The sequence below is a fragment of the Tenrec ecaudatus genome, chromosome 13 (assembly GCF_050624435.1).
Source record: "Tenrec ecaudatus isolate mTenEca1 chromosome 13, mTenEca1.hap1, whole genome shotgun sequence".
In the NCBI taxonomy this organism is placed as follows: Eukaryota; Metazoa; Chordata; class Mammalia; order Afrosoricida; family Tenrecidae; genus Tenrec; species Tenrec ecaudatus.
The window spans coordinates 103,667,535-103,811,713 of NC_134542.1; the positions used below are offsets into that span (position 1 = coordinate 103,667,535).

General features: G+C 47.6%; 1 protein-coding gene and 3 pseudogenes across 6 annotated transcripts; 2 read left to right on the plus strand and 2 right to left on the minus strand.

The window, feature by feature from the left end:
- Nucleotides 1-4,698: 4,698 nt before the first annotated feature.
- On the minus strand, nt 4,699-5,766 carry LOC142424173 (cofilin-1 pseudogene; annotated as a pseudogene).
- Nucleotides 5,767-23,330: 17,564 nt separating this feature from the next.
- BIN1 (bridging integrator 1) lies at nt 23,331-116,515 on the minus strand. Of its 6 annotated transcripts, XM_075529913.1 has the most exons (19): nt 116,192-116,515; nt 48,888-48,968; nt 45,431-45,485; nt 45,108-45,202; nt 44,649-44,744; nt 43,538-43,645; nt 42,715-42,807; nt 38,872-38,957; nt 38,569-38,644; nt 37,152-37,234; nt 33,459-33,606; nt 32,002-32,130; nt 29,166-29,273; nt 28,712-28,735; nt 27,495-27,602; nt 26,604-26,693; nt 26,300-26,410; nt 25,920-26,021; nt 23,331-24,016 (listed from the first exon to the last, which is right to left on the minus strand). In XM_075529913.1, the coding sequence occupies exons 1-19, from the start codon at nt 116,273-116,275 to the stop codon at nt 23,909-23,911; spliced, it is 1,785 nt and encodes a 594-aa protein (XP_075386028.1). In that variant the 5' UTR covers nt 116,276-116,515; the 3' UTR covers nt 23,331-23,908. The 6 variants fall into 6 exon arrangements, with proteins under 6 accessions (XP_075386028.1, XP_075386030.1, XP_075386029.1 ...); XM_075529915.1 differs by lacking the exon at nt 42,715-42,807 and having other exon boundaries at nt 116,192-116,506; XM_075529914.1 differs by lacking the exons at nt 27,495-27,602; nt 28,712-28,735; nt 29,166-29,273 and having other exon boundaries at nt 116,192-116,508.
- LOC142424744 (RWD domain-containing protein 4 pseudogene) lies at nt 52,822-54,214 on the plus strand (annotated as a pseudogene).
- On the plus strand, nt 78,686-79,857 carry LOC142424745 (endoplasmic reticulum-Golgi intermediate compartment protein 2-like; annotated as a pseudogene).
- Nucleotides 116,516-144,179: the final 27,664 nt, after the last annotated feature.

Sequence of the window (144,179 nt, forward strand, 5' to 3'; positions counted from 1 at the left end):
GCCTAAAGCCAGTCTATATGTGTATAATTTCCTTTCTCAATAGTTTTTTTCAAATCATTTTATTGGGGGCTTCTACAACTCTTATCACAATCCATACATCCATCCATTGTGCCAAGCACATTTGTACATTTGTTGCCATCATCATTCTCAAAACATTTGCTTTCAACTTAAGCCCTTGGTATCAGTTCCTCATTTCCCCCTCCCCCTTGCTCCCCCCACCTTCATGAACCCTTGATAACTTATTAACTATTATTTTGTCATATTTTATACTGTCTGACATCTACCTTCACCCACTTTTCTCTCAACAGTTTTTAAAATTCTGTACCATTGGCTAGGTTAATGATACTATCAATAGAATTACCTTATGCCCCAGGGGGATTATTTATAATGTTTTCTATCATAAAAATGGTAATGACATCTCTAAAGTGAATCAGAAACATATATAAACTATAGATATATAAATGTATTTGGGGCTCACACTTCATTGTAGCCCCAATCTAAGAGCAATTAGTTTTCATGACATGTCCCTGCTTGATGCTTGTCCTCATGAAAGACTAACTGCAGTTATGGATGTTGTATAAAAATGTGATGAAGAAACCAGATGGTACCTGGATATCAGAAATAATAGTGCCTGGGGACTTAAAGGATTATCTTCACACAACAACCTTCTAAGTGAGGCATCAACTAAGTCTACATGGAGGAAGCACACCAGCCTGTATAATCCAAGGACTGAAAATAAAAAAATCTAAATTCAAAGGAGGAAGTGGTATTATAGCTTAAATTGTGAACACCTGGCTTGCAGAAGGCTACGGATGACAAACAAGGAGTGCTGATGGAGTAGTGGTTATGTGTTGGGCTGTGATCTGAAAGGTGGCAGTGAGTTTGGCTTCAGGATGGATGACAGTGGAAGCCCCAAATCCATTGGCAGAGTCTCCACAGGGATGAACTGCTGGGTGTGCTTGACACAATTGATGCCTGTATGGATTGTGATAAGAGTTGTGTGAGCCCCTAATAAAATGATTTTTAAAAAGAATGAAAGTTGCAGATGGGCATTGGGTCTCCACTCCATGCCCTCTCCCATTCACCTTGGGTATGGTTTTATTCTGGGTCTTAGATGCCTGGTACCTGATCCTATCGACACTTCATGATCACATAGGCTGGTGTGCTTCTTCCATGTGGGCTTTGTTGCTTCTGAGCTAGATGGATGCTTTTTTCTTTTCAAGCCTTTAAGGCCCCAGACACTATATCTTTTGATAGCTGGGCACCGTCAGCTTTCTTCACCACATTTGCTTATGCACACATTTTGTCTTCAGTGATTGTGTCGGGAAGGTAAATATCATAGAATGCTGGATTGTTAGAACAAAGCGTTCTTGTGTTGAGGGAGAGCTTGAGTTGAGGCTCAATGTCCATATGCAACTTTATTGATTTGTTTTAATCCTTTTATTAGGGGCTCATACAACTCTTATCACAATCCATACATATATCAATTGTGTCAAGCACATTTGTACATATGTTGCCATCATAATTCCCCAAACACCTGCTTTTTACTTGAGCCCTTGGTATCAGCTCCTTATTTTTTCCCTCCCTCTCTGCTCCCCCTCCCCCCTAAGCCCTTGATAATTTATAAATTATTATTATTTTGTCATATCTTATATCATCTGACATCTCCCTCACCCACTTCTCCGCTGTCCATCCCCCAGGGAGCAGGTTATATGTAGACCTTGTAATCTGTTCCCCCTTTCTCCCTCACCTTCCCTCCACCTTCTCGATATCGCCACTCTCACCACTGGTCCTGAGGGGTTCATCTGTCCTGGATTCCCTGTATTTCCAGTTTCTATCTGTGCCAGTGTACATCCTCCAGTCCAGCCAGATATTTAAGGTAGAATTGGGATCATGATAGTGGGGGGGAGGAAGCATTCAAGAAGAAGAGGAAAATTGTATATTTCATCGATGCTACACTGTACCCTGACTGGCTCATCTCCTCCCTGCAGCCCTTCTGCAAGGGGATGTCCAATTTCCCATAGATGGGCCCTGAATCCCCCCTCCACACTCACCCTCATTTACAATGCTGTGATTGTGTGTGTGTGTTTGACGCCTTGTGATCTCATGCTGGTATGCTTCTTCCATGTGAGCTTTGTTGTTTCTCAGTTAGATGGCCCCTTGTTTATCTTTCAGCCTATAGGACCCCAGTTTCTATATATTTTGATAGCCGGGAACCATCAGCTTTCTTCACCACATTTGCCTATGCACCTGCTTTGTCTTCAGCGTTTGTGTCGGGGTAGGCTGGTGTGCTTCTTCCATGTGGGCTTTGTTGTTTCTTAGCTAGAAGGCCACCTGTTTATCTTAACATATAGATATGAGTACATAGTTCTATTTCTCTCTCTCTCTCTCTCTCTCTCTCTATATATATATATATATATATATATATATATGCCTGTATTTAGGCCTCTATAAATGTCCTTTGCCTCCTGGTCTTTCCTCTATTTCCTTTTTATTTCCTTCTTGTCCCACCATCATGCTCGGCCTTCATTCAGGTTTAGTAATTCCTCGCTGCTACATTGCCCTTGATTGAGCCTCTCTAGGTATTCTATGATCTTCCTTCCATTGATTTTAGTTCACTTGTTATTCCCTTGTCCCTGGGCTGGTCGCACCCCCGCCCCCCTTCTTAGGGGGATTAAAACATTTTTTTCTGTCATAAAATGATACTGATGTCTCTAAAGTTAATCAGAAACACATATAAACCATAGATTAGGGGTACTCAAACTAAGGCCCGCAGGTCCCATGCTGCCTGCCAAGGACATTTATCGGGCCCGCCGGGTATTTTTGCCTCATTTGTTTTTTAATCTGGGTTTCTGTTTAATTCTAACTCCAATATAAGAACAACTAGTTCTTAAGACATGGCTGGCTTGATGCTCATCTTCATGAAGAGATCACTGAATATATGAGTGCTATAGCAAAGTGTAGCGAAGAAATTAGATGATACCTAGCTATCAGAAAGAATCGGGTCTTAGGGGCTTGTCTCAAAATAAGCAGCCTTTTGAGTGAGGTACCAAATTTACATGGAAGAAGCACACAAGCCTGTGTGACACAACAATTGTAAATAATAAAATCCAAATCCGATGGAGGGAATGATATCAGAGCTTAAATTGTGAGCACATGGTTTTCAGAAAGGCTATGGATGACAGTGGAAGCCCAAATCCATTTTCAGGATCCACACATAGACTAAGCCTCTGGTGAATAAGCCCATAGTCAAGGGATGATAACAGCCCTGTTATCAGACAGAGAGCTTTGTAAAGAATTATGACAGATGAAGTTAGGTTAAAATGTAATATCTTATCATTTGATCTTCCTTTTGACCCATTTTAAATTTATTTCAGTTTTTAAAAAAGTGAAGGGGAAATCTGCGTGGGTCAAGACTCCAATGCATTCCTTCAGACCACAGACCAGGGATGTGAACTGTGTGGCTGCCGTGCATTGGGAAGCGTATGACTGCAGGAGCATTGAGGTTAAAATTCAGCATCTCATCATTTGATCTCCCTTTTGATTTATTTTACATTTATTCTAATTTTTAATATTTTCTGCTTACCCAAAACCCATCTGTAGGCAACTGGACATCCCCTTACAGAAGGGTCTCTGGGAGGAGGTGAGCCAGTCAGGATGCGGTGTAGCAATGATGGAACATACAACTTTCCTCTAGTTCTTGAATGCTTCCTCCACCCCCACTATCATGATCCCAATTCTACCTTACAAAACCAACTAGACCAGAGGATGTACACAGGCACAGATAGGAACTGGCAATGCAGGTAATCCAGGACAGGTGAACTCCTCAGGACCAATAATGTGAGTAATGATGCCAGGAGGGTAAGGGAAAGGTGGGAAATAAAGGGGGAACCAATCACAATGATCTACATACAATCCACTCCCAGGGAGAAGGACAACAGAAAAGTGGGTGAAGGGAGACATCAGTCAGAATAAGACAAAAAAAGGTAATAGTTTATAAATTATCAAGTGTTCGTGACGGAGGGAGTGTGGGAGAGGAAGGGGGGAAATGAGGAGCTGATACCAAGGGCTCAAGTAGAAAGAAAATGTTTTGATAATGATGATGGCAACATATGTAAAAATGTGCTTGACACAATGGATGGATGGATGGATTGTGATAAGAGTTGTACGAGCCCCCAATAAAATGATTAAAAATAAAATAAAATAATTTATCTTGTTATGCTAACATATTTTCTGCTTTCTTTTTTATTAAGGTTTTTGTCTGTTTTACTTTGTTATTGTTGTTGGGTTATATATGTGTGTACATATAGCTATCTATACATATATTATCTATCTATCTATCTATCTATCTATCTATCTATCTATCTATCTATCTATCTATCTATCTATCTATCTATCCATGCCCAGCAAAGGTATTGCTGGGTTGTATGGGACTTCTATTGGTAGTGTCTTATGAATAACCATATTGCTCTCCACAATGGTTGTACATACTTACAAGCTAACTACAGTATCCTCCTATCTCTCTGTACCCTTTCCAGCATTTGTCATTCTTTCTTTTTTTGGAATTGGGCTATCATTTTGGATGTAAGGTTGATATCACATCATTGTTTTGATTTGTATCTCCTGAATTTCTGGTGATTATGAGCATTTCCTCATGTGTTTGTTAGCCATTCAAATCTTTTTTTTTTTAATTGTCTTCTCTCTTTTTTTAATTGAAGGTTTCTCGTAGGCCCAAACAAGTGGCTGTCAGTGACTGGAGGGGAGGGGAGTGGGGAGAGCAGCCGGAGCGGGGCGGGTCATCTTAATTTTCCACTCACACACAGTACTAAAGGAACAAGCACAGACTCACTACTGCAGTTAGAAGTTGGCAGCCTGGAAAAGGGGAGATGGGGAGTGGACGTTAATAAAAAAATACAACCCCCTTCCCCAACTGGGGGGACGGGGAGGGAACTTGGTCTGTTTCAACAAAGGAATCAAAGATCAGAAGCCATTTGGGAAGGCCAGAGCCGTCGGGTCGGAGGGAGGTGGGCTGGTCCAGGGGTTGGGGGGGCTGTTTGGCAACTGGGGCGAAGGGATTGCCCTCCCCCTGCTGGGGTCCCCCCAGCCTCTCCGGTCTGGCAGGAAGTGGGCAGCCTGCAGCCCCCGCAGGCAGGTCTGGGGCTGCCGGGTGCTCCTGGCAGGGGTGGAGGGGGCTCACAAGGGCTTGCCCTCCAGGGAGATGACGGCGCTGCCCCCCAGCTTCTCGGCCAGGGTGCAGCGGTCCTTAACCTCCTCGTAGCAGTTTGCTTGTAATTCATGTTTGATTCCCGTCAGCTTCTTCTTGATGGCATCCTTGGAGCTGGCGTAGATCATTTTGCTCTTAAGGGGTGCACACTCAGGAGCCCAGAAGATGAACACCAGGTCCTCCTTCTTGCTCTCCTTGGTCTCGTATCGTAGGTGGCGTCGTACAGAGCGTAGCGGCAGTCCTTGTCAGGCAGCATCTTGACAAAGGTGGCGTAGGGGTCATCCACCGTCTGGCCCACGTCCCCAACCAGGATCTCCTTGCCCTCCTCCAGGATGATGTTCTTCTTGTCCTCGCTCAGGCAGAAGAGCACGGCCTTCTTGACCTCCTCCGGTGTCGAGGACTTGCACACCTTCATGTCATTGAACACCTTGATCACTCCGTCGGAGACAGCCACACCAGAGGCCATGTTTCCGGAAGCGAGAAGAGTATGGCAGAGAGAGGAAGAGAAGATGGGAGCCGCTGCAGCTGCTGCCGGGACCCGACTAAACCTAGCCATTCAAATCTTATCCTGAAAAAGCATTTTTATTATTTCCATTTGAATATGGTTCTGTGCTAGTTAAAGAGTTGTATCTTAGTAAGCGTTATCTGCTTATCTTGGTATGCTCAGTTTATTTTGAATCAGCACTTCAGAATTTTGCTGAATTCCAAGAAAGAATGACATCTCTTCTAGTTTTATTGTTGCTTTTTCTAAAAAAATCTTTTATTATTTTAAGATTATTTTATTCTCAAGCCATGAGTTTGTGCTTCTTCAGTTTCTTCTGGGAAATCTTTTTCTTCTGTGCAACCTCCTCTTCTGGTTTGGGAACGATCTGTTCCTTCTCAGTCAGGGTCATCTCAATGTGGCAGGGGGGCGCATGTATGGGTTGATCCGACCATGAGCTCTGTAAGTCCAGCAGCACATCTTGGGGGCTTTGTTCACCTGGATGTGCTCAATGACCAGAGAATCCACATCTAAACCCTTCAGTTCAGCATTACTTTCTGCATTTTTAGGCAGGTGAAGCAAAAATTCAGCACTCTTTTCGGGCCACCGACCCTGGGTCCAACCCCACTGTTTGGCCTGGGCACACCTGCCAACACCACCATTGTACCGTCGGAAAGGCACACACTGCTTCTGTAGAGTGACGTCTTTCAAGTATTTGGTGGCTTTCCAGATGTGCATGCCTTTGATGGCCTGGGCAGTTTCACGGGTGTTCTTGAAGTGGACCTGGAGGTTCGACCCTCTTGATTTGCAGGATTTTGTAGGGTTTTCTGGATCAAGTGAGTAGGGAACCATTTGGGCAGGTCATCTCAGGTCGCTACAGTTTAGAGATGTATTGTTGCTTTTATGGCCAAAAATGAGAAATCAACATCCTCACCAGATGGAAAATAAGATTTATGAGATTGCATTCCACTGTTGATGTACGAAAGCTGGAGCCAAAAGGATGTGACAATTTTGGCAGAAAACTGTTATGTTCATATCAGCAGAAAGTGAGAGTGTTTTAACTTAACACCTTGTGCTTTCTGCCTTTCTTCACATTTCTCCAAAACCTCACTACAAATACTTATCCTTGCTATAAGGAATGGAGTTCCTAACACGAAACTCCTGCAGTGATTGAAGGTGTCTAGTTTCCATCCTGTATTTTTCTTCCCTGGGTCTCTTCGGACAACAGAAAATATTTTGGTTTGTAATATCCCAGTTTTGTGTAGTTTAGTTATCTGGAACCCGTTGTCTCATGTGGATATGATCTTTGTCCTTGGTTTCACAGGCAGCCTCCTACCACGTTGGAAAGGAAAGGTGGCCTTCCATGGGTGAATGTGCACTTTCCTATAGCATCAAACTTGATCTATCCTCAATCACCTTAAACAACCTTTCCCATTTATTCTCATTATACCGTCTCTTCCCCTCGTGCACATTGGTGTGAAGATTTGGAATGTTCATTTTGTCAACACGATGGTTACTCACATATTATGTACCTGATTTTTAAGTTATGAAATACTCAATGACGCTTAACAAAATGAGGAATGATAAAGGAATATGGAAGCATTCCTTACATGTAATACAGGGAAAGGGTCTTCAGCCAGGTCCCTCAGCCTTTTCAACACAATCAGACGGAATGCAGAAGAACTTATAGACCCCTCAGGGACCATCATGGGTTTTGGACAATGATGATGAAAATTTGTCAAATTCTTTTAGAAAATGTGAAAGTTTCAAGGTCAGCTGAGAGGTTGGGTGCCTTAAAACCTGGGTATAAAAATTGTGCTGCGTGAGTTGTGCTGTTTGGGGGTGGCATTGAGTCAGTTCTGAGTCATAATGATCCCATAGAAAACAAAACAAGATGCTGCCCAATCCTTCACCATTCTCAAAACCCTTGCTGTGTTTGATTTATTGTTGCAACCATGTATCAATCCATTTTGTTGGTGGGTTTTCTTTCTTTCCTCCTTCCTTCCTTTCTTTTTGATGATCATCTGCTTTACAAGCATGATGCTCTTTCCCAGGGATTGGAGCCTCCTGGTTACATGTCCAGAGCATGTGAGAGCAGGTCTTGCAATCCTTGCTTCTAAGGAGCATTCAGAGTGTATTTTCCCCCCAACACAGATTTGTTTGTTCTTCTGGAAGCTTATGCTATATTCAATATTCTTTAGAAACACCATCATTCACATACATTAATTCTTCTCTGGTCTTCCTTATGCACTGTCCAGCTTTTATATGCATAGAAGATAGGACTGGGCCAGGGCACAAGTTGCAATTATACAAAATCTTAATGTGGTCAGTAAATGAACACTGTTAAGAATCAACTATTCTATAAATATTTATTAGGGATCTATTTATCAGACACTGTATTGATGCCACAGTACATAGATATCTTTCTTCAAGGGGTTAATTGCCTTATGAGTGAATTATTCTATTGGTTTTTCTAGTATGCAGATAAGAATGATGTTTAAATGTATGCAAATATATAATAAAAAGTAAAGGCAAAAAATGACAGTCATTACTAGGAATGATTTAAGTTTAAGAACTGATGCATTCCACTATGCATGCATTAATCACTCTTCCTTAAATTGTTTTTCTCTATACACTCTTCCATTTTACCTAGGATTAAAAACAAAACAGTGTTCTACTGAACTTTCCCTTTTTGGGGGAAATCATTTTATTGGGGCTTATACAACTCTTATCACTATCCATCCATCCATCCATCCATCCATCCATCCATCCATCCATCCATCCATCCATTGTGTCAAGCACATTTGTACATTCATTGCCATCATCATTCTCAAAACATTTGCTTTATACTTGAGCCCTTGGCATCAACTCCTCAATTTTTCCCCTCCTTCCAGTCCCCCTCCCTCATGAACCTTTGATAATGTACAAATTATTATTATTTTGTCATGTCTTACACTGTCCGATATCTCCCTTCACTAACTCTTTTGTTGTCCATCCCCCAGGGAGGGAGTTCTATGGAGATCCTTGTGATCAGTTCCCCCTTTCAACCCCACCTTCCCCTTCCCCTCCTGGTATTGGCTACTCTCATTATTGGCTGTGAGGGGTTTCTCTGCCCTGGATTCTGTGTGTTTCCAGTTCTAATCGTACCCGCGTACATCCTCTGGTCTATCTGGATTTGTAACATAGAATTGGGATCATGATAGTGGAGGGAGGATGTGGAGGAAGCATTAAAGAACTAGAGGAAAGTTGTATATTTCATCAGTGCTGCACTGCACCCTAACTGGCTCATCTCCTCCTCGCAACTCTTCTGTAAGGGGATGTCCAGTTGCCTACATGTGGGCTTTGGGTCTCCACTCTACACTCCCCTTCACTCATAATGATATGATTTTTGATGCCTGATACCTGATCCCTTTGACACCTCATGATCACACAGGCTGGTGTGCTTCTTCCATGTGGGCTTTGTTGTTTTTCAGCTAGATGGCCGCTTGTTTATCTTCAAGTCTTTAAGTTACATTGCCCTTGATCAAGCCCTATCAGGCCTCCTATGCTGTCCTCACCATCAATTTTAGATCACTTGTTGTTCCCTTGTCCCTTGGTTTGTTAACACCCACTTCCTTTCCCCTTCCTCCCCCTCTCCCATGTCCCCCCAGAACCGTCGATCCCATTGTTTACTCCTCCAGATTGTTTATCCTATCTTATCTAGATAGTCCTGCTGAGGGGGAAAAAAGCACAAAAACCAAGACAGAGCCAAACAAAGTAACAAAAGAAAAGAAAAGAAAACAACAACCAAAAAACCAATGACCAAAAAAGGAAAAGCCTGTATATATTTCAAGGCCTGTTGATCTTTAGGAGTATTTTCTGGTCGAGTCTGATGGGGTGCCACACCCTGACTCCAAAGTCCATTTTTGGTATTCTCTCAGGACTTCCTTGCTCTGCTCCCCTTGCTGTTCTGTTGCACGCCCTTAGTGTTTTGCCTTGGTGTGGTGGGGTCAGATCAGGTGCCTTTCCCACATTGTGTCTCCAGGGTTGTCTCCCGTAGGGTTATGGGTCAGTGAGGGATGTCATGTCTCATAGAGGGGCCAGCTATATGGTATTCTCTGCAGATTGGCTGCTCTGAGTGGGAATATCATCCTCAAGGCTTGGTGGGCCAGAACGTGGTGCTCCACCCTCTCCTCCTCCCCCTCCATTTGTTCCTGTGTGCTCTGATCAGACATGTCCCTCTCCCTGAACTGTAGCTTCAGTGCTGTCCTCTGAATTGAATTCTTCTGGGGGCAGGGGGAGCTGTCCATGAATTTAGGATTGGGTCTGGCCCCTCAGAACTCTCTATTGGGTCCCTGCTGCATGCCAGTATGTTTCATTAACGTCAAAGAGCACCAGCTTGAAGTCTGGTCTTACTGGGGGCTCTTACAACTCTTTTCACATCCATGTGTCAAGCACATTTGTACATTTGTTGCCATCATAATTTTCAAAAAATTTTCTTTTTTCCTGTGCCCTTGGTATCAGCTCCTCATTCCCCTGTCCCTCCCTCCCCCTGGTAATTTATACTTTATTTTTCATGTCTTACACTAACCAATGTTTTCCTTTATCCACTTTTCTGTTGTCCATCTCTGAGAGGGGTTATATGTAGATCATTGTGATCGATTCCCCTTTTCTCCCCCCGCCTTACATTTACCCTCCTGGTGTTGCTACTCACATTATTGGACCCCAGGGGTTTATCTGTCCTGGATTCCCTGAACTAACAAGATTTTTTTTTTGACAGAGTCTGAAAGGGGATGTGGCAAAACAAAGTTATTAACCATGTGAGGGTTAGAGTCCGATTCTACACTTTTACAGCTTAGTGATCTTGAGAATTTAGACAAGTTATTTAAATTTCTCTTAGGCTCATTTCCCCCCCAATTGTCACACAGCAGCGATAATGGCAGAATTATGATCTCCTAGGAATATTGCGAGGCCTACAAGGACTAGGCGTTTAAAATGTGTGTCTAGATCCTGTAAGCAGCCAGTAGATGCTCGCTCTTTTTATTTATCAAACTGAATGCAGAGGAAGTTATATGGATTCTGGCCTCTCAGTAATGATCTCCTAGCACTGATGATGACAGAAGTTTGGAGTAAGAACAAACTAGAATTATAACTCAGGTTTCTGGACTTGCTCTGTTAAAACATTTGTTTAATCATTTTTTTCTATCTCTCATCTGAACACTTTCTTGTGAGCATGACAAGAAGTGGGAGGAGAAGGGGCCTCTGATAATAAGGTTTTCTTGTGTCAACATGGTTGCAGCTTGACTGGAGGGTGACCAAGATAAATGACTCTCTGAGGCCACCTGCTTCCTCTTTCTCCCTGGAGGCAGGCCACACTCTCTCTGCTTCACCTTCCTGTTGGTGAGCCATGTGGCTGAGACCTGCCAGAGCCCTGGAAATGCATCCACTGCTGTTAGATCCACAAGACTTTGCCCCAACCGGTATGTGGCCTTCTTGCATTCTGCATCATCGTATGTGGCTGCAGGAGTCTGAAGAATGATTTATGGACTATTATCGGACTTATGGAGTAGCATTGGACTTAGAGACTTGATCTGGACTAGGCTGGGGTGTTTGCTTGATATATAATTACTTCTTTATATGAAGCTCTCTCTCACACACATATGAATGTCTCTGGATTTGTCTCTCTAGTCAACCCAGCCTAACACAGGGCTTGAAGCTTCCAGTGCTTCCTGGTAGCACTAGCAATATAAGTAGCCTAAACCATGACGTCTCCAATGCCCCAGGTACTTGATATTGTGATTTTGAGCTTGCAGGTGTTAGATAGACAGCACTAGGTGAAGGAGAATTAGGTGACAATGAAATGAATCCTAAAACAAAAAGAAGGTGGAGAACACCTGACAAACACAGCCTCAGCTGTCCCAATGACACAGCATTGTCATTGGGTCCCAGCCATCCCTGCCCCCCAAAAGAAGGACTGGCCACCCCCATGACCTGGCAAAGAAGACTCCAGCATCCCCCATGACCTGGCAAGAGAAAGCTAGCTACTCTTACACAATCCAGCAGACCTTCCAATACTAGCAGTCAAACCAGGATTTTGCAGAACCAGCATGGTCCATACAAGAAAAGAAAAATGCACAAGACAAGAAATTCTTAATAAAGGCTTGCCTTCAAACAAGCAGTCATCTAAGTGCTATGTCAACTAAGCCAACGTGGAAGAAGTACAACGCAGCCTAGTCCAAGGCAATCCCATGGGCCAGTTACTAGCTGGAGTCCTCTCCAGACTCAGCAAGCAAGGAGACCATAGACCAGTGTATGCAGAGTTGCGTGGATAAAAGTTGGCAAGAACATGACAGCTCCCTGGGTCAGGAAGGCACATAGACCTTGAAGCCAGATGCAGAATTCAACCAAGCAGAAAGGAGAAGAAAGGTAAGAAAAGACTCAATTCAGTGTCTCTCCTATAAAAAGGCCTTGCCCATCCAGGAGGCATCATCGAGCTGTAACCTCATTAATATGCTGGACTCTACCCATATTTCCTTACAGATGTCAGGTTGGCACAAGAACCTATCACAGGAAGCTCTTCTGATAGCAAATGGGCGCTACCATGAGTTTGCATTCAGTTATGAGTCATACAGGTGGGTCTGCGGGTAATACCTGGTCTCTTGCATAGGCTAGGAGTTGATAGGCAATAGGCTGGTCTGTGGTGGGATTATATCTACCCACCTTCAAGGAAACACAATCAATACAACTATTATTCGAATTTATGCATAAACCACAAAAGCTAGTGAGGAAGAAATGGAAGAATTCTATCTATGCCTTCAGTCTTCTGAAGACTTCATTGATCAAATATGCAATCAAGGTACATTGATTATCATTGACAATTAGAATGCAAAAGTTGAAATCAAAGGGGAAGAAACAGTAGTTGGAAAATATGGTTTTGGTGATACAAATGCAAGACCAACAACTTATTTATAGCAAATACCCTTTTTCAACAACACAATAGATGACTGTACACATACATTAACGTCTCCAGATGGAATACACAGAAATCAAATTGACTATATTTGTGGGAAGAGACGTTGGGAAAGCTCAATATCAGCAGCTAAAACCAAGCCAGGGGCTGACTGTGGGACAGAACAATTGCTGATATTCAGATTGAAGAAGAAAAATTTTAAAAGTCCTGGAGAGCCAAATATGACCCTGAGTCTACTCCACCTGAATTTCAAGAACAGATTTGCTGCATTAACCACTAATGATGGAAGACGTGGTGAGGTGAGGGGGCTTCAAGACCATATTCATGAAGAAGGCAACAGTTCATTTAAAAGATCAGAAAAAGAGAAAAGATCCAAATGGATGTCAGAAAAGATTTTTTAAAAAGCCTTCAGAAACATGCTCTTATTTGTAGAAACATGCTCTTAATCGTAGCAAAAGCAAATGGAAGAAAGGGTGAAGTCAAGGAACTAAATATAAATTTTCAAAGGGCAGCTTGAGAACACAAAGCCAAATATGATAACAAAATATGCAACGACCTAGAGTTATAAAACCAAAAGAGAAGAACAGGCTCAGCATATCTGAAACTGAAAGAACACAAGAAAAAATTCAAGCCTCAAGTTGCAATATTGAAAGATTCTGTGGGCAAAATATTGAATAATGCAGGAAGCATCCAGAAAAGATAGAAAGACTACGCAGAATCACAGCACCAAAAAAGAACTAGTTAACATTACATTATTTCGGGGAATGGCAAATGAGCAAGATTCAGTATATAAGACAGGGTTCTCTAGAGAGATAAAACCAGATTGTTGATAATTTTACATATGTATTTATAAAGATAGATATATAACACAAGAAATGAACAGTTAAATTATAAAGCAGTACAAATGGCTCAGTGCAACTCACTCCCATGAGAGAGTTGTGAGACACTAGCCGTCCTTCAAGTCTTGAGAGCCACCAGGTAGTCCTGTGTATAAAGAGAGCTAGGCTATCCCAGAACAGGCAGCAAAGAGCAAGGCAGGTCACCAACCATCAGCCAGGTCACCAACTGTCAGTCCCCAGCTCCAGAGATATAAATTCCAATCGTGTGGTCTTAAAGGGACCTCAACGTACAGCGACACAGTCCACAGGCTAGGTGTCCCACAGGTAGTGTACCCTTTGAATTGAGGCACAGAATGAGCAAGGCAGCCGCACACTGGTTCGATAAAGAGCGAGAGACAAGAAAGGTGAGGCTCACCGAACCATTTATCTCTCCACCCTTCAATTAATCCCACTTGTGTTTATCGCCCAGACTGGCACAATAAACTATCTCAACCAGTGGTGCTAAAGGAAGAAATTCAAGATGCATTGAATGCATTAACCAAAAAGAAGTCTCCAGGAATTGATGGAATACCCATCAATGTTTTAGCAAGCTGAAGAAGCATTGGAAGCACTCACTCATCTATGTCAGGAAAATTGGAAGACAGCTACTGGATCAACTGATGGCAAGAGATCCATATTTTTACCCATTCCAAAGAAAGGTGACCCAACAGAATGCTCAAACTATAAAATAATATCATTGATCTTACACACAAGTAAAATTTTGCTTAAGACCTTCCAACAATTGTAGCAGTACACAGAGGGAACTGCCAGAAGTTCTGGTTGGATTCAGAAGAGGATGTAGAACAAGGGATACCATTGCTGCTGTCAGATTGATCTTGACTCAAAGCAAAGACTATCAGAAATATGTTTACTTGTGTTTCATTGACTATGCAAGAGCATTGGACTGTGTGGACCATAGTAAATCGTGGATAGCCTTGAGGATAAAGGGGATTCCAGAACATTTCATTGTGCGAATGCACAGCTCTTCCATGGATAAAGAGGCAGTTGTGCCAATAGAACAAGGGAATACTTCATGATTTTAAATCAGGCAATTTGTGCATCAGGGTTTTGAATCCTCTCACCATACTTGTTCAATCTGAATGCTGAGCAAAGCATAACAAAAACTGGATTATACGAAGAAGAATGTGACGTCAGGATTGGAGGAAGACTTATTAACACTCTGTGATATACAGATGACACAACCTTGCTTGCTCCCAAGTGAGGAGGCGTTGAAGTGCTTGCTGATGAAGATCAAGAATTACAGTCTTCAGTGTGGATTGCAACTCAATGTAAGGAAGACCAACATCCTCACACCTGGACCAATAGGTAACATCATGATAAATGAAGAAAAGATGGAAGTTGTCGAGGATTCTGTCTTGCTTGGATCCACAATCAATGTCATTGGAAGCAGCAGTCAAGATACCAAAAGACAGATTGCATTAGGTAAATCAGCTGCACAATATTTCTTTAGAGTATTGAAGAGCAAGGATGCTACTTTGAGGACTAAGGTGTTACTGACCCAAGCCATGGTATCCTCCATTACATCATATGCATGCAAAAGTTGGACATTGAATAAGGAAGACTGTAGAAGAATCGATGCATTTGCATTGTGGTGCTGAAGAAGAATATTGAAATACCACGGGGTGCTCAAAGAACCAATGGCCCTCTCTTGGAAGAAGTAGCCCAGAGTGCTCCTTATTGACATGGATGGCAAGACATCATCTTACATACTTTGGACACGTTGTCAGGAGAGAACAGTCCCTGGAGAAAGACATGCTTGGTAAAGTGGAAGGCACTCAATGAGATGGATTGACCTAGTGGCTGCATCAATGGACTCAGACATAGGAACTGTTGGGAGGGTGGTGCCAGTCTGTGCCGTGTTGGTTCTGTTCTACACAGAGTCTCTGTGGATCAGAGGTGACTCCATGGCACCCAACGACATCAACAACCACCCTTGGATTACACAGGCTAGTGTGCTTTTTCTGTGTAGGCTTAACTGGTACCGCTCTTAGATGGCCGCTTGGGTTTTTTGGTTTGTTTTTCCAAATTACATTCAGCTTTATTAAAGATACTTGTCATAAACAATCATGGTATTCAGGCAGGACATGGGTAGATGATCATTAACAGCATATACCAACTTTCAAACTCCCTTCTTCAATGGACTGCCAAAATCACAAAGCCACTGTAACACCCACTGAAGTCTTCAGTTGATGTTCTGAATGGGGAAAGTTTATTGTGAGGGTGGACATTTCACATTTAGCTTGTAGTTTAACCAGCTTTTCACGAGCTGACCCTGACTTTCAGAAAATGAAACGAACATGGCCAAATCACTGATCTCAAGATCCACAATCTGAACAAAGGTGGCGCTGCTCTTGTGGGGGATGCCAGGGATGCCATGAGGATGGCGTCACTGGAAGTCCAGATCGCCCAACATACTAACAACCAATGTTTCGAGGTCAACAGGTGTCTGGGTTCATGGGACTCCAGTCTATGCTGATGTCTAAGCAAATGGCTCTTTTCCCCTCTCACAGGTGTGTGTGCCAAGGTGGCTCCCGTGTGCCATGTCAGGGGACCCCTCCTCCTGGGACCCCAGAGGGAGTCTCTCACCATTAGCAGGGCAAGGTGGTGTCTTCCACATGGATCCAGCTTTGGAGACAGCCCATGAGTGCCATTTGCCCCTCTCCACAAAAGACAGCAATGAAGTGTTCTGTGTGCTAACAACATAGCTAAAAAAAAGGTAAAACAAAATTCTGCATTTTTATCAAACTTGATAAAAAATTGTAGTCCCAACTGTACAGTCACCAGAAGTACACAGTTATCAAACATGCACACACGTCACTTGGCATCTGCAGCACCTTCTGCTCTCTGTGCCTGGTCTGTGATGGCATCTCCGCAGGGCTGTTCCCATCCTCGCCAGCATCAGCTGTCCCCTTTTCCCCTTTAGGTGCCTTCTCTCCCTTCTTTGCAGGGGCCTACTTAGGCTTAGGCTCTGGTTTTGGAGAAGCAGGTTTAGTAGATAACCTTGCTGCTCTCCTCTGAGGTCCATCCTTCACCTTGGCTTTATCTCCCTTAGCATCCCCTTCAGCCTTTCTCTTGGGCATGGTGGCGACGGTGGCAGGGTGCAGGCTTTGGTAGATCTGGGGGTTGTTCTCGCTTCTTCTTCACACTGCTCGATGGCTACTTGTTTTAAGACAAGCTCTTAACACCCCAGATGCTATTCTTTTTGATAGCCAGACGCCATCTGATTTCTTCACCACACTTTGCAGTAGCACCCATATCTTCTTTGATCCCTTCATTAGGGTAAATACCAAGCAGGGTTCTGTCATAAAACTGATTGTTCTTAGGTTAGGACTTATGGTTAAGTGTGAGTTCAAATCCACTCATGTATCTCAAGTATATATATATCCATTCATATATTTCAGGTTTATGTACACCCATTGCCCTTTAGTGGAAGCTTTTGAGAGATATTATAAATAACCTAAATTAGCCAGTGATACAGGATTTAAGAGACTATTGAAATAAGGGAGTATTCATATTTGGGAAACCTTTCAGACTAAGATTCATGGGACATTTACTTACACATGTTAAAAAACAAGTAACTGAACCCTGACTAAAAACAATGAGGATTAGACATGGGACACAAAGTTCAGTAACACTCACTTGCTACAGCAGAACAATGCCTACAGAACTAAGACATGTCTTAAAAAGCAAAGAAAATACAGAATTGGTAAATATACGGTTGTCTCAAGTTGCCGATCACTAGGCAGCTTCAAAAGAGAGAAGTCTGAACTGAAGTCCAAGGACTTCCAAATCCACTGCCGCAGAGTAGCAGTCCTCCTCTTCCCTCACTCGGGCACTGCAGCTTTAAGTCCGAAGGAGCTGATCAGCTCCTTTAATCCGCAACAGGTGTGTTTAAGGTAGGCAAACTCCAATTCACTCAGTGGGTTTCACGATTCGGAATCATATGATGTATATGCCAGTGGAGCTATTGGGGGGAAAGAATACCAGGACTGATCTGAAATAAAGAAACCAGTCGGGGAAGCGTAGGGCGCGAGGAACAAATCCAATGGGGTCAGATCCCCCGGACCCAATACAAGTAGAGACATCTCCCTAGAGCAGGGTCTCTGAACTTGTGGGGGGACCTGCTTCACTCCTGAAGTGTCCCATTGCTTAGTAAACTATCACTTTGTTCTGTGTGCCATGCATGTGTGGTTTTGCCCTGCAACCACCACTAGTGGGGAACTTGCCAGTGCCCTTGAGGAAGACCACTCTTGTGACACAAAACTGGCATCTAATGGCATCGATTGAGGACCAAACACAAAAGCAAATCCTACAGTATGTTGAAGCTTGTTCAAGAAGCTTAAAGACAAAGCAGGGCCAGACTACAATATGGTGTTCACACAGCATCCAAATCACATAATGCCCTCCTTCACCGAATGTATCCCGGGCATTAAGCAACACTTGCCTGTATATTCCAGAAGGGTCGCACCTTCGAGATTTGCTCTTCTACATAGCTGAGTGTTTGATGGAGCCTGCTGTGTCCTCAGGCAAGCCCACAGCACCCTTCCCATGGGGTCTGGGAACATAGAGGAGACCATGCAAGGCCACTGCTTTGCATACTTTCTCTCTCGGGCTCCACCAGCCACACACAGTTTTCTAACAGGAAGGAGTGCCTGTACCATCAGCCCCCTTCTTCCTCCTTCCTGCAGATGTTGTAGTAGTCAACTTGGTGCCAGCTCACCTTGCTTGGCAGTTGGGCTTCCTGTCAAGGTCCCTGCATGTCTTCTCAGCCTGATGGTCCCTCCTTGGGGTTGTGACATACTTGATTGACTAAGTAAAGGCTGCGAGGGGTGTTCGTTCTCTCTTGTTGCCTGTGTTTGTTGAATCTGTATCGGCTGTTACTGATTCCACCTTGTCCACTGTTGCCTGTGCCAACAGCTGGTGGGGGCAGCTCTACAGCCTGTCACGTGCACCTGCCAAGGGCCCACCCCTTGAGCACCGGCCGCAGCGCCCACCGGAACAGCCGCTCAGCTGCTGTCTTCCCAATGTCATGTCACCGTCCTTCAGCCTTGTCTTCTGCTTCTGCTCCTTGGGTCTTTGGCCCAACAATCTCATGAGTCAGGGAAGGGACCTCGGGCCAGCATCGGATCCATGGAAGTAAACCGAACTGAGAAGCCTCTCAGCACTTTGTGATTTATCTTGTTATAAATCATATATGTTTTATATACATATGTGTGTTCTGGTTTTGTTTCTTTAGAAAATCCTATAGAATACACTAAACAACATCTTGGCCCTTCCTCTTTTTTCCACTAGCGCACTATCTGGGCACCCTCCTGTCTGCATACTACCTCATGTATAAGAGCCCAGCTCAAATATTCCCTCCCCAGGGAGAACTTGCTCCTGTCACTCAGTCACTCTCCCCTCCTAGAGGTCCCTACTCTTCCACTGAGCTTCTTTCTGCCAGAGATATCCCCCAGGCACCATCCCATTAGCCCAAAGTCAACGGCGAGACTTTCTCCCGACAGCAGGCAGCAGCCCCTCCTTCACGTCTCAAGAATCCTGGTGACGGCACTCTGCCCCCATCTGCTGCGGGACTACCTGCCCTCCCTGCCTTTCCCCCAGACTGGAACCGTATCAGGTGGAAGATCACACTGTGATCTTCTCTGGAGTTTCAGTGTCTACTAGAAACATCGGGAAAGTATAGTACTTGAAGATAGAATTACTTATATATTTTGAACATGGTATTTTTTAGATATATTTAACTGATTTAAATAACTGTGAAATAATTACAGGGATTAGAATATTGATTCAAACCTTGTTGCCTGAAAATAAACTGTTTCCATAACAACAACAAAAAGGAAATGCAGGGAGGCCTGGTGGCATAGAGGTTACGTGTTGACATGTGAAAAACTCACAGGGGCAGTTCTGTCCTGCTCTATACTGTCGCTAGAGTCGCCATCGGCTCGATGGTAGCGAAGGAGTCTAAGAAACATGGTGAGCAAGTGAGTGGACGAATGAATGAATGTTTAAGACAGGAGAGCATCCTCAGGCCACACACCTTTCCAAATCCTGGACGTTCACATGCTGCGGCGGTGGGACAAGTTCTGGGACAAGGCGGTGATGGGGCATTAGGTCAACCCGATGAAGGTTCCCCTGGAAAATTAAGGACAGACCGATGTGGGCGCTGTGTTCCCTGCTCCCACACTGGCCTGCTTGACCCTGGCTCTAGATAGATTGGAAGGAGTAAATAAAGCAATACAACTTTACACTTAGACATGCTCACACATTCTGTCACAACTGACACTCAGTCAATCACTCTCTCCCTCCCTCCCTCCATCTAATAAAAGTCCCCGGTTCTGTGGCCCTTTCTGGAAGTCTTTGTGGAAGGGATTTTCATTCCATGGTTTGAAATCCCACAACCAACTTTTCTCCTTGGATGCCATGGCCACTTTGCTCAATGTCACCTCCCCACCCCACCAGACCAGCCTCATCCCTGGCTACAGACCCTGTTTATATCGGACCCATCAGCGGATTCCACACGCAGCCACAGCAACGTGTTTAGGAATGAGGACCTGATCCATTTCCAACTAGTGGAACAAAGAGGGCCACAGGGGCTTCTGGGAAGGGAAAGTATGTGATCCTCGGCAGTGTGCAGACCTACACCTGAAGCTAGTACAGGCTCGCTCAGACAATGCTGACATCCAGATGGCAAGGGAACATGGGCAAAACTCAGTCTCGGCTGCAGCCTGTCCGCCTTCCACTTCAGACCCCAAGGGGAGCCCACCTGGGGCTTGCAGAGCAGATGGGCCCCTGTCGGGTCACCTCCACAGTGCCCCTGCACAGGACCCGCTGTTGGGAGTGGCTGAAAGGGGCAGGCGGTGGGTTCGGAAATTCTCATAGGCAGGGCCAAGGGTCTCTGGGCCAGTGGGACTGAGAGAAGCAAGGAATACCGCAAAGGAATCTGCCAATTGTGAGGGAAGCAGATTGCCACACATTTTGTTTTTTAATCCTACAGAGCCGCTGTCGGGCTCACATGGCTGGATTTTCCCTTCCCAGCCAAGGGTTCCTTAGAAGCAATGCCAGGTGACAACACAAATCCAACTGGGAATGAGGTGCCATGAGGCCAAGTGCGTGCGCAGTCAGGGCTACCGTGTGCTAGCCAGAGGAACGGGCTTGGGGAGCTCCGTGAGCTGGGGGCCTGAGCCTTCTGGGACATACCTGGCGTGCGCTGAGATGTCAGTAGGTAGTGACTAAGCTCATCGACGTTTTTTTGAGATGCCCAATCCCCAATCTGAAGTACTATTTATTTCCCACCAGCAAATTACTTAACAACACTTAGAGAAATAATTTTTAAGAAACAAAAAACTCACTGCCATTGAGTCAATACCGAATCACAGTGACCTCCTATGAGTTTCTGAGACTGTAACTCTTTATGGGAGTAGAAAGCTCCTTCTTTCTCCCAGGGAGAAATAATTCACGTTAATTTTCTACAGCTTCTAATGGGGTTCCAAATGAGCTCCTTCCTTCCCAGGTGGCCTCACTTCCGCACCGAGGTCCAGGTGGTGCCAAGAGACCCTTGGCGATCTTGTACACACACTACCTTCTCCCCTGCCCCCAGTGACTGGCTTTTTATAGGCGTTGCTATCACGAATCCTGGCCTATCCCTCCAACACTGCCTTGTCCTCACACTGGCTTTGGAGGCTGGAGGGAAGTTAAGGAAGGAGGGCTGCTTAGAGTTGGCGTCTTTCCAACCCCTATGACCTGCCCCTCTCCGGGGCTTAGAGGGGGTCTATGAAGACATCAGTCCTAGTGTGGGTCCGGTTCTCCCAGAGCCTTTGACCTTTACCTACCAGTTATCTGCAGTGTAGCCACCCAGGGACAGTTGGGCCTCCACTGTGAGGACGAGGCCTACAGTCACACACCCTCCTGAATCGTGAGTGAGGCCTCACCAAGCCTTCCGAGTATTGCAGTTCCAGATGCTATGCAAAACACCAGGCGGTGCCTCTCCCCTCCTCACCATTCCCCACCTTCTAACCTGCCCAGGCATTCTTCCTGAGGCCATCCCAACTTCAGCCCTGGTCCTTGGTCCTGCCCCGGGACGCAGGCCCCTCAGCAGGTCTTAGAACGCGAAGGCAACTGTGAGGACCATAGCAGGGCTTTTCCATCCCTGATGATCAGGAAGTTTGAAGTCATCATTGTGATAAAAGTCTAGAGCAAATGCTTTCTCCTTGATCATGTTTTACACGAAAGGTCTTTTAGTATTGGATGACGTATCAGCACAGCCTCATGTTGGCGCTGTGGCTACATGCCGCCTCGCCCCCCCCCGCCCCCGCCCTCAAGGCGCAGGAGAGCTCAGCCTGAGGAGTAGCAGAGCAAGTCAATCTTGCCCCTCAGCAATTAGCTATGTGGACTCATGTCTATGCTGAAGGAACGGGTGAGTGAACAGATACATCTTTCAAAGTAGGCACAGCTAGAAATGGGCTCGCCAGCCCCACTGTTGTAATTTCTATTGCTCACAGACATCGCGGTTAGCAAAGCCCATTATCCGTGGTGCTGTTCGGCAGGACTGCTAACTGGGAGAACTTCCTTCCCACCAGGTTAGCGCTGTGACCCCACCAGCTGCTCCGGGAAAGATGTACAGCCTCGGAAACCCCGTAGAGCAGGGGTTCTCAACCTTCCTAGTGCCGCGACCCTTTCACAGGGCTCCTCATGTGGGGGGACCCCCAACCATCACATTATTTTCGTTGCTACTTTATAACTGTCTTTTTGCTACTGTTGTGAATCAGGAGACGCCTGTGAAAGGGTCATTTGACCCCCAACGGGGTGGCGACCCACAGGCTGAGAACCGGTGCTATATAGGGTCATGATGAGTGGGGGGGTCAACCCAAAGACAGTGGGTTTGGGGTTTGAGTATATTACTAGAGCCACTAGGATCCTTCCCCCGAGAGCAAAGCCCGTGGCTTCTACAAAATAAATACATAAAATACCTGAGATTCTGACACAAGCCCACTCACTTGCTTGTACAGATTCCCCTAGAGAAAGACTGCTCCCACCCGGAGACCAGGCCAACTTCCCAGCCCCACAGCTCTGGCTGCAATCCAGGCCAGCTGCTGCACACACCGATCGGCCCGGCATGAGTCCACTGGTGGAAGGAAAGCCTAGAGCTGCACGACCGTGGCTGTGGTAGTGGGAAGGGTAGCAGAGAAGAAGAAGGCGCACTGGGCCTGTGTGTGCTCTGAGCAACCGCCCACAAGCCTTGCCAGACACAGGAATTCACCACGTGTTTGGAGCAAATTGCTCACGTTGCAGTCCCTGTTTCACCTCCTTGGGCCTCAGTTTTTATGTCTGTGAAAGAGAAGTCCTGGCCTCGGACTCTTGGAGTTCTCAGCTCGGGCGTCACCCAGTGCATTCTTGGCACAGTTGGCTCTTCCAGTTTCTCATTTCCGCCCCGGCGTTCCCCATCCCATGTCCTATTCTATCCAGCCATCGGCAAGTTGCTGGGGCAGTAACGTTTGGGGTCAGGTCTGGACCAAGACAGGCTCCAAAGCAGCTGGCCTACTGCCAAAGGAGCCTCTTTCCAACCAGCTCCACTGCCCTCTCTCTCTGGAAACCCAGCCCCTTTGATCTTCGGTCAACGCAGAGCTCTGCAGTTGCTTGTAGGAAAAGGTACTATCCCTGGCAACCCCTACAAGTTCTCACACCCAGCCTGTGTCACCTCCCCCCACCACCCCCACTGCCCCCACGTGTCCCAGTACAAAAGCTGACCAAAGAAGAGGGAGAATAAAGATAAGCAGGCACTTTCTGAATGTTTTTGTCACTTTGTTGTTGTTGTTTGTTTCTGTTTGCTTCATTTTCTTTTGAACACTAAGGTTTATTTAAAACAGCACACAGACGTTTGCAGGGCGAGGCCAGGTGGGCTGCTATCAGGCCCCAATGGCCCCTGGGGCAGACTGGGCCTCGGCACACCAGCTGCCAGGATAGGCGGGCCTGCGCCCAGGGGTGCGACCAAAGCTTCAGGCAAGCAGGACAGCCCACAGGTCAGCCCAGCGCTATGCCCAGGCCTGGCCCTGTGTGCCGAGCAGCCAGCTGGGCACACATGCAGGCCGTGTCCCGGCTGCAGCACAGGGAGCTCAGTTACACAGCACAGCAGCTTCGGGGACGCTGGTGAGCTCCACGGGACGGGATGGCTGCACAGGTCTCAGGAAGCAGCCTAACCTTTGGGTGAGCCCCCTTCAGTTTTGTACTCTCCGCACAAGTCCCTCTCTGCTTTTCAAAGTTTAAAAACAAAAACAAAGAAAAAAAAACAAAACAAGAAACACACATTGTTTTGTTTGGGAAAAGGTGGATCTTTGCTGGCCCAGAGTACATGGGCTGGCTCACTGGACCCGCTCGGTAAAGTTCTCAGGGAAGACACCCTGGCATTTCTCCAACTCTTTGTGCTGGTTCCAGTCGCTCTCCTTGATGCCCATCAGCCAGCCTTCATCCTGAGGGAGATAAGCACTGAGGTCACCTCAAGGTCGTGGAGGATGGGGACACAAGGGCCATGCAGCCCCACTGGACATGCACTTTCCTGGGGATCTGCTAGGAAGACAGCTCCCTTCTAACCACCTGCTTATCTCCTCTGAGCCCACCACACCTGCCTGAAGGACGAGCACAGACCCAGACCAGACCCACAGGGCCCAAGCCACTCTGCCTGGGGCAGGTGGAGCTTATTTTACAATTAGCCAGCTGATTGGGTCCTCGCAGCCCAAGGGCCACGTGGGCCTGCTTTTGCTTCAACCATCCCCTTGCCACACAGCAAGGAGCTTTGTGCCATGGAGGACAAGCCCCTGAAGACTAAGCAGCTGGTCTCCCAAGCTTTCTATCAACCACAGCAGAAAGTTCTGCTGTGAGCTTTGACGAGTTTACAGTGTCTAGAGTGGCCCAAGGCTACTGCATCAAGTCTTCCAACAGAGTGAACTTGGCCTTGGCTTCGAAACTTATTTTTAAAGTGTGTCTGGTGCCCAAGCCCTTACTCCCCCAGAAGTCCACACGAGTCATAAACTCTTGCCCTGCACCAGGGGCAGGGGCGTTTCTTTTACTGCCAATGGCCATTTGGGTTTTTAGAGCATCATCGGTGGGCCATACACAAGTATCCACTTAAACATCAGCCGGCTACATTTGGTCCACCCTTTCATGAAATCACCCCTAGTGATGGCTGGAACACGCCTCTTTGGTGAGATGCATGACGTGGGCTGGCATTGATGACTTCATAGACCTTATATGGCCCGAGGGTGGGCACGTTCCCCACCCTGCCCCATCGGGTCTGGGCGGCCAGGCTGGGCTTCAGAGGAGCTGGACCAGCCGGGCTTGGGACATATCTGTGTCCTAGGCATTGCCTCGCCATCCTTCCCTGCCCTGTCACAGCCACTAGTTCTGTTCTAGCTGAGCCCTCCCCGCCCATCTCTGAATGACTCCCCTGTGGACCTGGGTCCAGGAGTCCTCTTCTTGAAATCCCACCCACGAATTGGGTGTTTCTGCAAAATGTTCAAGAAACTGTGGTCCTCAGGCTCCCCACCCTTCCGCCCCGCCCCCATGGCCCTCAAGTCTCAGCCCAATACCCTTTCACCCTTTACCCACAACTCAAACACATCCCCATACCCTCGTTCTGATAACTAATTCACACCAACAAAGTTCATGGCAGAATGGATTCTCTGAAAGAAGCTCGAGTCCAAGCAGGCCCCTTGTGCCATGCTCAGCTGGTACTCAGAGAAGTGAAGATGCCACACCTCACCAACAATTGCCACCGGCTCGCCAACGATCTGTGGCTACATAAACAAGATCCCCCTCCCCCCTGGCCCCAACATCCAGACCTGGCAGGAAGGGGCAACCCTAGCAGATTCTGCATGCTCTCAGAGTATGCCCAGAGCCAGCCTGTGCCCAGCGAGAGCCTGCCCTTTGAAGGGACTTACTATGGATGAGAAACTTTGGCAAAAGGAAAATGACTTGCAGTCCCTGGGGCCCCTGGGTGGCCTGTCTTCACTGTGGGGGACCACAGGATGCCATGTGGACAAAGCCCCGTTGAGAGGAAAGCAGGCCTTGGGCAACGTGGCCAGAGGCAGGAGAGAAAGAAGCTCAGGCATGGGACCCACAGAGAGAGAGAGAAACTCTAGCCAGGCCTGAAATGAAGAGCTGGTGGAACAAAGGAAAACAGAGAAAGCCGTAAAAGGCAGGCAGTCAGACAGGCAATCCCAAGTCCAGAGCAGCAGACAGGGAGGGATATGTAAGTACACAGGGAGCTGGGAAGCTTTCCCTTCAAAGAAGAGAAGTCAACTGGAGTCCAGTCCTTGGAAAGAGCCAAGTCTGCAGGCCTCGGTTGCCCCCTGCTGGCCTGCTAGCAGCCCTCACCTGCTCCTCTGGGTTCTGGAAGGGGATCACCAGGACCACGTCGCCAGCCTTCAGCTGCAGCTCATCTGTATCCGTGGCTGTGTAATCATGCTGGGCCTGCACCTGCAGAGGTGTGGGTAGATGGTAGCCGGAGAGGGGTAGAATCTCTATCTCTTCCTCTCATCTGTTCCTCAAAGGTTCTTCTTTTGGGTCCCCACCCCTGGCCCTGCACGATGCACCATGTTTGGGGTGCAATGGGTGTGGAGTGGAGGGGGGTGGCGAGGAGGGGCCCTGAGGCCACAGACCCAGGGCTCCTGTACCACCTGGGCTGTGAGGAGCTGTGTGCCGGAGCCCATCACACCACCTCCCCCAGGGCCACCGGTCTCCCAGGGCCCACTTGCCTTGAACATGAATCCAGGAGGCAGGTCCAAGCGCCCAACCCCACCGCTGCCCTCCACGGCGCCATTCACAGTGGCTGAGAAGGTCTCTACCACCACAGCCGGCAGGGAGCTCTAGGGACAGGAGGACAAGGCCGGGGACAGGGGATGAGGGCTGGTCAGGAGAGGCAGAGGACTGTGCCTAATGGCAGAGCATCCTGCTTCCAGGTGCCAGAGCAGGGCGGGGACAGAGCAGCACAGGCACCACATGAGCACCCCAAGCAGACAGGCGGACAGGGGCAACACAGGACGAGCCCTGGAGTCTTACGGAGGCGGCTTCACTTGTCGCTGTCTCCTTGGGATCCTGGGCTTCCGTCGCAGGTTCCGTCCCACCAGTCCCCTCCATGGCCTCTCCTGGCTACAACATAAATGCCAGGCAGGTCAGACCCTGCCCAGACACTGCTACCAGGACACAAAGTCAGGCCACAAGAGGGCAGCTCTGGAGTGCCCTAGTTGCCATTGGCGGTCTGCCTCATCCAGAAAATCGGACCCCGGCACAGAGGAGCAGCTGGAGAAAAGGTGCTGGCGGCCCCCCAGAGGGACTGATGCAGGGTTCAAGATGCCCCTCTCAGAAGGCTCTGGCCTGGAAGCTCAAGACCGCAAGCCCAGCCTCCTCCCATTCACTCCACCCTGCCCATCTCTGGGCCACACTCCATAATGGCAGCACATGCCCCGCAAGAGCCCTAATCTAGCTCTGAGGAAGGTGTGGTAAAGGGTGGACCACCCTGGACAGTGTCAGGCTGGTCTGGGGCAACACCCACTTGCTTATAAGGTGTAGAACCTCAGGCGGAGTTACTCGATCAACTTTCCGAGCCTTTGTCAAAGGGGGCTATGTCCAGCTCACAAAGCCGAGAAACAACAGAAATGAGGACCTTCTGGAAGGTGCCAACAGCAACCAGGAGGTGCTCACTCTCAATGCTCCTCAGGGTGAATGGGGGTAGGGAGTGCTGATCTGGGCCCAGCCCCTGGAGAAGTGCCAGGCAGCTTACGCAGAACTCAAGGTCACGGGCTTTAGAAGCAAGCTCTACTGCAGTCTCCAGTTCAAGGCCCTGGGGTCTATAACGGCTCTGGCCATTGTGTGCCCATGCCCTGGGCTCTTTGCTATGGTACGTGATCCTGGGGATTGTGGTCATGCCAGAGGGGGTGGGCAGGCACTTACTTGAGCAGACCTTGGCTCAGGTGTCTGGCTGGGCCAGGACACAGCAAAGGTGTCCTTGCCTGTGCTGGGCTCCCCGGAAGGCAGCTCGCCCCCAGGACTCTCTGTGGGCTACAGATGGCCATAAGGAGAGGGCGGGAAGGGGGCGGGGAAGGCCAGGGAAAGTGGAGGGCAGGGTCATGAGACAGAGAAGACAGTCAAATCTGGAATGACCCAGTGCTGGGGAGGACCATGGGGGTGGCAGCAGGGTCAAGAGGCCTTGTCTAAAGCGGCTGTGATCCCGTGGGGAAACCTCCCCGCTGGCCTCCTCTGTCCCACCACCACAGGACAACAGAGCATGGTTGCTATGAGCAGCCAGCCCCCACTGCAATCTCTGCCCCGATGTCCCTGCTGCCACACCCCCCCGGGAAACATGATTGAGAGGGAGGTGCCCCTGCTGACAGGCACACTTCTGATCTGGTGCCGAGCGGTCTCAGCCCTCCATGCCCACAAGCGGAGCGGTGACCAGGGTGGGCTCCGTTGTCCCTGTATTTAAGCCTGAGTTCTCCGGGGGAGAGACAGCTCCTTCTGGAAGGATGGTCTTCCTGTAGCCCCAAGATTCAGAGCAACTTGGCATTAAGCCTCCAGAGCCCAGCAGCCCCCATGGGCTTGGGGATGGCCCACCCAGGTGTCACTCCAGGGGCCTGGCCGGAGACCACAGACTAAGCCACCAGGCTCCATCCGAGGAAATACGTGACCTTTTCTTGCACCTCCATTTCCTGAGTTGTCAGAGGTCGCCACCGCCCTGCATGTACCGGCTCTGCCATCCGCCAGGTCAGTCCTGCTCCCAAGGGGCATCTCACCTCACCCTGCCTTCCCTGCTTCCCCTAGGCCCTTCGCACCAGTCCCTGATGCCAGCTGACACAAAGCCCTTTACCCAGAATCCTTCTCTCTTCTAAGGCTTGACCCACTCGCATGCCTCTGGATGACCAGGCTCACAGGCCTGACACTGTAGGCTTCACCGTGGGTGCCCTTTCTCTCCTCTAGCCAGGGCATGGGACCCTCCCATGGGGTTCTCCATGCAGGAGGGCCGCAGGGCAGCTACAGGAGATTGCTGCCCTTGGTGTGGGCATAAGCCCGAGAGGCTCTGTGTGTGTCACATGACCATGCCTCTAGGAGTGGGCTAGTGGAGGAGGGGCAGGCAGGTGGTCCTTTCTCACAGCAAGCAAACACAGGCTTACCTCCCAGAGGTCCCAAGGGATTGGCTGAGCAGAGCAGCATGGGGAAAAAGGACAGTTAGTACAGAGGTTAGAGATGAGAGGAGGCAGGCAAGCAGTCTCCTCCCCCCTGCCCCAGAGACCAGGCTCTGAAGTCACCCCCTGGCCACGTTCTGCACACCTCCCAGGATCCTGCAAGACCGGAGTTGTGAGTGCCATAGATTGGCATGTTCAGAGGCCCAACCAGAAAGAGCAACATTTTTGTAAGTCCCCTCCTGAATCCTGCAGTGCCCCCTGCCCGGGCCCCAGGAGACTTCAGTTCCTCACTTCTTTCCTGCTCCGTGGCCACAAACAGGAGGAAGTGTTCAGGTACTCGGGGAACCGGGAAACCCCCAGCCCGGCCGGGCCTGCATGGCCGACAGGCAGACTCGAGTTCCAGAAGGCCAGGAGGGCCTGAGGTCAAGGGGCCCAGACCAACCTGACCAGAGGGTGTGGGTGCTTTCCCAGGGCTTGCCACAGGTGGGTGGGAGTCAAAGTCCAGATCCAGCAGGCTGGCCTGCTCCGAAAAGGGCCCCAGGGCCTCAAACTTGGCAGCAATTGGCAGAGGAGGAAGGCAGTTAGTGACAGAAGCTGGGCACACTAGGGGACAAGTACACAGATACGGATCCCAGCCCCGGAGTGTGCAGGCACAAGTACAATACACACACGCACACACAGAGGGGCACTGCAGATGGCCACACAGCTTGCACAGGCTCCCAGCCTCCTTGTGATATCACCTGGAGCGCTCTAGATACCCCCCTCTAGCGTGCTCCTGGGGCAGTCACCCCTCTGGACCCAATGCCCCACCCATGCAAGGTGGTGCCCCATGTCTGCCTTGAATCTACTTCCAGGCCCCCACCTCCATGATGCAGCCCCAAAGCAGCAAGCTGGTTGGGAAGGACCCTGAGATGGGGGCTCTCGGAGACACAGGGCGCCCTCAGGTGAGGCACACTCCCAGCCAGCTTCAGAAGCAAGTGCTGAGCCAGCCCACGTGGCCCAAGGGCTTGTCTTCAGACCACTGATCCCAAATACCAGGAGCTTCCGAACTACCCAGCACCTGTCCCCAAAGCACAAGAGAGCACCGCCCCTACCCAACCTCTTCTCCGCTATTCGCATTCCGAGGTCAGGAGGTTCTACCGTGGTAGCCCTGGCCATGCTGGGAGACACTCACTGTGGGACGACCCCAAACAGTCCTCCGAGAAAGGGTCTTTCCCAGACACCCCTTGTGGCAGGCTCTGTCCAGGACTGGGGACTGGCAGAGGATGGTAGCAGCCCAGAAGGCCTTCCAAGGAGGAGGGCTGCTTAACATTAGCCTTCCAGAAGGAACCTTGGCCAGGTCCAACAGGAGAGAGACCGGTTTGTCCTCAGGCTCTTCCCCTCACCCTCTGTAGTGACAAGCACCCAGCCTTGACCCCTGCCACCCAAGGCATCCCATTGAAGGGGCGGTGGGTGAGCAGATTCCCCAAGGGCTATGCTCCAGGAAGTAAGGCATAAGGTCCTCTGCTGTGCTGAGCCATGGAGGTCCAGGAGCCCGGGGGGAGGGGATACATTTCCCTGAGCCAGGAGAGCGCAGTCCTCAAGCCCTTGCCCCAGCCTGGCTCCCTAGAACTAGCTTTTCCCAAGGTCTGTCCAGTGAGTCTGAGCAGGTTGCTGCTCTGCCCCCATGGCCAGCTGACTCTGGGGGCATATACACTCAGGGCATCACGCTGCAGGCACAGCCAGATTCTCTTGCTAGGCTGCCCATGATCCTGCCTCTGTCTCTGACTGTGCTTTCCCAGGAGAAGTGCCCAAGCCCAGACTGCCATTCCCAGTCAGGCTGTGACAGGACGGGGCGTTGGTCCAAGGAAGAGGACCGCCCACCAGAAAGCAACACAGGGCGACTCACGGGTCCAGCAGCACCGCCATGAGGGATGAGCCCACCCCATGCATTGCACATCATGACAAGGCAGAAACCCAGGGCCCTGAGAGGGCAGGGGGCAGCCAGGGGGACTTGTGAACATGCAGGGGTGTGTGTGTGTGTCCATTCACATGGCCCTGTCCGTCTCTGCGGCACACTTGGCTGCCACATGGAGAGGTGCACCTGTAGTTCCAGGTTGCTCCCCTCCCAGAGGGCAGTTAAACAGACGCTCAGTCAGATAGGTTGAGTTTGCGAGCAACTCCTATCAGCAGAGGGCGCTGGCTGAGGGGGGACGACTGCAGCAAGTGGCCTCGGAGGGGACCCCACCCCATCCTACTCTTCCTCTGCCACCGTAGAGAGGCAGCCTCCTAGACCTCAGAGTCCAGAACTCTGCCTGCCCACCCACTCCTAGTGGTCCTGCCTTTAAGGGGCCTCTCTGAGCAGAGCCCACGGTGCTGGCTCCCCAGTGTCTCTTCCCTCCGCACAGACAGCCTGAGCCTGGCCCTCCCCGCAGACCTCCTGGCTCATGCGGAGCAGCCTGTGGGGTGGCAAGGGCCCAGATTCTCAAGGGATCTTGCGTCCCTGACTCTGTCCAAACTCCACAGACAGGAGAGGCTTGCACAGGGCCGGAAGGGAGCAGTGAGGGCTGCAGGTCCAGTCTCGCAGTCACCTCGCTGTGGCTGCCTGGTCAAGTTGCCTCTTCTCTCCATCAGACAATGAGAGTCTAGCAGCCATTCCAGTGCTGGCCGGCGAGACGCCACCTCCAGCGCTAGGACCCCTTCGTGGGCCCTCTGCTTGTCTCTCTGTGGCATAGGCCTTAGATGCCTTCCAAGGGCATTCACAATTGGCAACTCTGTGGCTGCCACCACTGAAGATGTTGTCAGCAGCTCTGGGAGCTGCGGCCCAGGGCCCTGGGTAGGACACAGAGGTCCTCCACCTGGAGTCCTGCTGCTGCCTCTCACTAATCAGCCACCCCACTACCACAACACCCCACATTCCGCCTCTTGCCCCTGCAGGCCTACACACGGGCTCTGTGCGCTGTCTACAGCATGCTCTTTCTGCTTTCCTACCACTTCCGGGAGCCTCCCCTTGCTTCCCCCAGTTCCTGTGTTCTCACAATCCCCCGCCACACTGTGGGGCCATCCTTCGCCTGCCCGGCTCCCAAGAGGGTCGGGTGGACACTGGCCCGCTGTGCCCACCGCAGGACATGCTCAGAAATGGATGGCTGGCTGGAAGGATGGATGAGCGCAAGGCAGGGTCGCGACCGTCTTGACGTATCCAGGCCCTCAGGACAGGCAGAGAGTGGGGTGGAGGGCGAGGCCGTGCGCATTCTGAGCAAGCAAGAGGAAGGGGCTGAGCCGCAGTGGCTGCGGCTGACCTGGGAGGGGGTGGTCACGCTGATCTCAGGGACAAACGTGTCGTCAAACAGACTGAGAATCTGCTCCTGCTTCATCTCCTTGCACGGGGTGTGTTTGGGAGGAGGAGGGACCGGCGGGCCTCTCCGGAGCTGGGGGTTGGCAGCAGGTGAGGGGCACACAGAGACAAAGTCATGATTAGTCACAACTGGGCCTCAGCTCCACCCAGGCAGCCGAGGAGTCAAACACCAGGACCACAATGCCACCAAGAAGGCGATGGGGCAGGGGACCAGGAAACACTGCAGAGAAGAGCAGGGCCGTGGGGGGAAAGAGACGGAAAAGAGGGGGACAGAGAAGAGAAGGCATGGCAGGGCAGGGTGAGGGGTGAGGTGGGGGCAGGAGCTGGCCCCATCTACGGGCCACACCGTGTCTTGGTGCCCACTCCCAGAGCAAGAAGCTGGGACAGAAACTCTGAGCTGAGGCCCAGCCCAGACTCAGGCCTCTCCCTGCACCTTCCCCCCTCTTCTTAGAGACCCTGCCTGCTCCTCTGTGGCCAGCTCAGCGCCGGTGGCTTCTTGCGTCCCCCCGCCCCTGCCCCGAGAGGAGCCTGGGCTCGGTTATCTGGGGCAGCAGGGCAGGGAGAAGGCATACCACCAGCAGGTGTGACAGGTGACAATAGCGTCGGCTCTGCGAGGTGGGTGGCTGTGAAGAGTCACCCAGTGCCCACAGAGGAAGGGTTGTGCGCGGGGCAGCTCTGGGCCACAGCCAGCCGCCAATCAGAGCAGCAAGGCAGCGGCTCTGGAAGCCCATACCCGGGCTCTAAGCAGGGAGAATGGCGGATGCCCGGGGCCTTCTCAGAGCAGACCCTAAGTTAGCCTAGTTTGGGGAGGGGCTGATGTAGGCAGGGCTCCTCTAATGAGGTCGACCCAGGGCTCAGGGCACCTGCCCATGGCCCAGCCACCTCGCACTCCCTGCCTGAGTCCTTCTGCCCTCCTTTAAAGGAGGCCCTGCATGGCATCAGGCTGGGGTCCCTTCGTCAGCTCCTGCAAGTAAGAGATGAGGATGCAGAAGAGGCAGCCACCTCTAGAGCCTGGATGCTCTGGGGACTAAGGGCCCAGAGCCTCTCTCTGTTAGGAAAAAGAGGAAGATGAAGACAGAATTAATTGGTTAGTGACCTGGGAGGGAGGGGAGGGCAGGGTGTCATAGTGGGACAGTGTGGGGATGTATGTATGGGGGGAGTTGAGAGGAGACAGTCACAGGTGCCCCTTAGAGGGGACCAGAGCCACTGAGGTGGGCCTGCGCTAGCAGGCCCGAGGGGGAGACAAAGGTTCAGCCCAGCCCTGGCTCTAGCCCCTGCTATGTACAACCTCTGGTTCCAAACTTGCTTAGACCCAGGCCAGGACAGAGAGGCAGGGAAAGTTACAGCAAGGTGGGGGGACAAGGAAGAGGAGCAGACGGGCTGCTGAGACATCATACCTACCTGAGATGGGGACTTGGAGAGGGCGGCCCCAGGCGCAGCCACGCCAGCCTGCTCTGGCTCATGGTTGACTCTGATCTCAGGGGTGGTGGCAGGGGAGCCATCTGGTGGAGGTGAAGGGCTCTTGTTCCCTTTGGCCGGGACATTGTCACTAGGAGGGCAAGAACACAGAGCGGCGTGATGCCGAGGCTGCAGTAGAGGGGAGCTGCAAACACGTAGGTACGCTCATGAAGGCGTGTGCGCGTGGACACGTACTCACGGGGAGACAATAGCTATGTGTACACAGATGTGTGTATAGCATTGGATACTTGGATAAGCCTATTTTTTTGGGGGGGTCGGGTGGGATGATATAGGGAGGGGTTAAGTGGGCTGGACATTGGGCTGCTAACTGGAAGTTCAACAGTCCGAACCCACCAGCCATGCCCCGGGATGAGGTAGCTGCTCCTTAAAGATTACCCTCAAGGCAAGCCTACCCTGTCGTACAGGGTAACTATGAGTTGGAACCGACTCCACAGCAGTTCGGTTATATACACACGTATACGGGTGCTCGTGTGTAACATGTGTATGTATAGCTACATCACGTGTATATACACCTATGGATGCACAGCAGCCATGTGTGTAAACATGTCAGTGTGTGCACATACGAAATTCTGTGCGTGCTCATGAATTAAATCGGTGTCCACATTTAAAATTGTGTACCCACGTGCATAAGTGTGTACTTCATGGTCCTAGGCATGAATATGCATGCATAGGTGATTGTGTGCCCATGTGTAAAGCTGTATAGTCACATGTTGAGTGTGTACCCTGTGTGCCTGGGCATTGCCCGTGTGTCTGCATGTGAAGTTGAGTGCACATGTATGTGAGCTGTGCACCTCATGTGGCCATGGGTGGAGTTGTAAATACACATGTGTGTTGACAGCATACCTACGTAGCCACACATGAAGTTGTGTGTGTGCTGTGTGCATGAGTAGAGGGAAATGAAGGGGCATGGTGTGAGACTCCACAAGTCCTCAGGAAGGTCCTGCCTTGGACAGTGACAGCACATGACAGAACACAGAGCTAGAGGCCGAAGGACCCCACCCCAGGGAAAGATGACCAAGGGCCCAGTCTCCACACAGGGCCCCACAGCACCCCGCTTAGATGCGCCAGAAGCCAGCTATCCCAGAAAACAATGAGCTCTCATAGACACCTCCCACAGGGTGTCCTGCCCATGTCCCAGCACAACCCAACGCAGGGTCAGCATCAACCCCCCCTCCCGTGCTCACACGCAGAGTCCCTCTGCCCTCACTGTGACAGCTCCCCAACCTGTCCGCCCACAGCACCCACGGTTTCTCTGCCTCCCTGCACCTCCCCACTCCCATGCCTTCCTGAAAAGGCGGGGCCTCCAACAAAGCCAGCAGCACCTGCTGTGGCCCATGGAAGGGGTCCAGTGGAAAAGTCCCCCACTGGCCCCACAGTGCCCATAACAAGGGCCAGAGGCGTGCCTGGCAGTGTCAAAAGTAAGTAGGACAAGCTAGGCACACTTGTGCAAGGAAGTTCTAGAACAGCAGTGTCCATCACAGGAGCCGCTCACCACAGGGGACTGCGAGCTGTCTGCATGGAAATCACTCTCGAAATCAAGCTCGCTCGTTACACTAACTGCATTTCAGCCGCACTCCGGCCACACGCAGCTACCAGCTACCGTGGTGTTGGGGGTGGGGGTGGGGGGAATTCAGTATAAAAGCAATAAGAAAGAAGTCAGTAATCAGGTTCCCTGCTGGGATGGGAGGACAAGAGCTGGGAGCAGATATGTGGGGAACATCGTGGGGTCTCTGTTGATCTCTTATGGGTGCGTTCATGATAGATATATGTAATACACAGGAACACAGACATCATCTTCAGGCACGCTATCATCATGTCTCTTTGCTCCAGCCCCTTGTCAGGCTTCCTTCCTCGGGGACACGCCGTCGGCACATAAGGTATTTGCTCAGACTGTGTCCTGCTGCTGCCTCACTCCCACCCAGCAGTACCTGCCCGGGCCTGTCCTCGCAGCGCACACCACACACCGGGCACAGCAGCCCCGGGCCGCCCTCCGCCACGGCCCTGCCCCGCACGGCTGCACACACAGGGGGTTGCAGTTAGTGGTGCCTTCAGGGCAGGGCGTTAGGGACATGCACAGGTGATGCTGAGCCACCGCAAGGCAGCGCTCGCCGCCGGTACCTGTTCTTCTTCCTGCGGAGCCTGGAGAAGAGTTTAGTTTTCTTTCTGTGGGAGGGGTGGGGTGTGGAGGCCTTTATTGTAGGGAAACGTCAGGGTGGGGGGGCTGGGTGTCCCTTTCCCCCACCAGCCACCTTTCTGTGCAGAGTAAGGCGAGGGAGCCAGGGCCTCCCACCTGCCGGAGTCTGCCCTGCCCTCCACCTGCAAGGAAGCCAGTGGGCGCAGTCCAGCCACAGCTGCCCTGGGCTACCTGGGACAGGGAGGAGAGGGCATGTCCCAAGTCAGAACGTGGCCCAATGAGGAATGGCCCGACAGTTGCAGCTGTCAGGAGTTTGCTGGCTGCATACCAGGAAGGAGGGAAGGCTAACTAGCAAGGAGACCTGGGTGAGGAGTCAGCCAGGTGTGAGCTGGGTGTCTGCTCAATATTTGATCCCTGAGCCCGGCTAGGAGCCTCGACTTCTACTCTTTCTCTCAGATCCGAGATGCATTCCCAGGAGAGACTGAGCCTAAGAAGCTGCCGTGGATGGGACCAGACCCCCTGACAGCCCACCTAGGCAGAACAGCGGTAGCTCGCTCACCATCCTCCTTACCTCACTCCTAACCCAAGCTGGGCAGGGTTATCTCAGGGGAGCACTGACCTTGGGAACCCACTCCCTGGCACTGTGTTGCTGGGCCCTCTCAGCCCCACATATTTCGTTTGAGGGGGAGGAAAGGGGGGATGGCAACAATTGTTGAATGTTTTCTTAGTCCTAAGAGATCGCCTCTTTCCCCTTCCAGCACCCCCAAACATCCAAGAAGCTGACTTAGCTGAGGAAATCCAAGTTCATTATTGTTCTCCACACACTGGGACAACAAACTCATATTCACATACATATAAGAGCATGTGGGGAGACACACACACACACACACACACACACACACACACACACAGAGCTAGGAGCACGGGAAACTCCCGATTGCTATTATTCCTCATGACCCACAGCCAGAGAGGAACAAGGTATTCACCTTACCCCACCCTACTCAGGTTTACCCTCAGGAAACAGGGCTCTCCTAGGTGCTGGGTAGGGGCTAGGAGACAGAAACAAAGGAATTTTCACAGGTGTGCGGAATGCTGACATGAGACCGAAGTTCTTCCATAAGCCAGAAGAGCAAGAGGTGGAACCACCTCCCTGTGAGAAAAAGCTTACTTTCTGGAAGGTACGATGCCTGTGAGTGCCTCCCACCTGCAACGCTGACCATGAATCTCCACCCCACCTTTACTGCTCCTGCTCCACCAATGAGAGCACAAGGCCCACAGGCCCAGGTGACCTGCAGAGCCAAGGCATGGAGGGATCCTCGCAGGAGGGAACACAGCCAAGAGCCAGGGATGTAGAAGGACAGTGACCCCCGGAGCACAGAGAGCCAGACAGAAAGGTCCCAGGCCTCCAGACGCTAGCAGATTGCGAGATAAGGCATGCGCAGCCTCATCCCCTGTGGCTGCCAGTCCCCTTGCCCACCCACCTGGGCTGGGGCTTCACGGTGAAGGTGCTGCTCCCGTGCTGCTTCTCCAGGCTGACCAGCACATCGTTGAGGTTCTGGTTGAGCTGCAGGGGGCGACAGTAGAAGGTGGGGGGCGTGTGGGGCCATAGACTGCCTCATATCCCCAATAACACCCCTGTTTCTTTCCCACCCCATCCATCATCCCTGCACCTCTGCCCCCCACCAGGAACAAACTGGGCACAGTACCCCAAACCCACAAGCCGCAGAGGGGGGAAAAACAACAACCAGTAAAATAGGCTCTGAGTAACAGCGATTGTTTCTAGAGACCATCTCTCCTCCTGTTTTCTCTACTTGGTTAGTTCCTAAAAGGCCACCTTGAGCCTGTACTGTTTGCAAATTAAGGGGGGGAGCATATTTTCAAAGACTTGTTGTTAACCCTAACTGCTGTTTGGCAGCAGCTCTTCGGGAGAAAGATGGGGCTTTCTGCTCCCATAAAGAGTTACAGTCTGGAAACTCCCGGGGGCACTTCTACCCTGGGCTAGAGGGTGGCTCTGTGTCGGCACCGACTCCAGGGCAGTGAGTTGGTTGGTTAGTTGGTTGGCTGCTTTGCAGCGGCGTTTTCAGACCTCGCCACAGCGCTAGCAGTTGTAGCCAAAGCACAGCGAATGGAGGACGGTTTGTGCCGAGTGGAAATGACACTCGCTACGGAGAGTTCCCTCTTTGCCTTGGCCAACAAGCAGCTCAGCCCAGAATATTCCTATTTATAAGCACCAGGCCTTGTGACATGAACTACGTTTGCATAAATACTTCCTTCTAATAATACCCTTCTGTTTCTTTCCTCAACTGCCCATAAGTTGTCTGGAATCTTGGAAGGGAAGGAGGGGGAGCAAGGGCAGGCTTACGAGGTGGGTGGCGAGACGGGGAGCCCTCGGATCGGCTTTGCCCCTCCCACCCTTGGTCTCTAGCCCAAACATCACCACCCGCTCCGTTCGTTCGTCTGGCCTCAGACCCTGCTTCTGCATATAAGAGGGAACTGCCAGCGGCCCGAGCAGACTTCCTCATTTAAATGACGGGCAAGTTACCGTGAAAATTGTGCAGCGTAGGAATTTCAGCTAATCAGAGCCTTCATATATAGCAGGTTCCATAGCAGATGGAAGAGGCCTGGGCCAACCTCCCAGGGAACTTGGGAGGACAAGCGAAAATGGAGAAACCCTACGAGTTTGCTTAGAACAAGCTGGGAGGCTGTCACGGCTTTCTGGCTCTGTGCTCCTTGGCTCAAGGTCCCTCAGAACACAGTCTGCCTGCAACGATGACTAGGAAGGGCAGAGGGCTGAGTTGGACACAGCCTGCACACCCATGCTCCCAGCCTTAGACCCTGGGTCAGAGTGGACAGGAGCTGGAGGCCCAGAGGCCCACAGGGGCCACTGCCAAGGCCTACCTTAGTCATCTCCTTGTGGAAGTTCTCCTCCAGGCCCGCGATGCTCTGAAACGTGTTGACGTAGAAGCCCACGCGGCTACAGAGGAGAGACGGGAGAGGGGTAAGGAGCTCACCCAGGCCAAGCTGGCCCATCCCTGAGAGTCACACGGCCCCCTCAGAGAGCCTCACACACCCTCCCTTCCCCCCAGACACAGCTGGGACACTCAGACTCTGAGGGCCCTGTGGGTGCCCAAACCAGCAGGCACTCTGGGTCCCCCCTAACCCGGCTGCGAGGGCGGCCTGGCTCTCCCCTCCAGCCCTCACCTATTCCACAGGGATGGCAACTCCTCCTGCAGGTCCACGTTCATCTCCTCGAACACCTTCTGGGCTTTGATGAGCTCCTCCTCGGCCTGTGGGTCAGGGACGGTCATTCCCTTCTGCAAGGCCTCTGCTCTGCGCAGGCCAGCCCAGTCTGCCCCCAGGACTGCACCCCTGTCGAGGTGCAGTCTTCTGGGACCAGGGCTCTGGAGGGCATACACGGGCTGCACGGCACATGAACACCCAGGATGCCCGGGACCCCTGTGTGCAATCCCCTGGAGCATGTTCTCCAAAAGGGAAGCCCAGGTGGTTAGGAGGGAGACGGCACTAGCTAGACAAAGGCCCAGGAGGCTGGGGAACAAGGAGGAGGCCCAGGCAGGCCCCAGATCCGGGTGTGCGGCTATGTGCCACTTAACTCTCGGCGCCCCCTCAGGCTGCACAGCATTCTGAGCTGCTGTTCTTCGTGGCCCCCTCTCGAGAGTTCCTCTCCGTTTATTGGCCAGCATCTCTTTCCTAGGAGCCACACAGCTCTTCCCAGACTCTACCCCTGTCAGGGCCCCTCTCTCTGGGACCCGGTTAACTTCTAGACTGGCGCCAGAGGCAGCAACTTGGGTGCATCTTGAAAGGCAGTCGAGAGGTGGGGGCACAGGGCTGGGCTTGGGGCCTGGGCTGCTGGGGAGGCTGCTAAGACCACTCCCAATGCCTCTGCTGGCATGAGACAAGCCCTCCCAGGTTCCGGCCTACGTCCTCCCCTCCTGTGCTCATCCAGCCAGGCCCTGGGCCCAGCCATCATCCCAGAGCCAGTTAGCAGGTGTGTGTGGGCAGTAGGTAGGTGCCCCTCTCGGGACTGAGCACAGACCAGGGCCAGAGAAGGGGTGCTGTGAGCTCAGTCCTGGAGCAGGGGAAATGGTGACTCAGGGAGCCGACCTGGCCTCGGGGGTTGAGTTATAGCCCGGGAACGTGCTGTGCCTGCCCTGTAGGAAGCAAACTTCCTGCCAGCAGTCTCAGCTTCATCTTCTCGGGCCAGGGCAGGGCTGGCTTTGGACAAAGGCAGGCAGCTGGCCCCACAGCCTATTTGCCACTAGCCCTTGACTTGATTCCTCCAGCCTCCCCACCCCTGCTCCTTCCGGCTCCGGGCCCCGGGCCCCGGGGCCCCAGGCCTGGGCCGAGGCTGGAGGAAAGGATGCATTCTCAGCTGGAGTAACTAGTGGCGCAAACTTGCTAGAAAGAGCAGGGACCCCTTGGCATTGCATTTTTCTCAAGGACAAAGAGATCTGTCTGAACATGCATGCCTTGACCTCTTGGGAAGGATAAGAGCCCAGGACCCTGGAGGAACCTTGGCCTGTGCTGGGGATTTGATTCCTTCAGCCTGTCCCTGTGGCCTGACCTGACCAGCCCAGACCACCCATTCCCTAGTTCTCGAGGGACCCCAGGGCCTGCCAAAGAGGGCTGGCTGCTAATGGGGCTTGGTGGAATGGACACAACACATGGCCCTCACAGGCAGCACAGGACTGTCTCCCTGCCCTGCCTTGATTGCTCAGTCTTGGGCAAACTCCACCTCTTTCCGGGACCAGCCCGCTCCACCAGCCCCTGGCAGAGCTGAGGCAGCCCAGCGTGGGGGCTCCATCTTTCTGCCTGCGGCAGCCACCATCCCACAAATACTGTCCTAATTCCTTGAACCAAGGAGCCTGAGAATGGCGAGCAAAATGGGCCATCGCAGCTCCAGGGGCAAGCAGCTCGGCAGGCCACATGGTCGGTCGCATGAGCTCCAGCTCCCCTTCAGAGCTCCCGGAAGCCAGGGCCTGCGTCTCTGGTTCCTCACAGCGCAGCTCTTTCCAGAAACACTTGGACACATGGCAAGGGGGTGGACAGAGAGTGAGGGGAGAACTGTCTGCCACCTGGGAGGCCTTGGCAAGACTGTGGCTGCACTGCACTGGGAGGGGAAGGGTAAGCAAACCCGAAACCAGCTTGTTCCCCCACCAGAAAGGCCACAGGAGCTGAGCAAGCAGACTTCCGGAGACGGGCGGCGCCCCTGAGGCAGGACCCGCTCCTGGGAGCATCCCCTCAAGAAGACGCACTGTCTCCCGAAAGCCCAATCACACCTCTCAGGCACCCCAAGCTCGGCCAGACCCAGCTTCCGGGTGGATGCGGTCCGGGGTTAGCCCCGAGGCCTTATGGCTTCCAGGCGGGTGTTCGGGAGAGGCAGAGGCCTGCGGAGGAGCTGCTCAAAGAGAAAGTGGATCCCGTTGAGAAAACCAAGTTAGCAAACCATCTGCAGCCCAGCATCCATGGTGGTGCCCCATCTGAGCTGCTGCCGCTGCTCCAAGCCCAGGGTGAGGAGGGCTCTTCTTCATGGTGCCCAACCGCCCTCAGCCCAGGGAGCCTACCACAGCAGATCCACCCTCTCCCTACCCGGCCACGTCGTCTGGAGCCTTGCTCAACCCATTCTGGGAAAATGATGCTAAACCTCTCATTTGCTTTGGGGGCGCTACGCCTTCTCCAGACAGCAGTCTAGTCTCTGAGCCAGGCGACACCCATGCCAGTCTCCAGCCCCTCATTCTTCCTCCACCTTCAGAGGCAGAGGAGGAATGAGGCCTAGCAAAGCTCACCGCCCCCCTCGGCCCCAAACCAACTCCCCAAGAGCCCAGAGACCCCAAGTCCCCCTGCAGTCGGGGTGAAGCTGTCAACAGCTCAGTGCCTCCTAGGCAGCCCGGAGCTGTGGCCTAGAAGAAATCAGCAGCAAGTGAGGGAAGAGGTGGAACTTCCAGTCCATACCCAGCCCAGAGCTTGCTCTACTCAATCTGTGCAGGGCAGACGATTCCGCAGAGAGGCAGCCCAGAAAAGCGGGGCCGCTGCTCAGAAAAAGCCAACCTGCCCGACTCTGGTCACTGCTCCCCCCACCCCCCATGTAGAACAGGAATGGGGCTCAAGTCAGTCCGACTACGTCTCTGCTCCTCTGAAACCCGAGTGAGGCCCTCCGGGGGGAGGAAAGCATATTCCACATCATGCAGATCCAGAACCTGGCTGGCTTCAAGGGCAGGGCCTCAGAAGCGTTCAGAATGGCGGCCAGGGAGGTAGGACCACTTGGAGTTATTAATGAAGAAACGCCTCCAGAAAGCAGCACCCCACTACTTTGGCACAGAGCCCGTGCCCTCTAAGAACCCCCAGATAGGTCTCCTCATGGCTCATCCTCCCAGCAAACTGAAGGTCATCCTGACAATCCCCCCAACTCCACCACCACCACCAGTAGATTCCAGGGTCATAGAGAGTCTGGCTGACTGTGGCAGGGGCCAGGAGCTAGAATAATAATGGGGGGGAGGGCACTCATGTAACATGACCCCAAGCCCTGCTATTAACCAGCCCTGTGAAACTGGGCAAGAGACTTGGCCCACCCTGGGCCCACATGTCTCATGTGGGAATTCAGGAGTTCTTACAAGGCTAAAGGACAATATTTGTCAGGCCAAGAGCCTTGTACTCTCCCACCTCGGCCCTCAGGGGCCCTCCTGGGGGAGAGATGACTCAAAGCTATCCTGTGTTTCTGGGAGACTGGTATCTCATGGAGGGATCCCAGAAGTTCCACCAAAACAGTGCCGAGCAGAGCCCGGACCCCATCCCCAGTTAGCCAGAGCCCCTCAGCGTCTCTCTCTTTTACACCTTTGCCTTCAGGAAGGACCTGCTGCAACTCCTTGGACACAGGTTCAGATCGAGCCCAAGCACCCATCCAAAGGGAGGGGCTGAACCCACCTCTAGGTCAAGGAAGGAAACACGAGTCTTTGGACACACTCGGTACAGAGGGCAGACAACAGACCCAACGGAGTCAGCACATGCAAGATTAGAAGCCAGCGTCACCTGATTTCGGAGCAGGTTAGTTTGAGCTACGAGATGAGCCTGTAGTTTGCCTTGGCACCACTGGGGGGCAGCTTTCTCAAGCAGCGAGACAGGCTGAGAGCAGGTGGTGGGGAGATCAAGGCAAAGGAGGGTAGAGAGACAGGAGGGAGATGGGGAGAAAGAAACAGAGACATTGATATTAAACATGAAATGCAAATATCCCAATGCAGTAATTGACAAGCAAGACACCTCCTGTTAGGTGGCCCAGGAGGCTCAGAGAATTAACAGGGTGACTATTGGGGTGGGGGTGGGGGGATGTAGGGGCCATGGTAAACTCCAACCTACAAAGGCAAACTGAGAATAATTAGCAGGGTCGCAGGGTTCGTTAAGGACGGTTCTGCCCCAGAGCCATGTGAGGTGGAGTCATATCAGAGACCCATGACGTGATTGCATTTGGACTATCTCCGGTGGAATGGGTACCATTCTATCCAAACCCAAGCCAGGCCTGAGTTCATTCTGGAAAGTGGACGGGAATGGGCAGAGGAACAGAAGGGCCAGAGGACAACGCAATACCATGGGTGGGCCCTCTCGCTCCCCAACCCGGGGTCCCAGCACCACCCAGAACCCATATTCACATTGGTATTTCCCCTCCCAGGCTATTGATCTTGGGCCAGTAGCCCCGTCTTTGTGAACGGGGCTGGTCATTCCCGCAGGTCCACTATCCAGGCACCAGGAGATCTAATGTGCAAATGCTAAGCGGACCAGAGAGGTAAGTTGGACAATCCGCCCTCAGCCCTGGCACCCGAATTCTGATGTTCCCAGGCAGTCCAGCGCCCCAGTTTACCTTGGCAATTTTGGCTTCATCCTTCTTCTTGGCGGTCTGGAGGGACTCGTAATGGTGCCGGGCGCTGTCATAGTCCACCAGCTTCCGCCCTCTCTTAGCAATGCGAGACTGAGGGTACACACAGGGGAGGGGGCTGAATACATCCTGGCCCCCAGGTTGGACCCAGAGCACCTGAGCCATGCTGAGGGCGCTATCGGTAAGTCTGAGGAGCCCACAGCAGCAGAACCGCTTCAGGCATGTACGCTCCCCTGTTGCCTGAACTCTTGGGGTGCTTAGGATCTCACCCAAGGAAGGCAAACTGTTTCCATGGGACACAAACTCATTTGTCAGTGAGGGAAACAAGGCTCCTCCGCCTGCCCTCAGGGCCTGAAAGACCCCATTGCACCCACACTCTCTTCCCTGTCCCCTCGGGCATCTCAGTCTCCCTACTGGGCATCTTCACGGTTAGGATACGAGGCCTTGTGGAGAGGACCCTAAAGCTCCAGACCCTCTGCCCCGGGATGTAGCCTCTGTGATCCTACTCATCAGCCGGTGGCCTGGCACATGGACAACTTCTACAAGTAGCTGGGCTGCGAGTTGAGCAAGGTCAACCAGCTGGCTTCCTGAACACACAACCCACACAAGTACACCACAGAGAGGTGTCACCAGGTAAGAAGTGACACACGCCATCCTAGGGTTCTCCTGTAGCACACGCAGCACAGCGAGTCCTCGGACCTGACACATCTGGTCACAGCCATCCCACAACACACAGACGCATACCCACACCACAAACATACATAATACACACCGTACACATTATAACCCCCCCCCATACACACCATGTGTGCATACCAAACACCATAGAGTTTCCTCCCACAGGCCTGCTACCCAAAGAGAAAGGACCCGAAGCTCCCAGCGCAGGAAGGCTCGGATCACCAGCAGGGCTGGCATCCTCAGGAATGCCCCCTAGGAAGAATGAAATGCCAGCCCAGCAGAGGAACCTGCCCTCGGGGTACCTTAGTCCCTGGGCCACCCTTGGGTAGCGCCCCTCAGTCTTTCTCTCCCTCTCCATCTTTCTTCATACCAGCTATAAGCCCGAAGCAGAACGGCCACCAAGAAAGGCCTCTCTCACCTTGATGTCAGGGAACTGGCCCAGGTAAGTGTCCATGGTCAGGAGCGCCTGGTCCACCAGCTTCTGGTGGTAATCCAACCAGAGGAGGTCATTGTTCTGAAAGAGCCAGGAGCAGTGAGTGTGGCCCCTAGGGTACCGTCACCCCCAGGGGCCGGGAGGCAGCAGTGGAGACCTAGGCGTCATCAGCCCCTGCCCCTTCCTGATGCCTCACCATTCCTGTAAAATGGCGTAGCAATTCACATGGGTAGCTAGGATCTAGGGTCGGGGTAGGGGGCATTTTGCAAGTCATGAGACCCAACACATAAATGAGAGACATGCCAGCCCTTCGATTAATGCTTGCAACAGCCAAGCCAAATGCCCTGGGTTTCGGGAACGTGTCAAGAGTTCAGGGAGGCGGGGGAGGGAGAGAAGGGCCTAGAGAGAGCTCTGGGAGGAGGCTCTGCACCTCTGTCCACGCACCTCGGCGATCTTGCTCGCCTCGTCCCTGCCAGGCCACTCAGGCTCGTACACCTCCTGCAGACACTCGTTCAGCTTCTTGGAAGCCTCGTGCATGGCTGGGAGCAGAGAGAGATGGCGCTGCAGCCAGGGCTGGGGGTGCTGACGCAGGGAGCCGCCCTTTCTCCATCACCCACCCCAGGAGGCCCGGGGAAGGGGGATGCAGTGCACCCCCTTGTCTATCTTGCACAGACCTGGCCTTGATGCCGCCTTCCAGCCCTGTGGGCTTCAGCTCTGAGTTGGGCAGGGCCCATCAGCTCTGCTCCAGAACCCTGTCTGACCCTTACCTTTGACCGAGGTCAGGTAAGTACGGAGGTCCTTCTGCAGCCGGGAACCCTCAGTCTACAGCAGGAAGGAGGAGGACACGGTCAGGCTGAGCGGCTCACCCCGCCCCAGACCCTGTCCTTCTGGCTGCTTGGCCCCCCCTAAGCTCCCCCACTCCTCCCCGCAATGGCCAAGCTCAGGCTGCTCGCTCTCCTAACGATTCTGGAGGTTGGCGTCCTCAAGGTATACCTCACAAGGTCACTGGGAGCCTAGAAAGATGAGCTGTCAGAAAGTGCCTGGTCAGATCTGGCGCCGGTGCCTAAAAGACACAGGTGTCCCCTCTGTCCTCAAACGTGAGCCTCACTGCGCTCTTGGCAAAGGGCAGGGGAACAGAGGCAAGCACCCCCTTGCCCAGGGAGCCAGCCTCCTGGGGTTACTCATTCATTGCTGCCCCACAAGAAGATGGTCCCTGCCTAGTGACCATACCGGGTGCTTCCGCATGGCATTGGATAGGGTTTGTGAAGAGGGGTTAAGGTCAACACATAAGATACTGTGTCATAAAAAGTTTAAAAAGGAAAAAGTGGGGTGGGGTGGGGTGGGGTATGGAGACTAAAAAATTCTCAGAGAAATCCCTTAAATTTCCCGGAGTAAAGTACACGGCCCTGGGCACACATCATTCTTAAGAACATCAAAGCTTGAGGTCTGTTTATCCGCGCAACCAGTAGATCCACGTCATTCCCAGTAGACGGGCAGTAATAGAAACCGGAGAACAAGATGTTGGAGAGGATGTGGAGACACGGTACGTCTCACCCACTGCTGGTGGGAATGTAAATTGGTACAGCCACCAGGAAGAAGAGCTGACTGGCGTTTTGTTTTAGTTTTTCAAAAGGTGGAACAAAGAACCAGAACGCAGGAGTCCCAGGCCTAGGTATTTATCCAGACGTGGAAGCAAGAAGACAAATGGAAGCCAGGACACCTCTATCACTGTAGCACTTTTCAGAAGGGCCAAAAGGCAGGATCCGTCTAAACATCCAAAGATAAACACGGTGCGGAGCACAGGGACATACAATGGGATCTACTCATAAAGAGAAAGTTAGTCTTCCCCACCACTGCCCCGCAAAAGAAGACCTTTTATTTGTCACCATTGACAGTCTAGGTGTTCAACAGAGCCTTGAGCCGGTGGTTCAGAGCCACCAGCTGGTTCCTCTTCAGCACCTGTCTCATCTGCACTAGCTTTTCCAAGGCCAAAGGGGCGAGAAAGGAGGTCTCAGTGCATGACACAACATGGAGAGAACTGGAACAGGCAGGTCCAGCCCAATCAGCCAGCCTCGAGGGGACAAAGATGGCACAGTCTCACATATGGAGAGCCAAGATTATTAGTGGCTAACAAAGAGTGGGGGTAAGGGCATGAGAGGCTTTGAGGGCAGGTGCATGGCTGCAGAATGACTTGGAAGAGGACAGTGAGCGTGATGGCCAAACTTCAAAAATGTACTCCATCTCATGGACGTGTGCGTGCCCAGCTGCTGCACACATTGTCACAATTAGGCTGTTCCTAAGTGACAGGATCAGGGACGTGCAAACCACAAGCATCCCAGCCTCTCCGAAGCCCCCCTCATGGGGGACCTGCAAGGATGGGATGTGAGGACATATGTCCCACTCGAGAGCTGGCTGCCCACAAGGTAGGATCATTAAGCGTTTTGTTGGTTGAGATGCAGATTCCTGACAAAATGTGATTGTATTCATCTCAGGGCACCTGCCGTCACGCTCAGCTTCTCTCCCTGCCTAGTATCCACCACACAAGTCTTCTCTACTCCTCTCTCTCATCACCCCCGCCCAGATCCTGCCAGTGCTTTGTACCAAAGAGGAATCCCGTGGTGGTTGGGTGGGGGTGGGGGATGGCTGGGTTCCCTCGGGCCCACGCTGTACCAGGATCCCTTGTGCCTCAGACAAGGCTGCCCTGTGAGCCAGCAGGCAGGCCAGATGTGCAGGGCCAGTCCAGAGCCCCAGCTCCCTGGGCTACATTTCTGTTGGCCTTCCTTCCCCACCAGGACCTCCCACACCCTGCACACCCCACCCTCCCCACCAGCTGCTTCCAGATGTTATGTGTTGGCTTCCAAACTGGTCCCTGGCTCCCCACACAGGACTTTGTCATCTGAGAAACAGCTCTGGAGGTTCCTTGCAGAATTGGTTGGGGTCAGGCTAAGATTCTGGGGCCACTGCCCACACTGGCCAGCTCTCCCAGCTCTGCCATGGAAGAGGGCATAGGGCACAACCCTCCCAGGACTAACACCACCCTGTTGCGGCCTCCCTGTGACTTTTTCAAGCATGTCCCTAGCCCCTTCCCCGAATGCATCCCAACCTCTGGCATGCGGGCTCTCGGGGTTTACCAGAGAAGACTCTGCCCCCAAGTTTCAATCAAGCACCAATGCAGACATCTTGAATGCTCTCGGAAGCCTCCGACATGGACAGAGTACAGTGAGGCCTGGGCCTCACCCAGCCCCCAGCCTGAGCCACCACTGCCAGTTCCAAACAGAGCTTAGAAACACTCACTCCCTGTCCCTGCTCACACCCTCCTCTGACCTCGCTCCCCGTCACTCCCTAAGTGCTCCCCATCACTTCCCATCATTCCCTAACAGCCTCCAGAAGCCCCCAAGCCAGAGGACCAGCCACCCCTCAGTTCCTGAAACCTTGGCCTTCCGTCATCTCACCCCACTTCCTCTGGGTTCACACACCACCACCAAAGAAGCTTATTCAGGACTTAGCGGATCTCAGTGGAGAAAGGTTTCAGAGGCAGCCTGTGCAGTACGTTCAGAGTCTTCTGATTTAGAAATCCTGCCTTGTAGCTAATCAAGGCCCCAGGCTGCCAGCGTAAGGCAGGCCGTCTGTCCCGGCCCCTCGCCTTGGTCACAGTACCCTGATTAAAATCCCTTCCAGAACCTGGAAGGATGGGATTGAATCCACTCGCTAGGCTGGATGGTGCTGAGGAAATTACCCAACTTCTCTAAGTCACCACTGCTTCTTCTATAAAAGAGAAATGACGACAGTAGGTCTGCCTTACGTTGGTGTCCAGAGAACGTCCCAAGTGGCCCGCCTTGAGCCTCCTCCTCGTCAGACACAGCTGTGCTTATGGGGTGCTCACACTAAACCCAGACTTCCCACCGCCGTGGGGCCACTCTCCTCGCCTGAAGCTTCGACAGACCCCTTTGCCTGATACCAAGCTTTCCCGTGGCCGGCCACAGCCTCTCCCCTGCTCCCCCCACTGCCACCCTCCCCTACCCCTTTCCCATGTTCTCTCAGCTACCCCATGTCTCTTTTCATGCCACCGCCCTTTCCCGGGAATGTTCCCATGGTCTTGCTGGCTGGAACTCACCCCCTGCCTCCCCAAGGCTCCCGGCTCCACGAAGCTGGCTGCTTCTTCACCCACCGAGCAGCACACCCCTTTCCACAAAGCCCTGACGGCCAGCGGCTGCCCATACTCACCAGCTGCTTGTTGAAGTTCTGGACACACTGCTCAAACTGCTCATCCTTCGTCTCATCCGCCTTGCCCAGCTTCTGGAGGACCTGCCAAGGCAGGGAGGAGAGAGGGTCACCTTGAGAGGCCGCTGGCGACCGTGTTAGTGTCTGCTCCCCGCACCGACTCCTGGCCGGATTCAGCCCGACCATCACGGACGCTCTTGGCAGCGCTGAGTCCTCCAGCCTTGGGAACGTCGTGCTGCCTTCAGGCTCCACCGAGAGGAGCCACGTAGGATCGGCTTGATGTGGAGTCCGCACCGGAGGAAGGAGGCTTCCAAGAAGCCAAGGAGAAGGAAGCAGTGCCTCCCCTTGCCATCTCACACGCACCCAGGGGCTCCACCTCCACCCTGTCAGCCCAGAGCAAGCTGAAGGTGGAAGAGCACCGGGCAGGAAGCCTCATCGCTCCACATTACGTTACCTGCTAGACAAGCGGTTTTCAACCTGTGGGTCGCGACCCCCTTGGGGATCGAACGACCCTTTCACAGGGTCGCCTGATTCATAACAGTAGCAAAATTACAGTGATGAAGTAGCAACGAAAGTAATTTTATGGTTGGGGGAGGGGGTGTCACCACAATGTGAGGAACTGTATTAAAGGGTCGCAGCATCAAGAAGGTTGAGAACCAGTGTTCTAGACCCATGAATCCCAGAAAGAGGAGCAGAGTAGGCCTAGCCTATGAGGTGACCACTCCAGAAAGAAGGAACTGCCAGAGAGTCCCAGGAGCAGCTTCCCGTCCAGTTATTTAATTTGCAGGTGTGACCTACCTTCCCCACCTTCTCCCAGCTTCCAGTTCAGCAGATAACCTCTGGGCCCATCTAGCTCGCAAGCACACACACACACACACACACACACACACACACACACACACACACACAAACAAAGGCATATGCACAACGCTCAAACATACCCATGATAAGTCACAGCTGTCCCTTCTCAACTGTGGCAGGGAGGGGGCGGAGGGCAGAAGTGGGAGGTGGGTGGGTAAAGGCTGAGGGGAAGACCCAAGGCCAGAAGAAGGGGAACGTTCTAGAAAGATGGAGGAACTGAATCAAGACCATAATCAGAAGGGATGGCCCATCACATCTGCCCAAGTTTCCCCCTCTTGGTCCCTCCCAGTCCATAGCTCTAGACAGTGTTTCCCAAAGTGGGTAGCACTGCCCCCTGCAGGGCTGCAAAGCCAGGTACTTACACTTCACCCTGGATTATGGGCTATATATAGTACAAAAGGTTTGAATCGCCAGGGGAATACTGGGGTCGGTGTGTCGGCTTTTGTTTTCCGAAAAAGGAGCAGCAGACTGAATAAGTTTGGGGACCCATGCTACATGAAGAGAGAAAGAGCGGCTGGGCCAGAGGAGAGAGGTGAGGAGGCGGGAAGGGGAGAGGAGAGAATGACGAAGAAAGTGGGTCTGGTGTACTCACAGAGAGGGAACGTTGAGACAGAAATGGGGTGGGGTTTGTAGAGGAGGCAGGGACTAAGAGGGAGAAGAGACACAGCCAACTCCCACGGGGAAACAGAAAGCAGCCACTGGGGGACCCTCACTGAAGCCGCTCTACAGGAAGTGGTCAAAACCCACCAGGAGAGAAGAGAACAAGTGGAGGTGGTGGGGGTAGGGGGAGACAGAGGGGGGTGGACCAAGGGCAAAGAGGGTACAGACAGGGCTGTGCCAAGCTCACAAGGAGCCAGGAGCAATGGGGATGAGCGGTGGCTGCCCAAGAGCAGCAGGTCTTCACCTGCACTGCCCTCAGATATGTCCTCCCTTCAAAGTTACCTCCTAGGTGAGGGATGCCCAGACTCTTTCCATCCAAGACTCACCTGGGGGGCCTGGGTCAGATTCACAGTATGGACAGCCATTCTTGGGCCATCTCTCTCATGCATAACTGCATCTGGCCATGTCTCCCTGGGCATTTTCCCTGTGCCCAGCAGAGCTGAATCAGACACAGACGCAGGTCTAGGGCAAATGGAAACCCTTGGAGTTGGGGCCTCAGACCCAGCATGAGCCAGCAGAGAAGACCTCCTGGGGGAGATGGCTGCCAAGCAGAGGGGAGAACTTGCAGAGAAGTCAAGGAGAACAAAGAGAGGTGCACTTTCAAGGAAGTTTTTATTGCTCAAGTTGACAACCATTCATCTGTCGTTTCGTCAGGGAGCATTGGTGGCATAGTGGTTATGCATTGAGCTGTGGACTTCAAGGTTGGCAGTTTGAAACCACCAGCTGCTCTTTGGGGAAAGATAAAGCTTTCTACTGATGTAAAGAATTAGTCTCAGAAACCACAGGGGTATTTCTATCCTGTCCTACAGGGTCCACACGAGTCAGAATCGACTCAATGGCAGTGAGTTTTAGAGAGTTGACCTTGATGATGTGGACGGAGCAAATCTTCCAGGACCTGCATTTGCTGATGTGTTACAACTCAAAATGAAAAGAAATAGCTGTAGACATCCATTCATTAGAATATGGAATTCACCAAGTATTAATCTAGGAAAACTGGAAGTCCTGAAGAAAAAAACCAGCATCCTAGGGATTACTGCGCTCACGTAGAATGGTAATGACCATGTTGAACCTGACAACCATATGGTTAACTCTGCCAGGAATGGCGAACTCAAGAGGAATGGGACTGCCTTCATCATAAAAACAGCACTGCAAGATCGATCCAGAAGTAACATACAGTGCGATAGGCTACTACCCATATACCTACAAGCAAGACCAGTTAAATAGGACAACCACTGAAATTTCCAAACAGACACTAATGCCAATGATGACGAAAGTGAAGAATTCTACCAACTTTTGCAATCTTAAAGTGATCCAATATGAAATTCAGATGCACTGATCATTCCTGGCGGCTGGAAAGCAAAAATTGAAAACAAAGGGTGAAGATCAGTAGTTAGAAGATGCAGCTTTGTGACAGGGACCAACTGGAGATTGCATGATGGGACTTTGCAAGAACAATAACTTATTCACTGAAAATACCTTCTTCAACAACATAAGCTTTGATGATAGATGTGGACTTCCCCAAACAGAGGAATACAAGCATCAAACTCTGAAGAAAGACTCAGTATCATCAGATAAAACAAGGCTGTGCGCCAACTGTGGAACAGTTGCTCATAGCAAATTCTGGGAGAAGCTGGAGGAAAACAGAACAAGTCCACAAGAGCCAAAATCTGATTGTGTTGGGCGGAGATGATTAAAGAATCAAATCCAGTAACACTCATCTATGTATAAGAAAGAGCTTTATATCAGGAAGTAATTATATATCAAGGAATTATATCCCAGGCCAGTCCAACTCAAGTCTGATACTAGTCCATAACTCCCTCTTCAGGGTTACCATACAATGATGCAGAATGCAGGAAGATCACAGGTCGGTGGGTGCAGAGTCGTGTGGATCCAAGGTTGGGTGGAAACGTAGCAGGGTTCTGGCAGCTCTCAGGGTCAATGGCAAATTCCTAGCAGGCAAGGAGACCAAGTGGCCAAGAGAGGACAGTTCCAGGATCCTCCTTATAAGAAGGCCACTCCCCCAAGGAGAGAGCATTAGGCTGTGAACTGATTGACAGGTTGGATTCCACCCTTACACGTTTATACAGCTTTAAGTTGACATACAATTATCTATCTACCACAAGGACCATGAGGATATACCATCTGAATTTAGGGACCATATCAAAAATAGTTTTAATGACCTGAATCCAAAAGCCTAGAGACCAGAATGGTTGTGAGGCGATATCAAGAACATACAAGGCTTCCTACTCGTAACTCCCCCCTCCCCACCCTCCGGTGGCTTCAAACTGCCTTTGGGCTGGGGCTGTAAGGGATTCACACCTGTGAGTGTGAACGGAGTGCTCACAGCTGAGGTAGAAAATAGCGTGTCAGAGGCTCAGGGGCACGGCCCTGGCTTTCTCTCAATCATCGTAAATGTATGCTGAAGAAATGCCCCATAACCGCCACAGTGGGTGCCAATGAAAACCAGGGGCTGAAAAGAGAAGTGTTGTATTCTATTTACAGAGATGAAAGTTTCCAGGAATTGAGTCTAGTTTCATTGTGATATAAAAAGGGAGAAAATGGTGATCCGAAAGCCTTCTGTATAGAGGTAAGAAACATATCCTCAAATAGCTCCCATTATATCTATGAATGTCTTTTTTAATAACACCGTATCATCACCTGTAAAGCAGAGTAAATTAGCCACATTACATGAAGCAGTTAAAGTTAATCTGGGGGCTGCTATGACCTATATATTATTAGAATATGTCAAGGACAATAAGAACAGTTTATGAAGAATCACTATCCCATTCATTCTATGACATCCATAAGCAGTGTTATCTCAGTTGAAATTCCTAATACAGCTCCATGAAGTTTAAAAAAAAAAAGGATTAGTCAGGGTGCAGTATAGCAATGATGAAACATACAACTCTCCTCTAGTTCCTAAATGCTTCCTCCTCCTCCACTATCATGATCCCAATTCTACCTTACAAATCTGGCTAGACCAGAGCATGTACACAGGTACCGATACGAGCTGGAAACACAGGGAATCCAGGACAGGTAAACCTCTCAGGACCAATATTGAGAGTAGCCATATGAGGAGGGGAAGGGGAAGGTGGCAGTAGAAAGTGAGAACCAATTACAACGATCTACATATAACCCGCTCCCAGGGGGATGGACAACAGAAAAGTGGGTGAAGGGAGACATCGGTCAGTGTAAGACATGAAAAAAAATTATAAATTATCAAGAGTTCGTGAGGGAGAATGGGGAAGGGGGGGCGGTGAGGAGCTGATACCAAGGGTTCAAGTAGAAAGAAAATGTTTTGAAAATGATGGCAACAAATGTACAAATGTGCTTTGACAGCATGGATGGATGGATGGATTATGATAAGAGTTAAATGAGCCCCAATAAAATGATTTAAAAACAAACAAAAAATAAATCAAAGAGAAAAAAAGAGGAGCTGATATCAGGGGCTCAAGAAGAAAGATAATGTATAGAAATCTCTGATGCCAACAATTGCACATGTTTGCTTGATATAATGGGTGTGTGGATTATATAATATATGTCAGAGCCCAAATAGAATGAGTTATTAAATAAAACAAAATACAAAATAAGCCCTAACTGAAAAAAGAAAGAAAATGATGATGGCAACAATGTACAAATATGCTCGACACAATGGATGGATGTAAGGATTGTGAGGAGAGTTGTATGAGCCCCCAATAAAAGTATCAAAAAAAATTTTAAAGGACTAAAAAAAACAAATTTCAAATGCCCAGAAATGTAAGCAGGCAGATAAGAGAGATCCCAAAGCATTTGAGCGAAATTGGTCTTAAAGCTGTTGACTAACACTTAGATTCTGAGACAAGACAGCATCCTATGAAAAAGTAAACAGAGTTCAGAATCTTCCATTATATTGCTTGTATTGATGTGGCTTTTTAGAAATCACATTTTTCTTATGTTTCTTGAATTTAAGATGTAAGCGAAACATTTGGGAAGTGATCTGGTTGTATTCAGTTATCTTCACAAACTTGCCTGAACAAAAGGTGAAAATGTTCCCAGTGTACTTGACAAAGGCTGCCAATGGACCAATACAGGGAATCGTAAATAATCCATGTTACTTTATAATTTCATGACCGGATTTCAGTGGATGTGATTTAGGAGTGTGATGCCCTTTTCAAACTCTAATCCCAAGGGAGAAAAATATTGAGTGAACTCTTAATTGACTGCATGATCTGTAATAATAGGCTTCTCATCAGAAATAAAGTCTTCATGTCTTCTTTCTCTTAATTACTAAAACATAAAGTGCTTCAAAGAAATTTTAATGCTAGTATTTGGACTTTATATATACTGTTATCTACACTATTCTTTGTAGCTCTTTTTTATTTTTCAAAGTGAACTGATTCTCTCTGGCAAATGATTATCCTGATTTCTATCTAGAGATTTAATCATGAGACTTTTCCATGGTATGTGGAATAGAAGAACATTCAAAAACAAACAAATAAAAGCCTTCCAAACACATTGGCAAGCATCCTAAATACAAGTACTGACTCTTATTTGAAATATTTCTCTTTGCTAGATCAAGTAAAAGAGGCCTTATTGTTGGAAATAATACTTTAAATAAACTCCTACTTACCTGCTATTGTGATTTGAGTTATTTGATACGTGAGGTCTTCTAAATGGCTTAACAAAACACACAAGTTTTATTTCTTTTTAGAGGGCCTTTTGAAATATACAATTTCTCAGCTTGAAGGTCTTTGTAATAATAGACATTAAAGCTTAAAAATGCTAAACGGTAGCATATGCTTGATTATTAAAAACCATGTGTTAAGGAAACTACTGGTGTAGTTTTGACATATCAGGAAAAGTTATTGAAGTGTCTGTTCCATTTACAGGGATTCTGTATATATCTCTGTGTTAGCGTGGGTTTTCTAGAGAAGTAAAACCAGCAACACGTTTATGTGTTTGTTAACAGTAAGAGATTTATATTGAGAAACGGCTTACACAATTGCAGAAGTAGATAAGTCCAGTGGGTTCAATCACGCTTCTCCTGACTTGTATAGCCGTGGCAGAGGACAAGCAGAAAGCAGGGTTGTGGCTGCAGAGGCAAATTAATGTGAAAATGCACAAATGAATCCAGAGTTGACAGTCCGCAATGGCTCCTGGCAAGTGACACAGCAGGAGCCGACACAACAGGAAATTAAAGGATCCAGGTCCAGCGGAAGGTGAAGGGTCAAAGAGAGCTCTGCTCTGCTTGGTCTCCCTCTTATACAAAGGACTGCACCCCAAGGAAGTATCATCAGTCTAAGACCTGATGGATAGGTTAGGTTTCACCACCAGCCTCACCAGGAGTGTCTAGTTGATATAAAGTATCACAGGCCACCCCTTTTCAACTTGACAGCTGTACACAACTCTTTAACCACACAGCATGAGACTTCGCCTCAAGTGCTCTGGACATGTAATTAGGAGGGACTGGTTTCTGGAAAAGTACATCAAACTCCGTAAAGTAGAAAATGAGAAAGACCCTAAGTGAGATGAACTGGCATATCCGCTGCAATAACAGGCTTATGTAACAATGGCGAGGATAACACAAGACCGAGGACTTTTTCCTTCTGCTGTACACAATGTCAAGGTAGCCATGAGGTGAAAAGAACCAAATGGCACCTAACAGCAACAACATGGGAGAATCACAAACAGATCGAAAGAATACATAGAGTCATGGTAGCAAAAGTGATTGGCGACTGCCAGCCATGTCAAGAGGTGGAGTACGATCAAGAACCCATGGTATTGGTAGAAGAAGTCCAAGCTGCACTGAAAGCCTGCTAAAAACACGGTCCTCGGAATTGATGGAATGCTTCAACAAACTGATGCAGCACTGGGAGTATTTTGTACTCTGTGTAAAAAATTTAGAACTCATCACAATGCCAATCAAATAGAAGAGCCACCTTATTACTAATGAAAGGTGAACGCACAGTAGGTTGAAATTATTTAACAAAATCATTAACATCACAAGCAAGTAAAATTTTAGTGAAGAAAATTTAAAACAGTTGTGGCACTCCATCAAGAGAGAGCTGGCAGAAATTCAAGCTGGATTCAAGGAAGACTTGGAATAAGGATGTCACTGCTGACTTAGATGGACCTCAATGGAAAGCAAAGAGGACCAGAGACATCCTTAGCTGTGTTTCATTAACTACGCAAAGGCCTGCAACTGTGGAGATTATAGCAAACTATACATAACATTGCAAAAAAAATGGAAACACTTCATGTGTTCGTGGGGAACATGTACATGTACCACAAGTCAGTCATTCACACAGAACAAGGCGAAACCACGTGGTTTAAAATCAGGAATGCACATCAGAGGAATATTTTTTCACGATGCTTATTCAGTCTGTATGCTGAGCAAATCATCGGGGAAACTGTACTAAGTTGGGGGTGGGGAGAAGGCATGGCATTAGGACCTATTAAAAATAAAACACTTAATGCCCATCAAAAAACTTCCTCAACAGAGTAATGCAAGAGCCCAAGAATTGGTTAAAAATCTTTAGCAAGGACCAATGGACAAAGGGACTGTGATAGTTATATAATCGTTTGTCAATTTGAGAAGATTAAGAGTGTAGGGGTGGAGTCTACCCTGTCAATCATTGTGTAGCCAATGAGGCCTCTGTGTGGAGATAGCCTTCTCCTGAGGATTCTGGGAACTCCTGTATTTCCTCCTTGGAGGCAGGTGACACTCTCTCTCTGCTCACTCTCTGGGAGACATAGCAGCTGACTAGACACATGGAACTAAGCTAGTACCCTGAGCTGGAGGAACCACGTGGGGGACCTCTGCCAGAGCTGAGATGCTTACAAGGCCACTGGAGCCACAAGACTTCCCACTCACTGGCCTGGGATCTTCCTGCATTTGGCATCATTTCATGTGTTTTGTGAGTTAGAAGAGGACTTTAGATTGGTATCGGACATATGAGCTAATATCAGACTTGTGGACTTGATCTGCAATGGGCTGGGATGTTTTCTCAATATTCACCTGCTCTTGCATATAAAGGTCTTTCTCCCCCCTCCCTTTATTATTTAATTATTTATAATTTATTTTACTGGGGGCTCTTATAGGTCTTATCATAATCCATACATATATCCATTGCGTCAAACACATCTGTACATATGTTGTCATCTTTTCCCACACATTTTATAAACCTCTTTCTTATACACATGCCTCCAATTGAACATTGGACGAAGGACATAGACAATTCACAAGGGATAACACTTGAATGATTAACAAACACATGAGTATATTCTCACTAGCCATCTGAGATTTGCAAATTAAAACAACCAATAAAACAATAGCCTAATGCTGGAGAGGGTAGAGAGAGAAAACAAATGTTGGAAAAGTTTCAGAGCGATTAGAACTCTTAAACACAGGTGGGATTATAAATATGTACACTTATTGTGGAAAGCTACCTAAAACAACTGGGAATAGAGATACCATATGCCCAAGAATACTTTTGCCATTGAAGTGGGGCATTAACTAAGTCCACATGGAAGACACACACCAACCTGTGTTATCCAAAGATTGCAAAGAACAGAATCCAAATTTGAAGGAGGGAATGTATCAGAGTTTAAATTCTGCACACCTGGTTTGCAGATGTACATTGATGTCAGTGGAAGCCCAAAATCTTTGGGCAGGTTCCCCACATGGAGTAAGCTTCGAGGCAGACCGAGAGCACTGTAAAGTGGATGGTGTCAGATTTAGTTCGGCTAAAATGTAGCACCTGATCATGTGATCTGCCTTTTGACCCATTTTAAAGTTGTTTCCTTTTTAAGTATTTTCTACTTTCTTTTTGATTGAGGTTTTTCTGCTTTGTGTTGTCATGGTTGTTGATTTGTTTGTTTGCTTGAGTCATGCTGTGTTTTGTATGAGTGTCTGCATATGAAATCCAGGCTACACATTCTATAACGGCAGTGACTGGGAGCATGTCAGGGGAGGTTGTGGGGAAATGCGAGCTGACAACAATGAGAATGAAAAGAAAATGTTTTGAAATAGATGTGGTGATGACTGCACAACTCTTCTTAATATGATTGTGTGACTGAATTTCATGATACATAAATTATGACAATAAAACATTTTAAATCAAAAGATGTAGTGCATTGGGGAAATCTGCTGTAAGAGACCTCTTTAACATGTTAAAGAGTAAAGGTGTCACTTTGAGCACTAACAGTGCACCGGACTCATGTCATAAAATGTCAGTCACCTCCTACACAGCCATTTCATATGCAGTCTCTTCATATGTAAAAGCTAACAGTGAGTAAGGAAGGATAAGATAGTGAATAAAAGGATACCTCAACAAATAAAGAAGAAGAAGGTAATGAATAAAGAATTGATGCACTTGAATTATGGTACTGAAAAAGAATACTGAATATATCTTGGCCTGGTAGAAGAATGGACAAGTCTATCTTAGAGAAGTATATCTCTATTGCTCCTTAGAAGTGAGGATGGCAAAAACAAAGAAACAAACAAAAAGAAGAGAGGATGGCATGAGGGACAGACCTGAAGAAGGACATCATGCTTAGAGGAGGCCCTTCAATAAGCTCAACTGACACCATGGCTGTAACAATTGGTTCAACAGAACAAGTCCTTTGGGAATGGTGCAGGACAGAATAGCACTTCATTCTGCACTACATAATGACACCTTGTAAATAAAGGCACCTGACAACAAAGCTGACCAGAGGCCATGGAGCATGTCAAAGGAAAATGGGAGAAGCAGGATGGGAGGGGGACAGTGGTTGGTCCCACAAGCACACCTATCACACAGCTGTCTCATCAGATGCATGGCTAGGAGGGACTCGGCGGCAGTCAATGTGGTGGGGGGCAAAGCCATTGAGGGACAGTATGCCCCTGCCTCTATACCCTGCCCAAGATGATAACAAATCCCAAAGCATAACACTGTGTCTTAATCTCAGTCTTCTCATGTAAAATGGGGGAATATGGGCCTGAAGTACTTAGCAGTGTCCCAGGCATATTGAGACCACTCCTTAAAGGCAAATTTAAAAAATCCAACTCACTGCCATTGAGTTGATGCGGACTACTAGTGACTCTATAGGACAGGGCAGAACTGCCCCTGTGAGTTTCCGAGACTGTAACTCTTTATGGGAGGAAAAAGGCCTGTCTTTCTCTTGGGGAGCATCTGGTGGTTTCAAACTGCTGACTTTCCGTTACCAGCCCAATGAGTAAGCACTATGCCACGGCCAGGGTTCCTTGCTTCAGGGCAAGCTACCATAATTAAGATTAGAACTAGTATTCTACTACCGTGAGGTTGGGGTCCCTTTTTAAGCTTCCTCGTCCCTGAAAGGCAGTAAAGCTGAGTATTTACCAGTTGTATGACCTCAGGCTAACATCTTGGCTCCCCTGGGCCTCGGTGCACCCACCTCAGAAGTGGGGTGATCATGGAGGGCCCTGGGGTCCACCTAACAGCGCTGTGCAGGCAGTCACAGGAGCCCAGCCCCGAGGAGAGCGAGAGAAGAGTAGTCCTGCCGGGCCCCAAACTCACTGGGTGCCTCATAAGATGCCACCTTCCAACTCGCTTGGAAACCATCGGCAACCAGTTTAGGGAAGTGCTTGGTAAACGGATGTCAACCCTGGCCTGAGTTTCCCCTGACTGTACATACACAAAAATGCACACTCCCAGCAGTCCCCCTCCATGCCCTCAAGAGGGAGAACGGGCAGGGCAGCGCATTGCGGGCTCAGGTACCACCTGTCCCCCAACAGGGCGCCCCAAACAAGATGCCTGCCCTCTGGAAGAGGACCTTAGTGCACGGAGATAAGGCCTTTGTGATGGGCCACCCGTGGCCAGACCACGCCCGCTTTGCTCCTGGCGACATACGGGCTGTCACCCAGCAGCCTGTCCCCACCCTGGCGGGTGGGCGGGGTCACAGGCGGTTCTCGTCAGGCCTCAGCAGTCCTCGCCAGCACCCACCCTTCTCAGGAAGCAGAGCCACTCACTCACTCACACGCATGCACACACATGAGAACACACGTGCTGGGGCGAGGCAGGGCAGGGGGACAGGACTTCAAAAACGATTGGAAAAAAATCCATTATCTTTTCATTCCATTTGTCCACTGAATGTTGAAGCGCCTTCATAGATGCATGTTTACACATGTACACACACACACACACGCTAGGAAATTCCAAACATCGCATGGAGCCACCCGATTGTTTCTTTTTTCTAACTTTTTAATTGCGAATTTAATCACCAGTTAGATACACAGCTTGCTCCCACGCACCCGTCGCCAGCCCCTTCATGTCCCATCAGTGATCCCACTCCTGGTTCATCCCTCCTATCCAGGAACCGTGGAGGCTGTTGGGCGGCTAACCATTCTGGAGAAAGAGAAGGCTGTTTGCTCTCAGGAGGATGCACAGCCTCATCAACCCAGGGGGCATGTCACTGGGTCAGAATGGAATCAGTGGTGACGAGGCTGGTGGGGGGTTGTACTCACACACACACACACACACACGTGCACACACACACACACACACGACACAGTTCTGTACTACCAAGAAGAGGAGGCCGGGACATGGCGGCTCCTGAGACTATGCGGAGCAGTCAGCAGTAAGTAAGCTACGGGAGGGAGAGGGGTGCTGGGCCAGGGAAGGCAGGGCGAAGCGGGGTTCTGAAGGGTGAGGAGCTAGGCACCGCAGAGAGCCTGGTGGTCGGGGGACAGGGCTAGCAGCGCTGTCTGCCCAGCGTTACTTCAAAGGGGAAGTGGCGTGTGAAGGGAGGAGAGGCTAGGATTTTTATACTTATTGTGCATGCATGATTGACACGAAGGGGAGGCTTTCTAATCATGCAGGCAGAGGGTGGGCATACATCCACCACAAAACAACTTGGTCAGCACCCTAGCACAGAGAGGGTCCTGCCAGGCAGTGGGGATGGGGGGGCAGGGCCCTTAGAGCCAACTCTCCAGGAAGCCTCATCAGAGCCACTTCAGGTCCCTCCTGTCAGTTTCCTCTTATTGCAGGCTGAAACAGGCCAGATCTGAGCAGGGCTGAAGTGCTTCCGATGGAGACGGATGCAGGGAAAGGCAAGGAGAGGCGTGCTGGTGGTTGGATGGGCAATGTGTCTGCCCACTTCCTTTCTCAGAAGCCGGACACAGTTCAATCTTTCTGAGACTCGGGTGTGTTGACGCCCCCACACAAGGGTCTCTCAGGACAAGTACTTGGCTGGGAGTCAAGGGGATGGCTTGGCAGGTACAGTGACTGGAGGTGCTGTGGACGAGGAGGATGAGTGGTCCTTCCCTGACCTCTCAAAGTTCCAGAGTCCTGATGGAAGGTTCTGGAATCAGCCCAGTTAACTACAGGCATCCAGATGGCCTAGACAGGCCCCCAGAGCACACAAGCCCAGGACATTCAAACCTGCCCAAGGGTGTGAGTGCAGCCTCAGACTCAGCCCTGCTCTGGGCTGCACCTCAGGAGGAATCCAGACCAGGATCCAGAAAGAAACTTCCGAGGAGGCAGTGGGGCGTGGGCTTCAGATGGATGCAAGAGGAGGTTAGAAAACACCATGTCCCAGGGATGCTCCCTTCTCCCCAAGTCCTAGAGCGAATTCCAGCACCAACTTCATTCCTTTGGTCCCCCGACAAAGACTCCAGACCTTTGTTCACGAAGTTTAAGGGAGTCTTTGAGGGCCCACACAGAAGGTGAGGCCCTGAGGCAAAGGGGAAATACCTGGAGGCCTGTCATACCCCCATACTCACCCTGGGCCTCAGTACTGATCATAAGGTCCCATATTCTCAGTCAGCCAGGACAGCGAGAGGCACTGGTGGTTTCTCTACCAGCACGCAGGTGTCCGCAGTAGCTCTACCCCGACCCGCAGGACCTACCCAGATCCCCCACCAATATACCTCCTACACAGACCCTGGCCTGCACCCAGAGGACCCTATCCAGCTCAGGCCCCTCCGGGACACCCACTGCCCAGAGAGCACATCTTACCTTAACTTTCCTTAGCATCTCCCCAACTCTTGTTAGCTGGCTCAAGAAAGGTCAGATTTGTGTGAGCAGGAGGGCTGGCTGGGTGTCACCATCCCACCTCTTCCTCCCCAGAAGAGGCTGCGGCTCTGGGGGAGGGCGGAGACAGGATGCGTACCCTTGCACTTCAAGCTCCCCAGGCAGGTGGGGGCAGACAAGCAGAAAGAGGCCACTGTGAGACACCCAGCCAGGCTTTCCTGTGGACCAGGCAGCTGGGCCTGCTCTGAAGAAGACAGCCTAAGAATCACAGTAAGGAGGGGGAGCCCAGAATCCAGCTCCCCAGACAGCTGCTCACAGACCCAGCCCCGGTCTCCAGTGCCCACCCGCCCCAAGTCTCAGGATGGTTCCCCAGTTGTCTCTCAGGGAACTCTCCAGCTCTGCCTCCTGACCTTCTCTCCCCAGAGAGCGTTGTGACTGAGAACAGATGCACACCCCACTTTTTCCACCCTGGTGTTGGGGTCCTGAACTGTCCCAGCTCTGCAGTCTTCGCCCAGGAAGACAGAGACGAGAGGGCAGCAGGCTTGGCAGCTACCACTGGAAGCAGGAAGATGGTTGGAGCTTTGGGTGACAGTGGAATCTTGAGAGCACCGCACCCGAGAGGACAGGCCTGAACCAAGGCCAGGGTCCATGTGCACAGGCAGGGATGGGCACCCGGACAGGTGAAGGGGTAAGAGTCCTGCATCCCTTCCTACCCTGTCCACTGGACTCCCAATGTCTATACCACAAGCAGGTGGGTCATGGTTATACATGGGAAGCCTTGAGGTACTGGGGTCACACCCCCAGGCTCCTCCCCCCTCCTCCAGGCCCTTCTCCCCAACACCAGCTACCCCTGCTCCCCAACAGCAGAATCAATCTCTCTGGGGTTATAGTTGCCAGCCTCCATGTCCTGGAGGACAAGGGTTGGGCCCAGCTTGAGCCATCTCAGCTGGCTCCATGAGGCCCATGGAGGGTCTAGGCAGTCTCCAATGTGCTGCCCCCACACTGGCTGAGCCATGGCAGCCAATACCAGAGAGGGAGTCCAGAGAAAAGTAGACTCTCCTGGGCCAGCACTCAAACTGGTACCTCATTCAATATTCCCCCTCCCAGCAATGAAAACATTAAACCCCCAAAAGGCTCAAAGAATAACAAGACAAATTGCCACACACCTTTACCTTGCACTAGCACTCACCCATTGTTACCACTTGCCCTGTATGTTTGTATTTGTCGCTTGGTTGATTAGTTGGTTTGTTTGCCCTGGTAAGTAAATTGCAGACATCAAATCCCTTCAGCTACAAATGCTTCACCCCTAAATATGCCAGCACATTCCCTAGGAGTAAGAACATTCTTCTAAAGACTGGGAACAATATTTGATAATATTTAATACATAATGCATATTCAAATCTCTCTCCAAACCAAAACCAAACTCACTGACTCGTAGTGGCCCCAGACCCTGTGTTGTTCCCCAAAGGCCCCAATCTAGGACCTACACATGGTTCACATATTGCTTTTGATTGTCAGGTCTCTGGTCTCCTTTAATCCAGATTATTCCTCTGGCCTCAAGTTTATTTAGTTTTGTATTTGTTTGCTTATTTTGGTTGTCCCTCATGATATTGATATATTTTTAATTGCAAACCAGTCACCTGGACACTGTCTCACATTCTGAATTCATCTGATTAAATTGTGATTAAATTCAGGTGATTGTTTTTCAAGAGTGTTATGCAGGGGGTGTTGTATTTTTCCAAATGCATGACTTTGGGATGGATCTGAGATAATTTTTCCCATTAGTGATTGATTACTTACTCAGACGAATAGTGAGTGCAGATTTCTACTATTCAACTCAAAAACTCACTGCCATCGAGTGAGTTTCAATTCACAGCTACCTTATAGGACAAGGTAAAACTGCCTGTGTAAGGCCAAGTTGTCTAGAGGAACAAATTTAATGATAATTAATATATGTATAAGAAAGAGCTTTATATCCTCAAATAGTCTTATAGCAAAGGAAGTCATCCCAGCCCAGTCCAACTCAAGGCCACAAGTCCAGTGCAAGTGAGGGTTCTCTTCAGACTCGCACAACTGTGAGCTGGTGATGCAGAAAGGTCAAGCAGGAAGCAAGGCAACTGGCAGGGAGGTGGAGAGGCTGAGAAAGATCATCTCTGTTCTTCTGGCTCTTACACAAAGGATTTATGACATCAAGGAAGTGTCATCAGGCTGGGACTTGATTGACAGGTTTAACTCCACCCCTAGCGAGGAGTGTCTAGTTGACATAATCCCTAGCTACTACACTGCCCCTCTGGGTTTCCAAGACTGTAAACGTCAAGGGAGTAGAAAATCTCATCTTCCTCCTGTAGAGTGGCCGGTGGTTTTTAACGACTGCCCTGTGGTCCACAGCCTACTGCGGCATACCCCACTGTGCCCGCAGAGCTCACCCAGGCTGTCTAGGAGTGAGAGAGCTTCCCTTGGTGAATTCCCTGCCGCATGCCAGCACTTGTAAATTCTTTCTACTAGACTTGGAGCGATTATTGATCAGCCCCGTGAGCTTCAGGGCAGAACTCCACATTTTGGAGGTGACAAATTCACCAGCTTTGTCTATCTTATAAATTGATACACCAAAATGGATCTAATGTCACATTAGGTTTAAAAGATTTCATTGTTTTAAACAGCTCTTATAATAACCCTTAAAAAAACACAAATGAACACACAATCTAGCAGAAGATTTCTCTTTTCTTTAAAAATGTATGTGATACCAGGAGGGTAAGGGGAAGGTGGGTGGTGGGGGGAGGAGGAACCAATCACAATGATCTACATATAACCCCCTTCCAGGGGATGGACAACAGAAAAGTGGGTGAAGGGAGACATTGGTCAGTGTAAGAAATGGAAAAAATAATAATTTATAAATTATCAAGGGTTCATGAGGGAGGGGCGAAAATGAGAAGCCAATACCAAGGGCTCAAGTAGAAAGAAAATGCTTTGAAAATGATGATGGCAAATGTACAAATGTGCTTAACACAATCAATGAATGGATGCATGGATTGTGATAAGAGTTGTACAAGCCCTCAATAAAATGATTTTTAAAAAAAATAAATGTATGTGAACTTCTAATTATAGCAAACATTTGTTATAGCTTCTAGAAATTTTTATCCTAACATTATATAATTAAAAATGCAAATAACAATATATATGCCGTTATATATAATTTCAATATAATATTAAACTATGCTCACTGCTATCGAGTTGATGCTGACTCACAGCAGCCCTGTGAGGGCAGAACTGCCCGGTGGGTTTCCAGGACTGTGACTCTTTACAGGAGTAGAAATCCCTTTCTCCCACAGAGCGGTAGGTGATTTCTAACTGCTGACCTGCGGTTTACAGCCGAATGCAGAACCTCTAAGCTAACAGGGGGCTCTTATTAAACGAGACAAGTAACATTTTTCTAGATGATTCCACAGTAAACGTTTTCATGGTGTGAATGATTAAACCCAACAACTCTGACCAGTGCTCTTAGCCAGTTGGCATGGAGTCGAGTCCAACGCAAGTCCACTCCATGTGTGTCACGGAGCTGCACTCCCGGGGGTTTTCAATAATTAATTTTTCACAAGGCCTTTCTGCTGTGGCGTCTCTGGTGGACTTAAATCCCCAGCCTCTCAAATATGTCAACTATTTGTCCCCGGCCAGGGGACTTGTAGCAGCCATTGCTATGAGTGTGTCCACAGGTGACCAGTTCTATAGTCATCGGGGATTCTGATAGAAAAAGCAAACTCCAGGGCTGCTGAATCAGACCACTGAATCAAAGGTTGAACCTGCACATCTCCCCAGACTCTCTGTAGGCACACAGGTCTGTGACCTGTATCTGTGGCCTCTGCCTTAGACAACTCTGCCACAGGCTGTACTCTACCTTGGTCTCTCTAGGCCTCTCACCTCCTCTCCATTCCCTGGCAATCTTCTATGAAAAGGAGCGCTCCCTGATCTAACCCGTTGGAGCAAAAGGTCCCTCTGGACTCGCGGCTCTGTTTTATTCATTGAGTTCTCATCTGTTACTACTATTCCCTTTTTTCCCCATTTGTTTGAAATGAACTTGTGTGTCCCTCAAGAATCCAAGTCCACTTCAGTTGCACTATCCTGCTTTTACATTTTATTCCCACTCGCACCAATGTGAGCATTCACTTTTAATTTTTTTAACTTCATTTGCTTATTTTCTTTGGTTTTTAAGGGAAAACATACTCTTAGCTGCACAGCACACCTCATCTAATCAGATCAGCAACAGTATCGATTGAAACATCCCATAAAGGGCATCCTTTTTCCTGCTTCCTCCCTTCTCTCACTCCCTCCCTCCAGAAGACCCTGCATCTCCTCTCTAAGGGCTCCCATGCCTGTCCCTGGGTTTCTCTGAGTTTTTAAAGTCTTATTCTTCTGTGTGAAAGTCACTTTTTCATTTTTTTTCTCGTTATAATACTGGTGTCATTAAATTTATCTTTAACTAACTTTGCTAAGCATACTGTTCTCCACTTTAAAATTTTTTCTTTTCCACGAATTCTATTTTGTTTAAATATGTATCTGGAGTGCTGAGTAGATGCAACGTTTTTCTTTTTAAATCATTTTATTGGGGGTGTGTACAGCTCTTATCATAATCCATCCATCCATCCATCCATCCATCGTGTCAAGCACCTTTGTACATGTTGCCATCATCATTTTCAAAGCATTTTCTTTCTACTTAAGCTGTTGGCATCAGCTCCTCATTTTCCCCCTCCCCCTCCCTCCCTCATGAGCCTTTGATAATTTATAAATTGTTTTCTGTTCTCTACTTCTGTCCATGTCTTGCAGTGCTTGACAGGGTAGTCATTTTTTAAATTGATGCATAAAATACCTGTGTGCATGTACCAGAATTTATTTATCCATTTCTCTCTAGTAGGACTTTTTGGCGTTCCCATGTTTTTACTATTATGGAAATTACAGCAGTAAAGATGGCTGTGCTGTGTCCTTCACTTGATTAGGGTATGCAGCCAGTAGAGGGAGTTGTATTTGTGTTTGCTTCAGGAAGCACCACATGGATTTCCACAGTGGTTGTACAACTAGTCCCCCCAGCAATGTATGAATATTTCACTCTCCCCACATCCTCTCCTGCATTCATTATTCTGTGTTGTCGTGGCAAAGCTTGTCAGGGTGAGGTGATGTCCTATGGCTGCTTCACTCGCATTTCTTTTTTTGCTAATGAGTGAGCGCTTCTTCATGTGGTTGCTGACTGCTTGGATGTCGTCTTTAGTGAACTGTGTGGTCGTGCCTTGCGCTCATTTGTTTGAGTGAGCTATTTGTATTTTCCTCACTGCAGTGTAGATTTCTGCAGATTTCTTCGATGTCTCGTAGCTCTGGCTAAGGCTTCCAGTACTGTAGGAGTCAGGAGAGGTAGTAAAGGTGGTAAAGGGCAACCCGGTCTGGCTGCTGCCTGACGGGGTCAGTGTTTCCATTTCTCTCCATTAAGGGAGATGTTGGTCATTGGTTTGGCATATTGGCCTTTATTGTTGAGGAATTTCCCTTCTATTCCTATTTTACTGATTCTTTTATCAATAATGGGTGTCTATCAAATGCCTTTTCTGCATCAATTGATATACTCATGGTTCTTTTTTTTTTTTTTTGTCAGAAGGATCATGGGGCCCCGCTTTCACGGTCTGTATTCATACTGAAAATCAAGATCAAGCGAGCTTTTGCCCTTCTGACTCATGGTTCTTATCTTTCATTTTATGTGGTGAATTATATTGATTGTTTTTCTAATATTAAACTATCCCTTTTTTGACACTGTTGAATTCTATACACCTAGAATCTTACCGACAATCTTGGCATCCATATTTATCAGTGAGATTAGCCTATAATTTTCCATTTTGGTGATGTCTTTACCTCAGGGTTAGACTTGTTTCATAAAATGTGTTTGGGGAGGGAAGGTGGGGGTGGGACGGAGAAGGGGGAACTGATTACAAATTTTTAAAAAATGTGTTTGGTAACATACAACTTTCCTACGGTATATTTCTTGAAAGCAGCATATTAAAGATTAATGTTTTGTTATCAATTCTGTTGTTTTTAATCTCTTAACAGATTTATTCTATACATTTAGTTACATTCAGTGTTGTTATTAGTAAGTATGGTTTTATTGGTCTCATTGTTTAAAAATCATTTTATTGGGGACATGTACAACTCTTATCACCTGTCTCATTTTTTTTTAATTTTAACAATTTATTAAGGGCTCATACAATTCTTATCACAGTTCATACATATACATACATCAATTGTATAAAGCACATCTGTACAGTCTTTGCCCTAATCATTTTTTACTCCTCTTTTCTTTTTTTTACATTTTATTAGGGACTCATACAACTCTTATCACCATCCATACATATACATACATCAATTGTATAAAGCACATCCATACATTCCCTGCCCCAATCATTCTCAAGGCATTTGCTCTCCACTTAAGCCCCTTGCATCAGGTCCTCTTTTTTTTTTCCCCTCCATCCCCTTTCCCCCCTCCCTCATGTGCCCTTGGTAATTTATACCTCGTTATTTTGTCATATTTTGCCCTATCTGGAGTCTCCCTTCCCCCCTTCTCTGCCGTCCCTCTCCCAGGGAAGAGGTCACATGTGGATACTTGTAATCAGTTCCCCCTTTCCAACCCACTCACCCTCCACTCTCCCAGCATCGTCCCTCACACCCTTGGTCCTGAAGGTATCATCCACCCTGGATTCCCTGTACCTCCAGCCCTCGGTGATACCGGTTTCAGTTTTCATGTGTTATATTCCTTTTGTTTATGGGTTGTATTGTCGAATCTCTCTGTGCTTTTTTTTTGTTTTCCTCTTATTGCTTAATTTGTTTATATGATTTTCCTCTCTTAGTTTTGTTGAAGCTTTTTTTCCTTTGAGAAGCAGTTGTTTTTTGTAGTTTTTTTCTAAATTCAAAATAGTGTGTGATCTTCTGTGAAGAGTTCAATATGCTCTCTGCTGACTATGAATGGTCTACTCTGTCCCCTCTGTGGTTGGTTGGTTAGTTGGTTTCTGTCTTTGTTGTGGAATTGTTATCTCTGATTCCTTGTTTGTATTCACGTAGGTCTGTTTCAGTTGTATTACTTTAGTATTACTTTTCTCCATAAAAGTGTCTTTTCTGATCATTTTAGGTTGCTCTCTGTTGTTGCTATGTATTGCTCTGCCCAAAGGACTCCTTTTAATGTTTTTCTGTAAATGTAGTCTTGTTTTTACAAGTTCCTTGAGTTTTTTTTCTTATCTGAGAATGATTTTACTTCTCTTTTATATTTAAGAGATACTTTTGCTGGATGTAGGATTCTTGGTGGGCAGTTTATTCTTTCTAGATTTTGAACACATGAATCCATTGTCTTCTTGCCTACAGGGTTTCAATAGAGAAATTGGTTGGCCTTTATGGGTGATGTTCTTTTTCCTGCGTTACTTTCAGAATTGTTTCCTTTTCTTTGATGTTGCAAATTTTGACTATAATGTGCCACGGTGAATTCTTTTGGGATCAATTCTGTTTGGAGTTCTTTGGGCCTCTTGAGTGGCTATTTTATGTTCTGTCATAATACTGGGGAAATTCTCCCTTAATGCTTCTACTATTTTCTCTGTAGTTAATATTTTGTCTTTCTGTTCTAAGATATATATCAAACTTAAGTTGCTCCTTTGATGGTGTCTCATAGAATTCTTAGCTGTTTGTCATTTTTTATGGCTTGATCTTCTTGTATTTTGGTCTTGAGAGATTTGTCTTCAAAGTCACTGATTATTCATTCTTTCTATTTTGGTCTTTCAAACTGTTACTCAGTGAGGTAGTTAGTTTATTGTGCCAACCTGGCAGATAAACACATGTGGGGTTAATTGAAGGGTGGAGGGATAAATGGTTCAGTGAGCCTTGCCTTTCTAGTTCTCTGGTCTCTTGCTTTCTGATGGTCGGACCAGGGTGTGTCTGCCTTAGCCAGCTCCCTGCTTCAAGGCTCACTTCCTGCAAGACATCCCTGAGCAGAAGCCGCATGGACCTACCCTGATGCAGCCGTGGGTGCTGGAGCAGCTGTGTGGAGACCCCTGCCAGCGCTGAGATGCTTACACATTCACTGACTCGGTTTTCCTCCTGCAGTCGGCATCATTGCATCTGTTTTGTGAGATGCAGGAGGACTTTGAGGATTGGTGTTGGACATATGGGTTAATGTTGGACTGTGGGCTTAGGCAGCACTGGGTTGGGATGTTTTCTTGATGCGCACTTAACCTTAATATAAAGCTCTCTCTTAAACATGAGTTTCTGTGGATTTGTTTCTCTAAAGTACCCAGACTAACACACTCAGTTCTAATATTTTGGTGTTTGCCTTTTGAATTTTTATTTGTAGTTGCTGAGTTATTTTTAACTTTTCATTTGTTTGGTCAGAATGGTCTCTAGAGAATTTCAGAATTCCTGTACAGTGTGTTCTTTCTGTTGTCTATTTCTATTGAATTTCCCAGTCACTTAAAGTAGCTGGAGAGCATCACTGTCATCTCCCTCATCCGGGGACCCACCGCCCTCTCTTCCTCCAGGAGCTCCTGTGGGTCCACATCTCTATGTGTCCCAGTTAACTGGGTTGTTTTCTCCTCCTCCTGCAAGTGCACAGAGATTGACTGTTGTTTTCCAGACATAGCAGTATTGTTTGTTTGTTTTTATGCTTGTCTCTGGGGGCAACACAATCCTCACGCATCTATTGTGGACACGGAGTAGTCAAGGCTGGCCAGGCAGTTTGGCATCCTCTATCAGGATCTAGAGACAAAACTTCATTAAACACTGCCTTCATCCAAATCCTGGTTTGGAGTCTGCTTCCCAAGGCTTCAGGCAGTGTCAGGCAATGATTGATCAGACCAATACAAGGAGAAGCTATTGATAACCCTACTCACAGGAGCTGCTGGCCCTGTAAGTCAGACTCACTTTCTAATCAGGCATGAGTGGCTGGGCAGTCAGAGGCTAGCACGTTGAATCCTGGGCTGGGAAGAACCACTCAATCACTGACGCAATAACTCTCTCCCCTACCACACGTCCTTCCAATTCTGTACCTGCCCAGAGTCAGTCAATCCCATTGGCGCTCCAGGGAAGTTCAGACACAGTCTAATCCCCAAGAGTTCCAGTCAGATGTTGGGAGCCAGCCCCCAGCAGACGTAAATTTCCCATCTGGCTGACTTGCAATGAGCCAGTGGGGACCCCCTTGCTAGGGTTTAGAAACCTGTGGCTCCTCCTGCTCAAGTTCAGCTCGCTGATAAAGTGCAGAGAGTGGAGAGGGATGCAGGTGCTTTGATATCCCACCAAGCAGCACAGAAACTGTGGCTTTTTCCAGGATTCTTTGTGTCAATTCCTCCCTCTGAAGTGGTGAGATGTAGTTTGCAGAGATCTCTGTTCCTCGGGTGAGGTCTGCTGAAAGTTATCTGCTATTTTCAAAGTTTTGTTGGGCGAGGCATTCGCAGAGGCTCCACCTATGTGGTCCTGCGGGATCGTCAGTATTAATCTTTTTGGTGTACAAATGACCCCGTGTTTGGCCCGGGGTAGCCTCCTGACATGTCCCCACTTGTCACTGAGCACTTGCTTGCTTTCTGCAGTTTGTTTGCCCCACCGCTAGAGTGGCTGCTTCTCCAAGTGGTTGCTACAAGGTGTCCTCGCTCCTGGGCATCTTATTTAAACTTTAACTAAGCCTTGAGTTACATATGATTACCCTCATTTTATAGATGGAAATTTTTAAAAAAGCTGAGACTAAAGAATTTGACATGTCTAAAAGGTGCAGAGACAGGATTCACACCCAGATGTGTGACTTTATAATGTCTATAAAAAAGTCCCACTCTGATCCCTGCTTCGGGGCATCCGACTGCTCAATGGCCCAGATGCAGCCTTGTGAGTGCCCCACTGCATCCTCACTGGACAAGGTACTGAAAGTGTGGGTACCACGGGAGCTTGTTGCACTGCGGTGATGAACTGCTCCTTCCACTCCGAAATTCCTGGAGTGTGCTGTAGGGTAAGTATCTTCCTATCATGGTCCCCTCTTCTGTGCGGACACAGCAGTGCCCTTTATTAATCCAGAAATCAAGGTCCAGAGGCTGCAGGGGTCGGTGGCATGGCCAAGAGGGAAGCCCAGGCCTCATGACTCCTGGCTCCTCTTCCCCCGCCTTTGAATCCAAGAAGACGCTGCTTCGTACACTCCTGCCTTCAGTTCTGCTGACCTCTGAGTCGCTCTGGGGTGGTCGTTTTCTTTTCTTGAAGCTCTTTGACCTACTATCTGCTTGTAGAATTCTAAAAGGCACACACTTTCTTCTTTCTGTTTTCCTTTTTCTAACCCCTGTCTGAGCTGATGAGTTTTCTGCTAGGATACATTTTTAGTGAACGTTCTAGGACATGTTCCTTAGTTTCTACAATATAATTGTACACATTTTAAAATTCTACTTCATTTTGCACATTTTATTGTTAAGCCCACCTCTTTCGCATTTAACTCTACGTTCTACCTTCTACCAAGCATTTAAGTACAATTCAGACAAGCTCTTTGCCAAGACATTTAAAAAAAATACCCAAAAATACTCTTCCTCTATTGTCCAGTCACATTTCAACTAAAGATTTCCCAGAAGTACATTTTACACCATATTTCTAGCAACGTTTTACTACGGATATCCTATGTATTGAATAAGGAAGACTGAAGAAAGCTCAGTGCATTGGGGCTATGGGGCTGGGGAACATTGGAAGCACCACGGACTGCCAAATGAACAGACAGATCTCACCTGGAAGAAGCACATCCAGAACAGTCCTCAGAAGCAAGGATGGTGAGACTTCATCTCATGTACTCAGGACAAGCTACCAAGAGAGGCCAGTCCCTGGAGAAAGACATCACGCTTGGTGAAGTGGAGGGGCAGTGAGAAAAGGCAGGCCCTCCGCGAGGCAGCTGCAACAATGGGCTTCACAATTGTGAAGCTGGCCCAGGACCAGGCAGTGTTTCATCCTGCTGTGCATAGGTCACTATGGGTCAGAACCGACCCAATGGCACCTAGCAACAGCAGCGTCGTGTGTATGCGCTAGATGACAGTGAAAACGACTTACTCTACAGCTCTCCCCACGTCATCTGAGCCCTCACCCGATTGACATCCATAATCCCACCAACAGCCTCTTTGAGGTAATAGGTCATAGAGGCCTTTCTTATTTGGTACCGTACCACTCTGCCGGCCGCCTGGTGGTGTAGTGGGTCCTGCAAGGTCAGTCGCCATTGGAACCCACCAGCTGCTCTGTGGCAGAAAACTGATCTTTCTGCCCCTGACAGGAGACCTGGAAGCCCACAGGAGCGGTCCTATTCCACCCGGGAAGGTCACTATGAGTCAGAATCGACTAGATGGTTTTGGTTAAAACAGTATCACGTTCTTCTGGTACCAAATTCTGTCTTAGTTATCTAGTTCTACTCTAACACAGCTCACAAGAAGATGGGAGTAACAAACAGAAATGTATGTTGTCATCACCTAGGAGGCTGGAAGTCCACAGTCAGAGGGCCAGCTCTGGTGGAAGGCTTTCTGTCGGCTCTGCCTCCCAGTTTCTTGGAGAGCTTTAAGTGGCTGGGCATCTGGTTTACCCCATTTCTCCTACTTTAGCGTTCTTGTTAACCTCCTTTAGAAAGAAATGAACCCAAGACATATCCTACCCTAATCCTGTCTCATTGACACAACAAAGACAACCTATGAGAAGCATCCTCCCCAAAACACATGATATTTTTTTTCAAAAGTATGTATTCATTTTTTTTTACATAAAACAAGGGTATCACCTTCAAAGTACTCTCCATTACACTTAATATATTCGTCAAGTCTGTGATTTAATTCTTGGAAACATTTATCAAACTCATCTGTTTGGATGGCTGACAGCAGTTCCCTTGTTTTTTTCTTCACCTCTCCTATGCTGTCAAATCGTGTCCCTCTGCATTCTTGGAAACAAAAAGAAGTCACACGGAGCAAGGTCAGGTGAGCACTGTGCATTGAGCAAGAGAGGAATGCTGTTTTATGCCCCAAAACTGGCGCACTGAGCAGGTGCATTGTCCTGGTGGCAAAACCAGTCCCCCATTTGTCACACACTGTTATGAATCTTCACAGAATCTCTAAATAGAAAGCTTGATTAACAGTCTGGCCTGGTGGAATGAACTCCAAATGCATTATGAGCTGACATTTTCGTTCATTCGGAAAGTTGACAGATGTCCACAGTGAGTTTGTCATCAATCAACCTTTCACCTTTTTTGAAACGAGAAAACCACCCACACACTTGAGTTTTTCCCATAGGGCTGTCCTTATAAGCTGTGTTCAACATCGCAACAGTTTCTGGGGCATTTTTACAAAGCAGGAAACAAAATTTCACAACCTCACACTGTTCTCTTAAAAGCCATCACAAAAAAATGAGGCTTGAGCAAAACTGCTTTTACGAAAAAAAATCACTTCGACCAGAGAGAACCTTTCTAGGCAATACAACTATGTGCGCTAACTCAGAACGAGTTGCTCGACGCTTGCCTAGTGGGGAAAAATATATATGAAAGCTCCGCTTCGCCAGCACGAGTCAAGGTTTTGGGGGTACCTCGTCGTATATAAGAGATTATGCCCAGAGGCACAGAGGTTGGGTTTCACAACACATATTCTAGGGGGGACAGAGTAAAATCCATAACATGTCTATTCAACTCAGCCTCCAGCAGACCACGCGACTCTCTTCTTCTCTGTAGCCACCTGGAGCTAGATCAGCGGTTGGCAGTCACAAACTTGGTAATCCACAACATCCTCCACTTCAGACCAGGCAGCTCCTCCTGCTCCTTTGGGTCTGATAATTCTCTGGAAACACCAACAGAGTGCATGGGAGACACCTTATCTACAATAATATAACTTTAATATGAATTAGACCTCAAATTCTGAGCACCAGTTTGCAGGAGGCTGCAGAAAACAATAAATTCTCCAAATCCATTTGCAGCGTGTCCACATGGATTGATCCTCCATCGAATTCCTTCTGATTATTAACCAGGACGTGCACAGGCTCATCCCCAGGAAGGGTGCATTAATTGACAGACATCATCGTACTGGGGTTGCACAGTCTTGAGCTGTGGCCTGATTGCCTTAGTCAGGAGGCCCGGGACCAATCCAGTAAATGCCTCTAACACAATGTACACGTCCCCCTCAAGGCCTGGTTCCTGATTCTATATTCCCTCTTAGAACTGTCATGTATTGCTCTGCTGCTGTGTTAGTCTGGTTAGACTAGAGAAGCAAATTCATAAACACGCAGGTGTGTATAAGAAAGAGCTTTATATAAATAGTAACTGTACGGTAAGAAAACATCCCAGCTCAGTCCAGATCAAGTCCATTAGGCCCTATGTCCAATACCAATCTAGAAAGTCCTCTTCAGACTCACGAGAGACATGCAGTGACATACATGCAATGATGTCGAATGCAGAAAAATCACAGGCCAGTGCGTGGAAAGTCTCGTGGATCCAGTAGCATTATCAGCATCTGAGTGCTGGCAGGGGTCTCTCCACGTGGCTCCTCCAGCTCAGGGCACTGGCGTAGTTCCATGTGTATTGTCAACTGCAATGTCTCCCAGGGAGTCAGCGTGTGTCGTGCCTTCACTGAGCTATTTATCTCCTTAGCGCCTCCAAATGCGGTCATCAAGCGCCACATGATTGACAGGCTAACCCCCACCCCTTCACTCTTAATCCTCTCAGATTGACAACAGATTATGTAACTGCCACCGCTATCAACCATGCTTTTGTGACAGTTTCCTTTGTCCTCCCACTACCAAGTCTCTCAAACCCTCAGGTGCCATTATGACCACCTGCTAATTGTCACCTCTTCCACATGGTGCCTTCATCTGGTCTTTTCTCTGGTTAACATATGTGACAACATATGTACAAATATGCATGATACAATGGATGTAAGGAATGTTATCAAAGCTGTCAGAGCCCCCAATAAAAGGATTTAAAAACTCAACACCTGCTTGAGGCTTAACATCCGGTCTCCAGGTGGTCGTCCTTGGCCTGCTCAATTCCCACTCATTAGCCTCAGATTTCCCCTTTTGTTTACGAAACACTGGAAGGGTAAAGAGTACAGTTTTCTTTTATGTCTCCAATTGGGTAAATAAAAGGCTGGCTACTTATATCAGCACTAAAACAATGTCTTGGAATGTAATTGGATTGTCAGGTCCAAGACACAGCGAGCCACAACTGTCCTCCGAAACCAGCCTAGGCCTGGGAGCCTTTCCTGAACAGATCACTCCTCCCCTGGGGCTGGAACCCAAACACTAGCCTGAAAAAGATCCTAATATCGTCCCTGCCCCTCCGCAATCTCCTTCCCTCTCACCTCCCAAATGCCTAAAATTCCAGCCCGGATCAGAAGATAAGCCTGTGGCAGGCAGCCAGGATGGGAACCCAGACAACCCAAGGCAGAGAGCACATCAACGCAGCAGCAGGGGTAAACGCGGAGGGAGGTTGGCAGGGGTGGGAAGGTAGTTGGACCCAGTTCCGGAGGCTTTAATGAGTTGGGCTAAGAGTAGAGAAGAGGTTGTTGGATGCTGTCAGGTCAGCAGTGTGAAACCTGGTGCCACGCCAATTTCACGATTATTGGTATGTTTGAGCCCATTGTTGCTGTCCCTGTCAATCCATCTCCTGGAAGGTCTTCCTGTTTTGGGGTTTTTTTTTGCAGCCCCTCCACTGTACCAAGTAAGATGTCCTTTTTCAAGGTCTAGTCCCTCCTGATAACGTGTCTAAAATCTGTTAAGCACAGTCTAAGGAGTATTTTGTCACAGTGGTAGTCTGGGTTGTCTAGAGAACCAAGACCAGTGAGACTCATATGTATAAGAAAGATCTTTAGATCAAGAAGTAATTTTATATCAAGAAGGCATCCCAGCACAGTCCAGCTTAAGTCCATGGGCCTGATGCTCGCTGGCGCCCTCTTCAGACTCCTGTAGCAGTAGGTCAATGACACAGAAAGGTGAAGATGGATACAGGAAGATCACAAGCAGTGTGTGATGAGTAGAGAGGATCCAAGATCAGTGGAAAACATGGCAGGGCACCAAGAATTCTTAGGGTTGATCAACCCGCACAGGGCCAACCCTGGAAGCAGGCACGGAATCCCAGAAAGCAGGAAATCAAACAAGCAGAGCAGGCGAAGTTCCCAGTTTCTGTCTTATTCAAAAAGGCCATATCCCCAAAGAGGCATCATCAGGCTGTAACCTGACCGACAAATGAGACTCCACCCCTACTCAACTGCAAGTTAACATAAAATCTAATCGCGCAGACACACTTCGCCTGGGATAAATTTGCTTTTCCTTATAACAGTCCATAGTATCTCAATATTAAATTATTCTGCAGTCTTTTTTATTCATTGTCCAGTTTCATGTGTATATGAAGTTATAGAAATTACCTCAGCTGTTCAGTGCTCCAAGCGCCATCTTTGTTCTGTAGTACTTTGACAGGATAGGACAGTTGTAATCATTCATCTTTGACTGCCCATCTTGCCTCAGTTTTATAAGTGTTCTCAAATCTGATGAGAATGAATGACCCGCAGATAAAGAAACTAAAGCTCTAAGACTTCATAGTTATGGAAGCAGACAGTTAGAATTTAATTTTGAGTCTACCGGTGGCTGTTAATGGATACCAAGTCATCTTCCGCAGGAGCCGTGAGAGGAATGGCGAGTGGAGTGTCATCACACAAAACGTGTGTGGGTTAAACAAGAGTTAGGAGAGAGCTTCTGGGTGGACCAGGACCACTGGACCCATGCTGGCATCCTCATTCCATACCCTACCATTATCCAGATCTCCACTTTACCTAGCCAACCTCTCACCTGAGCCCAAACTGCTCCATCCTGCATCCGCACTTGACTTTTGCTTACACACAGGCTCCTACACAGCAAATGCACAAGCTGAATTCTGACCCCTAGGCTGTAAGGGCAGGAGGTAGGGGTTCTAGCTCATTGTTGCTCACAGGGTTGGGACACTGGGGGTGAGCTGACCAAATTCCTTCAAAAGTCAGTCAATAAGGAGAGGCTACCAAGGCCCAAGATCAGACCACAGGTTGGGTATGAAACCAGGGATAGGCTGATCCAGCTCCCATGCTGTGCTCCATCCCTGGCCTGTCCCCTTAACCTCATGTTGGGCATTTGGCGGCATAGCAGATGCGATCTACGTGCTGCTCTGTGCCAGGCCCAGCTCCCTGCCTGCGGAAAGCCATGCAAATGGTGATGTCAGGGGGTGGACAGTAGCAAGTGGAAAACATGGTGGTTGGCTGGGTCCGTACCACAAATACATGAAGAAAGAAGAGGACGGTTTACTTGAAGATGAAGTGACTGAATCAGAAGAAAGCCTTACATTTGGTGAAAAGGTTGATTGATTTTCCAAAGGGTCCTGAGAGATAGGTAGACTGCAGCCAGTGGCAGTACAATTTCCCTAACAGCATTTACAATTATGTTTTTATAAATCATTACGGAATTTTCAGTGTATCGAGTTACATGGATGGAGCATGAACATGAAGTAGACCAGGATTGTCCTAGCACACTGAGAATCCATGTAGATATTGCGATTGCTACGAAGTGGCAGGGTGGTGGTATGTCAGTTGTATTGGAGCAGATGTATTGGATTTAGCAGAAACCATGATCACATCTGCAGATGGTCTAGTTTATGAGCCAGCAATATTTGATCTTCACCACAGCAAGGGGAGGGGCAATGAATGCTGTAGGTGATACTGGGCAAGCTGTGAGGAGAGCATTCACCTTAAGATGTGATATTGAAGTGCTTTGGGTGCATCAGCAGCATTTCCACCGCGGGAGGATGATTCATCACCGCCTCCAGAGGCATGCAGAATCTGAGGCCATCTATATGTCAATTAAGTAGAAGGGCATCTTCCTATGACTGTGGGGAAGGGAATTCCACATCCCCAAGGTCATGCTCACTTGGCAGCCCTTGTCAACCATGACGCTTACAACTTCTAGCATAGATATAAAATAGATTTGTCTTTTGGCAAGCTTGTGCTAGGAATTACGAATCCTTTAGCTAGAACGGAGAAGGTTACTGTAGATCACAAGCCAATGTTCTAATACTTAATTACAGTCATGCCAACAAAATTACATACACACAAAATTGCAGTTGTCACCCATCTGTTTTCTGTGACAGAAAGGGAGCATGTCGGTAACCATGCAGCTGGCAGCCATGGAGTCTCTGGGATATTTATGAAATAAAATCCCAGTTCCTAATGGCGACAGTCACTGAGGAGCATCCTCCACTCGGGCTGCTCTTTGCAAGACTCTTGAGTATTGTTGGAGGAATCTTTTCAACAACTGGCATACTCCGTGGAATTGGGAATTTGATTGCTGAAATAATTTCCTGTTGTTTCTGACTTGGAGCCCACAAACCGGTCCATTCTATGCCCTTGAAGGATGGCCTGAGACCTAAAGCCCTTTTCAAAACAATACAACATTATGTAATATATTCAAAGAAAAGAACATATGAATGAGAAGCATTCATAAGAAAAAAGGAAGGAATGAAGCAAGCAAACTAGCCCCAAACTGAAACCCTATATATGTTTTGTCTCTTACAAATGTCCTAGAAATTACGTTGCCAACAGTGACTGAATCCAACCGAAGTAGCGCTTCAAAGATGGCCCTGCTGGTATTACACAGCAAACCGGACATCCTAACTCAGACTTGGCTTCTGGGGGACAAAAAGCCTGAAGAAAAGGCGTGAAGCCACCTCTGAAGAAAAGGCATTGTTCAGTGCAAATGCTTGCTCCTTTTAGTTTTTAAAAGAAATGATGTGAGAATAAAATAGAGAAAGCCTATAGGGCAATGGTTCTCAACCTTCCTAATGCCGTGACCCTTTAATACAGTTCCTCGTGTTGTGGTGACCCCCCCAACCATAACATTATTTGTGTTGCTACTTCATAACTGTAATGTTGCTACTGTTATGAATCGAGTGACCCCTGGGAAAGGGTTGGTTGACCCCCATAGGGGTCGCGACCCACAGGTTGAGAACCGCTGCTATAAGGGAACACAAAGAGAGATGGTGAGCATGGGAGGGGTCAAGCAGAGATCCACCTGGAGGAAGAGCCTTCCAGGCAGAGAGCAAGCACAGTAAGTGCAAATGCCCTGAGGTAGAACTATAAACTGGGTCATCCATGTAACAGCGAGGGAACCAGTGTGGCTGCAGTGGGGCCGAGAGAGTGGGCGGACATGGAGGCTAGTCCGAAACACCAGATATCAAATTCCATACTGAGCTCTTAATGTGAGTAATCACCAATGCTTTCATTAACCTCACGCCAACAAATACGATGATTATCCCCATTTTGGAGACATTGATTCGGAAACTCCTGGAGTCAGACAGTCATCAGGTGGGGTGCTAGGATCCAGATCCCAAGTCTAACCAAGAGTCCAGGGCTACCGCTAAGCTAGCCTGCCCTGGCAGACAGGCCTAGACTATGCCCTGGAAGACGCCGGCTTCTGGGACCCAGCATGACATGTGAAGTGCCTGGTGGTACACACAGTTCATGTGTTCTAGATGCTAACAGAAAGGTTGGAGGCTTGAGCCCACCCACAGGCACCTCCGAAGAAAGGGCTGGTGATCAGCACTCTAAAAGTGAGCCTCAGAAACCTTACAGAGCTCATTTCTACTCTGGCACCAACAGAGTCCGAGTCAACGTGATGGCAAATGGAAGATAAATGGGAGGGAAAGAGCAGAGGGTGGTTTTTGTGTTAGTTTTTGTTTTTTAACTCCCACAGATTTTATTTATTTTAGCTTAGTTGGTCATCTTTTTTATTGTATTTTATTTATTTTTGACGGTTTTATTGGCGCTTCATCCACATATCATACAATTCAGTAGCTCAAATTATATCAAGAGCTGTACAATCAATTTTAGAACATTTTCTTCTTCCTTATACTCATTGCTATTAGTGTATTTTCTTTTCAATTTTGGCAAAAAATCTACACAACAAAACATTCTCCAATTCAAGAACATCTACATGTATCATTCAGGGCCACTGATTATACTCTTCACGTTTACCACCATTATGGATATCCCTCTCCAAATTGCTCCCCACCATTGACATAAACGCAATGCCCTCGAAGCTCTCTTCCTCTTTCATCCATAGTAACCACAGGTTGTTTGGTTTCTTTCTTTATTTTTTTCATTGATCATTTTATTGGGAGACTTACCAATCTTATAACAATCCATCATTCAATGGTATTAAGCACACTTGCACATATGTTGCCATCAACATTTCTAAAATATTTTCTTTCTACTTGAGCCCTTGGTATCAGCTCCTCTTTTTCCCCTTCCCTCCTCTACGCTCACACCCTTGTGAATCCTTTATCAATTATATATTATTGTTGTTATTTTACATCTTACACTGTCCATTGTCTCCCTTCACCCACATTTCTGGTGTTTGTCCCCCCTCGTGGAGGAGAGCTATATATCCAACCTGGTGATGAGGTTCCCCTTTCTCCATCCCACCCCCTAACATCCCCTTACCCTCATGATATTCCTACTCCCACTACTGTTCCTGAGGGGGATATCTGTCCTGAATTCCATGCATCAAGAGCTCTTATCTGTACCAATGTATGTACTCTGGTCTAGCCAGATTTGTAAGGTAGAACTGGATCATGATAGTGGGGGGGGGGGAGAGCATTCAGGAACTAGAGCAGTGGTTCTCAACCCCTTTGGGGGTCTAATGACCCTTTCACAGGGGTCACCTGATTCATAACAGCAGCAAAATTGCAGTTAAGAAGTAGCAATGAAAATAATTTTATGGTTGGGGAGGTCACCACAAGATGAGGAACTGTATGAAAGGGTAGTGGCATTAGGAAGGTTGAGAACCACTGAGCTAGAGGAATGGTGTCTGTTTCATTGGTGCTAGCCTGCATCCTTGTTGAATCATCCCTTCTTTGTAACTCTTCTGTGGGAGATGTCCAACAGTCTACAGATGGCCTTCGGGTCTCCACTCCAACCCCTTTTTTCACATTGATATAATTGTTTATTTGGGATCTTTTGATACCTGTTACTGATCCCATCAATACTCCATGATCACACAGGCTGGTGTGCTTCTTCCATGTGGGCTTATTTGCTTCTGAGCTAGATGGTCACTTGTTTAACTTCAAGCCTTTAAGACCACAGATGCTATATCTTTTGATAGCTGGGCACCGTCTGCTTTCTTCACATTTGTTTATGTACCCATTTATCTCCAGCAATCATGTTAGGAAGGTGAGTATGAAAGAACCAGTTTACTAGAACAAAGTGTTTTTGTGTTTAGGGAGGCCCTGAGTAGAAGCCCAAAGTCTGTCTTCTATCTTAATATTTAACATATAAATATATATATACATTGACCTCTATCCCTATCATTATAAATTAATATGCTTACATATATACATGGCTATAGTGATACCTCTAAAAATAGCCTTTGCCTCCTACTTCTTTCCTCTATTTCCTTTCACCTTCCTCCTATCCTACTATCAAGCTCACCCTCCATTCGGCTATCAGTAATTCCTCTTGGATATATTGCACTTGATCAAACATCACCACGCATTATAGACCCTCCTCACCATGAATTTTAGGTCTCTTGTTGTTCCCTTATGTCTGAGTTTGTTGGCTCCCAACTCCCTCTCCCTGACTCCTCCTCTCCCCTGTCACCCCAGGACCACAGGTCCCATTGTCTTCTCCTCAGGATTGTTTGTCCTACATAGGGGAAATCAAAACAAACAAACAAAAAACCAATAAATAGTTCCAGGTCTTCTTACCCACCTCCCCTAGTAGCTTTTTAATATAATATTCATATAGCATACACTGCCATAGTTAAATCACTTTTAAAAACAGTTATATGTGCATCATCACAATCAGCTCTAATGCTCCCTCCCCACTCCTGAGTGCACTGATTGAAGAGCAGAGTTTTTATCTGATTTAAGGCTCTTTAAAGAGGAGGACAGGCTGCAGGGAGCCCAGCAGTGTAGCAGGGGACTGGAGGGACTAAAATGGGAGGCCCCGGGGCAGCAACAAAAGAAATCACGAGAAGTGGGGTGCTGTAGAGAGGAGTGAAGGGCCCCTAGGGTGTTCCTGTCTTGGATACTGTCTGGGTGGAGCACTGAGGAGGGCACAGCTCCACAGGCATGTCTGTGTCCCACGTCAGCTAATCCTCCGACCACCTGTTCAGAGATGTCAGCAGGCTAGCACCAGGACTAGGAGGCTCCAAGCCCACCACCTGTCTCCTCCACACAAGTGTGGATGCTATTCTCGGCCCGGACACAGGCCATCAACACAGGGTGAAATCTCAGTTCATGCAGTGTGTGGGCTGCCCACCCTTCTTCATCTGTTTCCTAAGACTGGTGCTTGGAATAGCCTCTGCAGGGTAGAGCGGAGCATGGGCCTGCCCACATCCAGGCCAGAGTGCTCAGGGGGCCGGGAGGGGCAGGGCAGAGACACAGGCAACCTCCCCACAGTCCTTCTGAAGCCGTGTTTCCCTAGCACCACTTCCTCCAGGCAGCCTCCTTCAGGACACCTCAGTCCTCTGCATGTTGCTACTAAATGACAGTTTGAATCCACCTACAGGTACCTTAGAAAAAATCCTAGCCATCCGCTTCTGAGATCACAGCTACTTAAGCCACAGGGAGCAGTTGTCCTCTGACACACGTGCGATGGCTGATGGTAGCTGGTTTGGGGTTTGTTCCTATCTAGAAAGTTCGACCTAACCCTGTAACCCCAAATCCTCACAACTGGACCCAACAGCAACATCAGGGCAATGAAAGGCTGCAGTGGTCATGGATTTCATGTCGCTTGCCTACAATCATCGCCCATGGAAGCATCTGGCAGGGATGGATGCTGGGCAATGATTGAGGCAGACCAGCGGGAGCAAATGCATGGAGTCACAGGGTTAGTGAAGAATATCAACAACTTCCCACTGCCTGCCTGCAGAGTGATTGAATCTGTGTTGTAAGAAATACGAGCAGAATGCTTCTTGGAAGTGAGGATGACCAGACCTAGGTTCCCACATGAGGGGGATTCGAAAAGCTCATGGAAAAACATGTGATTGCTATTATTTTTGTTATTTTTATAAGCCAAAGGGGTGTATACCCACAGTCAGTCCATTTTCAAAATGCTCACCCAGTCTTAGCACAGACCTGCCGGCCATGACATGCCCCTAGTGCCCCAGACCTCTTCTCTGCTCTGTGCTAAGGGTGTCTCCACCCCCGTATCACTCTTAGATGGGAAAAGAGGCAGGTCTGGGTGGCTCGTTGTCCACAGCACAACAGGACGGGGCCCATTCCCTATGCTGGTCCACTGCATTTCCTTCTCCTCCCCTTCCACAGTTCAGGCTGGAGGGAAGTTGGGAAGAGGCAGGATGGGGAGGGGGTAAGAACGGGAAGGAGGTGGGATAGGTAGGAGAAGGAAGCGGGGGTGGTTCTAAATGGCATTGGGCTCCCCAGAATATGAGGGGGCTTCAAAGTTAAATGCAAAGATAATGAGTATTTTCCCACTAACCAATTTTTACAGCGCCTCCAATTCAATCTTGCATATGCGTTTCAAATCCTATAGAAGAACTTCAATACCGAGCACCCGGTTCGCAGAAGGCTATGGCTGCCAAAGAAATTCCAAGACTTCATTTGCAGAAGCCCCACGTGGAGGAAGCCTCTGTTGAATTCCTTCTGACCATTAACCAGGGGCGCAAACAGTCTGCACCTCAGGTCGAGGACACTGAAAAGTGGATGACCTCCACCCTCTCCTCAGCCAGCACACAGAGGGGCTGACTTCGGCTTCGTGAGGGAGGCTGCCATACTGGAGCTCATACCTTCGTCATGAGTCATGCCTGGATCAATCTTGTAAGACCCTCTGTCTAACATAATGGATGTGTCCTAGCCAGGATCCTGTTCCTGCTTCTGCAGTCCCATTTGTAACCGATGTAGTCATCCGTCATCAGTCACGCTTCAGTGACAGTTTCATTTGCCCTCACGTATCACTGAGTCTCAGTGAAACCAGGCATGTCATTTTGGATTCATGCTAATGGTCTCCCTCATCTGGATGATGTGTCTTTATCTTGTCTTTGTCCTGTTTAAGACTTAACAGGGTGCGATGTAGCACCGATGAAGAATACAGCTTTCCTCCAGTTCCTAAATGCTTCCTCCCACCAACTACCATGATCCGAATTCTACCTTGCAAGTCTGGATAGAGCAGAGGATGTACACTGGTGCAGATAGGAGCTGGAGGCACAGGGAATCCAGGGCGGATGATACCTCCAGGACCAGGGGTGTGAGGGGCGATACTGGGAGGGTAGAGGGAGAGTGGGTTGGAAAGAGGGAACCGATTGCAAGGATCTACATGTGACCTCCTCCCTGGGGGACGGACAACAGAAAAGGGGGTGAAGGAAGACGTTGGACAGGGAAAGATACGACAAAATAATAATTTATGAATTATCAAGGGCTCATGAAAGAGGGGGAGCGGGGAGGGAGGGGGAAAAAAGAGGACCTGATGCTAAGGGCTTAAGTGGAGAGCAAATGCTTTGAAAATGATTAGGGCAAAGAATGTACAGAGGTGCTTTACACAATTGATGTATGTATGGATTGTGATAAGAGTTGTATGAGTCCCTAATAAAATGCTTTTTAAAAAAGACAATACATGTTCCTCTAAAATTATATTTGAGATTTGGGGTCTACTGTATACCCTAACATAATACTAACCTCATGCCTGGGGGTATAAACCTACTTGGGAATGGGTCGGTGTCCCTTTCATAGGGCAGGGTTATTGTAGAGTGTGTCTTGAGTCCACCTCCTCCGAAATATGGTTGTCCTTCTTGTTAGGTGCCGATGAGTCAGTTGCAACTCATAGCCACCCAATGGCAACAGAACCAAACACTGGCCGGCCCTGTACCATCCTCCACAATTGTTCTTAGGTGTCAGCCCAATGTTGCAGCCACTGTGCCCAACCATCTCGTGGAGGGCCATCCTCTTTGTACCTGCCCCTCCACTTGACCAAGCAGGATGTCCTTCTCCAGGGACTGGTCTCTCCTGACAACATGCCCAAAGTACGTGAGAAGAAGTCTCCCAAACCTTAATTCTTTTTTTAAATCATTTTTATTGGGGGCTTGTACAACTCTTTCTACAATTCATACATACATCCATGTGTCAAGCACATTTGTACATTTGTTGCCATCATCCTTCTCAAAATAGTTGCTTTCTCCTTGAGCCCCTGGCATCAGCTCCTCATTTTACCCCTCCCTTCCTGCTCCCGCTTCCCTCATGACCCTAGATAATTTATAAATTATTATTATTTTGTCCTATCTTACACTGTCCGATGTCTCCAGCCTTGCTTCTAAAAGCATTCTGGCTGTATTTCTTCCAGGACAAATGTTTGTTCTTCTGGCAGTCCATACTACTTTCAATATTCTTCACCATAACTGAAATCCCTTGATTCTTCTTCAGTCTTCCTTATTCAATGCCCAATTTCCACATGCACATGAGGCGATTGAAAATCTCATGACTTGGATCAGGCGCGCCTTCGTCCTCAGTGTACCATCCTTGCTTCTCAACACGGTAAAGCGGTCTCGTTGGGCAGATTTACCCAGCGCAATGAGTCATTTGATCTTGTGACTGCTACTTCCATGTGTTGATTGCGGATCCCAAACAAAACCCTTGACAACCCCAGTCTTTTCTGTTTATCAAGTCGTTACCTATTGGTTCCGTTTTGAGGATTTTTGTTTTTGAAATATAAAGGAGGTTAAAGAAGCACTTGAAGGGGGTGGGGGGGGCATCAGACAGGTGCTAAGTCACATGGAGCTTTCCAAGAAAGCAGGAAGCAGAAGCTGAAGGACTTTCTCCCTATAGCGAGAGGTCTAAATGAAAACTTCTAGCTACCTGAATGGTGGAAAAACATACTGCTGTTTGGGGTGTATTACAGCTTAAATTCTGAGCACCCAGTTTGCAGAAGGCTGTGAATGACCGTGAAAGCCCAGAATCAATTTTCAGAGTCCAAACATGGATCAAGTCTCCATTGAATTCTTTCTGATTATGAACCAGGGACATTAATGAAGTCTTGTCCTCAGGGAAAGTGCATTGGAAAGTGGGTTACTTCCACCTGGTGGCGAACCCAGGTAAGTAAGGGCCATCTCCACTAAAGCCTCGCCTGGGTGAGTCCTTGATGGAGAGCACCTTACTGAGTCCCATTGTCATGGTCATGCCCAGACTGCCTTGGTCAGAAGGCCCTGGACGAATCGTGTAAGCTCTTACTGTCTAACAGAATACACGTGTGCCAATCATGTCCCCTTCCCATTTCTGTCGTCCCACTTTAACTGTAATAGATTGACCTGCCGCCAATCATGCTTTAGGGGCAGTTTTCTTATTAAGTCTGTGTATCTCGGCAAACCCTCGGACGCCATCATGGTCTCAGGTTAATGGCCTCTCTCATCCAGGTGATGTGTCTTTTGTCATTTGCCAAAACACCACACTCCCTGCCATCGGTTGATGCTGACTCACAGTGAGTGACCCTACAGGACAGAGTAAAACTGTCCCTGAGGGTTTCCGAAACTGTATCTGGTTACAGAAGTAGAAGCCTCATCTTGCTCCCGCAGAGCAGCTCATGGTTTCAAACTGCGGACTTGCGGACCACAGTCCGATGTGCAACCACTGTGCCGCCAGGGCTCCTGTTTAAGCCTTAATAAATGTTTTTTTGAAATTATGTTTGAAATGCAGGCTCTCCTTCGTGCCAGTAACCGTTAAAAGGCATCCACGGGGGTATTTGTGCGACAGCAGCATTAGAAAACTAAGACTAAACGTCGCCGTCTGGCCTGTCCCTGCCTCTGGCTGACAGAATCCATGTCCAGGAGAGAGGAGGGACTTCTTGCTGTTAACCTTAACCCTAAGTCCTGCTATGATTGTGTCCCCTCTAGCCTCGGCTTATCACCTGAGGTTTGTGGAGGAGACTTGGATGTGCTGAGTGAGGGTTGGGCACCTGGGAGAGGGCTCCAAGCTCAATGCTCCCCAGGATCATGGGAAGGCAGGGCCGGAAGTGCCTCGACTTGGTCTTCGCCTCCTGCCTTCTGCTGTAGAGCTGCCAAGGGCCGCCCTTGCCATGCCCCTCGGGGGCTGAGCCTGGTGGTGCACAGCCTCTAGGCAGAAGGTGGACAGGGCTGTTTCTGCCACGCTGGGCAATGAGCGGGGCATGAAGCAGCCTGAGTCTTTTACTGAGGTGACCCAGAGAGGACTGACACCTGCCGTGGTCACCTATCGTATTAGGCAGGGCAGGATTGCTCCAGAAATGCCAAGTAGCCTCGGGGGAGCCATGGACCATTATGAACTGACCAATCCCGTAAGCCCCTCTGTCTCGCCTCACGTACATGTCCCAATCCCAGTCCTACTCCCGCGTCTACAGGCCCACTTGGAATGGTCATGTATTGATCTGAACCCATCATGCTTTTGTGCGTTTCCTTTGACCTCCCATGCCCTTTTCAAATCTAGCTCAGCAAAAAACCTTTGGATACTATTCTGACCTCATGCTAAAAGGGCTCCCTCATCCCGGGAGATGTGCCTTTGCCTTTGCCCCATGTTAGACTTAATAAATGTTCTCTTTATATTACGTTTGAGATGGGATGTCTGCTCCGCACTCTAAAACAAAGGGCATAGTCAACGGGGTTCAAAGCTGTCTCTCTTGGCAGGATCCCTAGAGGGGCGAGGAAATTGGTACCAGGAAAGGGGTGTTTTACTCCACATGTCCAGGGACCCTCCGAGACTCCATAAAAGTGAGCATTCTTGCCATTATCAACCCATGCTTAAGGGCAGGGGTCTTCAAACTTTGTAAACAGGGGGCTAGTTCACTGCCCCTCAGACCCGTTGGAGGGCTAGACTATAGTTAAAAAAAAATACAAACAAATTCCTATGCACACTGCACATTTCTTACTTTGAAGTAAAAAAACCAAAATGGGACAAAAACACCTGGAAGACTGGATAAATATCCTCGGTGGGCCGTAGTTTGAGGACCCCTGGTTTAGGCCTTTCAGAAATTGTATTGAGTCTTAGTAAGTTTTGTTGTGTGTTTTCTCCGCTGTGAGATGCTATATCAGTTCGTTATTCTCTCTGCCCTGTTTACACACCCATTGACTGCGTCCTTTGCCATTTAATTCCAGGGTTCTGGGTTTGTTTGCCGAGGCTTCGTGTGACTCAGAGATACCCTCTGAAAATTGGCGTTCTATTTTGGGGCTCAAAGGAGGTCATTTCTGCTTCCCAGGGGAACACGAGAGGCCATTTTATTTTGCACACATTTGGTGAGTGTGCAAACACAGAGATCACATTTAGCATAGGAGCGCTGGGGGGTGTAGTAGGTTCTCTTCATGGAAAAAGGTGCTCTGTTTGGAAATGTTCTATCCAGAGTAAGATGTTTGAATGAGGTGAATCTATTGTACAAATATTGGCCATGATAAGCCAACACTCTGACCAGCTAACCACAAAGTGAGCAGTTGAAACCCAGTCAGCCACTCTGCAGGAAAAACACGAGACTCTCGGAAACTCGCAGGGCAGTTCTAGCCTGTTCTATCGGGTCACTATGAGTTGGAATTGACTCAACGGCAGTGAGTTTTCAGAACTGATATGCATATGTGCTAATACCACACGGTGCCACTATTTGCTCTTGCTGAGACTTTTGTGTGCATTGGGAGGTGGTCGCATCCAGACAAGGGGGAGATAGGTGATGATTCCCCTTCTGTTTTGACCTGTGTTACTCCTTGGTCGGATAGAATGCCTCTTCTCTCCACATACAGTAAAACTGGCATTCCACAACCAAGGATCATTTAGAGCAGTGGTTCTCAACCTTCCTAATGCCGCCATCTCAAATTGTGGTGACCCCCCCATCCATAACATTATTTTCATTGCTACTTCATAACTGTCATTTTGCTACTGTTCTGAATCGGGCGACCCCTGTGAAAGGGTCATTCGACCCCCAAAGGGGTCGCGACCCACAGGTTGAGAACTGCTGATTTAGAGTAGCAGTGGGCCCCTTTGAAGCAGCGATTGATTTTAAACTCAAACATGATCTTAAGCTAAGAGTTTAAAGTCAAGTAGCTACTCTTGAATGTTTGTGTTGTGCTGAGATTTTTGCGCAGCAAAAACACAACAGCAATTGTCAAAAGGGAAAACGTGGGCAGTGACTGACGTCTGAGCCTGGTAGATTGTGCCCTTGACTTTCACACAAAACGGTGCCCTCCGTGGATGAAAGCTGTGCCTTGTGGTTGGCCTAGAAATAGTGGATGGGAGTCCACCGTGGACTCCTCCCTCACTGTAAGAGCGAGCTATTTTAGCTGCTTTTGTGTGCCCCTTCCATTAACCACATGCCTTTCCCCCCACCCCAGATGTCTTTTTGTAACCTGAATTAGACAGACCTTTTAAAGAGTCCACTATAGAAAAACATAATTTTTTGATTGGCATAACAAACACATGTTTAAAATATACATAAAGCAAAAATTTTTAATGTATATTTTTACCTCTAGATGGTACTATCAGTTAGAGAAAATATTTGCATAAAACTTTCTTTTACAAAGAGCTTAGTGTTGACTTTCTGGCCTGTGTGCTTGTGAATCAAGTCATTTTAACATTATGAAGAATTAAATAAATTATTCATCTGGGCAGGTTTTTGTATGTTTATATCCATCCTAGAATCTAGACCTTTCTTTACAAGTGTCTTGAATTAGGTATCACAGAATGTGTTTCAACAAAAAGGGGGCAAGCGGTTTAAAGGAAAAAACATATTTTTCCATTTTGCTCAACCTCAGCTGGGTCAGATAAGCAAGTGACTAAGGTGAATTCAGGAAGCTGGGTGGAGTGGTGGTTACCTGTGGGCCAGCAGTGTGAAGCCACCAGCCAGTGATTGGGTTACAGAGGCAGTTCTACCCTGTCCTAGAGGAGTTGGGATCAACTCCGTGGCGGGGCATGAGATGGTTAACTCTGGTTTATACTCTCAGTAGGAACGAAGATGGCTCAGTGAGTCAGGCACGGGGCTTCTAGCCAAGATTAGCCCATCTGCCCCCAGTGAGCTGTACTGTTTCTGAAACTCTACGGAGCCGCCATGAGTCAGAATCCGTCCTGTGAGTTCTCTATGACTCAATGGCCAGGATTTTTAAGTCAACATGTAAACATTTAAAGCATCTAAGAAAGCTAAGTTTAGATAAAATAAGATAAAAAATTTAATCAAGCGTTATTTCAGCAGTGTCTTGTGGTACATAAATAATTTCAAGAACTTGAATTTGGTGACATTAAAATTGAGTTAACATATGTTTGTTATGATTTGAATTTCACATGCTTTTTTCTAAGCAGACATATCTATATTTAGGTCTGCTAAATTGTGCGTTAATTTCTATTTAAAGCGTTATTATAAGAGGTATGTAATCAGAATAATGTTTAAAGACTTCATTAATAATAAATGTTTTTGATATAGTTAAAACTATACTCATCTATCCCTCAGGAATAGAAACGGGAGGAGCGATACCAGGGGGAGAAGGGAGGAACAGGGAACCGATCACAATGATCAGCGCATAATACCCTGCCCCCCAGCGGGACGAACAACACAAAGGTGGGTGAAGGGAGACAGAGGTCGGTATAAAATGTGAAGATAATGACAATTTATCATTTATCAAGGGATCACAAGAGTAAGAGGGCGGTGGAGGGAGGGGAAAAAAAGGAGCTGATACCAAGGGCACAAATAGAAAGGAAATATTTAGAAAATACTGATGCAACATATGTACAAATGTACTTGATACAATTGATGTATGGATTGTTATAAGAGCTGTAAGAGCCCCCATTAAAATGTTAATTTAAAGAAAGAGAGAAAGAAACTTTACTCATCTGACAAAAAGTTTGGTTTTGTTTAAATTTGGGGGTGGAGTATTAATATTAAATAGCATTAACAAAGAATTGAGTTTCTTGCCATTGAAATTTAAAAACACTTCTGAAATGACCAATTTAACCATCTAATTCATTCTTTGAATAGCCTGGCTTCCAGGGGAAGGGTGGAAGGGATTTATCAAAGCATCTGGTCTTGAGAAGCATTTCTCAGGTCACTCCCGACCGACCGCAACTCCGAGTGCCCAGCTTGCTCTGTTCTCGCCCTGCTCTGACGACATTTCCCCCTTCCGTGACTCTCCAGATTACATCAGAGCCGACATAGCGTCCCAATAACTTGGCCGACCGGCCATTAAGACTACCTTACCCACAGGGTGAAAGAGACGTCCAAGGAGATTTAGGCATAAATGTCACTGTTATCGTTTCACTGATGGCTCTAGTAGATATTTACAACTTGCGAGTATCATTTTGACTGAATCAGTTATCATTTTAGCGGCTAATTTGTTCCTTTTCAAGCTATCCGCTTACCTACAGGCTTCAGGTTCACCTTTTCAACTTTGACCACTTTTCAGGTCGGTACATCTTTAAAGTACTTTTCCTTGACTGAAAATGTGGCTGTGCCATTTGTGCTGTGCAAATATAACCCCAAAAGGGGTAAAATATAGCCTTTCTAGGGAGGCAACCCACGTGATACAGCTTAGTATGTCCTAGATGGCTGCAGGAAGACCGCCTTGAGAAAGGAGTTAAACATTTTAACAGGAGCTGACAAGCTAGAAAGAAGACAGAGGGGCTGGCTGACTTGTTTTACTGTAAAGAAGGAAAGAGACGGATGCTTTGTCTCAAAGGGAATGTCTGGCTGTACCAGAATGTGAAAGACAGTACCTGCTAACATGAGGGAGTGAGGTATGCTATAGGATAGTGTCAGGGGAAGTGGACTTTATTTGCTTTGGTTCAGAAAACAAACGATGACATGGTTTAAAACTTTTATATTAGGTCAACTTTGGTGGATTGATTTATAAGATGATAAATGGCTGGTAAATCACCATAAAATGTTACGTGAGTGATAATATTTTCTACTAAAATTGCCGTGGGATCTGAGATGTAGTCAATTACGTTGGCCCTTCTAGCCGTAGCTCCTTATGTGATGAATTATAATTCATCACTCTATGCCCGTGGCTAGAATCCCCTTTTGGAAGGTGTTCTCTACTATACTCGTGGGCAGGATTAAGGTGGGATTAAGACCTGACTCTAGTTCTGGGTCGGAGCCAAGTCATACCCTTTGTGCCCTTGGGGCATCTTTAAGGCTGCTACACAGTGAGATTTAAGACACCGTCTTTCATTTTTCGTAGGGGTATTCTCAGCTAAAAGACAAACGATGCCTCCATCAAAACCATCCAGAAAAATCACAAGACCATTCGGAAGGGCATGCCTAAGACTTCCTTCCGACATGGCGGAGGACCCAAAGTCCCTATGTACCAGAAACTGTGGCATGGAGCCTGGAGTACGAGGTGCCTTCTCCCAATGTCCTGAGACTATGGGACCATGAGACAGAGAGACAGTTGGGTTGGCTTGCTGACTCATAGAAGCAAAGGCCAAGGGTTCAGGTGGCTGAGAGGCTATGGACCAGAGAGACGGCTGCTGACTGAGGAGAAGATTGCTTTACTTACCAATTACTATATTCTTACTGTTTATCGATCCTGAATTGTGGTAACCCATAACTTCCCTAAATACCCCCTCATTGTGAATATTGTCTGTGAGTTCTATGTGGCCCTTCCAACAGACTATAGAACCCAGCAGGGAAGTAACGTGCCGTGGGAGGGTAGAATGGAGTGTGGAGGCATGGCTGAACCCTCCCTCACGGAAGGAGGGAAGCTGGGCAGGGCAGGGCAAGTATGGACATCACAGGATTTTTAGTTTTTAAAAGGGGTTAAATGAGGTAGTCTGTATCGGGGAAAGTTTATAACAATGATCAGTATAAGTAAATGTTAATTATCATGTCAAGTATATTCAGCCAGTAGAAGTGAAGAAAAAATTGCAAATAGATCACTCCAACAATTTCAAGTTTTCATTTAAAAATATATATTACAATGAACTAATCATCACCATATCAAATTTTGTCATCTACAGATACGCTTTTGCTTTGCTGACGTGCTAAAAAATTTGTCAAAAAAAGTTTCCAAAAATGGGAAATAGACCTATGTGCATATATTTATAGGTTCAGTAGTAGGGTAGCAGGTGGACATTGGGCCTCCTCGTCTGCATTCCCTCAATACAAGAGCACCTTGCTCAGCTAAACGGTCATTCCATGATACCCACCTTCCCAACATGATCTCTGAAGACAGACGTGTGCATAAGCAAACGTGGTGAAGAAAGCTGATGGTTCCTGGATATCAAAAAGATATAGCATCTGGGGTCTTAAAGGCTTGAAGGCAAATAAGTGGCCATCTAGCTCGGAAGCAACAAACACAGAGAAGAAGCACACAAGCCTGTGTGAACAGGGGGTGTTGAAGGGATCAGGTAGCAGACACCAAAGAACAAAAACCATCATTGTGTGATCACCTTCCCCACATAAATGCTGAAGACGAATGTATGCATAAGTAAGTGTGGTGAAGAAGGCTGATGGTGCCCAGCTATCGAGAGGTATAGTGTCTGGGGACTTAAAGGCTTGAAAATAAACAAGCAGCCATCCAGCCCAGAAGCAGCAAAGCCCACATGGAAGCAGCACACCAACATGTGTGAATCATGAAGGGCCGAGGGGACCAGGTTTCAAGCAAGAAAGGCAGGGGAAAAAATTATATCATCGTGAATGAGGGGAGTGCATGATGGGGACCCAATGCCCATCTGTAGACAACTGGACATCCCTTGTAGGGGGGTAGTGGGGAGGAGATGAGTCACTCAGGGTTCAGTGTAGCAATAATGAAACTCACAACCTTCCTCTAGTTCTTGAACGCTTCCTCCCCCCCAATTATCATGATCCCAATTCTACCTTGCGGACCTGGTTAGACCAGAGGATGCACAGTGGTACAGTGGAGAATCTGGAAACACAGGGAATCTAGGACGGATGAACCCCTCAATACCAACGGTGAGAGTGGCGATACTGGGAGGGAAGGGGGTGTAGAAAGGGGGAACCGATCTCGGGGATCTACATATAACCTCCTCTGTGAGGGATGGGCAACAGGAAAGTGGGTGAAGGGAGACACCAGGAGGTGTAAGATAAGATAAAATAATAATTTATAAATTATTAAGGGTTCATGAGGGAGGGGGGAGTGGGGAGGGAGGGGGTGGGGGAGGGGAAAAAAGAAAAATGAGGAGCTGATTTCAGGAACCCAAGTGGAAGGTGAATTTTGAGAATGATGAGGGCAACGAATGTATAAGGGTGCTTTACTCAATTGATGTATGTATGGATTGTGATAAGAGTTGTATGAGCCCCAATAAAATGATTTTTTAAAAATTTCCCCAATGGACTATATTGGATTTATAAAACCATTAATGTCTTGAGCCTTGAGCCCACTAGTGTAAATAAAGGTTTCTAGAACTCTAGAGGGTGATGGGATTCATGAATGACAACTGATACAAAAATAACAACTAAGAATAGAAATTAGCCACTAAAGAGACTGAATGTTTATCAATCCTTGGGAATTCTGTGGATATTCTGAGTCAAACAAACAAATCCAAACTCACTGCCATCCAGTCAATGCTGACACATAGCAGCGACCCTATAGGACAGGGTAGAACTGCCCCTGTGAGTTTCCAAGACTGTAACTCTTCACAGAAGTAGAAAGCCTCATCTTTCTCCCAAGGAACTGGTTGGTGGTTCTGAACTGCTGACCTTGGGGTTAGCAGCCCAACACATAACCAGTACACCACCAGGGCTCTATTTTAAGGGTAGCCACTGTATAAAGACCTACTTTTCTCATTCCTCCCAAATAGTTTTAACTTATGGATTTAACTATAATGGCTCTCAAATTGAAAACTTTTATTACCAACTTTAACAAGGTCATAAAACATCATGACTAGAGAAGCTAATGAGATTTGAGCTGTGGGTTACAAACAGACGACCAGGAAGAGTCCCTGCTAAGTTTCCAAGAGGCAGTTTTGTGTCTTAAGAGATGCGTGTTTCAGTGTCTGTACTCATGTCCTTATTCGTGTGGAACCCAAGGTTTTGGCAGAACGTGGTTGCTAACATGATGCTCCATCTTCAAGCATTTGGCCTAATATTGGGGTTAATGTTTCTCCGTTCTCCCTCTGGCTTTCATGGAATTCGGAGTAGCCCCTGTAAGCCATTTGCCCCTAGATTTTCCAGTTACACTTTAGGATTAAGGAAAAAAAATGACCCCTACAGGTCATTTTAATTTGAATGATGGTCCAGAAAAAACATTTTGTCATGAGCATTGTTCTCATGGAAGATTCAGTCTGTTTAAAGGAACAGATCTCAAAAAAGACAATCAGACATTGGAGTGTAGAGCAGGTCAGTAATCATTTAATCGGTTCGCCAAGGCAGTGTTTTGATGCACCTGTCTAATGCTAATAATTCATTTGTCTTCAGAGAAGGCCTAACTTTAGCTAGGGTCAGTTTTTCATATAGGGAGAGTAGGTGAGGACCACATTGTCCTACAGTGACCTCAATTTATAGATACTCCTACAGAAGTTCAATGGAAATTCATGACAGGGGTGGGGGTGGGGTGGTAATGTCTGTTCCTGAGAAGGTAATTATATATATAATTTTATTGGGGGCTCTTATAACAATCTATACTTCAATTGTGTCAAGCACATTTGTACATATGTTGCCATCATCATTTTCAAAACATTTTCTTTCTACTTGAGCCCTTGGTTTCAGCTCCTCTTTTTCCCCTCCCTTCCTCGCCCTTCCACCCTCATGATAGCTTGATAAATTATAAATTATTATTGCTTTCATATCTTACACTGTCTTGCTGTCTCCCTTCACCCACGTTTCTGTTGTTCATCCCCCTATGGGGGAGAGGTTTATAGGTTGATCATTGTGATCAGTTCCCCCTTTCTCTCCACACCTTCCCCTACTCTCATGGTATGGCAACTCCCATTATTGTTCCTGAAGGGTTCACTGGTCCTGGATTCTCGACCAGTGTACAGCTCTGGTCTAGTCGGATTTGTAAGGTAGAACTGGGGTCATGATAGGGGGTGGGGAGGAAGCATTAAAGAAATAGAGGAATATTGTGTGTTTGGTCCGTGCTATACTATACCCTGGCTTACTTATTTATCCTTTCTTGTGACCCTTTTGTGAGGGGATGTCCAAATGTCCTAAGAAGGGAATTTCACTTCTCTTGGTGGGTACACTAGGAAGGACAACTTGCCCTTGGGGTCAAGGCTAACTATTACTTGTATAGATCCCCTATGAGAGCATTTGTTCTGTGTTAGGTTGCAAATCATGCCTTTCTTACAGAATTTCTTTTCTGCCTTTGGTGACCCAGGCCTCGTGCTGTAGGCTGCCTGGATTTTAGATTGTGTCCTTGCGAGGCAGACATCATGCTTCATCGGTCCCATCACAAGGACTAATTTGGAAATTGCACTAAGTGAACTGGACCTTACCTTGAACACACCTTTTGCATATTAAAGTAATTGAAAACTCCTTTGGACTTAAAGCTGAAATACCCTAGTGTCAGAAGCAGAGGCTGGCTATCCCAAGGTATGGACTTGGATGGAAGTCATTGGACTTGGGTTCAAATCTCTATTGCTTTTGAGTTACCTAATAATTGGAAACTTGAAACTACCATGTTTTTGCTGTTTCACCTATTCTTTATTTTTGTGTAACATGTCATAGTTCAGCAGACAAAGAGTTTTGCACTGTTAAAAAATAAAAAATGTTAAAATGAAATAAACATGTGCTATTGAATTCGTTGCCCTGTGTCTAACTCATTGTTTTCTCTAAGCAGTGTTCTCCCACGTAAATTTTAAATCTATATTAAGTGGGCCTTTCAAACATTTTAGTCTAAGAAGACTTTCTATATATGTCTATTATCCCTTTCTCACTATTATTTTAAATTCAATGTCATTGGCTAGGGTAATGATTTATGAAAAGTCCCATGAAGGATATTTACATTATTTCTCAAGGATCTGATAACACTACCTCTGAAGTGGACCGCACTCACCACCATGGAGGCGACTCTGACTCCTAATGACCCTAAAGGGCAAAGTAGAACTGCCCCTGGGGGGTTCTGAGTCTATAACTCTTTATGGGAGTAGAAAGCCTCGTTCTACTCCTGAAGAGTGGCTGGTGGTTTCAAACTGCTTACCTTGTGGTTAGCAGCCCAGGGCCTAAACACTTCACCCTCAGGGTTCTGTCATCAAAGTAGACCACAGATATGTATATATACACACACACATATATATATCTCCAAATCTAAACCCTAATCTAAAAACAACTTGTTTTTATGATGTGACCTTGCTTGATACTTACCCTCATGAAATGATCACTGAAGATAAGAGTGCTATAGAAAAGTGGCAAAGAAACTAGATGGTGCCCGGCTATCAGAAAGCATAGCATCTGGGGTCTTAAAGGCTTGTCTCAAAACAAACAGCTATCTAAGTGAGGCATCAATTAAGTCCACATTGAAGAAGCACACGAGCCTGTGTGATGCAAAGATGACAATAACAAACTCCAAATATGATGAAGGGAAAGTATCCGAGCTGAAAGTGTGGTTACTGGCTAGCAGAGGCTATGGATTACGGTAGAAGTCCCAAATCCATGTGTAGGATCCACACACAGTTTAAGGCTTAGCGGATCCCCTCCGATCATAGACCAGGGATGTGAACAGCCTTCCTATCATGAAGAAAGCATTAGAAGGCTGATTATCCAGATGCAGTTACATTAAAAATTAATACCTCATCATTCGATCTCCCTCTTGACCTATTTTAAATTTGTTCTAGTTTTTTATATTTCCTACTTTCCTGTTGAGGTTTTTCTGTTTTACTTTGTTATTGTTGTTCGTTTTCTTGTTTTTTATTTTGGGTATATTTTTCTTTATATATAATCCAGGATAGGTAAGTCTATGGAGACAGTAAATAGATGGATGGTTTCTTGGAGGGGAGGGGAGGTTTCAGGGAAATGGGGAGCTAATAACAATGAGTACAAGAAAGAAGAAAATATTTTGGTAGTGATTGTGCCCAGGAAGCTCTGGTGGTACAGTGGTTACATATTGGTTGCAAATGGCAATGTTAGCAATTGGAAACATCAGCAGCTCGGCAGGAGAAGGGCAGGCTTTCTACTCCCATGAAGAGTTACCTTCTTGGAAACTCATAGGGGCAGCTCTACCCTGCCCTACAGGGTTGCTATGAGTTAGCATCAACTCCATGGCAGTGAGAATGATTGTATAACTCTTCTTGATCTAATTAAACTATCAACATATATGATACGTGGATTATGTATCAATAAAATTGTTAAAATCTCCATTATCTCGGAAAACTCTTGGATGCGTAGGCTGTACATCCTGTTAGCCCACTGGGACGCACACAAGACCCAGAGAATGAACTCACCCAATGCTGTCCTATGACACCTTGACCACGCCCACCTGGGGGCAAGGCTGACATCTGTGAGCTGGTGCTCAACCTTTAGACAGACAAGCAGGAAAGCCAATGCTTAGAAATCTCCCAAGGTCCAAGAGCTCAACAGGAGCAGAGCTGGGATTTAACAGGTAACCTAAAGTCAGAAGGGTTAAATAACTGGCCCGAGTCTCAGACAAAAGGGAACAAAGAGCAGGAACAAGAATCACAGTCTCCTTGGAGTGGAAAAGGTACAAGGTTACAGCTCAGGAAGCCTGGGATATACTTTCAACACAGCCAGAGCACTGAGCCCTGCCACAGATGCAAGGCAGCACAAAGTGGGTCAGGTTTCAGCCACATGCTGACTCAGCTCTCCCCTGCCAGGTCCACACCCACTGTACCCAGACCAAGAATGTGGCCCTTCAGTGGCCTCCACCAGCCCCACTGTCAACCCCACCAGGAGGACTGGGCCAGCCATGATCTTGGAGAAGATGGTGACCATCTATCCCTGCCAAGTCCACGTCCAGGACAGATACCGAGTCCTTCAAGGAGACATACAAATAAAAATTTTTTAATTCCTGCTCAGTTTATATTTTAGAATATATATGTGTGTGTGTATTATATTTGGTCCTGTTCAAACTTCAAGAAATCAATCCAGTTAATTGGGAATTCTATTTCCCATCCCTGGTGACACAGTGGTTACCAGTTGAGCTGCAAACTCCAAGGATCGATCTCTCTCTCTCTCTGTCTCTGTCACACACACACACACACACACACACACACACACACACACACACACCTAGGTACCTGACAAAGGGAGCCCCACACACTGACTTTCATTTACAAACACTTTAGAGTTCTCTATGTTTGCACTTTAATAATCACGCCAAGGGGGAGGGAGGGGGAAAAAAAAAAGAGGACCTGATGCAAGGGGCTTAAGTGGAGAGCAAATGCCTTGAGAATGATTGGGGCAGGGAATGTGCAGATGTGCTTTATACAATTGATGTATGTATATGTATGGATTGTGGTAAGAGTTGTATGAGTCCCTAATAAAATGTAAAAGAAGAAAAGAGAAAAAAATGATTAGGGCAAAGACTGTATAGATGTGCTTTATACAATTGATGTATGTATATGTATGAACTGTGAAAAGAATTGTATCAGCCCCAATAAATTGTTAAAATAAATAAATTTAAAAAAATAATAATAATCACGCCAAGAACCCCCTCACCATCACCTTTTCTCCACCTGGATGAGGGGAAGGGCAACACCTGAGAAGAGACACCTAGGTCCAGTGCTACATCCAAGAGAAGGTATGTGAGGACCACGTGGCTGTTCTGGACACGGCAACTCTATGTACAGCAAACTGAAATGCTGCCTGGTGCCGCGCCATCGCACACTTGTTCCAGTGACCACGCCCAATCGCTGCGGCCATGGTACCGATCCATCTCGTTGAGGGCCTTTCTCTGTTTTCACTGTCCCTCCACTTCACCAAGCATGATGTCCTTCTCCAGAGACTGGTCTCTCCAGACAACATGTCCAAAGGATGAAGGATGAAGCGTCGCCATCTTTGCCTCTGAGGAGCACTCTGGCGTACGTACTTCTTCCAAGACAGACTTGCTTGTCCTTTTCGGCAGTCCATGGTGCTTTCAGTATTCTTCCCCAGCACCACCATTCACATGCACTGACTCTTCTTTAGTCTTTCTGGCTCGAGGCCCAACTTTCACAGGGATCTAGGGCAAGTGAAAATACCATGGCTTGACTCAGGCACACCTTAGTTCTAAAAGTCATCTCCCAGCTTCTCAGCCCTCTAACGAGATCTTGTGCAGCAGATTTCCCCGGTGCAAGGTGTCCTTTGATCTCTTGGCTGCTGCTTCCATGAGCACTGACGGTAGATCCAAGCAAGACAAACTCCTGGACAACTTCGATCTTCATGATGTTGCCTATTGGTCCAGCTGTGCAGATTTTGGTTTTCTTTGGGTTGAGTGCTAATCCATACCGAAGGCGACGATCCTTCATCATCAACAAGCGCTTCGAGTCCTCTCCACTGTCGGCTAGCAAGGCTGTCCAGCTACAAGTTGTTAGTCATCCTTTCTCCCATCTTGATGGGGCTATAGCCATGGAGTTCCTGCCCGCCTCATGAGTCACCAGAAGAAGCAAATGAGAAACGGTAGGCGTGGCAACGGCGATTAGTCAATTAGAAAGTGCAACAGGCTATTCTCCCGTCCAGAGGCAACCCCTACTAGCACTTACAGCAGCGGTTCTCAACCTGTGGGTCGCGACCCCTTTGGGGGTCGGACCCTTTTACAGGGGTCACCTGATTCATAACAGTAGCAAAATGACAGTTATGAAGTAGCAACAAAAATAACTTGATGGTTGGGGGGTCACCCCAACCGGAGGAACTGTACGAAAAGGTTGCGCTATTAGGGAGGTTGAGAATCACTGGCTTACAGGATGCGTGAATGCACCTTATTCCACTGAGAGGAGAGCTCAGGCTTCCCAGCTCCTAGGTGGACACACTAAGGTTCCCTAGTCCAGCCAGCAGTAGTCCAAGTCTCTCAAGCCTGTCGTCTTGTGCTACACATGAGGCTCCTCTATGGAATGATTAGATGGGCAAATGATGGGAGTCCTTCGCCTTTGCCATCAACCTCACCACCTCATCTCACCCCTTCATTCAATCGGGGTAGGGGTGGGGGACTTCCCTCCTTGAGGGGGCAAAACAATCATCTCCCAATTTAGCTATTTGCAGCCCACACAGGAAGAAACGAGAGTGTGCTGCAGTCAATCCTAAGGATTCCGCACAGCCAAGGCAGACAGCTCAACAAACGAAGGCTCCTGGACGTTCCCAAGATTCCCTGCCAGGGAGCAGGGGCAGCATGGGGGGGGGGGGGGGGCGGGCTTTCCATTCACCTTTCCCTGGGACCTCTATTTACCAAAGAGGTTCAGATAGGACAAATGCTTTGCCCAGGGCCACAGGGTCAGCGAGGGGCTTTGATGGGCTGAGCGCCTTCTCCCTAAGAATTAAAGGCCCAGTTCTAGTCAATATTCCTTCCTCCACATCCCTGGATTTTCTTCTCACCCCTTCCCACATTCAACCCCTTGTTTCTCCTTGCCTACCTCTCAGAAGGCCTGGGTCCTGGTTAGATCCCATCCACTCGATCTGCCCAAATCTAAGGCAGTTTTGCATGGGCTGGGACTATAGAACCGATCTGAGTTGAGGCTCCCTCAGAGAAATTGCTGCTCCTTTATCAGTTTGTCATATTGTGGTGGCTTGTGGGCTGCTTTGATGTTAGAGGCTCCGTCACACTTCATTGGGCTCGTGTGGAACCTGGAGCTGTGCCAAGGGGCATTCATTCATATAGGACAAGATACGCTGTGTGGTGTAAAACCAGGAAACATGCGTGCCAGGCTCGTATTCTTTCACCACTCTTAGTCAGTCTGAGCAAGTAATCCGAGAAACTGGGCTATTTGAAGAGCAAGCGCCAAGATTGAAGGAAAGCTTGTTAACAACCACAATGTGCAGATGACACAGCCTTGCTGGTTGAAAATGAGGAAGACTGGAAGCTCTTGCTGATGAAGATGAAGGACTTTAGTAAGAATTGCAACTCAATGTAAAGAAAACCCAAACCCTCCCTGTTAGACCAATAGACAACATCATGAGGAAAGGGGAAAAGACGGGAGTTATCAAAGATTTCATTTCACAAGGAACCACGGTCAATGCTCACGGAAGAAGCTGTATGTGATCACAAGGTGTCGAAGGGATCAGGGATCAGGCATCATCAGAAAAAAAATCATATCATTGTGAATGAGGAGGGGAGTGTGGAGTGGAGACCCAAAGCCCATTTGTAGGCCACTGGACATCCCCTTACAGAAGGGTCTCGGGGAGGAGACGAGCCAGCCAGGGTACGATGTAGCAATGATGAAAAATACAACTTTCCTCTAGTTCCTAAATGCTTCCTCCCCCGCTCCACTCCCCACTATCATGATCCCAATTCTACCTTACAAATCTGGCTAGACCAGAGGATATACACTGGTACAGATAGGAACTGGAAACACGGAGAATCCAGGGCGGATGGATGATCCCTTCAGGACCAGTGGTGAGAGTGGTGATACTGGGAGGATGAAGGAAGGGTGGTTTGGAAAGGTGGAATTGATTACTAGGATTTCTTATAACCTCCTCCCTGGGGGACGGACAACAGAAGAGTGGGTGAGGGCAGATGCTGGACAGTGCAAGATATAGCAAAATAATAATTTATAAACTATCAAGGGTTCATGAGGAAGGGGGGAGCAGGGAAGGAGGAGAAAAAAATGAGGAGCTGATACCAGGGGCTTAAGTGGAGAGCAAATGTTTTGAGAATGATGAAGACAATGAATGTACAGATGTACTTTACACAATTGATGTATGTATGGATTGTGATAAAAGAGTTGTATGAACCCCTAATAAAACGATTTTTTTTAAAAATTGAAGCACAAGGATGTCACTTTGAGGACTAAGGGCTCCTGACTATGGCCAGGGTGGTGTCAGCAGCGTCATCATGTGAAAGTTGGACAATAAATAAGGATCACTGCAGAAGAACTGAGGCATTTGAATGATGATGTGGGTGAAGAACATTGAAAGTTCTGCGGCTGCCATAAGAACACACAGGGCTGTCTCAGAAGAGATACAACCAGAATGCCCCTTAGAAGCCAGATGGGGAGACTTCCTCTCATACCCTTTGGACATATTATCAGGAGACACCATTTCCTGGAAAGGGACCTCATGCTTGGAGGGTCAGCAAAAAAGTAAGTAAAAATAATAAAAGAGGAAGTCCCTCAGTGGGATGGATGGGCACAGTGTCTGTAAGCATGAGCTCAAACATCACAGTAATTGTGAGGATGGCAAGGGCTGGTTCGGAGGCACATCAGGTTAAGAGTCGGAACCCTCTTGATAGCACCTAACGTCCCTCAGAGAAATGGGGAGCAGAGCTGGCTGGGGGGGGGGGGTCAGGGGGGCTCCTCTGGGCCAGGCCCCTCCAGTGCCCAAAAGCAGGCCTGGGCTTGTCCATCATCTATGTTTCTCAGCTGTAGCCCCAGGGAAAGGCTGAGTTGAGCAAAAGATCCAAAGAAACAGCATGGGCTACTGGAAAAGGCACCTGGGGAAGGGGGACTTGGAGAGAGCTGGGAAATGCCTCTCCATCGTCCCATTCCCTTTTCCAGTCTGGCAGCCTGGGCAAAGCTCTCAAGCCACAAGCCTGAGCCAAATCCAGCTCCCCTTCCCAGCAATGAGGGTGTGCCCCCCACGCCCGGCCCCCCTCCCCCACCAACACAAGCATTACTGTCACATTACTGCTGTCACCACCAGCTACCAAGGTATCTCCTCTGAGGACCTCTGACCCAGGCCCAAGGAGCAGGACCTCCATGTGGCTCCTGAATCGAAGGCCCAGCCTTGCATGCCAGTGTCCACAGCAGGGCCCTGACAAGGTGACATGACAGTTAGGGGTGACTGCTCAAGCTCTCCAGCCCCCTCTTTGGTGTCACCCAGAGTTTGGAGGAGCTTGAACTATGATGGTGAGGGAGGTACAGGGTGTTGTATACCAGCCTTCGAAGAAATACGGGAGAGAAGTCTCAACCTTATGGAGGAAGCTGACCAGAATAGGACCCGTATGGATCCCAATGCCCTATGGAGCCTAAATAACACCCTACAGAGGAAGCTGGCCAGCCCAGGGTATGTGTGGGTCTGCGGTCAGAGCCAGCTTCTTCCAGAGCTCTCCCGGGCTGCCCCCACCTGCCTTTCCAAAGCAGGACATCATCGCCCACACTCCAGTCACCCTAAGGCTGCAGGTCTTGGTAGTGCTGTTCCCACGGCTAGAAACATTCTATTTCACAGTATGGGAAGTTGATGCAGTGAAACAAGGAGAATATTTTAGGAGTGAGGGGTTCAGGGGGGGGTCGGGTCTGACAGTGGTGCCCTGGGGGCTGAGAGGGGAAAGTCTGGTGATGTGAAGTCCCTCCCCATCCTTAGCAGCTGTGGCAGCTGCTACACCACCAGCCAGCTGCCCCTTCCCTCCCTGCCTACCCTGCCAGCCACCACCCACTGCCTACCTCCTACCCCCACTCTTACTGTGGGGCCTACATTGCTCCATCCATGGGGTGGAGGCAGCCATAGAGGCTGGCTATAGCCAGGGTTTGGGCTACAGCAAGAGGGCATGAACGCCCACGCCCCAGGACATCACTAGACCGTGTTCTGGCATGCCGGAGCCATACAGGATCCTAAGCTCAACTCCAAGCCCCCTGCTGTGACCTCTGTCCCATCCAGATTGCAATTAGCATCTGGACCAGACTGCAGTGAGTATAGGTCCAGAGAGGCAGGGTAGAGGCCTGGGAAAGAACAAAGTGTTATCTGAGGACAGTCACAAAAGTCTGAGCCTGACCAGGCCCTAACTGTGATGCCCCATGCTCCCCAAAACACATTAGACCCAGCCAGCACTCCCTGATCCCTGTCCCTGAGAAGCCTTCTTGGGTGGAATGTGAATTCCTGTGAGCAGCCCTTCTTGGAAAAGGTGGAGAGGTGAGGTCTGTCCTCTAAAATCAATGGGCAATGAGTATCCCAGTGTCTCTAGCCATCAGTACCTGCAGAGCTGCCTCCCGTCTGCCTCTCCTGTCACCTGTGTCTCTGAGAGGTGAGCCTGTGACTGTGGGCTCAGGAAAAGCCATTAGGCCTAGGTAATGAGAGGTGTGCCAAACTGGAGGTGTCACCGTGCCCCATCCCTCAGGGAGTCAACATTGTAGGGCCTTGCCCCTTGCCACCAGAGGCCCGCCTGAAGCCTGCTCCAACTCTCACTCCCCACAGGCCCACAGGGGGAAGAGTCAGGAATCAGAGCAACGGACCCCAAGGCTCTGGATTCTATACCAGGAAGTTTTCCGGATGTGTAGCGTTGATGATCCTAAGCCCAAGAATATCCAGTGCTACCATCATTTCAAAAAGGAAGCAGTGTTGTGGCGACAACAATAAAAATAGACAGGCCATGAGCTCAGAGCAAGGACAGTAGCCTATACTGCATGTAGTTCTTTGGAACATGGGTACACCCACAGCACATACACACATGGTACTGGTTCACCCTTCCCTGAAGGGATCTGAGAACCGCAGGCCCAAATCCAGCCCACGCCCCAAAGGGGAAAAGGCCATGTCATCAAGGTTAGGCTTAGACTCTCAGGGTTGCTGGGAAAAGGAAAGACCCCCAAGGAGAGTGTAATGGGAGATCAGGAGGATTTTAAGGACCAGAATCTGTCAAAAATAACACCTGCTTAGGTTTGCCTACAGTGCTATACTGTACATTTGCATCTAATTTGCATTTCCTGATCGCCTCCCCAGGCCTGGTCTACTCATGGTTCACTCTACAGAAGGCAATGCAGACCTTTGACCAGGAGCGACCACGCTGTCAAGTTCAGCCGGGAAAGACCATGGTCAAGTCATGCCAGTTTCATCATTGGCTACATGGGTACGGTAACAACCTCACAGAGGCAGGCAATAAATTTTGCTAATTATTAGTAACATTAAACAAAGCCTTCCCTGAGGGAAGGAAGCGCTGGCCTGTCGCTTCCTCAGTTCCCCGGCCCTGACCATTGTCAGTGCTGAGCATGGAGCCAGCTGCAGACCCCAATCCAGACAAATCTGTGGATTCCTTACAGTGGCTCTCCACCTTCCTAATGCCACCACCCTTCATACAGCTCCTCATGTTGTGGTGACCCCCAACCATAAAATCATTTTCATTGCTACTTCATAACTGTAATTTTGTTACTGTTATGAATCAAAATGCAAATATCTGATATGTAGGATGTATATTCGTTGTTACAAATTGAACATAATTAAACATAAAGCAGTGATTAATCACAAAATAATATGCAATTAAATATTGTGAAATATTTATGTGTTTTCAAAGGCCTTAGGAAAACCCTGTGAAAGGGTCATTCGACCCCCAAAGGGGTTGTGACCCACAGGTTGAAAACCACTGTTTTAGGAGATGGGGGCCTTTGCGGGCCAGCCCGGGAGCCCGCAGGTTCCAGCTCCCTAAGGCAGGAGCCTGTCATGGCCCAAGAACAGTGACAGGATAAAGCCTACTAACGGGAGCTACACGTCCTTGGAGCTCCTCCTCCTGTCCCTTTAACCCACAGTCATCACTGTCCTAGTTTCTGTGAGGAAACTGAGTCTGAGATGCGGGCATCACTTGCCAAGGGCAAAAGATGGCAGTGATGAGTAAGGAGGCGCTCAAACACAGCCTGAGGGCGCCCATGACACAATGAGAGGCAGGGCAAGTCAATCTTGCCTCCCGCCCTCCAGAGGCTGAGCCATCTTTGACGCCTTTCTCTTCCTCCTCCCCCTTCCCCTCTCGCGGCCCTCCCCCTCCTCCTCATTGAGCAGGTCCTCCCACTTCCCCATCTGGAACAGTGAGCACGGAGTCCCTTTCCCCTGGAAACTGGAGCAGCCACAGGCAATCCCCACACAGTGACTTGGAGGTAGTCCGTGTGAGCAACCACGTTCACCTTCACTCCTGAATTCTCCGCCCCAGCAGAGGGCTGGCATTCAGGAGGTGCTGAGTACATCCTGAACCAAGGACATGCTGAGTAAATCCTGAACCAATCAATGCTCAGTCTTTGCTTCACCTGCTTGTTTACGGCTGGTCTTCCCCGGCTGCAGCAGCAGTTCCATGAAAACAGGGGGTAGGTCTGGCGCTGCCTAATCATGCTGTCGTTTGTCCTATGACTGAGTGAATGAATGAATGAACAAATGAATGACCCACATCATCATTTTAACAGTGGTGAAAGAAAGCCCAGCGAGGTGAAAAATCTCACCCAGGTGGTGTTTGTGTGTGCCAGAATCAGAGTCACCCCAGAACTGTGAATTCCAGAGCCAAGGCCATCTCTCCCCCATAGACACACCTCATAACCCTTGATCAGCTCAAGACTCAGCAGGGATTAGAGGTCTATAAAAAGAAAAAACAAACTCCCTGCCATCAAGTCGGCGCCGGTTCATAGAGACCAGGAATGAACATTCCCCGGGAGCAGTGTGGGAGGATGGAGGACGGAGGCCCCCAGTGCAGGCTCATCCTGGTGCCTTGCCCTACAGAACTGGGATTCGTGACTACTTACTATGCACAAGGCACGTGTTGGAGCCCTGGCGGCACAGTGGGCTATGTGTTGGGCTGCTAACTCCAAGGTCAGCAGTTTGAAACCACTAGAGGCTCCATGGGAAGAAGACTTGGCTTTCTACTCCTGAAAGGAGTAACCATCCCAGAAACCCACTGGACCAGTTCTACTCGGTCCAATGGGGTCACAAGGGGTCGGGACCAACTCGATGGCAGTAAGTTTGATTTCTGAAGCATTTTGTCGCGGACTTCTCATAAAAAACATGCACAGGCGATGCCAGTTTATTCACAAAGACAAAGGTCCTCCCATCGCTCGCGGTCTCAGGGCTGCCCAGGGAACCCGGGACGGTCTGCCTGCAGAGCCCACAGTTCTGCTAGCCCTCACACGGGGGGTGGGCTCTCGTGTCTTCTCTCGTGTGGCAGGACCCAAGGATTCTAGAAGCACCAGGAAGAAGAATCATCTGAGACTTGACACTCACTTTGTCCAAGCCCTACAGCTCATAAGGGGTGACAGGGACTCGCCCTTCAGGCCTGGCCTCCTAGTCCAAAGAGAAAGGACACAGCCAGAGGCCCAGCGCAGAGTAAAGATGACTTTGGAGGGCTGTCTTTGAAGAGGGGGAGGGAAAGCCAAGGCCTCTTCATGAAGCCATGTTGACTCAAGGATGTCCACAGCATTCAGGGGACTGTCCCAACCACACATTAACTAAGAGACCTAGTTCATATGGCTCCTGTCAAAGGAAACTTTGCCCACCAAGATGACAATGATGCAAATTGGTGAGATTCCACCTTTTCTCTTGAGCTAACGTAATGTCCTCAGTTCCCAGCTCCACTGATGGCCCCTGGCCCACCCCTTAGCCCTCCTTGGAAGCCCCCTCCCCACACGCTCCATGAACACAATGACTTCCCCTCCTTTGATGCTCTGAGCAAAAGAGCCTTTCCTCACGGGGAGCTTGCCCTCCGGAAGCCCCGCTCTTCCCAGAGCCCACTGGGGTTCAAGGAAGCCCATGAGCCCCACTTCCACCTCTCCAGGCCCACAGTCCTTAGCCAGTATCCACCCAAAACTAACCAAAACAAACTCAGTGCCATGGAGTCGATGCTGACACATAACAACCCTATAAGACAGGGTAGAACTGGCCCTGTGTTTCCAAGTTTCCATGACTGTACTTCTTCACGGGAGCAGAAACCCCATCTTTCTTCCGAGGAGTGCCTAGTGGTTTCTAACTGTTGACCTTGCGGTTAGCAGCTGAACACATAACCACAAGCACCCACATATGCTGCTAACAGGAAATAAATCTTCTAGAAGGCAAAAAAAAAAATTCACTACATAAATCACTGGGCTTAAAAAAACACACACAGTGAAAGCTTGTGCAAGTTTAGAGGAAAGAGGAACAGTGCAGGGAGAATAAGCAGGAACACAAGAAAGAACCGTGAAGGCGGCAGGGAAGGGGAAGACGACAAGCCGCAAGTAGACAGACACTCAGACACCAGAGATGGAGTCAGGTGGGCCTTCGAGAACGCAGCCTGGGAGGAGGGCTGGGACAAAGGGGAATGGTCCAGACTTCAGCTCAGCGGAGTGGGTGGGCCCAGCCACTGGTCACTTAGGCACATGGTAATTTAGGCAAGTGGCAGGCCTGCCTGGGCCTTCTGTGAAAGGGACAAGAAAACTTACTTACTCTGGGGCAATGAATGTACAGCCGTGCTTTGCACAATGGATGGATGTCTGGATTGTGATAAGAGTTGTATGAGCCCCTAACAAAACGTTTAAAAAAAAAAAAAGAAGAAGTCTTGGGCAGCAGATTTACTTTAAAAAACAAGAAGAAGAAGAAGAATACTTACTCTGAGGTGTAGCCCGGCTACTCTTAGAGTTAAAGATAAAAAATGGCTCGTGTGAAGTTCTGGCTCTCGCTGCAGGCCACGTCAGCCCCCAGAGACCTAGTGAATACGGCTCCTGTCAAAGGAAACTTTGCCCACCAAGATGAAAATGGTGCAAATTGGTGAGATTCATGGCTATGTGTCAGATTCTATAAATAATTTCCCTTCCCGTTCGCGTTAGAGAGCATCCTACTGCACGGCATGCGAGGCCCTGCGCTAGCCACAGGCAGCCGTGCGTCCTGCCCACCCCAGCTGCACCCCTGCACTGTCCACTCGGCACTCCTGTCCCCGGGCTCTGGGGTTGGCAAGGAGGAAAGACCAAGTGCACACTCCCCAGCTGGCCAGGCCTTCTTGTGCTCATCGTTGTCCCAGCTGCGCCAGAACCAAGCTCGGTTTTCCATCCACACTGTGTGAGGACTTCTGGGCAGTGGACCTTTAGAGGTGAGTAGGCCAGATTCCAGCACCCACCCACCCCTACCCCCACCTCCCAGCTGTCCCTTCTACTGGCCACCCCCGTCCCCAAGGGGATCCGTGGGCCAACCTCTAATCCTCTCTGTCATCTGACCCTGGCTCTATCCTAAGTCTGTTCTGTCCAGCCACACTTCTGAGGCCCAAAAATGGGCACAGTCATTTATAGAGGGTCAGAGCAGCCCAACGCAATGGGAAGATGATCTCATTGGCGCCATGGCCTGGGCTCCAGGCACCACTCTGCACCTGGCACTCTGGGAGTGGCTGAAGACACTCAGTAATCAGAGATGTACCATGCTAGCAGGCCCAGGTGACCCTTCCAGCTCATTCTTGTACCCCACTCACACTGGGGCCAGAGGCTGCAGGGCCTACAACAGTAAGAACCATGTCTCCCTGCTCCCAGCTGCATCTTAAGGCTCGGTGTGAACAGGCACATGGGCACTTGAACAGAGAAAGGCAAAGGTAGCTCACAATACAAACCAGCCTACCACAGACCTGCAGGAGGGCTCCAAGTCATGCCCAAAAATGCTGGTGGTGGACACAGGGCGCTGCATCTGCCTAGGAGTACCCAGATGGGGGCAAGAGGATGAGCTGGGTGAATAAGTAAGTAGTAACAGCTCAACGTGATCCAGGATTCCATGGAGGAACATACTTGAGCTGCAGGACAGAAGTAACTGGCTCAGTGCCACCTACAGGACCGCACAGCACCAGCGGGCAGGCTTCCCTGGACCCCACTGACACCAGGTGTCTCGGAAGACAGGTACGCCGAGAGAGGAAGAAGAGAAAACGACAGGGCAGCCCTTCCACCCAAACTGCTGCTTGGTGGTCAGCTAATGCGTTCTCATGGCGCTGGGGAAACTGGTATGGATAGGGCAAGCTGGGTGTAATCCAGGGTATGCAAGCAAGGCACAAGGACCCATGGGCGAAGTCAGCACAATTTGGCCAAGGTTAAAAATTAAATATATGATTTTGGTAAACATGATGATAACATATGCAATTCTGCAACAAAATAAAAACTGTCAGAACAACCAAAAATATGAATATGGTTACAGAGGTCGTAGGAGAATGGCAGGTCTTTCTACTCCCGCAATGAGTTATGGCCTCAGAAACTCACATGGGCAGTTCTGCTCTATCCTACAGGATCACTACGGGTCAGCATCGACTCACTGGCCATGAGGTTGGTTGCGTAGGTAGATATGGATGTTTGTTGTTGTTAGGTGCTGTCACGGCCTAGCAACCTATGTAAGCATAGCATTACCAGACCTGCGTCAACCCCACAAACACTGCTCTGTTGAGGTCCGGTGTTACAGCCCCCGAGGGGTCAATCCTCTTCGCAGAAAGGCTTCCTCTTTCTCTCACCTTCTACTTTACCAAGCATGAGGTCCTTCGCGAGGGAGGGGCCCTTCCTTATAACATTCCCGAAATAAGGAAGACAAAATCTCACCATCCTCACTTCTAAGGCACATTATGGCTGTACGAATTTGTTTGTTCTCTTCAGCAACATCATAATTAAAGACATCAATTCTTCTTAGGTTTTCCGTATTCATTGTCTAGCAGGTATATAAAGTGATTGAAAATACCATGGCTTGGGTTAAAACCAAAAATCAAACTCACTGCCATCAAGCTGATGCCAACTCATAGCAACCCTGTAGGACAAGATAAAACTGCCCAGATTTTTCCAGAACTGTAACTCTTTACAGGAATAGGAAGCCCCATCTCTCCCTCGGCGCAGTGACAGTTTCAGACTGCTGACCTCATGGTCAGCGGCCCAAGGTGTACCTGTTACTCGGGTGTACCTTAATCCAAAAAGTGACATCTTTGCCTTATAATACTTTAAAGGTTTTCGCAGAGGATTTTCCCAGTATAAAACGTTCGATTTCTTGGCTGCTGCTTCCATAAGCATTAATTGTGCACCCACGTAAAATAAAATCCTTAACAATTTCAGTATTTTCTCTGGTAGCATGATGTCGTTTATTGGTCCGTTGGTGAGGCTTCTTGTTTTCTTCATGTTGAGTTATGATCTATACTGAAGGCTTTGATCTTAACCAGTAAGAGCTTCAAAGCCAATCCTGATGCAGTATGCTTCTTCATATAGGCTAGCTTCTCAGATCATTCACTCAGCATACAGAAAGTAAATATGGTAAAACAATGCAACTCTGACCCACACCTTTCCTGATTTAAACCACACACTATCCCCTTCTTCTGTTCGAAGAACTGCCTTTGGTCCATATAGATATTAATGCATACATGCATATAGAAAGGCATATGCAGGTAAATAAGTATATAAACATGGATCTGTAAACATGCATGTTTATACATGTGTGTAGTATGTATTTGTCCCCACACACACATACATAAGCACAGAGGGCACAGTAATGGAAGTTTTCAGACAACTTGATATACTAGGTTAAAAGGCTTGATCCCATGGTCTCAAGGGACAACTTAGTCAATTGACATAACATAGTTCCAAAGATAATGTTCTACGTCTTAGTTTGCTGAGTAATATATGGATAATAAGAGAATGAAGAAAATTACAGGCTCAGAGAAGAAACGAATCCACAGAACAGCCCACACAAACCACACTCTCTCCAACTTGAGACCAGAAGATTTAGATGGTGCCCAGCTCCTCCTACCAACTGTCTGACCAGAGAAACAACAGAAGGTCCTGGATAGAATGGGAGAAATAAATTAAAGTCCCCGAAAAGAGACAGACGTACGGGACCAACCCTACACCATCACCCTATGATAACTTTTGAACTTGAAGTGAAAGCTATTTCTGAAGGTGACTTTCCAGTCAAATAATAGGTTGGCTTAAAAGATAAAACAGTATCATTCATGTGTAATGTGCTCCCTTAAACAAGTAGCTATATGAGGCACAGTGGTCAATATTTACTGGAAAGCAGAGATAACAAGGCAAAGAGGGGAAGGGAGAGCAATGGGAACAAAACAAACAAAATGAAAAATAAAATGAGAATGGCGATACATTATAACAATTGTAATGGCAAGAAACCATTTGTATAAAAATTATTAAGGGGAACCCATTTGCTGTGTGCTTTCACTGAAAATGCAGTAAAATCGTATTTTTTTCTAAAAAGGCATAGTTGTATGGACAATGCTCCAAGTTATACAGGAGCAGGGAGCCCAGTTACTGGGCCAAGGGGAAAGGGGAGTATGAATTGGGAGGAGGATACCACCTGGGGCAAAAAGGGAGAAAATGGAGGGAAGGCAACCTTCTGGGAAGCAGCCAGGAGCCTTACTTAGGGCCAGACCTTGGTCAAAGCCAGCAGCTGTCAGTCAGTCCACTGTCCATGCACTAAAACACGGGCCATTTACAAAAAGGTCACACAGCCCATGCTTCTGCCTCCAGAATGGCGTTACAGATGCTGCTGCAGAGAAAGGCAGCCAGGGCAAAGGAGACACAGGACATAAAGTGTGCGGGGGCAGGGCACTCGTTCCTGGGCCTCCCATTCATCTTCTTTGGCTTCCTCTGAAGCGCAGGAAGCTTCAGGCCTGCTCTAGGCACCAGCAAGAACTGCCCAGTCATGGGGGACCAGCACCACCACCCGGTCCCTCCCGCACCCAAGTGCTTCTCAGTCTTCCCTTGGGAGCTCTAAGTCTCCCCTCTCTCCCGGAGAAAGGAATTGGAGTGGACCAGATGTGAAGCTTGGCTAAGAGCCCTTGCCTCCTTCCACATGTTCTTATCTGAGCCTCAGATGATGCGCAGCAGGGCTCAGGGAGGAGGCAAGGAAAGCTCCGGCAGCCGCAGCCCCAGCCCCGCCACCGCCGCCACCACCACCCACCACCCACCTCCCCCACCACCGCTACCGTCACGTGGCTGCGCCCTCAAGAGAGCCCTCAGGTCCCAGCTGCAAAAGTCGCTGTTTATAAACAACCACAAAGCCTGGAACGTCCGCCAGTGCGGGGAGGGCGGGGGGCGGTAGGGGATGGGGGTGCTCTTTCCCCCCCCACCCTCACCCCGCACATAGGCGGGGAGTGGCAGGCCCCTCTGCACAGCACTGGGGGTAGGGGTGGGGGCACCCCGGCAGGAGCACCAGATCCTGCAATCTCAGATTTCAGAGTCGGAGCCAGCAGGGGAAGTGGCGTCAGCAGCTAGCTGGGGTAATCCAATTCATTAAACACACGGTGACAGCGGGGAGAACGGACAGGCGACGACCCCCTGCCCCCAGTCCCTTCCTTGCCTGAACTGTCCAGGCGCCCCAAGAAGCTCAGGGCTGTGCCCTCCGGCGTCGGCGCCCAGGGGTAGGGCTTCCCGAGGGTCGGGAGAGAGTCGAAGGACAGCGATCCCCAGAGGAGCCCAAGGCACCCTCCACGCCCTTCCCCCACCAGCCGCCGGCTTTCAGCCCTGGGGGTGCGGGTTCGCAGGCTCGGGCCGCCACCCGGTCCACAGGCTCCAGAAAACCCGACGCCCTCGCTAGGGAGCTGACACTTCCTCGGGGCGCACGTAGCGCCCCCCATCTCCAGATCTAGGCCGGCCGGGGCTCCAGGCCGCCAACTCGGCTGGGGAGAGGAATCCGATCCCCTCCCGGGCAGGCCACCGGGAAGGAAGGGGGAGAGGCGGGTAGAGGAGTCGGCGGACGCCTCGGGTCCCCGGTAAAGTGGTCCAGACGGAGGAGCGGGGCTCTCCACGACCTCGCGCCGGGTCCGCCCGCTTCCCGCGTGGGCCTAGAGCACGGAGTCCCATCTCGGCTCCAGCCCACGGCCCTGGACCCCCACCCCCGCCCCCGCCGCCGGCGGGAAGAGCCCCAGAACACGGACTGCCCCTTGCTGCGGAGGGGCCGAGGGGCACAAAGAAATGCGAGAGGTGTGGGGCGAGAGGCGATGGGCAGCTGCACACGCTCTCCGGTCCTCGCAGGGACTGGCGGCGAGGCGGAGGACGTGGGCCAAAGAGGGTGCCCCGGGGAGCCAGGGCGCCACCTGGGCGCTCCCCGTGGCCTTCTCCGCGCTGTCCCCGGTGGACCGGCCTGGAGGCGAGGGGGAGGGCACGGTCCGCCCGCTCACCTTCTCCTGCGCACGGGTGAGCTTCTTCTGCACGTTGCTGGCGATCTTCCCCGCCGTCACCCCCTTGCTGCCCAGCTCTGCCATGGCGACGCGGACCCGGCCCGGGGCGGGCAGACCTCACGCAGGAAAGCAGCGCGCGCGCCCCTCCGAGCCCCGCTCCGCGCTCCGCTCCACGCTGCTCGCTGGGCAGGCGAGCGCCGGGATTGACCGGGGCTGGCCGTGCGCGCCCGCCAGCGACGCCGGGAGCCGGGGCGGGACGCACGGAGGGAGGGGCCTGCCTGCCGGCGACAGTCGGAGCCCCCCGCCCGCCCACTGTGGACAAGACACTGCCTTTTAAAGGGCCACTCCGCGGCCCTGGGGGCGCGGGGCGCGGGGCGGGTCGGGGGCGGCGCGCCGGAGGAGTCCCCGGGGTGCGGCCCCGGCGCGAGGACGCCCGCGGGGGTTCTGGGTCTGACGCCGCGGGAGGCCTCGGTCCGCCCACCCGGCGCCGGCGAATCGCTTCCCGCAGCGCCAGGGAGGAAGCTGCTGGAGAGGAGGGTGGATTTTCAAAAATCCGAGAGCCCGAGCTGCGGTGGCTTGAGCCCGGCAGTGGTGCTCCCGCACTGGGAGGGCGCTTCCGGGGGCCCGCCCCGGCCCCTGCGGGCTACGCGTGCCCTCACAGGTCGCCCCTTGGCTTCTTGGGGCACCCCTGGGCTAGCTTAACATCTCGACCCCCGGCTGCTCTCACTCTCCTGTAGCCAGAGACGTACGGTCTCCCAGCTTGTTCCTATCATTAAAATAACCCCACTGAGGGGGCGCTGCGGTTGGGCACTGGGCTACTGCAGTTCAAACCCGCCCGCAGCTCTGCGGGAGAAGGTTGAGGCTGCAGGAGAAGGTTGAGGTTAAAGGTCTGCAGCCTCGCGAAGGGTCGCTCAGAGCCAGAATCCACTCGATGGCGGTTGAGTTTGGTTTGGTCATGTTTTGTTTAGCATCACTGATAGTTCCGTGTGCCTTGACAAGCTTTGCCCCTCCGTCCTCACAGCAAACCCTATTATGCCCATGAAACACTGAGAGGCCTGAAATCAAGTCCTCTAACTCCACATCCCACGCACTTTGCCATGAAGACATCGGTCAAGAAGCAAAGGGGCTGATGGTCATTAGTCATCTTGGGGATGAGATGATTGTTAACCAGCATCGTCAACAAGCCCATCTTGAAATGCTTAATTAACAACTGCACTGAGTCTGCTGATAGCCTGTGAAGTCGTTTGGGAAGTGCTGTGAAGGGCTTCGCTGCCCTGGAAGTCCAGGGCATGGCTGATTCATGTAGGCACAGGGCTGGCCCTAGGAACTTTCTCAGAAAGGTGGGCCGAGTTCAGCAGTCAGGGCCCTGCTGAGGAGGCCTACATGGGTCTGACATAGAAACCAGGGTGGTACCAGAACACAGCCCTTCCTTGGGAGAAGGTTTCTCTGGAGGCTTCCTGGGAAGGACTTCAACCCCAGATGCCAAAATAAGGAGCACACTTGCAGGCTAGATGCTGAGTCCATTGTACAAATGGGCAAACAGAGATCTTGAAAAATAGGTTCAGCCTAGGTCCACATAGCGAGGTCCCTCTTCCCCCTGCTTGGACAATCGCCCTGTCCTGTCTCTGGATACTCTTACTGGTTCTTCCCCTCACCACTCACACCAGGTGCCATGATCTTGTTCAGTCCACCCTCATGATCAATTGTCCCGATTTTGCAAAAAGACTAGCAGATTCTACAGCTGCATCATTGCTGAATGTCCCACAGAGAACAAGTGACAGCAGTGATTCAAACCTTGGCCCCCTAAACAAAAGGGCTCAGTGCTGCACTCAAGTGCCTCTCGGAATGAACATCAAGTGCTGAACCAGTCACTGACATAACTAAAGTGTGTGTGTGTGTGTGTGTGTGTGTGTGTGTGTGTGTGTGTGTGTGTGTGTAGACTGAACCAAACCAGGTGGCACTGCCAGAGGGGGAGACACGAATATGACTGCAAAAGTTCTGTGCAGTACTTTAGCAAAACTGCATTATTTTCTATCAAAGAAGATATCCCGAGGTTAGTTACAATGACAGCAACCACAAACATTTCTCTTAAGCCCGACAGGTATCAATGTACCTGAAAGGTAAAAACCCTGGTCTAAAGTAATGTTTTAAGGTGATGGGTTCAGGTCAGAGTTGTCATCACCCAGATACAATGACACCTCAAATTACGGAGCGTTACCTGCAAGTTACTGTTTTTCTTTCCAGCTAGGCTTATGAAGTAGCTGATTTTGTCATTTTTTCCTATCGTTTTAGCTGCAATGTTGTGGTTAGTAATTTGAACCTATATCAGTAACTGTTTTGGAATGAAGTAACAATGAGAGGAAAACAAACCCACTGCCATTTGGTCAATGTCAGCTCATAGTGATTTTATAAAACAGAGTGGGGTTTCCTGCAGAACGCACTGATTCCGGCTCAGAGCAACCCTATAGGCCTACAAAGCTGTACATCTGTTGGCTTTCTGGACGTTCTTCTGTCCATGCACTGCTGCAAGCATTTTTGAAATATCTTCAGCAAAATTTTGTTTGCATGTGAGTTTAATAATACTGATCATTTCTACATTCTGTTGGATCTCCTCGTTTCGGAATGAACAGAAATACGGGTCTCTTCTGGTCAGTTGACCAGGTAGCAATCTTCCACATTTCTTGCTCTAGTTGAGTGCTTCCAACATTGCATGTATGTGTTGAAACATCTCAGTTAGCATCCCACTAATTCCTGGAGTCTTGTTTTTTGCAAGTTTAAAAACATTAAAGTGTAAGAAATTAGGGAAAGTATATCTGAAAATAAGATCAAATTCCCACAGATCTTAAGAAAACATTAATATCTGAATATATAAATGAACAATTCACAAACCTTGAGGTTCAAATGGCAAACAGATTTCAGAAATAAAAGAAATGTTTATTAGATCAAAAAGATATCATTCCTTCTTTTAATCTCATCAAATCAGCAAATTGATTTTTAAATTATGCCACTTCATGAAACCAGAGAGACGGACATTCTCACATACTATTATTGGCATAAATTTTGTAACAATGTATATGAAATTTCGAGTGATGTGTCACTGGACAAAGCGATGATGTTACAAGTGCGATCCGCTCATGCCCCAGGGGGTGGTTGACAAGGATTTACTTCTCTGTTTCTATGGGGTTTTTGTTTCCCTGCCTTTAGTTTGCTTGTTTTTGTTTGTTTCTTTCTCTCTTGTTTTCTGTTAGTGGGTTGTTGCTGTGTGGAGGTAGTTGGTCTTATGGGGTTTTGAATTTGTCATAATATGAGCCCCAAAGTAAACCTGAGTCGTGCATAGCCCAGGGACAAGCAGTTGGATTACGGGCCCCACTGAATTCTAGCCCCAATCCAAGAACAGTTAGTTCTGATAATGTGGCCCTGCTCCATACTCACCCTCATGTAATGATCACTGAAGATAAGGGCGCTACAGCAAAGTGTGGTACCAGCTACCAACCAGAATGGTGTCTGGGGTCTTGAAGACTTGGAGTCAAACAGCAGCCAGCTAAGCGAGGAGTCAACTAAGTCCACATGGAAGAAGCACACCAGCGTGTGTGCTCCAAAGATGACAATAACCACACTCAAATACGACAAAGGGAAAAGTATCACAGCCTAAATTGAGAACACCCAATTTGTAGAAGGCTATAGAGGACAGTGGGGGGCCCAAACCCATAGTATCTAGCTTGATTAAGCCGCTGGCAGATCCCCACAAGATTCTTCTATGTGCAAGTATTTCTTGCTTGTTCCATGACAAAAATTCCTTCCCTGGCCTTTTAAATATTCACGGTAGTTTGTTTTTTTTTCTAACCCACTGTTTATATTTTATCTCTGTATTATTATTTTATGCTTGTCACTGTCTTTTTTTTCTTTTTTACTGTTTCTGCTGGGTTTTCCAGTTTGCAAAGCACAGAAGGAGTAGGGGCACCGAGATATGAACTGATGCAAGGGTTGACAGGGGAACTAAGGGAGGGTGAGGAGGTTGGGAGAGCAAACAATGTATGTGGGAGTGGGGAGGGCGCACACTCTAGAACTGATGCTGATCACACAACTCATTTTAAGAGTGGTTTAACCATGGGGGTGGGACGGGGGCAAAAATGTTATGAAATTGATTGTGGTGATGATTGTACAACTCTTCTTGATGTGATTGAATTATTGGATTGCTTCATATGTGGATGAAGTGCCGATAAAGCTGTAAGTAAAAAAGAGGTATACAAAATTTTTGGAAAACTTTCTTGCAATATGCATTAAGAATCAACAAAATGTTCATATTCTTCAAGTCTGTAATTGCTAGCCTCGGTGGAAACATCTAACCTCCTTTGGCCACACAAGGGAGGAGAAGCCATCACCATACCAGCTCAAAGCCAAGTGCCACAGGTAGACATCAGACATGCCTCCACAAGCCATCTTTTTTAAAAATCATTTTATTAGGGGCTCATACAACTCTTATCACAATCCATACATGCATCAATTGTGTAAAGCACATCTGTACATTCATTGCCCTCATCATTCTCAAAACATTTGCTCTCCACTTAAGCCCTTGGCATCAGGTCCTCATTTTTTCCCTCCCTGATGAGTCCTTGATAATTTATAAATTATTATTTTGTCATATCTTGTCCTGTCCAACGTCTCCCTTTACTCCCTTTTTTATTGTCCGTCCCCCAGGGAGGAAGTCACATGTAGATCCTTGTAACCGGTTCCCTCTTTCCAACCCACTCTTTCTCTACCCTCCCAGTATTGCCACTCACATCCCTGGCCTGATGGTATCATCAGTCCTGGATTCCCTGTGATTCCAGTTCCTATCTGTACCAGTGTACATCCTCTGGTCTAGCCGGACTTGCAAGGTAGAATTTGGATCATGACGGGGGGGGGGGGGACAGGAAGCATTTAGGAACTAGAGGAAAGTTGTATTTTTCATCAGTGCTACATCGCACCTTAACTGGCTCATCTCCTCTCCTAGACCCCTCTACAAGGGGATCTCCAGTGCGCCATCTTCTTTTTAATCCTATTTGACACCGACTGTTCCTCCCATGGCACCACTTTTCAGCTGGGTTTGATAATCTGTTGCCATAATCACACAGAACTCACAAATAATACAATCATAGGGGTTTGTAAGAGAAGCTAACAGTGGGGATCATAAAACAGTAAGTCATTGCTCCACATTAGCACTTTTCAGCCAGCAGCCAAACCTCTCTCAGGTGCTCAACCTTGGCCTCTACCTCTGTAGGCAGTGAAGTCCAAACCCTGCTGCTCTGCCTCACCTGCTCATAGACCCAGCACTGCTCCTCTGCACTGGCTCATGGCCTCACTGTCGTAGGCTCTGCTGCCTCCACCACTTCAGGCAGGATGGGATTTTGCAGGTCCTCTGCTGATGGCTTCCTCTCTCTCTCTCTCTCTCTCTCTCTCTCTCTCTCTCTCTCTCTCTCTTTCTTTCTCTCTCTCTCTCTCTCTCTCTCTCTCTGCTTCCAAGATGGTTCTCTTGTACATGGCAACAAAAGCTGACCAATCCCCTTAGTGCTTCACACACTCTATTTGCATAGCCCCACCCACTCAGTGGGATTTAGAGACAGGAATAGAAGAACCATATTAAGAAATGTTTATTATACCAGGAAATATTTAAAATTTTAATAAAGTTTCAAATGTTCATCACATTATTTATAGTAGTGAAAAACTGAAAAAAAATCTTAAAATCTACCTGATAAGCTACAAAATAGTTGTACATTAAATATTTGACAAAATAACAATAGCTATTAAGTTTTTGTGATGGAAAATGGCTGTGATGTGATACTGATAGAATCATCTCATATATTTCACTGTATTAATAAAATGGAGCCTATTGCTCTCCAAATTGTGGTTGATATCTCTGGGTGGAACAAGTCAGGGCTTTGATTGTTTTGGTTTTTCTTTCTGATTTATTGTTGTTATTATTATTATTTATTTTTAAAACCACTTTATTGGGGGTTCGTACAACTCTTATCACAACCTATACATACATCCACCGTGTCAAGCACATTTGTCCATTTGTCTTTTATTTCCGTTTCTTACACATTTACTAACTTTGCAATCAGAAGGCAATGTGTTCAGAATAGTCAGTGAAATGCGGAAGCTGCCCTCTGTGAAAATCACTGGGAAACCACAACGTGGGAGAGTAGAAAGAGAAAGCATGAAGAAGCACCCAGCGTTACCACTGGCTTGTCACATTGGAACGAGGTCTTTGGAAAGATGATTTCTAAACCACGGAGAACACAGACACGGTAAGGTTCGCCTTGACAGAGAGAACAAAAGCATGTTTTCTGTTTCCTTCTGTAAGTCAAAACTTGAGTAAGATGCCCTGTGCCAGCCTTCATAATATCATGAGTCTCATCATCATCATCATTTTATCTTACAAAGAGAGATTTCACTTTTATTCTTTGACTATCAGAGTTATCTTGTGTTCAAGAGAAGTAGGAATGGGGCATTCATGGAGGTCTAGACAAAGACATGTACATGCAAATATATATAGGAGGATGGGGAAATAGATCTATGTGTTTATATTTATAGGTCAAGTATTAAGGTGGCGGAAGGACCTTGGGCCTCTACTCAAACACTCCCTCAATGCATGAATACCTTCTTTTATTAAATTGGAACTCTATGATGCTCACTCTCCCGACACAACGGCTGGAGCCAAAGTGGGTGAACAAGTAAATGTGGTGAAGAAAGCTGATGGTGCCCGGCTATCAAAAGAGAGTGACTGGGGTCTTAAAGGCTTGAAGATAAACAAGCGGCCATCTAGCTCAGAAGCAACAAAGTCCACATGGAAGAACACACCAGCCTGTGTGATCGAGTGGTCCCAAAGGGATCAGTTACCAGGCATCAAAGAACAAAAAATCATATCATTGACTGCACACCTCCATGATAGGATCGCTGAAGACAAATGGGTGCATAAGCAAATGTGGTGAAGAAAGCTGATGGTGCCCGGCTATCAAAAGAGATAGCGTCTGGGGTCTTAAAGGCTTGAAGGTGAACAAGCGGCCATCTAGCTCAGAAGCAAAAAAGCCCACATGGAAGAAGCACACCAGCCAGTGCGATCACGAGGTGCCCAAGGGACCAGGTATAAGGCATCATGCAAAAAAAAGATGTAAGTGTGTGTATGTATGTGTATATATGTATATATGTATATGTATATATATACCATATTAAAAGAAGGGGGAAGTGCAGAGTGGAGACCCAAGGCCCAAGTGTCGGCCAATGGAGATCCCCTCATAGAGGGGTTTAGGAGAGGAGATGGGTTAATTAGGGTGCGAGGTAGTACCGATGAAGAACACAGCTTTCCCCCAGATCCTGGATGCTTCCTCCCCCCAACTACCATGATCCGAATTCTACCTTGCAGGGCTGGATAGGACAGAGGCTGTACACTGGTACATATGAGGGCTGGAGGTACAGGGAATCCAGGGTGGATGATACCTTCAGGACCAAGGGTGTGAGGGACGATGCTGGGAGAGTGGAGGGTGAGTGGGTTGGAAAGGGGGAAGTGATTACAAGGGTCCACATGTGACCTCTTCCCTGGGAGAGGGACAGCAGAGAAGGGGGGAAGGGAGACTCCGGATAGGGCAAGATATGACAAAATAACGAGGTATAAATTACCAAGGGCACATGAGGGAGGGGGGAAAGGGGAGGTAGGGGAAAAAAAAAGAGGACCTGATGCAAGGGGCTTAAGTGGAGAGCAAATGCCTTGAGAATGATTGGGGCAGGGAATGTATGGATGTGCTTTATACAATTGATGTATGTATATGTATGGATGGTGATAAGAGTTGTATGAGTCCCTAATAAAATGTAAAAAAAGAAAAGAGAAAAAAATGATTAGGGCAAAGACTGTACAGATGTGCTTTATATAATTGATGTATGTATATGTATGAACTGTGATAAGAATTGTATGAGCCCCAATAAATTGTTAAAAAAAAAAAAGAGAGAAGTAGGAATGTTTACCATCTTCTTGTATACAGGTAAGATGAGACTCAGAGAAGACAGGCTTACCCAAAGGCAGACACTGACATCAGTCCGCACTGGCCATCAGCTATGTCTGGAACAGACCAGCTTTATTCCTCTCTCCTGGACCAGAAACTTTGACTCCTATACAGGCAGGCAGGGATCAAGAAGCCTATACAGACAGGACCAGGAACAAATTGACGACCCAGCAGCATTATTTCAAGACAGCGTATGTGTGACGTGGCATCCAGGAAAGGCCCCAGGCTCAAATTCTTCATGGTCTATCATTCACATTCCATAGTATAGTGGAAGGATTACATAGACCTGTAATCAAAAGCCAGCTCCATAAATTACCTAGGAATAAATTTAACTGGAGAGGTGAATGCTTATTCATGGAAAACTATAAACATGCTGAGAGAAATTAAATAAGTCCTAAATAAATGGAAGTACATTCCAGTTCTATGGATTAGAAGACAGTATTGTTACAATGCCAATCCTACCCAAAGCAATCTATAGATTTTATATAATTCCATCAAACTTCCATCAGCCTTCTTTGCAGAAATTGGAAAGTCAATCATAACAATTATTTGTAATTGCAAAGGACCTCAAATAGCCAAAACAACCTTGAAAAAGAACCAGGTAGAAAGATTCAAATTGCCCCAATTTCAATGTGCACTATAAAACTACAGGGATTAAAATAGTATGGCCCTGACATAATGATACACATATAAGCCAATGGGCTAGAATTGAGAGTACAGACATCAATTATACAGCAACGGTCAACTGATTTTCAACAAGAGGGCTAAGTTCAGTAGAAAAAGAAAGGCCTCTTCAATAAAGCGTGCTGGGACTCCTAGATTTCCATGTGCAGAGAAATGAGGCCTCTGATTCATTCTTCACACCATGTGTGGAAGTTAACTCCAAGTGGACTGAGACCTAAATTTAAGAACTAAAACTATAAAACTCTTAGAAGAACCATAGGATTAATGCTTCAAGATCATGGATTCTTAGATACAACACCGAGAGCACAGCAGCAAGGGAAAAGTAGGTGAACTGGATTTAATGAAAATGTTTTTAAAAAAAAAAAAACGTATGTGCATCAAAGAACATTATTGACAAATCAAAAAGGGAAACCAACAGAAAGGGAAAAATATTGAGGAACCATATAGCCAGTAAGAATAATCAGAAAGTATAAACAACTGCTGCAACTAAACAGCAGAGGCAATTAAATTAAAATTGGGAAATGAAATTGAATAGATATTTCACTATGGAAAGCATACAAATGACCAATAAGCACATGAAAAGATATTTAATGCTGTTATCCATTAGGGAAATTGTAAATCAAAACTACAATGGAGTATCAGTTCACACTCACTAGAATGGCTATTACCAGAAAATCATGGAAAGCAAGTGATAAGCGTGTGCAGATATTAGAATTCTCTCCATTGTTGGCCGGATTATAAAAAGACGCAACCTTTATAGAAACCATTCTTCACAACAGCGCCCCCCACCCCCCAAAAAAAACACAAATATCCATCTACACATGAATCAATAAGCAAATCCAGGAAAGATGAATGTCTAAACACATACAGTGGGATGTTACTCAGCCATAAACAGAAGTAAAAGGAAATTCTGACACGTGGATGAACCTTAAAAACATGCTCAGTGAAATAAGTCAGACACACAGAAGAAATCTTTTATGACCCCACTTATATGAACTATAAAGAATAGGCTGTTGGATAGAGACTAGTTTATTAGAAATTAGTAGGAGAGTGGGGGGGCGGAGCATCCTTGCTCCGGTGCCCTGATTTCCATGAAGAAGGGTAAAAATCCTGCGCCATTCTCACAAGTGTATGTAAGCTATTAAAAGGATGGTATGTTGGCCGATCTTCCTGGTACAGTCACTCTGTACGTTCTTTCTAGCTTCTTTTGAGTCTAGTTGCATCATTCAACATTTTGCCCATGGAATCCTTCAATATGAAAACTTGAGGTTTGAATTATTTTCTCCCGTTCTTTCAGCTGGAGGTAAACTGGGCATGTTCTTCCATCCTTTTTAGCTACTCTACAATCAAGAACAAGTACCAGAGCTTCTTCTGACAGCCACGTTGGGCTTTTCTTTCTGTCCTGTCTTTTTAATACCTTTGCTTCTTTCGTGTATGATATTCTTACTGTCATCCCAGAGCATGTCAGGTCTTCTGTCACCAGCGTTTAGTGCATCAAATCTGTTCTTGACGTGTTCTCCAAATTCAGGTAGGTTATACTCAAATTTGTATCTAGGTTCTCATGTACTTATTTTAATTTTTGTCAGCTTCAACCTGAACTCACTTTGAGAAATTGATAGTCCACAGTTGCCCCCTGACCATGTTTTGGCTGATGAAATTAACTTCTCCATTGTCTTTCCCCACAGATATAGTCAGTATGACTCCTGGCAAAGTTCACATGTAGAGTACAAGTTTATGCTGTTTTTAAAAAAAGGGGGTATTTGCAATGAAAAAGCTGGTTTTGCAAAATGCTATGATGCTGGACCCACCCTTGCCTCTAAGGAGCACTCTCGCTATACTACCTCCAGACAGATTTGTTTGTTACGCTCAATACTTTCTACCAGCACAGTAATTCAAATGCATCCATTTTCTTTGATTTTCCTTTTTCAATGTCCAACCTTCACCTGCATATGAGACAATTGAAAATTACCACGGCTTAGGTCAGGAGCACCTCAGGCCTCAGAGTAACATCTTCGCTTTCAGTCCTCTAAAGAGGTCATGTGCAGCAGATTTGCCCAGTGCAACCTGTCTTTTGACCTCTTGACTGCTGCTTCCATGAACATTGATTGTGAATCCAAGAAGAAAAAATACTTGACAACTTCCGTCTTTGCTCTCATTTATCATGATGTTACCTATTGGCCCACAGTTGTGAGGCTTTTGCTCTTCTTTACAATGAATTATAAGCCACACTGACGTTGGCAACTGTTGGTATTCAGCAGCAAGTGCTTCAAGTCCTCACTTTCAGCAAGCACGATTAACCTTCCTCCAATCCTAGTGTCACATCCTTCTTCATATAATCCAGTTCATCTGATGATTTGTTCAGCATACGGTTCAATAAGTACAGTGAGGAGATGCAACCAGACACACACCTTTCCTGATTTTAAACCATGCAGTATGCCCTTGTTCTGTTTGCACAACTCCCTCTTGATCCATGTACAAGTTCCACCGCCACAATAAAGTGTTCTGGAATGCTCAAGTTGGACAAGGCTATCGATAGTTTGTTATGGTCCATGCAGTCAAATGTCTTGGCATAAACAAGAAAATACAAGTAAACATCTTCCAGTATTCTCTGCTTTAAGCCAAGACCCATCTGACATCAGCAATAACAGATATCCTTTGGTTTTCCATGTGCTTTTCTGTATCCAGCCTTAACCTCTGGCAGCTCCCTGTCAAGATACTACTGCACTCAGTATTGGATAATCTTCAGCAAAATTTTACTTGTATGTAATATCAATGATATTGTTCTATAATTTAAGCATTCTGTTGCACCTGTCTTGGGAATGTAGAGCCATGCATCCCTAAAAACAGTGCTGAAGCCATGAAACGCCTGATGACTTGGATGAACATGGAAAGCCTTATGCCTACAAACCACCTCAAAGTGAGGTGGCCTCACTCCACATAGGGTTAGTCCCATGTTCTCAGGAAAGGAAGATTAGTCAATTCCTGCCATATAGCATCCCAAATCAACAGACACTTCCACAAGAATAATTAAAGAAACTTACTGGGAACTTGGATGAAGAGGGTGGGGGACAGTCAAGGGCAATGTAGCCCAGAGGAATTATTGAAACTTGAATGAAGCCTGAACATGATAGTGGGACAAGAGGAAAGCAAAAGGAAAGAGCTGGGAGGCAAGGGGCATTTATAGAGGTTAAATACAGGCTTGTGCATATGCAAATATATCTTTATATGATGACGGGAAATAGATCCATGTGAATTTATTTATATAGTTTGTATTAAGGTAGCAGATGGACATTGAGCCTCCACTCAAGTACGTCCTCAATGCAAGAACACTTTGTGCTATTAAATTGCCATTCCATGATGCTCACCTTCCCGACACAATTTCTGAAGACAAATGTGTGCATAAGCAAATGTGGCAAAGAAAGCTGATGGTGCCTGGCTATCAAAAGATATAGCATCAAAAAAAAAAAAGATATAGCATCTGGGGTCTTAAAGGCTTGAAGGTAAACAAACAGCTATCTAGCTCAGAATCAACAAAGCCCACATGGAAAAAGCACACCAACCTGTGTGATCATGAAGTGCTGAAGGGATGAGGTATCTGGCATCAAAGAACAAAAAAATCATGTCATTGTGTGCTCACCTTCCTGATTCGATCGCTGAAGACAAATGGGTGCATAAGCAAATGTGGTGAAGAAAGCTGATGAGGCTCTGTTATCAAAAGCTATAGCATCTGGGTCTTAAAGGCTTGAAGGTAAACTAGTGGCCATCTAGCTCAGAAGAAACAAAGCCCACATGGAAGAAGCACTCTAGCCTCTGTGATCATGAGGTATCGGTGGGATCAGGTATCCGGCATAAAAGAAAAAAAATCATATCATTGTGAATGAGGGGAGTATACATTGGGGACTCAAAGCCCATCTGTAGGGAACTGGATATTCCCTTACAAAAGGGTCGCAGGAAGGATACGAGCCAGTCAGTGTGCAGTGTAACAACAATGAAACATACAACTTTCCTCTAGTTCCTAAATGCTCCCCCCACCCCCACCCCCCACTATCATGATCCCAATTCTACCTTACAAATCTGGCTAGACCAGAGGATATACACGGGTACAGAAAGGAACTGGAAACACAGGGAATTCAGGACGATGATCTCTCAGGACCAGTAGTGAGAGTGGCAATATTGAAAAGACCTAGAGTTAGAAAACCAAAAATGAAGAACATGTTCAACATATCTTAAACTGAAAGAACTCAAAAGAAAAACAATTCAAGACTCAAGTTTCAATCTTGAAATATGCTGTGGACACTATTGAGTTATTCAGGAAGCATCCAGAGAAGATGGAAAGAATACATGGAGTCACTGTACCAAAAAGAAGTAGTCAACATTCTACCATTGTAAGAGGTAGCATATGAGCAAGAACCAGCTTTGTTGAAGGAAGAATTTCAAGTTGCATTGAAAGCATCAGCCAAAAACAAGGATCCAGGAATTGATGGAATCCCAATTGAGATATTTCAACAAGCTAATGAAGCACTTATCTATGCCAGGGATTTTGGAAAACAGCTACTTGGCAAACTGACTGAAAGAGATCCATATTTGCACCCATTCCAGAAAAAGTAACCCAACTGAATGCATAAATTATAGAACAGTATCATGTGTGGAAGTAAAATTTTGCTAAAGATCATCTGTGTTAGGCCAGGTTGACTAGAGAAACAAATCTAGTGACACTCATATATGTGTAACAAAGAGCTTTATCATCAAGAAGTATATATATACCGCATACACTCGAATATAAGCCGACACGAGTACAGGCCGAGGTACCTAATTATTACCTAGGAAACCATAAAAACTGATTGACTCGAGTATTAGCCTAGGGTGGAAAATGCAGAAGCTATTGGTGAGTTTCAATAATCAAAACAAATGAAAATAAAATTACTAAAAATGGAGACATCAGTGGGGTAATGTATTCAAATATTTATTTAAAATAAAAAACATCAATAAAAGGACAAGTCAGTTAACATTAGTAAACCAGCACAGTAAGTGGAAAATAGCTTCACCAAAAACAATAAGGTGTCAACAATGATACCTTAGGAGTACTATTCCCTGAGCTCAATCAGCAACCAAGCTAAAATGTAAAGAGTTAAAATCCTTCAAAACTGGATTCCTCATCATCGTCCGTATCCCAATGCAGAGCTTCAGCTGGTGTGAGGTCATCATAGACGCTGTCCTCACTGAGATCGCTGTCATCATCATCACTGCTGTCATTTTCATACAAAGCGCAGTCTTCACTGCCATCCATAGCATTACTAATACTACATTTCTAGAAGGCACGTCACACCATGTCTTCTGGAATGTCTTCCCATGCATCTCGAACCCACTTTGCTATTAACTCTATGTCATGCTTCATGAGATTTCCTCCTTTTGTTAGTTAGGCTTGACCAGATGACACCCATTCATGCCACATCCTTCACACATGGGCTTTAAAAGGCATATTCAAAGATACATCCAGAGGCTGCAGTACAGCTGTAAGCCCACCTGGAATAACAGCTAAAGTAACTTTACTAGATTTTGCCAATTTTTAAAATGTCATCCAGTAGGTGGGCTCTGAACATATCCCAAACAAGTAATGATGGTTTTTTCTTTAAGGCTGCTCCTGGTCATCGGTTCCAAATTTCTTCCAGTCACTTTTTTGTTCCGTCTTCATCCATCCAGCCTTTAACATGTGCATGCACAGTAATTCTTGGTGGGAAATTGATCTTTTTAGGCAACGTCTTTCTTTTAAAAATAATGACAGGACGCAGTTGAGTTCCATTAGCCAAACATGATAGAACAACTGTAAAGTGTTTTGTTTATTTTTCATTTCCTGTGGTTTTGAGAAAAATGTTTTTTTTTTCTCCTAAACTTGCCACAGTTCTGTTGTTTGGAAGATCAAAAGTTATGGCAGTTTCATCCATATTCCCAATATCTGCCAGGTCATAATTATAAATCCTTCCTTGTTTTATAATAAATAACTGGAATGACATAATTTTTTCTTTAAGGTCCTGTGGCAATTTCTGGAAAATCTTTGTTCTTTGTCTCAAACGTAGTAGGACAAACCTATTCATGAAGCAGGTACACCATTCTGCTGATGCAGCAAATTTTTCAAAGCCTAGTGCTTTATATTTGTCATCCTTAGCCATTTGTAGAGCACGTATGCGGATTCCCATGCGTGTTATGCAGTAACCATTTTGATGACACTCCATAACCCATTTACTCAATTCACTCTCTAGAGCCCCATAAAAAGACGTTAAACCACAACAAGCTTTTTTAGCTTTGGGAATCTGTTCCAAGTCAGCCTTCATTTTCCGCCACTCCCTCACTTGCTTTTCATCAACACAGAAGTCCCTACTTGCAATACTACTATTGCTCTCTTCTGCTCTTGACACAACCTTCGTTTTGAAACCAGCCTCATATGACCAGCATTTTTGTTTTGGTTCAAGAGTATCCATTTCTAATATGATAAAAAACCAAGACTTTGAAAAAGAACTTTCATGGTAATGCCTCCCCACACCATGCACGTGTGAGCCGGGAGGGGGAGGGAAGCCCGTGTGGGTGGAGGATGCAGGATGTGAATGAACACAGAGACCAGAGGGGAGAGACAGAGTGCAGCCACAGACACATCCTTACCAGTCCAGCTGCCGGAGTAAGTGAATCATTATGGGTGCATCTGCAAATTGGAGCCGTCCACGTCATAGGAAGGTTCTGATTGGTTAGATGTGAGTAAACAAACATTCAAAGCCCTGCAGTGTCAGCGGAGCTTTGAATGAACAGCAGAGAAACGGCAATCATCCACGAGATAACGGGCGCTCATCCCATTACCTCAGGGGGGGCCAGCGAGATGTTACACCTCGCTGGGGTACCACTGACCTGTGCATAAGCTGAACCCCAGTTTTTCAGCACATTTTTTGTGCTGAAAAACTCGGCTTGTACACGAGTATATACAGTGTGTGTGTGTGTGTGTGTGTGTGTGTGTGTGTGTATTCCAATCCAGTCCAACTCAAGTCTCTAAGTCCAATATTACTAGTCCATAAGTCCCTCTCCAGACTTACACAGCCACATGCATGATGCAGAATGCAGGAATATCATAGGCCAGAAGGTGCAAAGTCTTGTGGATCCAATGGCAGTGGATGAAGCTCCAGGGTTCTGGCAGGTCTCAAAATAGCTCTCCAGCAGGAAGGTGAAGATAGGGAGGGAAAGGGGAGGTTCCCAGGATTCTCCTTATGAGAAAGCCATGCTCACAAGGAGGCAGCATCATGCTGTGACCTGATGGACAGGCAGGCTAGACCACCCCTACATTTTGATATCTTTAGGTTGACATGAAACTATGGAACTATCACATCATCCAACACTGATTGCAACACTATATTGACAGGGAGCTACAAGAGGCTCAGGCTGGATGCAGGAGAGCACATAGAACAAAGGGTATCTGTCATTGCTGATGTCAGGTGAATCTTGGCTGAAAACAGAGAATACTGGAAAGATGATTACTTGTATTTTCTTGATTATGCCAAGACATTTGACTGTGTAGATCATAACAAACTCTGGATAGCCTGGAGAAGAATAGGCATTCTGGAACACTTCATTGTGCGCCTGTGGAACTTGTCTGTGGATCAAGAAGCAGTGTGTGAACAGAACAAAGGAATACTGCATGATTTAAAACCAAGAAAGGTGTGACTCAGGGTTGTACCTTCTCTATATACTTATTGAATCTTCATGCTGAACAAATAATCAAAGAAGCTGTATTATATGGGGAAGAATGTGGCATTAGAATTGGAGAAAGGTTTATTAACAACCAGTAATATGCAGATGGTACAACCATGCTTGCTGAAAGTGAGGGCTTGAAACAGTTGCTGATACGCATCAGAGATTGCAGCCTTCTCTATGAAATACAGTTCAATATAAAAAAGACCCAAAGCCTCACAACTATGAGTCAATAGGCAACATGGTGATAAATGGGGAAAGGTTGAAGTTTTCAAGGACTTTTACTTTCTTGGATCCAAAATCAATGCTCAGGGAAGTAGCAGTCAAGAGGTCAAAAGACAGGTTGCATTGGGTAAATCTGCTGTACTAAAGCCATGCTATTTTCAATGGCCTCATGTTCATGTGAAAGTTGAATATTTAATAAGGAAGATCGAATAATTGATGGATTTGAATTGTGGGGCTGGAGAAAACATTGAAAGTACCATGGAGTTCCAAAAAGACAAACAAGTGTGTTTTTAAAGATGTATAGCTGTGAAAAGAATTATATGAGCCCCAATAAATTGTTAAAAAAATAAAATTAACTAATAAAAAAAAAAGAAAGAAACAAGGAAAAAAAAAAGATGTATAGCCAGAGTGCTCCTTAGAAGTAAGGATGGTGAGTCTTCGTCTTTCATCCATCGATATGTTGTCAGGAGAGACAAGTCCCTGGAGGAGGACATCATACTTGGCAAAGTAGAGAGGCAGTGAAAAAGAGGAAGGCCATCAACAAGATAGAGTAACGCAGCGACTGCAACAGTGAGCTCAAGCATCGGTACAATTGTAGGGATGATTCAGGACTAAGCATCCTTCTTTTGTGCATAGAACCTATGAGATTGAACCTACTCCATGACGTCTAGTGACAACACTACTTTTGTAAGTAATGTCCAGTCACCTAAACTTGGAAGCTGTACAAGTTAACAATTCATGTACTATAGCCTAAAAGATGCCGTACACATGTAAAAAATCCTTTTCTCAACAGTCTTAACTTCTATGCCATTGACTAGAGTAATGGACCACAGAATTACCTTATGTCCGGTGGTAGTTACATAATCTGGTGTCAATTTCGAACTTTAGAGGATTGAGAGTAAAGGGGTGGAGTCTAGTCTGTCAATTGGATCATAGCCAATGAGACCTCTGTGTGTGGGCATGGACTTCTCCTGAGAATTCTGGGAATTCCTGTATTTCCTCCTTGGAGGCAGGAGAGATTCTCTCTCTCTGCTGACTCCCTGTGAGACATCCCTGAGAAGGCACATCGACATACACCAATACAACTCTGGAAACTGAAGAGGCTGTTAGGTAGCTTAGCCTAGGGGTTGGGAAGTCCATTGACGCATGCCCAGGAAAGCCAGCATAGGACAAAGCTGGATTTTCCCACCGGTGGGTACAGATGGGCATTAAACCTGGATCGGCCCACCTGGGCCAGGTGATTGCAATTCAGCCAATGGGATTGACCTGGGGTCGTTCACCACGCCTCCCCCAGGAATTCTTGAAAAGGCAGGAACCGAGAGGGAGGGGGGCTTGTCTTGTCTTGTCTGGTCGTTTGGTTTCGGAGGGAAACTTGGGAGAGAGATCTTTGCGAGACCCTGAGCAGTCTTCTGCCAGGCCGCACGGTCAAAGGAATCCTATGGGTGCCGCGTAAAACCTGAAGCTTCTTTTAACTCTCATTAAATACACTTGGATCACGAGCCCGGCTTCGGCGTGAAATCTTTCTCGTCCAGAGCCCAGGACCGAGGCTGAAATTTAGCCCAGGAGAGAGAGACCTTACAAAGCCATGTGGAGACCCCTGCCAGTGCCGATATGCTTACAACGCCACTGGATTCACAAGACGTCCCACTAACTGGCCTGTGGTCCTCCTGCATACATCATCATTGCATGTGTTTCCTGAGTCTGAAAAGAACTTTATAGATTGGTATTGGACATATGGACTAATATCAGACTTATAGGCTTGGACTGGACTGGGTTAGGATGCTTTCTTAATGTATAATTACCCTGTCTATACTCTTATACACATATGAGTCTCTATAAATTTGTTTCTCTAGTCTACCTGAACTAACACATGCCCCATGGAGATGTTTTATGATGTACTTTAATAAAACATCATTAAAGTACATCATTGTTTCTAAGTGAACCAGGTACATATCTAAACCGTAGATGTATGAATGAACTTTGAGCTAGCATTTTTTGTAGCCCTAATTCAAGAACAGTAGTTTTTATGACTTGCCTTCATGGAGAGATCACTGAAAACAAGAGTGCTGTAGAAAAGCGTGAAGAAGACACATATTGCTGGGCTATCCGAAAAAATAGCATCTGGTGTCTTAACGGCTTGTCTCAAAACAAACATCTACCTAAGGAGTCAGTTAAGGCTTCACAGAAGAAGCTTACTAGCCTGCCTGATCCAAGGGTTGTCGATAATAGAATCCAAGGACAGAGGTACACTGGGAACTATGTCAGTGGTATTTTAGAATAACAGCAATGTCTCCAAAATTGAACAAGTTTCAGCAGAGCTTCCAGACTAAGAGCAGACTATGAAGAAGGAGTAGGCAGTCTGCTTCAGAGGGCTTAGCCACTGAAAACCTTGTCAGAAACTAAATGAACTAAAACACTAAACATTGTCAGAAACTAAATCTCATGAATATAAGCAGAACATTGTCAGAGACAGTGTCAGAGGATGAGCCCCTCTGGTTAGAAGGTCCTCAAAATATGACTGAGGAGGAACTGCCTTCTCAAATCAGAGACAACCATAATGAGGTGGATGGGGTAAAGCCTGTGCAGTAAGACCTTTGCTAAGGCACGACCGAAAAGAGAAGAAAGCTGCAAACATCAATTAATAATTGGAACTAAGAAAGTATGAAGTGTGACTCTAGAAAAATTGTAATTCACCAGAAATGAAATGGGATGCTTAAATATCAATATCATAGGTGTTAGCAGAAATGGGCCTATATTGGCTATTTTAAATCAGAAAGTCATCTGGTTTACTATGCCAGGAAGTCAAGAGAAATGGTCCTGCATTCATCTTCACAAAAGGCATTTTAAGATCTATCTCGAAGCACAATGCTGCCTGTGATAGGATAATGTTAATCTGCATACAAGGAAATCCAGTCAATACAATATTATTCAAATTTATGCACCAACCACTAAAATTAATAATGCAGAAATTTTCAATTGTAACAACATCTTCTGTCTTAAGTTGATCACACATGCAATAAGAGACATTGATAACAATTGGTGATTGAAATACAAGAGTTGGTAACAGAGGAGGGAGCAGTGGGTGGAACATTTGACTGGGGTGATAGAAGCAAAGCTGGACTCTGCATGATAAGATTTGGAAAGATGAATGATTTCTTCATCACAAATACCTTTTTCAACATTATAAAAGGCAACTGTACACATGGACTTCTCCATATGGAATGCACAGAAAATAAATGGACTCTGTCTGTGGGATGATGAAGAAGCTCCATATCAGCAGCTAAAACCAGGTGAGGGACTGACTGTGGAACAGACCATCAACTGCTCATATGAAAGTTCAGGTTGAAGCTGAGAACATTAAAAACAAGTCCATGAGAGCCAAAATAAGAACTTGAATATATCCCACCTGATTCTGAGAGCATCTCAAAAGCACATTTGATTCATTGACCACTAATAACAGAAAACCTGCTGAGCTATGGGAGGACATCAAGGTCGTCATACATGAAGAAAGTAAAGGTCATCAAAAGAGAGAGAGAAATAGAAGGCCAAAGTCAAAGGGAGATGCCAGTCAAAGGGAGATGCCAGTCAAAGGGAGATGCCAGTCAAAGGGAGATGCCAGTCAAAGGGAGATGCCAGTCAAAGGGAGATGCCAGTCAAAGGGAGATGCCAGTCAAAGGGGGGGGGGTTGTTCTGAATGGTAGAAACCTATGGCAAATGGAAGAAAAGGTGAAGCCAGAGAACTGAACAGAGAGTATCGAAGAGCAGCTTGAGAAGACAAAGTAAAATATTATAATGAAATGTGCAAAAACCTGGAGTTAGAAAACCAAAAAGGAGGGAGGGGCATGTTCCGCAAAATAGCTCAAGAAAAAATTCAATCCTCAAGTTTAAATATTATTATGGGCAAAATATTGAATGATGCAGGAAGCGTCAAAAGAAGATGGGAAGAATTCAGTCACTGAACAAAAAAGTAGTAGTTACCATCCTTTCATTTCTGAAGGTAGCTTACGAGCAAGTACCAATGATGCTGAAGGAAAAAGTCCCAGTTGCAATGAACACATTAGCCCCAAACAAGGCTCCTGAAACTGACAGGACACCAATAGAAATGTTTCCACAAGCTGATGAAGCACTGAAAGCACTCACTCATCTATGCTAAGAAATTTGGAATACAACTACCTGGATAGCCGACTGGAAGAGATCTGTAGTTATATCCACTCCAAAGAAAAATGACGTAACAGGATATGCAAATTATAGAACAATATCATTAATATCAAGTAAAAGTAAAATTTTCCTGAATATCATCCAAAACCAGACAAAGGATGTCATTGCTGCTGGCAGATGGACCTTGGCTAAGAGCAGAGACTACCTTATTGACTTGTGTGTTACTGACTCTACAAAGGCATTTGAATGTGTGGACCATAAGGATGATTAGCTTTGAGAAGAATGGGAATTCCAGAATACTTCCGTATGCTCGTGCAGAACCTGGACATGGATCAAGAAGGTGTTTTATAAACAGAACTAGGGAATACTGCAAAGTTTTAAATTTTAAAAAATGTGTGAATCAGATCCAACTTGACAGCATCTAAAAACAACAGTTAAGTTAAAATTTAACACCTTATCATTTGCTTTCCCTTTTGACTCATTTTAACTTTGTTCCACTTTTTTATTATTTGCTGCTTTCTTTTAGATTGGGGATTTCCTGTGCTTTGTTTTGTTGTCATAGGATTTTTCTACCTGTATGATTTGCTGAAATTGAGGATTTGAAGCACTTGCTGATGAAGATCAAAGCTTCCAGTCTTCCATATGGATTACGGCTCAATGTAAGGAAAACCCAAATCCTCACAACTGGGCCGAGAAGTTGTCAAGGATTTCATGTTGTTGAATCCATAATCCGTGCTCACAGCAGTAGCAGTCAGGAGATCAAGCAATGCATGGCATGAGGTAAATAGGCTGCAGAGGACCTCTTTAGAGCCTTGAGAAGCAAAGAAGTTACTTTGAGGGTTAAGGTGCACCTGTCCCAAATGATACTATTTTCAAAGTAGAGGGGCAGGATAAAAAGATGGATTGACACAGTGGCTTCAACAATGGGTTCACTCTACCCATAAGTGGAGGATGGCAGGAAAGTGGTTACTAAACAGAGTGCCCTGGAGAGGTGAGTATAGAAGATCAAAGGGATAAAGCTCACTTCAATGGTTAAAATCTTATAGCTGATCCCTGTTTGAAGCCCGCTGGCTCTGATCTGGTATTCAACATTTTTTTGTATTTGTTTTTTGCTTGTTTATATTACGGTTTATCTCAGATGGGTTATGTCATTGGGGTCACCTTTTTTTTTTTTTTTGGTAGGTTAAGGTTACCATGTTTTTTAATTATTTTATTAATTGGGATGAATACTTATATCAAATCATTCCATAGTTCAATCATGTCAAGCAGAATTGTACATTTGCTACCACTCTCAGTTTCCAAAGATTCTTATGAGGGTCACCCTCTTGAAGTTGTGATATATATTTTTCTGGTTTTCGGCATATGAAACCCAGGCCTGATGAACCTATAGGGACAGCAAGTAGAATATGGGTTTTGGGAGTCAGGAGGATCAGGAGGGTAAAAGGGAGCTGATGTCAAGAAGTCCAAGAAGGAAAAGAATGTTTGGGAACAGTGTGGTAGCAATTGCACAATAATGCCTGGTATGATGGAACTATGAAGTGATATGATATCTGTATTAACTCCCAATTAAAAAATAAAATTTGTAAAATGTTAGGATGGGGCAGTGTTTTCCTTCTGTTGTACATAGATAGGGTCACTATGAGTCAGAGCTGACTCAACTGCACCTAACAACAAAAACTTGGATGACAATGAAACCCCAAAATCCATTTTCAGGGTTCTCCTGGGAATTAACCCATGACCATGGATGTGAATTACATTGCTATCAGACAGAGTACATTGGAAGGTGGACTAATGAAAATATCGTTTGATAAAAATATAATATATTATCATTTGTTCTCCCTTTTGACCCATTTTAAATTTGTTCTAGTTTTTATTATTTTTATGTGTTCTTTCTTTCTTTTTCAATCATTTTATTAGGGACTCATACAACTCCTATTATAATCCATACACACATCAATTGTGTAAAGCACATTTGTACATTCATTGCCCTCATCATTATCAAAACATTTGCTCTCCACCCAAGCCCTTGGCATCAGGTCCTAATTTTTCCCCTCCCTCCTCACTCCCCCCTCCCTCATGAACCCTTAATAATTTATAAATTATGATTTTGTCATATCTTGCTCTGTTCCATGTCTCCCTTCCCCCATTTTTCTGTTTTATGTCCCCCAGGGAGGGAGGAGGTTATATGTAGATCCTTGAAACAGGTTTCCTCTTTCCAACCCACCCTTCCTATGCCCTCCCAGTATCACCACTAACACCACTGGTCCTGAGGGGATCATCCGCCCTGGCTTCCCTGTGTTTCCAGTTCCCATCTGTACAAGTGTACATCCTCTGGTCTAGTCAGACTTGCAAGGTAGGTTTAGGATCATGACAGTGGGAGGTAGGGGAGGAAGCATTTAGGAACTAGAGGAAAGTTGTATTTTTCATCGTTGCTATGTTGCACCCTGACTGTCTTGTCTCCTCCCCAAGACCCTTCTGTAAGGGGATGTCCAGTGGCCTACAAATGAGCTTTGGGTCTCCACTCCGCACACCCCCTCTCATTCACTATGGTAAGATTTTTTGTTCTGATGATGCCTGATACCTGATCCCTTGATACCATGTGACCGCACAGGCTGGTGTGCTTCTTCCATGTGGACTTTGTTGCTTCTGAGCTAGATGGCCGCTTGTTTACCTTCAAACCTTTAAGACCCCAGACGCTATATCTTTTGATAGCCGGGCACCATCAGCTTCCTTCACCACATTTGCTTATGCACCCATTTGTCTTCAGCGATCATATCATGGAGATGAGCATGCAATGTAATGATTTTTTGTTCTTTAATGCCTAGTAATTGATCCCTTCAGCACCCCGTGGTCACACAGGCTGGTGCACTTCTTCCATATGGGCTTTATTGCTTCTGAGCCAGATGGCCACTTGTTTACCTTCAAGCCTTTAAGACCCCAGACGCTATATCTTTTGATAACCGGGCACCATCAGCTTTTTTCACCACATTTAGTTGTTCATCCACTTTGTCTTCAGCAGTTGTGTCGGGAAGGTGAGCATCATAGAATGCCAATGTAATAGAAAAAAGTGTTCTTGCATTGAGGGAGTACTTGAGTGGAGGTCCAATGTCCCTCTGCTACCTTAATACTAACCTTATAAATATATGCACATAGATCTATTTCCCCATCCTCATGTATAAATATATTTGCATATGTACATGTCTTTATCGAGACCTCTATAAATGGTCTCTGCCTCCCAGCTCTTTCCTTTATTTCCTTTGACTTCCCTCCTGCCCCACTATCATGCTCAGTCCCCACCAGGGTTTCAGCAATTTCTCTTAGTTACATTACCCTTGATCATGCCCAACAAGGCCTCCCACACCCTCCTCCCCACCGATTTGGATCGCTTGTTGTTCTCTTGTCCCTGGGTTTATTAACACCACTACCTTTCTCCCCACCTCCCCATCTCCCATGTCTCCATGGAACTATCGATCCCGTTGTTTTCTCCTCCAATTATTCATCCAGCCTATCTTATTTAGACAGACCTGCGGAGATAATAACATGCACAAAAACAAGACAGAGCGCAACCAAGCAACAATATACAACAAAGCAACAACAAAACAATGACAAAAACAAAACACAACAAGAAAGAAAAGCTTGTAATTCGTTCAAGGATTGTTTGTTGACCTTTAAGAGTGTTTTCCAGTTCAGTCTGTTGGAGCACCATGCCCTGGCCCCAAAATCCACCTTCAGCATTCCCTGGGGACCTTGCTGCTCCATTCACTTGCTGTTCTGTTGCACCCCCATAATGTTTTGCCTCGCTGTGGCGGGATCTGATCGGGTGCAATTCCCTCACTGTGTTTCTGGTGTTGTCACCTGTAGGGCTATGGGTCAGTAAGGGATGTCATCTCTCATAGTGGGGCTGGCCGTGCGGTCCTCTCTGTAGACTGGCTGTTCTAATTGGGAACATTGACCTCCTGTCCTGGTGGGCCATCATGTGCTCCACTCTCTCCTCCTCCCCCTTCATCTGCTCCCATGTGCTCCGATCAGATATGTCCCTCTCTCATAGTTACAGATTCAATGCTGTCCTTTGAAATAAATTCTTCTGATGGGAGGGGCAGATGTTCCCTTAGTAGTTGGGATTGGGGATGGCCCCCAGACCTCTCCACTGGTTCCCTACTCCATGCTGGCATTTTGCATTCACAAAATAGTTGGAGCATCGGGTTGAAGGCTGGTCCCTCTTTCCCTGTGGAGACACAAACAATACCCTCCCCTTGGGTGGGTTAGTGCCCTGTGCCCCCGCTACCCTTTTCTTTTCTGTTACTATTTTTTTTCCTTTCCCCGGCTCCTTTTTTACTTGTCTACCATGTGTATCCCTGTATTTGTTCTGGTCCCTACCATATTACCTGATCCTCACCCCAGGAATATTTGTATACCGTAGCTTTTTCCCTATGCCCCATTTGCCTTTTTTTTTTTTAAGCTTACTTCAGCAGCCTTTCAAGTCTTTCTATATTTAAGTCAATGCTATCTTTACGTCTGTTTTCTCTTTTTTTCCCTCTGGATGAGGTTGTTCTATGCGATGGTCTCTTATTTATACTTGGTAAGTGTTGCTCTTCTGCCCATACTGGGTCGGCAAGGATCTTTTGTAGGGCTGGGTTTCTTCTAACGTATTCTTTGAGTTTTTCCTTGTCTGGGAAGACTCTTACTTCTCCATCTATCTTGATCAATAGTTTGGCTGGATAGAGTATTCTTGGGTTTGTATTGTTTTCCTTCAATTTTTTGAATACATTACTCCACTCTCTCCTCTTCTTCCTAGTTTCTGCTGATAGGTCTGAGCATATTCTTATTTGGGAACTTTTATATGTGATTGCTTGCTTTTCCCTAGCTGCTCTCATGATTTTTTCCTTTTCCTCAAAATTGCATAATTTAACTATTATGTGCCTTGGTGACTTCTTCTTGGGATTCAGTCTTGCTTGGGTTCTTTCAGCTTCCTGAATGGTTGCCTGGTTGGTTCCTGAATGGTTTCATTCACTAAGTTGGGGAAGCTTTCCTCCAAGAGTTCTCTCACTATTGTTGCAGATGACTTCTTTGTTGTGGTTCCTCCGGTAAGCCAATAATTCTAATGTTGTTCCACTTCACAGCATCAGACATAGCTCTTAAGTTTTCTTCAGCTTCTCTGATGATCTTATTAGATTTTTGTTCACGTTTGTTAAAGTCTGCTCGCCTGTCCTCCAAGTCACTTATGCGGTTCTCTGATTCCTCCAGTTGCTTTTCGACATCCGTGAGTGTGCTACTGGTTTTTGTTATCTCCTCCCTAAGCTCCTGTACTTCTCTCTGATTTATATATGGCTTTTACCTCTTCTATCATTTCATCCTTTTTCTTTATTGTTTCCTTCATATCCTCTATGACTCCAAGTAACATTCTGAAAATTTCTTTCTGTGGCAGCTCAATGTCTGCTTCCTCTATGCATGTCATTATGTTCAGGACATCTTCTGGCGTTGCCTTTTGTTTATCCCATTTTTTGTTGAGGTCATTGGGGCTGATGGCTATTTGCTTTGTGTTGTTTTAGATGAGCCAGGTGCCATTTTCCAGGGAGTGGAAGAACACTGGCTCTCTGGGAGATTTGTAGGAGTGCTTTTTTGAACTGCATATAGCTTATTTCACTATGTAATTAACCTACCACTTTATCCTCCTGTGGCTTCCCTCTCAGGGGAGTGACCCAGAAGGGTTGCCTGCTTTGGTGTTGTGGAGGTTGGGTAGAGGTTCCTGGAGCAGCTTGGAGCATTGAGGAGTGTTGGCCGAGCTGCCTTATGCCCCAGACACAGGCAGGAATTCCCCAGTAAGAAGGACAAAGTGGGCAGGGCTTTTCCCAGCCTCCATAGCTACACAGGGTGGAGCTCACCTAGCTGGGTGTGGCGCAGGTGTAAATGCCCTAGGCTAAGGGGAGTGGTCTGGAGGTTAGCAGTAGAGTATGAGAGACCAGGGAAGAGGCAAAGAGGAGGGAAAAATAGTTAAAAAGCAAGCCAGATGAGCCGGTGGGGGTGGGGGAGGGGGGAATATAATAAAGAGATGGAAACAAAACAATGTAGTTGAGTCCTGATCCAGCCAGTTGAGCTGCAAGGGTTTAGTCTGTGCTCTGAGGCAGCAGCGGCAAGCTGTGGCTGTGTTGAGAAAAGGCTCCTGCGCAGCCCTCCAAGACCAAGTGGGGGACAGAGAGGGGATGCAAGGGTCTAGTCCCTGCCCCGAGGTGGGTGGTCGCAAACTGTGGCTGTGTTGAGACCAAGCCACCCTACAGGCTCCAAATGGTCCCACCTCCGCTCCGCAGAGACAGTGGCGGGGCCAAGGTCAAGCCCCAGCCGGCCTCCACTGAGGTAAGCCAAAAGCCCCCAGCCCCTCAAAACCCAGTGGGTCTGTGCCTACTTATCTTTATGATCTTCTCCTGCGTTCCAGCAGTGTTGAATTTCCCTCTAAAGAACTCTCCTGGGCTGAATTCTGCAGAGAATCTCTGGTATGTGTTACTCTGTCACCATCTTGCCGGAAGTCCTTCCTTCCTTCCTTCCTTCCTTCCTTCCTTCCTTCCTTCCTTCTTTCTTTCTTTCTTTCTTTCTTTCTTTCTTTCTTTCTTTCTTTCTTTCTTTCTTTCTTTCTTTCTTTCACTGATGTGCTTCTTCTATGTGGGCTTTGTTGCTTCTCAGCTAGATGGCCACTTGTTTATCTTCAAGCCTTTAAGACCCCAGACGCTCTATCTTTTGATAGCTGAGCACCATCAGCTTTCCTCAGCACATTTACTTATGCACCCATTTTGTCTTCAGCAATTGTGTTGGGAAGGTGAGCATCACGGAATGCCAGGTTATTAGAACAAAGTGTTCTTGCATTGAGGGAGTACTTGAGTAGAGGCCCAATGTCTGCCTGCTACCTTAATATTTAATATGCACATAGATCTATTATATATAAATATATTTACATATGTACATGCCTGTATTTATATCTCTATAAATGTCCTTTGCCTCCTACCTCTTTCCTCTATTTCAGAGGTTCTCAACCTGTGGGTCATGACCCCTTTGCGAGTCGAATGACCCTTTCAAAGGGGTTGTCTGATTCATAACAGTAGCAAAATTACAGTTATGAAGTGGAAATGAAAATGATTTTATGGTTGGGGGGGGTCACCACAACTTGA

Excerpts from the sequence above, each read along its gene's own strand:
- BIN1 (XM_075529913.1), bottom strand. The coding sequence starts at position 116,275 with ATGGCAGAGCTGGGCAGCAAGGGGGTGACGGCGGGGAAGATCGCCAGC. Across the intron at positions 45,486-48,887 it reads AGAACTTCAACAAGCAGCTG|ACTGAGGGTTCCCGGCTGCA; the intron begins GTGAGTATGGGC and ends TTCCTGCTGTAG. Across the intron at positions 33,607-37,151 it reads ACCGTGAAGCCCCAGCCCAG|TGACAATGTCCCGGCCAAAG; the intron begins GTGGGTGGGCAA and ends TTGCCCTCCTAG.